At 45.5% G+C, this 144,179-nt stretch overlaps 1 long non-coding RNA gene across 1 annotated transcript; it reads right to left on the bottom strand.

The window, feature by feature from the left end:
- Positions 1–45,220: 45,220 nt before the first annotated feature.
- LOC138581849 (uncharacterized) lies at positions 45,221–138,120 on the bottom strand. The gene is made up of 3 exons (XR_011304822.1): positions 137,155–138,120; positions 136,923–137,048; positions 45,221–46,183 (listed from the first exon to the last, which is right to left on the bottom strand). It is a non-coding gene; the product is annotated as an uncharacterized lncRNA (long non-coding RNA).
- Positions 138,121–144,179: the final 6,059 nt, after the last annotated feature.

The following is a 144,179-nucleotide window of genomic DNA, read 5'->3' as shown; positions in this document are numbered from 1 at the left end:
CACTCTGAGCTGATACTAGAAACTGCTCAGTTTACCTCACTTCCAGGGGAAAGGGTGAAGGGACAAATTAACAAACATCAGGCTGGAAGCTAAAGGCTAGCTGGTTCTTCACCTGTAGTAAAACATAAACATATAATACACCTTGTAATTCATGGAGTACTATACTAACCTTAATTATCAATATCCTTTACCAAATAAAGTAAAAATCATACCTGGAACTTCTCTACAAAATGCCCAGAGAAGTGATAAACTGACTAGACTTCCTTACTAGTTGACTTGAATCTCAACGATCATTCAGCCTTCTTAGTAGGTCCATGAATGTGAAATTAACTTTGCAGGTAATCTTCTTTAAACTCAAGAAGCTTGAACAAAGTCTTAAGTTCATTAAAAAGTAAATGGAAGTTCTAGTGTTTCTGGAAAGATCTTATATTTCTTCTTATTATTTTTTAGAGTGTCTTTACTTAAAAAACTGTTCTTGAAACTTGCGACAAAAATTTTCACGTGGAAATATCTTGAACACGCATACGAATCCAAACTGAGTGAAAAAACGAACATGCGCTGAAGACCAAACTGCGGGAAAAAACCACACGCACTTATCCAAGGAGCGAATAATCTCACACGCGCTGAAATCGAAACCGTGGGAAAAATCCACACGCGCTTAGTCCAAGATGCGAGAAAACGCACACGCGCTGAAGTCGAAACCGCGGGAAAAATTCACACGCGATTAGTCCAAGATGCGAGAACACGCACACGCGCTAAAATCTAAACCGCGGGAAAAATCCACACGCGATTAGTCCAAGATGCGAGAACACGCACACGCGCTAAAATCTAAACCGCGGGAAAAATCCACACGCGATTAGTCCAAGATGCGAGAACACGCACACACGCTGAAGTCAAAACCGTGGGAAAAATCCACACGCGCTTTATCCAAAATGCGAGTAAACGCACATGCGCTGAAAACCAACCGCGGGTAGAAAAAACACACACGCAATAGTATCACGTGACACCAAAGAGCTTGCGCTAGATTCTCAAGCGAAGACTTTCACGCGCAGGCTTCTGTTAACGGAAAAACCACGCGCTTGATAGATAAACGTAGCGTAGCAAAGCCAAACAAACGACAGCAATATAGTTCTTAGTTAATGTTTTCCTATGAACTTGAAAATCAATTTAACTCTTCAACAATGACATTATAAAAAGAGTCTTGAGTTTTTAAAGAACTTATCTTGTGAAGAGTCTTGGAAACTTATTTTCTTGGATAACTCGAAATCTTCTTACTCCTGTCCTGTACCAAAATGAAACTCAGTAGGATTCCTGTTTACTTTCCCAAAGAAGCCGCTCGACTGCTTGAAACTTGAAACCCCTGAACAAGTTAAGCAGGAGCAGCTTAGTACACGACCTCTCAGCTGGGCAAAGACGATGAAAGGCAGTTTAGAATGTTCACTGTCTTCCCTATAAACAATCACCAGCCAATTAGAATTTAGACTGAGGACCTCCATCTTGGCTTGGGGCATTCTCCATAGACTGCAATGAATGTTAAGGGCAAAATTGGCTGTTTTAAAATTAAACTCCATAATAACTTCCAAAAACCTTTCTATACTAATTTTCCCCAGACCTAATGTAATTGAGAATATACCACTGTATCCTGACAGTACCTGACAGTACCCCCCTTCTAATGCCCAGTCCCTGGGCCATTTTTTAATGGAAATTTCTGATGGAATCTTTCAACCAAATGAGGAGCATGTACATCACTTGCTTTCTCCCAAGTGCGTTCTTCAGGACCAAAACCCTCCCAATCAATGAGATACTGTAGCTTTCCTCTCACTATTCTAGAGTCCAGAATTTTCTTAACTACAAATTCTTCTGAATCATCTTCCTCTAATACAACTGCTGAAGGAGTAGGTGTCAATCTAGTTCCCTTAACCACAGGTTTCAACAAGCTAACATGAAAAGTTGGATGAGTTTTCATATGTCTTGGTAATCTAAGGCGAACAGCCACTGGATTTATCACCCTTTCGACAACAAACGGTCCTACAAAACGAGGGCAAAACTTATTTCTTCCTTTAATTCTCAAATATTTGGTTGATAACCATACCAAATCTCCCTCCCTATACTGGGGACTAATCTTTCTTTTAAGGTCAGCAAATCTTTTATATTTTTGTTTACTCTCCACCAACACCCCTTTTGCCTTCTCCAAATTTCTTTTCATGACTTCTAGTCTCTTTTCCACTTCCGGGTTTCCAGCATCATTATTGATCTCTATACTAAGAAAACGAGGATGAAAACCTCGTCCCAAATAAAATGGAGACATTGAGGTGGCATCCTTACTACAGTTGTTATATGCAAATTCTGCCACCCACAACATATCTACCCACTCTTCCCCGCTCTGTAGATAACACCTCAAATATTTCTCCAACTCCTGATTTATCCTTTCCACTTGCCCATTGGTTTCGGGATGGTAACCGGATGATAGACATACCTCAACTCCCAATCTCTTACAAAAAGCTCTCCAAAACTTAGAAATAAATTGAGACCCTCTGTCTGAGATGACCTGACTGGGAATTCCATGCAGTTTTACTACTTCTTGCAAGAAACTGTGAGCTAAACTATCGGCGGTAACCTCTCCCTCCATTGGAATGAAATGTGCTTCTTTAGTGAGTAAATCAACTACAACCAATACTGATGTACACCCCTTATCTAGTGGTAGATCCGTGATGAAATCTAAAGACACTGAGTACCAAGGCCGCGGTGGAACTGGCAACGGTTCCAATAGCCCAGAAGGCTTTCCGATGAGGTTCTTAGATCTAGCACAAACTTCACAGGTCTTAACAAAATTAAGAGTATCTTGTCGAATTTTATTCCACCAAAAATGTCTTCTGACCAACTCTAGCGTTTTCCGATATCCTGGGTGTCCTGCCAGAACTGAATTGTGACATTCCTTCAAAATCTTTTCTCTAAGTTCAATAGATGGTAAATAGAGTCTGTCGTCTAGATAAGGCAAACCATCTTTAATCTTGCGAGCTGGATCCAAACGAACCCAATGTTCAAGTTGTGTCTCAGAAATGGATTCTCGTACTTGCTTGAAGATTTCGTTTTCTTTCTCAATTCCAGCAAGAACAAAACGTTCTGGAGCGATCAGAGGAAGTGACTCACAGACCGACTTAACTTCACTTTCTGGAAATTGCCGTGACAGAGCATCTGCTTTCTTATTTTGATTTCCTGGCTTAAAAGTAACTACGAAATCATAATCTGCAAAAAATAAAGACCACCTTAGTTGTCGAGGTGTCAGAGTTCTTGCTGTCTTCAAAAAAAGTAAATTTCGGTGATCAGTTAATACTGTCACAGCATGACGTGCTCCTTTTAAAAAATGTCGCCATTCTTCAAATGCTGCTTTGATAGCAAGAAGCTCGCGATCTGAAATGGTGTAATTTTCTTCCGCTGGTGAGAACCTCTTAGAAAAGTAGGCCACTGGATGCAATTGGCCAGTAACATTATGCCTCTGCGACAACACTGCTCCCATTGCCACATTGGAAGCATCAGCCTCTACAAAAAATGGCTTAGAAGTATCAGGATGAATCAAGATAGGAGTAGTTATGAATTTCTCCTTCAATATTTGAAAAGCCTCATTAGCCTTAACGTCCCAAACAAATGGAACTCCTTTCTTCAAAAGTCGAGTAATTGGAGTTACTAAACTGGAGAAGCCTTCAATGAATCTTTGGTAAAAATTGGCAAATCCCAAAAAACTCTGGATCTCCTTCACCTTCGTTGGAGTAGGCCAATCATGAACCGCTTCCACCTTTTTCGGATTCATTTCCAGACCACAAGGAGTGATCACAAAACCTACAAATTCCACCAAATTCGTATGGAACTGACTCTTCTCCAATTTAGCGTAAAGATTATTCTCTCTCAATTTTCTCAAGACCTGTCGAACGTGAATTTTGTGTTTCTCCAAACTTTGGGAAAAAATCAAAATATCGTCAATATAAACGATAACAAAAATATCAAGAAATTCCCGGAGAACCTCATCGATAAAAAATTGAAAAGCCGCTGGGGCATTGCAAAGACCGAATGCCATCACTTGGTACTCGTACAGGCCAAATCTGGTCTTAAATGCCGTCTTCCACTCATCCCCCTCTTGAACTCGTACAAGATGATAAGCTCCCCTTAAATCCAATTTAGAAAAAATGGTGGCACCTTGGATTTGATTTAACATCTCAGAGATGAGAGGGAGAGGATACCTATTTTTTACTGTCATTCTATTTACCGCCCTGTAATCTATACAAGTTCTGAGGGAACCGTCAGATTTTGGCACAAAGAACAATGGTGAGGCAGCCGGCGATTGAGAGTGCCGAATAAATCCCTTAGCCAAATTTTCCTTTAAGTATTCTTTCAAATAGTCATTCTCTTTTTCTGTCAGGGCATAAACCCTACTGCTAGGTAAAATAGCTCCAGGCTCCAAAGCTATCCTGCGGTCAAAAGGTCTATGAGCAGGCAACTCTCCAGCTTCCTTTTCATCAAATACATCCCAAAAATCCTGATAACAAGTAGGAAGTTCACCCACTACTGCTCCAACATCAAAACCTATTGCCCCTCTTTCTTCAAGTGAAAACGAAACTGAATTCACCAATCTTTCTTCCTCTTCATGACATTTTCCTAAGAAACAATGTTCCTTACAAAAAGTTGATTCTAGGGATACAATTCTTGCACTCCAATCTATTCTAGGATTATGCAGATTAAGCCAGGGCATACCCAAGATTATTTTCAAGATTGGAGCGTCAATTAATTCAAAAGAGATAGTTTCCTTATGACCTCCAGTTAACTCCATCTCAAGTACCTCTGTATTATGAGTGATTGGACCTGAAGAAAGAGATGTACCATCAACTGCCCTTACCTGCTCCACTTCTTTCTTAGCCACTAAAGGAACACCTAGAACCTTTGCCAATCCTCTGTCCATAAAATTTCCTGTAGCCCCTGAATCAATAATAATTGGCCCAGAACCTAAGATTTTCTTTTCAAACATTAAGGATACGTTCACAGTTATGTGAGGAACAGCTGTCTGTATCGTGTTAGCAACTTGTTGTACTCTGCCTGAAGAATTGAAGATCTTCTTGGAGGTAAAAGGACAGTTTTCAAGGAAATGACCACTCCTACCGCAGTATAGACACAAATTATTCTCCCTTCTTCTTGTCTTCTCTTCCTTTGACAACGGACCTCTCACCCGACTCTGCAGCTCATTTACCTTTGACTTAACTTCCCTGTTCACCACCTCAACCTTAGATCTCTCTACTCTTCCTGGAAACCTAACTTCTCCCTGAGAACGTCTACGCTCTAAACGTCTTTCAGTTAAACGAAAATCTAACCGAACTACCAAATCAATTAGAGCATCTAAAGTAGTTGGTCGTTCCAAAACCCCAGCCAAAGCATCTTTCAATTCATCTTTTAAGCCCCGATATAATAAGGAAGCCCTCTTCTCCTCTGGCCATCTACTCTCTAAAATGAAAGTTCTAAATTGAGTGATATAAGGAATCAACTCCTTTCCTCCCTGACGCAGCTCCAGTAGTTCTCCATCTACCTCTAAAGAAACCTGTCTCTTATCAAACATCTTTTTAAATTCTGCCTGGAACAGGGAATAATTATTCAAAGCCAAACTCTTTTGACTCACCAAAAGACTTCCCCACGCAGAGGCTTCTCCTGATAAATAGGATAATGTAAATGTGACCTTTGAAGCATCCGTTGAAAATAACTCAGGACGACTTAAGAAATGTAATTCACACTGAGTCTGAAAAATTTGAAACTTTCTCGAATCTCCCAAAAAACTCTCAGGAGCAGCCAAAGGAACTGGCATAACTAAAGTTCCTAAACCACCCACCACTTCCCTTGGAAGCCTATGTTCTTGTTCTTCCCCTACTCTCACCAACTCAGGTGGGTTTCCTGCACCTCCCGAAACTTCCACTTCTTTTTCTTGTATTTGTGTTACCTTTAAATTTAACTCATCCATTCTTTTATTAAGATTTGAGTATTCCAGATGAGCCACCCGTAACTCTTCTCTAATTTCCCTAACCATTTCTCCCAACGCCTCCATGGCTGTCTCGTCGGGGTTCATACAGCTTGGGCAGACTTTTTTTTTACTGGCCTTTCATTCTGTCAGGCTGAGATCCTGGTGTCTGCGGAAGCTGCTGAGCCCCCGACAATCCACCCAAAATGTGGCACTCTGAGCTGATACTAGAAACTGCTCAGTTTACCTCACTTCCAGGGGAAAGGGGGAAGGGACAAATTAACAAACACCAGGCTGGAAGCTAAAGGCTAGCTGGTTCTTCACCTGTAGTAAAACATAAACATATAATACACCTTGTTATTCATGGAGTACTATACTAACCTTAATTATCAATATCCTTTACCAAATAAAGTAAAAATCATACCAGGAACTTCTCTACAAAATGCCCAGAGAAGTGATAAGCTGACTAGACTTCCTTACTAGTTGACTTGAATCTCAACGATCATTCAGCCTTCTTAGTAGGTCCATGAATGTGAAATTAACTTTGCAGGTAATCTTCTTTAAACTCAAGAACCTTGAACAAAGTCTTAAGTTCATTAAAAAGTAAATGGAAGTAGGTCTAGTGTTTCTGGAAAGATCTTATATTTCTTCTTATTATTTTTTAGAGTGTCTTTACTTAAAAAACTGTTCTTGAAACTTGCGACAAAAATTTTCACGTGGAAATATCTTGAACACGCATAAGAATCCAAACTGAGTGAAAAAACGAACATGCGCTGAAGACCAAACTGCGGGAAAAAACCACACGCGCTTATCCAAGGAGCGAATAATCTCACACGCGCTGAAATCGAAACCGCGGGAAAAATCCACACGCGCTTAGTCCAAGATGCGAGAAAACGCACACGCGCTGAAGTCGAAACCGCAGGAAAAATTCACACGCGATTAGTCCAAGATGCGAGAACACGCACACGCGCTAAAATCTAAACCGCGGGAAAAATCCACACGCGATTAGTCCAAGATGCGAGAACACGCACACGCGCTAAAATCTAAACCGCGGGAAAAATCCACACGCGATTAGTCCAAGATGCGAGAACACGCACACGCGCTGAAGTCGAAACCGCGGGAAAAATCCACACGCGCTTTATCCAAAATGCGAGTAAACGCACACGCGCTGAAAACCAACCGCGGGTAGAAAAAACACATGCGGAATAGTATCACGTGACACCAAAGAGCTCGCGCTAGATTCTCAAGCGAAGACTTTCACGCACAGGCTTCTGTTAACGGAAAAACCACGCGCTTGATAGATAAACGTAGCGTAGCAAAGCCAAACAAACGACAGCAATATAGTTCTTAGTTAATGTTTTCCTATGAACTTGAAAATCAATTTAACTCTTCAACAATGACATTATAAAAAGAGTCTTGAGTTTTTAAAGAACTTATCTTGTGAAGAGTCTTGGAAACTTATTTTCTTGGATAACTCGAAATCTTCTTACTCCTGTCCTGTACCAAAATGAAACTCCGTAGGATTCCTGTTTACTTTTCCAAAGAAGCCGCTCGACTGCTTGAAACTTGAAACCCCTGAACAAGTTAAGCAGGAGCAGCTTAGTACACGACCTCTCAGCTGGGCAAAGACGATGAAAGGCAGTTTAGAATGTTCACTGTCTTCCCTATAAACAATCACCAGCCAATTAGAATTTAGACTGAGGACCTCCATCTTGGCTTGGGGCATTCTCCATAGACTGCAATGAATGTTAAGGGCAAAATTGGCTGTTTTAAAATTAAACTCCATAATAACTTCCAAAAACCTTTCTATACTAATTTTCCCCAGACCTAATGTAATTGAGAATATACCACTGTATCCTGACAGTACCTGACAGTACCCCCCTTCTAACGCCCAGTCCCTGGGCCATTTTTTAATGGAAATTTCTGATGGAATCTTTCAACCAAATGAGGAGCATGTACATCACTTGCTTTCTCCCAAGTGCGTTCTTCAGGACCAAAACCCTCCCAATCAATGAGATACTGTAGCTTTCCTCTCACTTTTCTAGAGTCCAGAATTTTCTTAACTACAAATTCTTCTGAATCATCTTCCTCTAATACAACTGCTGAAGGAGTAGGTGTCAATCTAGTTCCCTTAACCACAGGTTTCAACAAGCTAACATGAAAAGTTGGATGAGTTTTCATATGTCTTGGTAATCTAAGGCGAACAGCCACTGGATTTATCACCCTTTCGACAACAAACGGTCCTACAAAACGAGGGCAAAACTTATTTCTTCCTTTAATTCTCAAATATTTGGTTGATAACCATACCAAATCTCCCTCCCTATACTGGGGACTAATCTTTCTTTTAAGATCAGCAAATCTTTTATATTTTTGTTTACTCTCCACCAACACCCCTTTTGCCTTCTCCAAATTTCTTTTCATGACTTCTAGTCTCTTTTCCACTTCCGGGTTTCCAGCATCATTATTGATCTCTATACTAAGAAAACGAGGATGAAAACCTCGTCCCAAATAAAATGGAGACATTGAGGTGGCATCCTTACTACAGTTGTTATATGCAAATTCTGCCACCCACAACATATCTACCCACTCTTCCCCTGTCTGTAGATAACACCTCAAATATTTCTCCAACTCCTGATTTATCCTTTCCACTTGCCCATTGGTTTCGGGATGATAACCGGATGATAGACATACCTCAACTCCCAATCTCTTACAAAAAGCTCTCCAAAACTTAGAAATAAATTGAGACCCTCTGTCTGAGATGACCTGACTGGGAATTCCATGCAGTTTTACTACTTCTTGCAAGAAACTGTGAGCTAAACTATCGGCGGTAACCTCTCCCTCCATTGGAATGAAATGTGCTTCTTTAGTGAGTAAATCAACTACAACCAATACTGATGTACACCCCTTATCTAGTGGTAGATCCGTGATGAAATCTAAAGACACTGAGTACCAAGGCCGCGGTGGAACTGGCAACGGTTCCATTAGCCCAGAAGGCTTTCCGATGAGGTTCTTAGATCTAGCACAAACTTCACAGGTCTTAACAAAATTAGGAGTATCTTGTTGAATTTTATCCCACCAAAAATGTCTTCTGACCAACTCTAGCGTTTTCCGATATCCTGGATGTCCTGCCAGAACTGAATCGTGACATTCCTTCAAAATCTTTTCTCTAAGTTCAATAGATGGTAAATAGAGTCTGTCGTCTAGATAAGGCAAACCATCTTTAATCTTGCGAGCTGGATCCAAACTAACCCAATGTTCAAGTTGTGTCTCAGAAATGGATTCTCGTACTTGCTTGAAGATTTCGTTTTCTTTCTCAATTCCAGCAAGAACAAAACGTTCTGGAGCGATCAGAGGAAGTGACTCACAGACCGACTTAACTTCACTTTCTGGAAATTGCCGTGACAGAGCATCTGCTTTCTTATTTTGATTTCCTGGCTTAAAAGTAACTATAAAATCATAATCTGCAAAAAATAAAGACCACCTTAGTTGTCGAGGTGTCAGAGTTCTTGCTGTCTTCAAAAAAAGTAAATTTCGGTGATCAGTTAATACTGTCACAGTATGACGTGCTCCTTTTAAAAAATGTCGCCATTCTTCAAATGCTGCTTTGATAGCAAGAAGCTCGCGATCTGAAATGGTGTAATTTTCTTCCGCTGGTGAGAATCTCTTAGAAAAGTAGGTCACTGGATGCAATTGTCCAGTAACATTATGCCTCTGCGGCAACACTGCTCCCATTGCCACATTGGAAGCATCAGCCTCTACAAAAAATGGCTTAGAAGTATCAGGATGAATCAAGATAGGAGTAGTTATGAATTTCTCCTTCAATATTTGAAAAGCCTCATTAGCCTTAACGTCCCAAACAAATGGAACTCCTTTCTTCAAAAGTCGAGTAATTGGAGTTACTAAACTGGAGAAGCCTTCAATGAATCTTTGGTAAAAATTGGCAAATCCCAAAAAACTCTGGATCTCCTTCACCTTCGTTGGAGTAGGCCGATCACGAACCGCTTCCACCTTTTTCGGATTCATTTCCAGACCACAAGGAGTGATCACAAAACCTAAAAATTCCACCGAATTCGTGTGGAACTGACTCTTCTCCAATTTAGCGTAAAGATTATTCTCTCTCAATTTTCTCAAGACCTGTCGAACGTGAATTTTGTGTTTCTCCAAACTTTGGGCAAAAATCAAAATATCGTCAATATAAACGATAACAAAAATATCAAGAAATTCCTGGAGAACCTCATCGATAAAAAATTGAAAAGCCGCTGGGGCATTGCAAAGACCGAATGGCATCACTTGGTACTCGTACAGGCCAAATCTGGTCTTAAATGCCGTCTTCCACTCATCCCCCTCTTGAACTCGTACAAGATGATAAGCTCCCCTTAAATCCAATTTAGAAAAAATGGTGGCACCTTGGATTTGATTTAACATCTCAGAGATGAGAGGGAGAGGATACCTATTTTTTACTGTCATTCTATTTACCGCCCTGTAATCTATACAAGTTCTGAGGGAACCGTCAGATTTTGGCACAAAGAACAATGGTGAGGCAGCCGGCAATTGAGAGTGCCGAATAAATCCCTTAGCCAAATTTTCCTTTAAGTATTCTTTCAAATAGTCATTCTCTTTTTCTGTCAGGGCATAAACCCTACTGCTAGGTAAAATAGCTCCAGGCTCCAAATCTATCCTGCAGTCAAAAGGTCTATGAGGAGGCAACTCTCCAGCTTCCAAAAGGAAGGAAAACATCAAATACATCCCAAAAATCCTGATAACAAGTAGGAAGTTCACCCACTACTGCTCCAGCATCAAAACCTATTGCCCCTCTTTCTGCAAGTGAAAACGAAACTGAATTCACCAATCTTTCTTCCTCTTCATGACATTTTCCTAAGAAACAATGTTCCTTACAAAAATTTGATTCTAGGGATACAATTCTTGCACTCCAATCTATTCTAGGATTATGCAGAGTAAGCCAGGGCATACCCAAGATTATTTTCAAGATTGGAGCATCAATTAATTCAAAAGAGATAGTTTCCTTATGACCTCCAGTTAACTCCATCTCAAGTACCTCTGTATTATGAGTGATTGGACCTGAAGAAAGAGATGTACCATCAACTGCCCTTACCTGCTCCACTTCTTTCTTAGCCACTAAAGGAACACCTAGAACCTTTGCCAATCCTCTGTCCATAAAATTTCCTGTAGCCCCTGAATCAATAATAATTGGCCCAGAACCTAAGATTTTCTTTTCAAACATTAAGGATACGTTCACAGTTATGTGAGGAACAGCTGTCTGTATCGTGTTAGCAACTTGTTGTACTCTGCCTGAAGAATTGAAGATCTTCTTGGAGGTAAAAGGACAGTTTTCAAGGAAATGACCACTCCTACCGCAGTATAGACACAAATTATTCTCCCTTCTTCTTTTCTTCTCTTCCTTTGACAACGGACCTCTCACCCGACTCTGCAGCTCATTTACCTTTGACTTAACTTCCCTGTTCACCACCTCAACCTTAGATCTCTCTACTCTTCCTGGAAACCTAACTTCTCCCTGAGAACGTCTACGCTCTAAACGTCTTTCAGTTAAACGAAAATCTAACCGAACTACCAAATCAATTAGAGCATCTAAAGTAGTTGGTCGTTCCAAAACCCCAGCCAAAGCATCTTTCAATTCATCTTTTAAGCCCCGATAAAATAAGGAAGCCCTCTTCTCCTCTGGCCATCTACTCTCTAAAATTAAAGTTCTAAATTGAGTGATATAAGAAATCAACTCCTTTCCTCCCTGACGCAGCTCCAGTAGTTCTCCATCTACCTCTAAAGAAACCTGTCTCTTATCAAACATCTTTTTAAATTCTGCCTGGAACAGGGAATAATTATTCAAAGCCAAATTCTTTTGACTCACCAAAAGACTTCCCCACGCAGAGGCTTCTCCTGATAAATAGGATAATGTAAATGTGACCTTTGAAGCATCCGTTGAAAATAACTCAGGACGACTTAAGAAATGTAATTCACACTGAGTCTGAAAAATTTGAAACTTTCTCGAATCTCCCAAAAAACGCTCAGGAGCAGCCAAAGGAACTGGCATAACTAAAGTTCCTAAACCACCCACCACTTCCCTTGGAAGCCTATGTTCTTGTTCTTCCCCTACTCTCACCAACTCAGGTGGGTTTCCTGCACCTCCCGAAACTTCCACTTCTTTTTCTTGTATTTGTGTTACCTTTAAATTTAACTCATCCATTCTTTTATTAAGATTTGAGTATTCCAGATGAGCCACCCGTAACTCTTCTCTAATTTCCCTAACCATTTCTCCCAACGCCTCCATGGCTGTCTCGTCGGGGTTCATACAGCTTGGGCAGACTTTTTTTTTACTGGCCTTTCATTCTGTCAGGCTGAGATCCTGGTGTCTGCGGAAGCTGCTGAGCCCCCGACAATCCACCCAAAATGTGGCACTCTGAGCTGATACTAGAAACTGCTCAGTTTACCTCACTTCCAGGGGAAAGGGGGAAGGGACAAATTAACAAACACCAGGCTGGAAGCTAAAGGCTAGCTGGTTCTTCACCTGTAGTAAAACATAAACATATAATACACCTTGTTATTCATGGAGTACTATACTAACCTTAATTATCAATATCCTTTACCAAATAAAGTAAAAATCATACCTGGAAATTCTCTACAAAATGCCCAGAGAAGTGATAAGCTGACTAGACTTCCTTACTAGTTGACTTGAATCTCAACGATCATTCAGCCTTCTTAGTAGGTCCATGAATGTGAAATTAACTTTGCAGGTAATCTTCTTTAAACTCAAGAAGCTTGAACAAAGTCTTAAGTTTATTAAAAAGTAAATGGAAGTTCTAGTGTTTCTGGAAAGATCTTATATTTCTTCTTATTATTTTTTAGAGTGTCTTTACTTAAAAAACTGTTCTTGAAACTTGCGACAAAACTTTTCACGTGGAAATATCTTGAACACGCATAAGAATCCAAACTGAGTGAAAAAACGAACATGCGCTGAAGACCAAACTGCGGGAAAAAACCACACGCGCTTATCCAAGGAGCGAATAATCTCACACGCGCTGAAATCGAAACCGCGGGAAAAATCCACACGCGCTTAGTCCAAGATGCGAGAAAACGCCCACGCGCTGAAGTCGAAACCGCGGGAAAAATTCACACGCGATTAGTCCAAGATGCGAGAACACGCACACGCGCTAAAATCTAAACCGCGGGAAAAATCCACACGCGATTAGTCCAAGATGCGAGAACACGCATACGCGCTAAAATCTAAACCGCGGGAAAAATCCACACGCGATTAGTCCAAGATGCGAGAACACGCACTGAAGTCGAAACCGCGGGAAAAATCCACACGTGCTTTATCCAAAATGCGAGTAAACGCACACGCGCTGAAAACCAACCGCGGGTAGAAAAAACACACGCGCAATAGTATCACGTGACACCAAAGAGCCTGCGCTAGATTCTCAAGCGAAGACTTTCACGCGCAGGCTTCTGTTAACGGAAAAACCACGCGCTTGATAGATAAACGTAGCGTAGCAAAGCCAAACAAACGACAGCAATATAGTTCTTAGTTAATGTTTTCCTATGAGCTTGAAAATCAATTTAACTCTTCAACAATGACATTATAAAAAGAGTCTTGAGTTTTTAAAGAACTTATTTTGTGAAGAGTCTTGGAAACTTATTTTCTTGGATAACTCGAAATCTTCTTACTCCTGTCCTGTACCAAAATGAAACTCCGTAGGATTCCTGTTTACTTTTCCAAAGAAGCCGCTCGACTGCTTGAAACTTGAAACCCCTGAACAAGTTAAGCAGGAGCAGCTTAGTACACGACCTCTCAGCTGGGCAAAGACGATGAAAGGCAGTTTAGAATGTTCACTGTCTTCCCTATAAACAATCACCAGCCAATTAGAATTTAGACTGAGGACCTCCATCTTGGCTTGGGGCATTCTCCATAGACTGCAATGAATGTTAAGGGCAAAATTGGCTGTTTTAAAATTATACTCCATAATAACTTCCAAAAACCTTTCTATACTAATTTTCCCCAGACCTAATGTAATTGAGAATATACCACTGTATCCTGACAGTACCTGACAAAGGTAAGCTAACAGTCATTTGTTCGTAGCCATTTAATTATATTGATTCTAAATTTAGGATATGGTTGTTCCTTTCTGAGGGCGTGCGGTAGTGCGTTCCAAGTTCATGTTCAGTTTTCACGACAGGAAATAAACACTCTTAAAAAATCTACAGGCTTTTACAAAGAAATAGAATCAGTTTTGAATTTGTCGGTTTCACCTTGGGTGAAAACGACTTATTATTCCCTGTAATTTTACCCACAGACTTATGGAAGCAAATTAGAACCATAGATGATCAAGCTGCAATGGGCGATACTTGGGTTGCACTGTAACTAGCTGATAGTTCTAGGAAAGCTGGAGAGAAACCACTGCAGAACATATTAATGTTACCAAACCACATAGGGACTAAGCTTAAAACTTTAGTGCCACAGAAGAGAATTATTTGGGATACATTAACCATGTGCATACAAGGGAAGACTGAGGGAGCAACAGAATTTTTTAATAGGTTTGAACTTTCAAGACCTTAGAACGGAGCCTGGGAAGAGATTGTTTGTTGACAAGTTTGTGCGAGGATTATTGCCAGACATTCAGTCGCAGATCACTGCTTCTGAAAGTGCATGGCAGGCTAAGTCGCAATAAGAAGTTTTACATATGGCTCAGTATTACAAAAATAGAGTTAATAATGAGAAAGAAAAAATAGAGAAGAAGAAAAGAGATTTAAAGACTAGGATACTTTTGCAACAGATTGCTAGAGGATCATGAGGTGGGAATACAAAACCGAGAGGTCAGTTCATACCACAAACGGGGCCCGTGCATATGAATCAATGTGCCTATTGTATGCAAGACGGTCACTGGAGGGCACAGTGTCCAACTCTCCAGCAGAGAGCAGTGAATGGTATGATCGGTAGAAGATCGAGGGCACGCAATGGCATGCCCAGTCTAAATAGGAATCCGTTTTCTCAGAATCAACAGAACCAACTACAAGACAATAATGCTGGTCATCAGGGGGTCAGCAACAGAATACTGGTAATAAGAACACTTTTGATACCAATTTGCACTCCTGTTTTACTGAAGATTTCACATCTGATAATTTTTTGTTCCGTTAGGACAGCCGGAAGCAGAATCTGGAACCTATTCCTATTCCCGTAGATCAGAAAGGACCCTACGTACAAATGAAAGTTGGGAATAGAGAGCATGTTTTTCTAGTAGACACCGGAGCACAGAAGTGGTCTATTGACCATCTGCGGGTTCCAGATATCCCACTGTCAGGGTAGAATAATGTTTTCGTAGGGTTTTCTGGTAAGTCTGGTCTCTCGACTGGTACCGATAGCTTTGGGTCCCTTCACTGACTCATGTCCATTCTTATTGACTACAAATTGTGGTGAGAATCTTCTGGGATTAAATTTGTTAAAGAAATGTAATGCAGTGATTCACAGTTCACCAGATGGAGTGTATTTAACCATTTCACCCCAGCTGAATTCCACTTCACAATTTATTACTTTGCCTTAACCGAGTGAGTTACAACAATTGCCTACGCATTTATCGGCAGTAAACAACAACGATGTAGGAATTCTAAATGTTGAACCTTATGCATAGTTTTAAAATCCAGTATTACGTTACCACGCATTCCACAATATAAAGTATCTGTTGAAAGTGAACGAGCACTTAAAAGAATTGTTTCCGATTTAATGGATCAAGGCGTAATTGAAGAGATTTCTGGTAGTACATTAATAGCCCGGTTTTGCCAGTATATAAGAAAGGTGATGATGATTTACCCTACCATTTTTGTTATTGATCTCTGCACGATTAACAAGGTACTGGCACCACAGTTTCCCATTGTCCCTGACATCACTACCATCTTAACTATGATTCCTGCTACGGCTACACATTTTTCTGTAGTTGATTTAAATAACATATTCTTTAGCATACCGATATACCCGGACAGTAGATATTTGTTTGCGTTTTCCCTAGGAGAACGTTCTTTCACTTTCACACGCATACCACAAGGGTACACTGAGAGTCCTAGCATTTACAGCAGAGCCCTTAAGGAACAGCTCGATATTGCTTGAATTGCCTTCCACCTGAACATTGATACAATACATTGATGACCTACTTATTGCAGCAGATTCAGAGAACGCTTGCAAGGAGGGAATTGTTTTATTATTGAACCATCTAGCTGAGCATGGCCATAAAGCATCTTTGAAGTACCAATATTGTCAACATGAGGTCGCCTATTGAGGCTATCTCCTGTCGAAGGAGGGTAGACGGCTTGCACCTGAACGTATACAAAGCATATCTGGCATGACTGTTCCAAATACACAGAAGGAAGTTAGGTCCTTTATCGGCATTGCTTCATGTTGTAGGCAATGGATTCCCATTTTTTCACTTTTGATCAAGCCAATGTTGACATTAACTAGGAAGGACGGAGCTTTACCGCTACCTTCGGATACGGATTGTCAGGAAGATTTTGATCTGCTCAAAACCGTGTTATGTTCAGCGCTGGTTCTGGGCACACCAAATTTCAGAAAGGAGTTCATTTTATTTGTTCATGAGCGAGATGGATGTGCCTTGGCTGTTTTGACACAGGAACATGGGGGAAGAAGCAAACCATGCGGCTATTTTTCCTCCACGTTAGACCCTGTTGCATGCGCTTTGCCGAAATGTCTTAAGGCTGCTGCTGCTGCCTCAGTAAAACAAAGTGAGGGTATGGTTTTGGGTCACTCCATCACTGTGATGATACCCCACTCAGTGGATGTTCTGTTAAACAGAATACAGACTCAGCATCTCACATCTTCTAGACTCACAAGGTATGAGCCGATTCTATTCCCACCTCACATCAAAATTAAGAGATGCTGTTCTTTGAATCCGGCTGAACTATTGCCTCATTTGAATGAGGATTGCACTAATAATGCATCTCATGACTGCCTGTATGTTACTAAACAAGATACAAAAGGCAGAATCGATTTGAGCGACACACCATTAACATCTCCAGATGGAGAGTTATTCTGTGATGGCTCTTGTTTTAAACTACCTGATGGTACTTCCACAGCTGGCTATGCAATTACCACATTAGACAACATTATTGAAAGCAAGAGAATTCCACACAACTCCACCCAGTCTGCAGAGATAGTTGCCTTGACTAGAGCTTGTGAGATCCCAAGGGCTTAGTGTTATTATTTATACTGATAGTCAATATGCCTTTAGAGTCGCTCACAACTTCGGAAGGTTATGGGCTGAAAGGGGATATTTAACATCTCACAGTACCAAAATTCAGCATGGTCCCTTGATAGTGCAATTGTTATCGGCATTAGCCCTTCCTAAATGACTGGCTATAATGCAATGTGCAGCACACCAGAGGGTGACTGACAACATTGGAAAAGGAAATGCGTTTGCAGACAAAATAGCTAGGCAAACTGCCACCAACCAACACTCACAAATGTATGTGTTACATTCTGCTCAGTGGGTTGCTGAAACTGGGATGATGGAGGAGGGCGTTAGTAGTGTGAAAGAGATTGAGGCTAAGGCCACAAAGGAAGAGCTTGGGCTTCGGGACCTGCAGAGTTAGATAAGGAGGGATGTTGGATTGACTGGGAAGAACAGAGATGGATGCTGCCCAACGCATATGTAACAGTGATAGTTACTATGGCACATGGGCCAGTCAACATTAGTGCGAAGAGCATTTGTAAACATTTAGATGCAGTTTGGTACAACAATGACATTCGAAAGTTGCATAACGATTAGTACAGAACTCCATGATTTGCTTATAACATAACATTGGTAAGGGAACGCCAGTGCCCAAAGGTAGTTTTGGACCTCCCTCTATGCCATTTGAAGTGATTCACTTTGACTTAATTCAGATGAAGCGTTGCCAAAACTACACATATGTATTAGTAATGTTATGTGCCGTTAGCAAATGGGTTGAAGCTTTTCCTTTGAAAGATAATACTGCCATGTCCACTGCAAATGTAATGTTAAAAGAGTATTTTCCTAGATTTGGATTACCCAGAGTAATTTGGTCCGATAATGGACCACACTTTATAGCAGCTATCATACTATAGGTATGTAAGGCGCTACAAATAGATAAGAGATTTCATTCAGTGAGGCATCCACAGAGAGCCGGTTTAGTATAATGTCATAACAGTATCCTTAAGAATAAACTAGCAAAGGTGTGTGCACATAGCAAACTGAAATGGCCTGATGCCTTACCATTAGCCTTACTGTCAATTAGGACAGCGGCTCAGTCTAGAATGGGACTTTCTCCCTACGAGATTGTCACGGGGAGACCTGCTAACATATGGAATGTACCCAGACCTAAGAAACTATGTGAAGTAAGTTACCCGTTATTAACCGATTACTGTGATCAATTGACGCAAAACCTGCGTTTGATTCACCAACAGGTTCGAGCTGCTTTGCACGAGAAATAAGAAGGACCTGGTCATCACATTCAACCTGGGGACTTCGTCTTGGTGAAGGACTTCGAGAGGAAGTCCTGCCTTACAGCTCATTGGAAAAGACCATATCAGATGCTACTAGCTACTTAGACGGCTGTTCGAGTGGAAGCAAAATGCCACTGGATTCATGCAGCGCACCTGAAACGAGTGCCCTTGCCTTTACCCTGCGACAAATAGGTTAAGGAGGGGGTTAAGAATCCTGATTGCAATAGTGTGCCTTTCAACGAGGGCACCCATCCTGATCCTGGGAAAAGGTTTGAGCCCAAACAACTCGAGGATTCTTCACTTTCTTCAAATCCTGTTTCTTTGTTCACCGACCACACTGTACCTGGAGTCACAAGGTACAACCTTCGACCACGTAAATAGTTAGGGAATGACATTTTGATAGATTAGGAAAGTATAGTTTGTATACTGCACCCACAAGAAACCAACGGCCTTCCCTCCAATCCCCCTAAAGACAGTCCAAGGAGTTTCAGAGGGGGTCAGGGCAAGAAGAAGACTACAAGCAAGATCGTCCATGTGGTCAAGTGCCACCTACGGATGAATTTATGAAGCCTGTTTCAGTGAAGCATCTTAACGGCACTGAAAACTATGCCAATCTCTGAGGCACACAGAAACGAGGACATGGAAAGCATTGCCACTGGGAAGCCCATATCTAGAGGGCTATGGTCCACAAAAGAGATGCTTATAATAATCACACTTGCAGCTTTTGGTCGTGATCATATTAATACCTGTATTATGGTACTTGGAGAGTTCAAATCCGCTTAGTATACTACTGCCTACTGCCAGCACCACTTTGTCTCCTCTCTATGTACACTCTCACACTCTTCGTCCCTTTGATCTGAAACACTGAGAAGGTTATTATAATAGTACGCTCATACAGATAATGAACGCAACACATGCGATCCTGAACAAAACTAACTGCTGGGTATGTTCACACCTACCACAACATGGTGAGAAAGGGTTGGGATGGTACAACTATCCACTTCCACTATCGACTTCCTGCTATGCATCCTTTAGAGCCCTATTCTTTGGGAAGTGGAAAGATAGTGCCACTGGTAACTTCAATGGAACAAACATCAATGAATTTGATTGACTAGTTTTGTTAAACCTAGGATACTCTGTCTTTGCGAATAAGAGTACAACCCATACTGCCTCCAGTAAGAGTATTGATAAACATGCTAGACCCTACCAATCGATGATCTCATTTAGAATGTCACCAGTAACAAACAGGGAAGCAATCCCTCCATCCTACACTATCAATCATGATCGAGACATTGTTCCATTTTGTTTACGGAAGGAAGGTTCCCGGTATATGGGCACGTATGATAAATGTATAAACACGTCTGTGTTGGTAAATGAGAATAGGCCTTTATACATTGGGGTACCCATTTACTTGTGGAAAAGAAGCCTATCCATGGTTACCTAAAGATTGGAAAGGAACTTGTTATTTGGGAATACTGTTGTCATGAGTTTATGTCACATCTACTGCAGACATAATGAAACATCACCTTAGGAGGGGAATAGATGATGATACCCCTCTTCAGGTTTTGGGTGATGTAGCGAAAGCCATGGTTCCTTTTTTGGGACAAGCCATTAACTCACAGGACATTAGGAGATTGGCTAGAGTGTTAGAGAACACTATAAATGAAACTACTGACATATTGTTTAACATGACATTGGAACAAAGAGTAATTAGATTAGTGGCTATTCAGAATAAGATGGTTCTAGATGTCATGCTAGCTGAACGTGGTGGTGTGTGCAAAATGGTTGGGTCCGTGTGTTGCATGTACGTACCTGACTCCTTTCCAATGGTGTTCCAAGTGATCAAACGATTACTTATACTTAGTACTGAAGATCACGTTCCTGAAGGGGATTGTGACATAGAAACATGGGCCTGGAATTTGCTCAGAACCTGGGGTTGGAAAATCTTCTCAGCACTTGCTGTTATCATTGGGATAGTTCTGCTTTGCTGCTGTTGCATACAATGTCTGGCCATTCTTGGCTCTGCACTGGGTGACTGCTGTTCTAGATCCCTAATGAAACTGAATCCTGGTCCTCATATTCCTGTAAATGTGACTAATGCCTTGATCATGCAAGAAGTCACTATCAAACAGTTTATGTCTATCAATATAGAGGACAGTGATGACTCTGGTTGTTCTGATGGCGATGATACATGGTCTGATGATACTAGCAATGTGTTGGCTTAGGCCAAAAGGAGGGTTTGTAAAAACATATTAATTTTGCATTATAATGTTGGCCTAAGCGCACACACATTGAACTGCTCCATCACAGTTTCTGAAAAAATGCCATCTTGGCTGTTTTACTCTCATTTCTGAGTTTTCATTCTGAACTGCGGCGGAAGCTTCTCTAAACATGTCCCTGCACAGGAATGTTGAAACTGCTGAGTACATTGTTTTTCTGTAACGAAGAGCCTTGAAGTACTGGCACGAACGTAGCTAATCTGTAAATTAGTTGCCATCCTGTCTTCCTTGACTCTCTTGTTTTCCACAGCTAATTGTGAATGTGCATTCAGACAATTAAAGTGAAGCACAATTCACAGCATATGTTGTTCTGAAGGATTGAGCTACTGAGTAGAAATACAGACTGACCTTTTAGTCTAAGAATAACATAGATAAAGGAGGACGAGGAATGTTACCTTGTGTTAGGAACACAATATACTCCTACACACCTCTCCGCTCTGTTTCCCAGACAGTAAATTGTCTGTGAAATGATGTAGAGTGTTTCTGCACATGTTGCAATGGTAAAATGCCCACGTCTGTAGGTCATGAGCCATCATCACGTGATGAGCTAACCCAAATTCATCATGGTACTCTAAATCTGTATAAAATACCTCCACTCCCCCATGTCACATCTTAGCTCACTTTTTCTATGACTGTATACATGCATTGTGAAACCTGCGACCGCTCGAGTGTTCATAAACTGTTGTTTATATATATTTGTTCCTCGTGACTGGTGTGTCATCAATTCTTTGCAGTAGCCTCATATTTTTGGATTAACCTTTCACTATTTCCCCGCCCCCTCAAAGTCCCTCACAGCCGTCATATTGGAACAGCAGATGAAGAGCATTAAATGGAGTTCTGCGTATTGTTCCAATACCGCATCAAACTCAGAAACAGAGTACAATAGAGAGGAGATCCGTTTACTAAAATAGTAAAGGAAGGTGTACGCTGTAGAAAATTGAGAAAGTGCACATATGTGGGGTTATAAAGTGTTAATATAAAGCTTTTGTTGGGGTTAGACTAAAAAATATAAAACGATAGTGAATATTAAAGAGATCAGTGAATATTTGGACCAAAAGATTGACGTCAATTCAGAGGAAAAAATTAAAGGAAATTAATGTATAAGTGAAGAAGAGACTCTTAAAATACTAACGATCAAAGAACGAGACTGATAGAAAGTATAAACAAAGGAGTAAACAAAATATCATTGTAAAGGTTTTTAATAAAAAGGCAAGCAGTTAAACTATGGGCCTCATTACAACTCAGGCGTTAAGGGTTAACGCCGTCGTTAACCCTTAACGCCTGATTCTGATTTTAACGGCTGCTTATAGCAGCCGTTAAAATCCATGGCGCTAACCTGCCATGATGCTAATTACGCCACCGTAATTTACGGTGGCGTAATTAGCGCCTTCCCCACTCCCATTATGCCCTATGGGGCAAAAATGGGAATGGGGAAGGGAAAATGGGAAATGGGGATTTACCGCCCCACTCACCTTGGAATGGGGCGGTAAATCTGCCATCCACCATGGTGTAAACGTAGTTTACACCATGGTGGTAATGTTGGCGCAATTAGCGCCTGGGTCGTAATGACCCCCTATATCATGAAATCAGACCCCCATAAGAATATGTCTTACATGTAACTTGACACGTAGTGAAGAATATTTAGGCTTCCCACCAATTGGACCCTCTGGACGTTATAAATATATGTAAAAAAGGACAAATTGATTGGAATATGGATCCCTCGGAACACCAGGCTGAAAGGAAGGTAAAATGTATTTGTTAATAATCAAATTGAACAATAGAGCAAAACAAAGATTATCTAAAACCCTTTCTAATCTGTATTGACTGAATGACGTGAGTCAAAATAGTGGAACAGAGAGCCAGGAAGTGTAGAATCTAAAGAAATAAAGCAAGGTATCAGAAATGTAGTTTTATCTGAATGCACTAAACCTAATAGGGAGGAGTGGATCTTACCCATGAATCCGAAGACCAAAATCACGAGAGAGGAAGGAACAGGTAAACCAATATGGAGGAATAGACTACGGTGACCCAAAAGCAGTATCAATGCAAACAGCAACCAGGAGTCTCCCTCGGAGCGCGCGTTTGTGTTTCCTCAGCTGGAAAAGAAAAGCTGCTCCCTCGATGCGTGCGTTCCCGTACTAGGAGAAGGACTGAAGACTTGAATAATTGCTTCCTCGGTGCGCGCGTTCGCGTCCTCAGAGTAGTTCCAAGTTGCTCCCTCGGTGTGCGTGATCGCGTTTCCTCAGAATAGTTCAACAAACAGAAAAAGTTGCTCCCACAGTGTGCGCGATCGCAGCTAATCTAATTTCAAGGAACAAAGGTCCAGCTGCTATCACAGAGTTCCGGGACAGCAGGAAACCAGAATACAAAACAAGTTCTTGGAATAAAACAAGAACCGGAGAACAGGTAAGTCACAAGTTTAGGGAAAAGGCAAGGCAGGTTGTGGGATGTTTCTGAGTTAAAAAAACAGTAAGACAGTAGTAAGCAGGCAAAAAATCCGACAAGGGCAAAGCGTAGGCGAAATCCAAAGGCAAGGCAAAGTTTGGCAATGAAGATTTCAAGACAACAATAATGCGTAATGTGAAAAGATCAGAAGCGCCGTTTCCCACTGGAATGGCGCGTATAAAGGCCAGATCACGTGACACGTCTGATCCGACCCAAGCGTAACGGACGCAACTGTTTCCATGGACACCACCATCTGTCCATCAGCCGACCGCTACGAAGGGATTTACTTTAAGCATGGGTGCACAACATATGGGCCGCTGGCCAGTTGCGGCCCGCCATGCCGTTTTGTCCGGCCCGCCAGCAACAAAGACTTTCCTAATGGAGGGCTTCCCGCAAGCAGCATCAACCGCCCTCCATAAGGAAAAGTCTTTGTTGTCTTCCGGGTTAGACAAAACACTGGCCCTCATTGGCTCAGGGCACACGAACCACGTAGCTCCTACCAGCCACGTAGTGCGTGTGTGCTGCACCAATGGAGGGCCAGCACTACAGCTGGCGTGGCCAGTAAGGCTTGATGCCGGAAGGCATTTCAGCCTTGCCACGCCAGCCGTAGTACCGGACCTCACCAGCGTTCTAGCTAGCCTGCCTTCCAGCACGTCGTCCGGTAAGTACAGATTTTATTTGGGAGGGGGGATGTTTGTTTGTGTTTGTGTGTGTGTTTGTGTGTGTGTGTGTCAGATCTTTGTGCTGCTTGTATGTTGAGATGCGGGTGTGGGGTGTGTGCGTGTGTGCCGGGTCTGCTTGATGTGTTTGTGTGCAAGTGCAGTGTGTGTTGAGATGTGGGGGGTGGGGTGTCAGGTCTGCCTGAATGTGTTTGTGTGCAAGTGCAGTGTGTGTTGAGATGCGGAGGGGGTGTGTGTCGGGTCTGCCTGAATGTGTTTGTGTGCAAGTGCAGTGTGTGTTGAGATGCGGAGAGGGGTGTGTGTCGAGTCTGCCTGAATGTCTTTGTGTGCAAGTGCAGTGTATGTTGAGATGCTGGGGGGGGGTGGGGTCGGGTCTGCCTGAATGTTTGTTGTTGTGTGCAAGTTCAGTGTATGTTGAGATGCGGGGGTGGGGTGAGTGTTGGGTCTGCCTGAATGTGTTTGTGTGCAAGTGCAATGTATGTGAGATGCTGGGTGGGTGGGGGGGGTCGGGCCTGCCTGAATGTTTGTTGTTGTTGTGTGCACGTTCAGTGTATGTTGAGAGGCGGGGGTGGAGGGTCTGGGTCTGTATGCGTGCATGCTTGTGAGTTTGTTTGGTGAGTTGGGGGGTGGGGGGTTCAGGTCTGTATGGATGCATGGTGAATGCTTGTGAGATTGTATGGTGAGTTGGGGGGGTCTGTATGGGTGCATGGTGTATGATGCTTGTGAGTATGTGTGCTGAGTTGGGGTGGGGGGTTCGGGTCTGTATGGGTGCATGGTGTATGCGTGTGGGTTTGTGCGCTGAGTTGGGGGTGGGGGGTTCGGGAATGTATGGGTACATGGTGTATGCTTGTGAGTTTGTGTGCTGAGTTGGGGGTGGAGGGTATGGGTCTGTATGGGTGCATGGTGTATGCTTGTGGGTTTGTGTGCTGAGTTGGGGGTGGGGGATTTGGGTCTGTATGGGTGCATGGTGTATGCTTTTGAGTTTGTATGGTGAGTTGGGGGTAGGGGTCTGTATGGGTGCATGGTGTATGCTTGTGAGTTTTTGTGCTGATTTGGGGGTTTGGGTCTGTAAGGGTGTATTGGTGTATGCTTGTGAGTTTGTGTGCTGAGTTGGGGGTGGGGGGTTCGGGTCTGTATGTGTGCATGGTATATGTGTGTGAGTTTGTGTGCTGAGTTGGGGGTGGGGGGTTCGGGTCTGTATGGGTGCATGGTGTATGCTTGTGAGTTTGTATGGTGAGTTGGGGGTAGGAGTCTATATGGGTGCACGGTGTATGCTTGTGAGTTTGTGTGCTGAGTTGTGGGTTCGGGTCTGTAAGGGTGTATTGGTTTATGCTTGTGAGTTTGTGTGCTAAATTGGGGGTGGGGGGTTTAGGTCTGTATGGGTGCATGGTGTATGCTTGTGGGTTTATGTGCTGAGTTAGGGGTGGGGGGTTCGGGTCTGTATGGGTGCATGGTGTATGCTTGTGAGTTTGTTTGGTGAGTTGGGGGCTGGGGGGTTCAGGTCTGTATGGATGCATGGTGTATGCTTGTGAGATTGTATGGTGAGTTGGGGGGTCTGTATGGGTGCATTGTGTATGCGTGTGAGTTTGTGTGGTGAGTTGGGGTGGGGTGTTCGGGTCTGTATGGGTGCATGGTGTATGCGTGTGGGTTTGTGTGCTGAGTTGGGGTGGGGGATTCGGGTATGTATGGGTACATGGTGTATGCTTGTGAGTTTGTGTGCTGAGTTGGGGGTGGAGGGTATGGGTCTGTATGGGTGTATGGTGTATGCTTGTGGGTTTGTGTGCTGAGTTGGGGGTGGGGGATTCGGGTCTGTATGGGTGCATGGTGTATGCTTTTTAGTTTGTATGGTGAGTTGGGGGTGGGGGTCTGTATGGGTGCATGGTGTATACTTTTGAGTTTTTGTGCTGATTTGGGGATTTGGGTCTGTAAGGGTGTATTGGTGTATGCTTGTGAGTTTGTGTGCTGAGTTGGGGGTGGGGGGTTCAGGTCTGTATGGGTGCATGGTATATGTGTGTGAGTGTATGTGCTGAGTTGGGAGTGGGGGGTTCGGGTCTGTATGGGTGCATGGTGTATGCTTTTGAGTTTGTATGGTGAGTTGGGGGTAGGGGTCTGTATGGGTGCATGGTGTATGCTTGTGAGTTTTTGTGCTGATTTGGGGGTTTGGGTCTGTAAGGGTGTATTGGTGTATGCTTGTGAGTTTGTGTGCTGAGTTGGGGGTGGGGGGTTCGGGTCTGTATGTGTGCATGGTATATGTGTGTGAGTTTGTGTGCTGAGTTGGGGGTGGGGGGTTCGGGTCTGTATGGGTGCATGGTGTATGCTTGTGAGTTTGTATGGTGAGTTGGGGGTAGGAGTCTATATGGGTGCACGGTGTATGCTTGTGAGTTTGTGTGCTGAGTTGTGGGTTCGGGTCTGTAAGGGTGTATTGGTTTATGCTTGTGAGTTTGTGTGCTAAATTGGGGGTGGGGGGTTTAGGTCTGTATGGGTGCATGGTGTATGCTTGTGGGTTTATGTGCTGAGTTAGGGGTGGGGGGTTCGGGTCTGTATGGGTGCATGGTGTATGCTTGTGAGTTTGTTTGGTGAGTTGGGGGGTGGGGGGTTCAGGTCTGTATGGATGCATGGTGTATGCTTGTGAGATTGTATGGTGAGTTGGGGGGTCTGTATGGGTGCATTGTGTATGCGTGTGAGTTTGTGTGGTGAGTTGGGGTGGGGTGTTCGGGTCTGTATGGGTGCATGGTGTATGCGTGTGGGTTTGTGTGCTGTGTTGGGGTGGGGGATTCGGGTATGTATGGGTACATGGTGTATGCTTGTGAGTTTGTGTGCTGAGTTGGGGGTGGAGGGTATGGGTCTGTATGGGTGTATGGTGTATGCTTGTGGGTTTGTGTGCTAAGTTGGGGGTGGGGGATTCGGGTCTGTATGGGTGCATGGTGTATGCTTTTTAGTCTGTATGGTGAGTTGGGGGTGGGGGTCTGTATGGGTGCATGGTGTATACTTTTGAGTTTTTGTGCTGATTTGGGGATTTGGGTCTGTAAGGGTGTATTGGTGTATGCTTGTGAGTTTGTGTGCTGAGTTGGGGGTGGGGGGTTCAGGTCTGTATGGGTGCATGGTATATGTGTGTGAGTGTATGTGCTGAGTTGGGAGTGGGGGGTTCGGGTCTGTATGGGTGCATGGTGTATGCTTGTGAGTTTGTATGGTGAGTTGGGGTAGGAGTCTGTATGGGTGCACGGTGTATGCTTGTGAGTTTGTGTGCTGAGTTGGGGGTTCGGGTCTGTAAGGGTGTATTGGTGTATGCGTGTATGCTTGTGAGTTTGTGTGCTAAATTGGGGGTGGGGGGTTCGGGTCTGTATGGGTGCATGGTGTATGCTTGTGGGTTTGTGTGCTGAGTTGGGGGTTCGGGTCTGTATGGGTGCATGGTGTATGCTTGTGAGTTTGTGTGCTGAGTTGGGGGTGGGGGGGTTCGGGTCTGTATGGGTGCATGGTGTATGCTTGTGGGTTTATGTGCTGAGTTGGGGGTGGGGGCTCGGGTCTGTATGGGTGCATGGTGTATGCTTGTGGGTTTGTGTGCTGAGTTGGAGGTGGGGGGGTTCGGGTCTGTATGGGTGCATGGTGTATGCTTGTGGGTTTGTGTGATGAGTTGGAGGTGGGGGGTTCGGGTCTGTATGGGTGGATGGTGTATGCTTGTTAGTTTGTATGCGGGGTGGGGGGCTGGGGTATGTATGAGTATGTATGCATGGTGCATGCTTGGTGGCATGGGGCACAGTGTTTGGTTGGGGAGTGGGGGACATGGGGGATAGTGTTTGCTTGAGGGGTGGGTGTCTTGGGGCATAGTGTTTGCTTGAGTGGTGGGTGTCTTGGGACATAGTGTTTGCTTGAGGGGTGGGTGTCTTGGGGTGTAGTGTTTGCATGAGGGGTGGGTGTCTTGGGGCATAGTGTTTGCTTGAGGGGTGGCTGTCTTGGGGCATGGTGTTTGTTTGAGGGGTGGGTTTGCTTGAGGGGTGGGTGTCTTGGGGCATAGTGTTTGCTTGAGGGGTGGGGGCCATGGGGCATAGTGTTTGCTTGAGGGATGGGTGTCTTGGGGTATAGCGTTTGCTTGAGGGGTGGGTGCCTTGGGACATAGTGTTTGCTTGAGGGGTGGGTGGCTTGGGGCATAGTGTTTGCTTGAGGGGTGTGTGTCTTGGGGCATAGTGTTTGCTTGAGGGGTGGGTGTCTTGGGGAATAGTGTTTGCTTGAGAGGTGTGTGTCTTGGGGCATAGTGTTTGCTTGTAGGGTGGGTTTCTTGGGGCAGAGTGTTTGCATGAGGGGTGGGTGTCTTGGGGCATAGTGTTTGCATGAGGGGTGGGTGTCTTGGGGCATAGTGTTTGCATGAGGGGTGGGTGTCTTGGGGCATAGTGTTTGCATGAGGGGTGGGTGTCATGGGGCATAGTGTTTGGTCGAGGGGTGGGAGCCATGAGGCATAGTGTTTGGTTTAGGGGTGGGGACTATTGGCCATGGTGTCGCACTCCAAGAGTGAACCCAAAGATAAAGTTAAAACAGGCACAGTTAGGAGATGTACATCCTTTGCTTTTTGAGGAAACCTGACTCAACGAAGGCCATACTCCTCTTGGGCAATCTAAATAGCAAAGTATAGCAGTCCAAAATAATGGAATGTCCAATCAAGTGTCAATAAAATATATATCATTTAATTAAACAGACGATATGCAATAACTAAATCGAAATAAATAACAATGGAAAATGTGTAGTACAAAATATAAGTTTGAAATACAAATAAAAATTGGGGGTTGAAAAAGCCTCCTGCCATGCCACGCCCCACCGCGCCTACCGCCCCACTCACATTTACTTTTCGCTCCACTATAGCCATCATGTAAGGTACTTTCGGCCCTCTGTCAAAATCAGTTGTGCACCCCTGACTTAAAGGAACAGTATGCTTCCTAGCAGGATAGTGAAAAAGGCCCAATCTCATTCTGTCAGCTGGTTTCCCTACAAAAGAGGAAGCCAATTTCCTTTGGCCCAAACCATGAACCATGACCGTACCCTTCCGCAACGAGAGCTCCCGCCGGGATGCCCAGCACCTGGCAATAAGATGAGGGGCATGTATGTTCCCAACCGGCTCCCAGGTCCTGTCCTCCGGCCCATAACCCTTCCAATCAGCCAAGTAACGCCGAATACCCCGAATAACTTTAGTGTCTATAATCTTGTTAACCTCGTACTCCTCATCCCCCTGAACCATAATCGGGGCAGGGTATGTAGCCAAGGTAGTGTCAGGGTGAACAGGTTTGAGCAGAGATTCATGGAACACCGGGTGAATTTTCCAATCATCTGGAAGTTTCAGGCGGACAACCACCGGATTCAATACGGTCGAAACAGTAAAAGGACCTAAATAGCGTGGAAGCAAAACCTTACGTCCAGGAATGCAAAGGTTCTTAGCCGATAACCAGACCTTAGGGCCAATTGTTTACAGAAGTGCAGAGGAACAACGCTTATTAGCATACTTTTTGTAACGCCCATGAGCCTCAAGAAGATGCTACTTAATAGCCTTTTGAACATCCAAGATGTTTGTAACACAAGATATAGTCGCCGGACTGTGACTGGAGAGCACAGGAGAAATAGGTAACGACCTGGGATGTCTCCCGTAAAGAGCAAAAAACAGGGATGATCGAGTTGCTGAATGCAGAGAGTTATTATACGCAAACTCTGCCATGGGTAGAACGGAAAGCCAAGACCTCTGATACTGTAGTGTGAGACACCTTAGATACTGTTCCATGGTAGAATTAAGCCGTTCTGTTTGACCATCCATTTGTCGATGGTATGCACTGGAAAATCGATCGTCAATCCCGAACGATTTAGTAAGAGTGCGCCAGAAATGAGATGAATTGAGAACCCCTATCATTGATGATAATAGATGGGAGGCCAAAACGCCGAAATACGTTCTTGATGAAAAGATCAGCTAGAATCGGAGCCGACGGAAGACCATGACAGGGAACAAACAAGGCCATCTCAGTGAGATTGTCAACCAAGACCCACTTGGTGTTATAACCATCAATATCCGGTAATTCTACTACAAAATCCATGGATATCATGAACCACGGATGATCAAGAATAGGCATAGGTTGTAGTAGACCAACAGGTTTTGCAGGCAGATTCTTGCACTGTGCACAAATAGCACAAGCAGATATGTAACTTGTGATATCTTTTAACATGGATGGCCACCAACACCAGCGTTGTAAAAGGTCTAATGTTTTCTTTATACCTGGGTGAGCCGCAATCAGAAAATCATGACACCACTTAATAGCTTTGTTCCGAATTCGCATGTTAGGCAGGTATACTAGCCCTTTAACATATGGAATAGAACGTAGAACTTCTAACTTGTTGGTCTGGATTTCCGATGGAGAAGATTTCACCCAATCCTGAAGATGAGTACGCAAGGTGGGCTGTGTGAGGTACAACTACAGATTACCTGATGCGGTAGCATTAGAGACTCCATTGGTCTGGTTGCAGTGACATTGGGATACCTGTGTGATAAAGCGTTGGCTTTAGTATGCAAAGACCAAGGATGATATGTTATTACAAAATTAAACATGGACAAAAACTCATGCCATCTGACATGCCGTGCTGTAGTACATTTGACAGACTGAAGAGCCAAGAGATTGCGGTGATCAGTGTAAACCTGGACTGGTTGCGCTGTACCTAGTAAATGATGTCTCCACACCAAAAAGGCATCCCTGACAGCCAGCAATTCCTTTTCAGTAATGGTGTAATTGCGTTCATAGGACACTAATTTCCTTGAATGATAAGCGACCCGGTGTAGGCCGCTAGCATCCGGGCATACCTGTGAAAGAATGGCTCCCAATGCGATATCAGAAGCATCTGCTTCCACTATGAACAGAAGCATGGGATTTGGATGTTGCAAAACGGGAGCAGTAATAAAAACTGTCTTAAGTGCCAAAAAGGCCTCCCCACTCCATTTAAAGCCATTTTTACTACTGGTGAGAGCAGTTAGTGGTGCAGCTATGGTGGAAAAATTCTGTATAAAGCGCCTGTAAAAGTTAGCGAAACCCAAAAAAGATTGAAGAGCCTTGACCTTGGTGTCGCTCATCTGCACCCCTTTGTTGGTTATTTTATAACCAAGAAATTCTACCTCTGATACATGAAAAATGCACTTTTCTTTCTTGGCATAGAGATGATTTTCCCTTAGACGTCGAAGAACCTTGGTTACATGAGACACATGAAGTTCATAAGAAGGTGAGTAGATTAGAATGTCGTTTAAGTAAACGACCAAGAACTGATCTAACATGTCACTGAAGATATTGTTGATAAAATATTGAAACGTGGCCGGAGCATTACAAAGTCCGAATGGCATCACTCAATACTCAAAAAAGACCATATCGGGTCTTGAAAGCCATCTTCCACTCGTCCCCCTTCTGAATGCGAACCAAATTATACGCACCACAGAGGTCTAATTTAGTGAAAATCACTGCTGAACCCAACTGGTCGAGTAACACTGAGGTTAACGAAATAGGATATTGGTTCCGTATCGTAATGGCGTTGAGAGTCCTATAATATGTGCATGGACGTAAATCCCCCTCCTTTTTAGGGATGAAGAACAATGGAGAAGTGGCGGGAGACCGTGAAGGTCTAATAAACCCAGACTTTAGAGATTTGTCAATGTATTCCTTGAGGACTAGATCTTCCTTTTAAGTCAAAGAATAAATCCTACCAAAAGGTATCGTTACCCCTAGAATGTGATCAATTGGACAGTCATAAGGCCTGTGAGGTGGTAATACGTTTGCCCCACCAATATCAAACACATCTAGGAATTCTTGATATTCAGAAGGCACAGAACGAATCGACATAGCACCTATAGTAGAAGCGGTGTCCAGAAGTGATTTACATGGAGTAAAAACTGTGCCTTGAGACAAATAACGATGGTTTTCGCAATATTGGGAAATTAATTCCACCAATCCGGTACCCCAATCTATTGATGGATTATGTTTCCGAAACCATCGCAGACCAAGGATAAGCTTATACTGCGGTGCAGCAATGAGATCAAACTAGACAGACTCAGAGTAACCTGAATGTTTTTCCATGCACAAATCGACGGTTCTTTCCACCACCAGACTGGATAGTAAACTAGTACCATCAACAGCATTAACCTGTTCAGGATCCTTCTTGTTTATTATACGTAAACCCAATTCTTTGGCATATTGGTGGTCTATATAGTTCCCGGTAGCCCCAGAATCCAGAACAGCGGTAACTGGAATAGCCACTCCTGTAGAAGAGACCAAAGACATTATCAGGGTGAATGGTCTGAGATCATGGGAATCCTCTAAAGAAACATTACCCGACAATGGGATTCCATTCATTGAGGGGCTTTCGCGTTTTCCTGCTTCCTGAACAGTTTCTTTTTTTTAATTGTTTTTTAAAACTTTTATTTTTGTTGGCAGAGGTTCACAACAGACACACACGTTAAAGCAAATGATGCATTCAATATACACATGGACAGTAGTACTGTAACCGCAAAGGCAATAGAATGACATGTGAAATGATAACAGGGTAAAATATTGCATGGCATTCAAGTACCTTCCAGTGGGGCGGGGCTGAGCCACTCTCAGATGTTCTCTCCTCTTGATTGTTGAGGTAGTTATTGAATGCAGACCATATGGTCTGGGGACGGGAATGAGCAGGGAGCATAGCAAGGTACTCCTCTTCACAGTTTCGAGACCAGGCAAGCAGACTTAACCACTTCTGAAATGTCAGGGGAGTGGGATTTTTCCAGCTTTGGAGCAGACATTTCTTGGCCACTATGCAAGCTATGTTGAGAAATGTAGCCATGCGTCTAACCTCGTCAGTTGCCCACACCCCAAACAAGATTCCCAATGGGTCAGGGTCGATTGTAGTATCAGTTACCTCGGCAAGTGTCTCTAGGATTCTTCCCTAGAAGTCACCCAATCTATGACAAGTCCAAAACATATGTAAGTGATCGGCTAGCTCCGCCTTGCTGCGGGGACAGGAATGTGTGGTGGAGTGGGCAAACTTAGAAATCCTGAGAGGGGTGTAGTACAATCTGTGCAGCATCTTATACTGCATAGCTCGGTAGCAGAAGTTGAGGGAGACTTTTTTTGGTATGAGAGCACATTTTCCCCACAGCTGGTCGGAGATCTTGAGGCCCATTTCCTCTGCCCATTCGCCGCATACCCTGGATACCTGAGTCGGGGCACTCTCTAGGAACATCTTATATAAGGAGGAAACAACGCCACGGGCGCCGCCTGAGTTAGCAATGTATGCAATCGCCAGAGTGTCGGCGGGTTCATCAGGGAAAGTGGGCCACGTAGCACGGAATGCAGCCCGGAGCCTGTGGTATTGGAGGATTTCCAGCGTGGATCTCGAGTGGCCTGGCTTCCATGTCTACCGTTGGGGTAGAACTCTGTCCGTGCCTGGTAGCCTAGAGTCCCCCAGTGACGAGCCAGCGTGGCATCGTGTGTAGGTTCCAGCCCATGGAAAGCCCACATGGGGAGCCATTTATAATAGGGGGAGGAGTCCACTGTTGGATATAGCAGTCGATTCCAGGCACATAGGGTGGTTCCAATAGGATCAATGGGAGAGTCGGGTGCATAGCGCTGATGTACTATGAGGGAAATTGGCCCTCATTCCGAGGTTGGCGCAAAGGGATTACCGGCACTGTTAAGGACAACGGTGCCAGTAATCCCTTTGCGCCCTATTCCGAGGTCCCTTAACGGGTCCCGCTATGGGCGTCTGGTTTTACAAGGCGGCCTTAGCGGGAGCCGCAAAGGGGCCAGTGAGCAAATTGCGGTACCGTTATTAGCTCCCTCCCCATTCCCATTGAGCCCTATGGGGGCTCAAACGGGAATGGGGAATGGTTTGGTGAATGGGGACTTACCGGACCCGCCAAGGTCGGACTGGACCGGTAAGTCCCCCATTCACCAAACCGGAGTCGGAACCGGTATTGGAGGTAGTCATGGCACTAATAGCCATGACTACCTCCAAACTCGGAATGAGGGCCATTGTGTTGACACTGGCTGCTGCCAGGTTTTCCAGCTTAACGCGTGGGCGGGTTGGGGAGTCCGGTTACCAGTGAGTGGCGTGTTGGGCCTGCGCAGCTGTCCAATAAGATATTCGGTCGGGGGCAGTGAACCCCCCCTTCTTTTATGGAAGCGTCATATCAGACCATTTCTTGCGCACCGCTCCGGAGTGCCATAAAAACTGTGCACATGATTTGTGTAGTCTCATGAAGTACTTTGCCCCAGGCCATATGGGTATATTACTGAAGGTGTATAGCAGCTTAGGAAGTAGGACCATCTTAATGGGAGAGAGCCTCCCGGCAAACAACAGTGGGAGAGGGCACCACTGTGCCATTTTAGTCTCAGTTTGCTGTGCTGCAGCAAGGTAGTTATCTGCGAGCAAAGAGGTCCTAGTCAGTGACACCTGAACTCCCAAATATCTGATTCTGCCGGGGGACCAGCGGAGGGGGTATTCGATGGCTGGTTGTTGGGTGGAGATAGTGAATGGAAAGACCTCGGATTTAGAATCATTAATTGTGAATCCTGAGAGGGTGCCTATGCGTGTGATGTCTCGTAGTATGGGGTCAAGATGTGTGGCAGGATCTCTGATGTATAATAATACATCGTCTGCATATAGGGATATCATTTCCGGGGTGTCTTTTAGCCTTATCCCTCTATGGGAGTGACGTGCTCTGATGTGGTCCGCCATAGGCTCTATTGATAGAGCAAAGAGGATCGGGGTGAATAGGCAACCCTGTTGGGTGCCTCTGAAGAGTGTGAACAGATTGAAGGTCAAGGAATTAACCCGAGCCCTAGCCACTGGCGAGGTGTATAATAATTTAATGTATCTAATCATATTGGGGCCAATTCCCATTGTCACCAATACCAGCCACATATACTTCCAGGATACCATATCGAAAGCCTTCTGAGCGTCGAGTGTACCGCAATTGCGTGCGCGTCCTGATCGATTCGGGCCATCACATTAAACAACCGCCTAATGCTGTGGGAGGTAGATCTTCCAGGTCCAAAGCCCGCTTGATCTTCATGGACCAGATGTGTCATAATCGGGAGGAAGCGGTTCGCTATGACCTTGGCGAAGATTTTTGTATCTAGATTCATAAGAGAAAGAGGCCTATATGACCCGCATTCATCGCCGGGCTTGCCTGGTTTAAGCAACACCGTTATAACGGCTTCACACAACGAGGGAGGAAGGACAGACACGTGGAGCGATTCGTCCCAGACTTCCAATAATTTGGGAGCTAATATGGCTATGTTTTCCTGGTAGAATTCAGCCGTGAGTCCGTCAGGGCCCAGTGCTTTGCCTTGGGGCAGGTCTGAGATGGCCTTAACTATCTCGTCCAGAATAACTGGAGAGTCCATCTGATCCCTGGTCGAGGGGGAGACACATGTTGGGGGTATCCAATCAAGGAGGTCCTTCATATGCTGTTCATTATGTTCCGGGGGTTGGGAGTACAGGGTCGTGTAGAATTGAGTGAATATATCCAATATTTGTTGGTCTGACCACTGGGGGATGCCTTGTTCATCTTTTATAGAGGCAATCTGGGCCTGACCCCATTCCCCCCCTCATTAGAGCAGCTAGTGTTTTCCCAGATCGATCACCCTCCCCATATTTCCGGGCGGCTGAAATATTGGACTTCTCTAGTGGCATGTATGTTGAATGTCCTGGAGTTCCTCGCTAATTAGGGCAAGTTTGGCAGGGTCAGCCACTGTCGAACATTCCCGTTCCAACTCACGTAATCTAGTTTCGGAGTGGCCAAGGGCAACTCTTATAGCTTTTAGCACTCCTGCTTCCCTGGATATGACATTCCCCTGATATATGCTTTGAAGGCATCCCATCGGACGCCAATGGGGGTAGCCTGGGGGTGTTGTGCTCAAAAAAGGATTCGATATCGGCCAATATATCAGCCTTGAACACAATGTCCCTAAGAGCTGCGGTTTTGAAGCGCCATGTGCTGAATGTCGGGATAGGCGTTCCCAGTTCCACCAAAAGGGTAATTGGGGCGTGGTCAGATAATGTACGAGTCATTATCTGTGCTCCCTCCACCCGACCCATCACTGCACTCGACACTAGAAACAAGTAAATTCTGGAGGAACTGTCATGAACAGAGGAGTAATATGTATATTCACACCGTTGAGGGTGTAGTGTCCTCCAGGCGTCTAGTATGTTAAGTGTTGCGCTGTAACTATGTAGTCTGCGTGCGGCGCTAGCCAAGGGTCTGGAGGCAGGCCCGGTTCTGTCCAGATTAGTGTCCATTATAAGGTTCATATCCCCCCCATAGGATCTGGATGCCTATGTAGCCCTGAAGTATAGCTGCTATAGTGTCCACAAATTCAGGGGTCTCTACGTTGGGACCGTAGGTGTTCAAGAGGAGGTACTCTCCATTCACTATAGTGCAGTGCAGTATGATATATCGCCATCGGGATCTATGTAGCTCTTGTGTAGCTTGAATTTAATGGACTTGTGAATCAGCGTCAGTACACCTCTGGCCTGTGTAGAATAGGAATTAAAGTATCTGTTAGGTCCCAATGACGGTGCCATGCTCCCTGCTAGATGGCCCGTAGAGTGTGTTTCTTGCAGCAGTAATATTTTGCTGCCATATCTACTGGCATAAGCCATCATTTTTTGGGTCTTAGTGTGGTTGCTCATTCCCCGAACATTCCAGGACATAATAGTTGTGGGCATTCACCTGTTTAGGGCACATCCCAGCTCACCTGTCATGGCATGCATTTGCAGTCTGTGCAGTTACTCTTAAGGCGCTTCAACATGGTGCGGTCCGCTGGTCTGCTGTTTTTCTTATATTCTCCCCAAACAGTATCTCCCCCCACCCTCACCACCCAACAATGATCAGCAGTGTCCCTACCTACCCCCCACCTAAGTGCACCAACAATTCCCTTCAACCAGATAACAGCAGACTCGTCAAAACACGGTCCTGCTGCTCTGTGGGCCTAACAGAGGCCAACAATCAAAAACCTCACAAATGTAGCCGTTGCAATCGCAATGGGGTGTGCTGTTACGGTGCGGACACCAAGGATAGGATGGGAGCAGTAACAACTGTTACATTAATCAAAATGTGCTTCGAATGTAATACAGATAGGCCATGAGTTAGACCGGGCAGACAACCCCAAGTATATTACTAGCTGGTGGCCTCGCCCCCCACATAGATCAACAGACAAAAAAATGGGGAATAATTATGTTAGTTGGCCGGCCACAAAAGGACCCGCAGGGCCACCTGGGTGTAGGGCCATATCAGCGCACAGGTGAATTCCATGTAGGAAAGTTCATATGGGTCGTGGCACCATCAGCTTAATTTTCATAATGTATATCTATGGTCTGACATGGATAATTAGGAGACAAGTAATGGAGAAAAAAAAACTATTGGCTAGACCAGCAGAGATGAGCTGGATGGGCTCTCAGTGAGTCAGTCATTATCCATAAGGTCTTCGGCGGAGTTGTGAAGGGGTATCTGCGCTTCAATGAACCTCACCGCCTCATCAGGTACTGTGAAAAAATAAAGTTTTCCCCTAAAGGCGAATTTGAGGCGCGCTGGAAACAACATTGCGTATGGAATGTTGCACTCACGTAACAACTTTTTCACACCAAGGAATTGTTGCTACTCCTGTTGGACTCCCACTGAGAAGTCAGGGAAAATCTGGATGGTCTGGGAGTCCAGGCGAAGATCTCCCTTCTCGCGGGCCAGGTGGAGAATGAGCTCTCTGTCTCTGTAGTTCAAAATTCTGGCTATGACAGGCCTGAGAAAGCCGCCTGGCTTGGGGCGAGGAGCCACAGCGCGGTGTGAACGTTCGACAGTGAAGAAGGGGGACAGAGCTGGGTTGTCAAGCAGTTTCTTGAGGAGATCTTCAACGGCCAACTCCATACGGCCCTTGAGGGATTTTTCTGGAACCCCAATGTATGTTGTTCCTACGTGATCTAGATTCCAAATCCTCACATTTAGCCTTAACAGACCTCATGTCGCGCGTGAGCGGGGTAACAGTGTCTTGGAGGGAATGTAATGCATCTTCATTAGCCCCTATCTGAGATTCCGCTTCAGTAATCCTGGTGCCGGCATGGTCGAGTTGGGTTTTGAGTGAGGCAACATTAGCATTAATGTCGTTGAGCTTCTTGTGGAAGGAAGCAAAGTTTTTGGCCATAGACTCCATTATTGCGGTGAGATCCGGGGTAGGAGCGCCAGAGGGCAAGCAAGGGTCATCTGGGTTGAGTGGCGAGTGGGTCCGATATGCCCTGGGCGCTGCCTTAGCAAATGTATCCATTGCCCCCACCTTGCCGGTGCCTCTGGAGCGGTTCGACAATGCTACCCAGCCAGCTACGCAATGTAGGCCCCGGCGTGGGGTATCTGGCGTGGTGGAAGCAGATAGTCAGAGCTGGGGCCGCTAGATATATTGTGAGTGCCTCATATGATGAGAGGAGGTAAGTATAGAGGACCAGCCAGGCAGGTGGGCCGGGGCACCACCTGAGCCCACAAGAGGTTTCGGCCGCAGTGTCAGGGGGCAGAGGCCCAGTATGGTGCGGTAGAACAAGAGGCCCAGGTCTCTAGGCTCACGCGGATGCAGACGGTGCAGTCCCAGTGGTCGCAGAATGTCTCAGTGAGTGGCTGGGGTGCTGTGTATGTGGTCAATCCCCAGACCCAGAGGTAGCCAGGGGCCCCTGTGGGCGCCCAAGATGGCCAGCCCGCTCTCTATGAGGTAAGATTGCAGGGGTATTGGATAGTAATGGTCCAGGTCGCGGGGTGGCCCCAGGTGGCCCCCGTCGCGCTCATAAGGCCCAGAGGGTCCAAAGGAGCAGGATCCCAGGAGCGTGTCTGGCGGTTAGAATATGGAGCCTGCCCTCCCTCCTCGAGCAGGACTCCGTTCCGTGGCACCCTATAGAGGCCGGCAAAGCAGAAGTCAAGCCTGTTGGTCCAGAGGTTCCCGCGTAGCTGGTGGGTGCTTGCGCGGTCATGCAGCGGCCCCGGCCCGCCCCAGATCCGGGCTCACCTGTGTTGGCAGGCAGGGGGGTCACCGGGTCCGCCCCGGGAAGGTTCCAGATCGGACGGCCTCCGGCACACCCAACGGCCTCGACTGATGTGCAGCAGGTAGGTGAAGGCTGCAGTGCTTCCGCGGCCCAGGCGGATTCCGGAGCAGCTTCAGAGAAGATCACCGCCAGTGTAGCTCCCTCGATGTAGCGCCACCCAGGTCTGGTCACCGCTACTGGCACGGGGCATGGCAACGGGCACGCTCAGGCTCCCGAAACAGGGCAGCTAGGCAGGCGCCGGAGCCAAGCGGCCCCCCGGGGCGATGGCGAGAGGTCTGCGGTCCAGCAATCACCCGGAGCAGGGGCCCCCGGTATGGGGAAGAGGTCAGCCGCGGCCCACCCAGGCACGTCATGTCGCCACTCCAGCCGGTGGCAGGCCCACACTCAGCAAAAGTTTCAGAGGCCGTATGTCGGTTCAGAGTCTCCGATTTCAGTCGGAATTGGAGTGAGTGCTGCCCGGCACATGCACAAACCAGCATAAGCGAAGAAGCAGTGAAAATGTAGATTACCGCTGATGAATCTTGATGTTATACGGTGCCTCACTGAGCTCTTGAGCTAAGCAGCCATTGCTTAGGCTGCTCAACAGCGCCCCCTCCTGATCGGTTCACCCGTTCCTCTGCAGACAATGGACCTCAAACTGCAGCTCCTATTTGCATGGGCTCGGGAGCCGGTATAGAGGTGACAGGAACAGACAGAGAACCAGGTGGCAGAGCCCTCTTTTCTCCTCGATGCTCTGCCCTGTGAGCGTCTACTTGTAAAACCAAATCTAGGAGTTCTGGAAAGGTAGTAGGAACGACCGGTACCAAAGTGAGCATGTCCTTCAATGAATCACACAGACCCTTGTAAAACAAAGTAGCCTTCTTGTCATCAGGCCATCCTGTCTTGGCTGCCAATTGATTGAACCTGGCAAGATAAGCTAAGAGTGATGTATCACCCTTTTTCAGACTCAACAACTCTAACTCCAGGGGTCTGTGATTTGTACCAAGTATCAAAAACTTTACTCATTGCTTCTATCAATGCATCGTAATCGTACAGTAAATTACTGCCCTCCTCCAACAAGGGATTTGCCCAAGCCGCTGCAGTGCCACCCAAATGTGACAATAGGAACGTGCCTTGGTAGTGGAGTCAAGAAAAGAGCCCGGCCTACAAAAAAAATGCAGCTGACATTTATTGAGAAAGGTCCTAAAGGTTTTAGTATCCCTGTGGAATCTCTGTGGCGGGGCTAAGGGACTAAGGGAAATTGCGATGTCACACAGACCCTCTGGACATTATAAATATACGTACAGAAGGACAAATTGATTGGAATATGGATCCCACGGAACACCAGGCTGAAAGGAAGAAAAGATGTATTTGTTAATAATCAAATTGAACAATTGTGCAAAACAAAGAATATCCAAAACCCTTTCTAACCTGTATTGACTGAATGACGTGAGTCAAAATAGTGGAACAGAGAGCCAGGAAGTGTAGAATCTAAAGAAATAAAGAAAAGTAGCAGAAATGTAGTTTTATCTGAACACACTAAACTTAAGAGGGAGGAGTGGATGTTACCTGTGAATCCGAAGACCAAAATCACGAGAGAGGAAGGAACAGGTAAACCAATATGGAGGAATAGACTACGGTGACCCAAAAGCAGTATCAGTGCAAACAACAACCAAGAGTCTCCCTCGGAGCGCGTGTTCGCGTTTCCTCAGATGGAAAAGAAAAGCTGCTCCCTCAGTGCGCGCGTTCGCGTCCTCAGAGTAGTTCCAAGTTTCTCCCTCGGTGCGCGTGATCGCGTTTCCTCAGAATAGTTCAACAAGCAGAAAAAGTTGCTCCCACGGTGCGCGCGATTGCAGTTAATCTAATTTTGATGTGAGTCAAAATAGTGGAACAGAGAGCCAGGAAGTGTAGAATCTAAAGAAATAAAGAAAGGTATCAGAAATGTAGTTTTATCTGAACACAGTAAACTTATGAGGGAGGATTGGATGTTACCCGTGAATCCGAAGACCAAAATCACGAGAGAGGAAGGAACAGGTAAACCAACATGGAGGAATAGACTACGGTGACCCAAAAGCAGTATCAGCGCAAACAGCAACCAAGAGTCTCCCTCGGAGCGCGCGTTCGCGTTTCCTCAGATGGAAAAGAAAAGCTGCTCCCTCGGTGCGCACGTTCGCGTCCTCAGAGTAGTTCCAAGTTTCTCCCTCGGTGCACGTGATTGCGTTTCCTCAGAATAGTTCAACAAACAGAAAAAGTTGCTCCCACGGTGCACGCGATTGCAGTTAATTTAATTTTGACGTGAGTCAAAATAGTGGAACAGAGAGCCAGGAAGTGTAGAATCTAAATAAATAAAGAAAGGTATCAGAAATGTAGTTTTATCTGAACACACTAAACTTAAGAGGGAGGAGTGGATGTTACCCGTGAATCTGAACACCAAAATCACGAGAGAGGAAGGAACAGGTAAACCAATATGGAGGAATAGACTACGGTGACCCAAAAGCAGTATCAGCGCAAACAGCAACCAAGAGTCTCCCTCGGAGCGCGCGTTCGCGTTTCCTCAGATGTAAAAGAAAAGCTGCTCCTTCGGTGCACGCGTTCGCGTCCTAAGAGTAGTTCCAAGTTTCTCCCTCGGTGCGCGTGACCGCGTTTCCTCAGAATAGTTCAACAAACAAAAAAAGTTGCTCCCACGGTGCGCGCGATTGCAGTTAATCTAATTTCAAGGAACAAAGGTCCAGCTGCTATCACAGAGTTCCGGGAGAGCAGGAAACCAGAAGACAAAACAAGGTCTTGGAAAAAAACAAGCACCGGAGAACAGATAAGTCACAAGTTTAGGGAATAGGCAAGGCAGGTCGTGGGACGTTTCCGAGTTCAAAAACCAGTAAGACAGTAGTAACCAGGCAACAAATCCAACAATGGCAAAGCGTAGGCAAAATCCAAAGGCAAGGCAAAGTTCGGCAACAAAGATTCCAAGACAACAATAATGCGTAATGTGAAAAGTTCAGAAGCGCCGTTTCCCACTGGAACGGCATGTATAAAGGCGAGAGCACGTGACACGTCTGATCCGACCCAAGCCTAACGTACGCCACTGTTTCCATGGAAACCGCCATCTGTCCATCAACCTGTTGCTACGAAGGGATTTACTTAAAGGAACAGTATGCTTCCTAGAAGGATAGTGAAAACGGCCAAATCTCATTCTGTCAGCCGGTTTCCCTACACAAGAGGAAGCCAATTTCCTTTGGCCTGAACCATGAACCATGACAAAATACCCCTTTTTGGGAGTATCAATAGTGATTGATGGTGCCTGTACCAATTGATCGTCATACTTTAGTTGATAAAATAAAGAATTGAATAAAAGAATGGGTAAGCATTGACAGTTGAAACCGACCGTCATTATGGTGGACACCCCTCTTTTACATTTGTGTAGGACATTGCCAAGATATACAGCAAAAATAAGGAAGTATTCACAATGTGTTAAAGGCACGACTAATAAGACACTTATGTCGTGGCCTCAGGAGGGCTCACTGTCAAAAACCGTATTATGGCATATGAGGACATATTTGCATGCTACATATAAGGGGAAAAAGTTACAGAAAAGATTGGCCTTTTTGTAACTCTGGAAAATGTACCAGAGTGAGAAAGAAGATCCAGCCGAGAGGGAGTGGATGCTCAATCAGCATGAAGGGGAGGACAAAACGTCTTTGGCTCCCCTTTCCCTGCTTAAAGACAAGGGCAAAGACACAGAAGCGAATGGATTAAAAGCAGCTGTGGGGTATGTTAATCCAACATATACGCCCCCTGCTTATAATACTGAGGATAGTGCGGAAGAGAGCAAAAGGAGAGAATGCAAAGATATATTAGTATGCAATGAAAGTAAACAGCGTGATGAGAGAAAGGATAGGCAAGACAGACAAATGGCGATAGAGGAAGAAGCAAAGAACCAGAAGGAGTGAAAGATAAGACTAAAGGAATAACGATAGTACAGAATGAATGGACGGGAGGACAAATATTAATTAAATTGGACGATAAGGGCATTGATGGGGTTCGAGAAAGAGAGGAAAGAGAAGAGCGAGAAAAGAGAGAGAAAGAAGAAGAAAAAGCATACAAGGAAGAAAGGGATAAGGAATGTAAGCGAAGGGAAGAACAAAGAATGTATGAGGTGAGAAAAGAAAAGGAGAGACTAGAAGAAAAGGAAGAGGAAGAGATAGAAGCTCAAAGAATGAAAGTACGTAGGTTGAAAAGTAGGCGAGAGGAAGATGAATTAAGGGAGTTGAGGAGAAGAGAAGAAGAATAGAAGTAGGGGATTAAAAGATGACAAAACAGAATATTTATGTCATAGCAGCAAAGTGACGATTGACACACAAGGACAATCAGAGGAAGAGAGTGGTTCACAGCAGCCCTGCAGGGAGCTGCAAGGGATACCGAGATCAGCATGGGCTGATGGGCAGGATACAGAAGATATAGAGCAAAGGATAGGGAATTTGTATGGGCAAATAAGGGATAAAGGGCCCCATCATGAGTTGCGTGGTAGCCCTTAAATCGGCGGTAACGGAATTAGCGTGCACCAATATGGCTTCACTGGATCATAAATTACGCTATGCTGGCGCTATACCAGCAAGCCCTATTAAAGCCAGCCATATTGCAGCCGGTACAATTACAGCTGGCGTTAATAGCGCTGACAACATAAAGCGCAATTACAGACCTATCACAAGTCCATGTCCGGCGGTATTAGCACCGAAAACCGGCGCTAATCCAACAGAAATGTACCTCCAGCCTCCATCTGGAGGTAAATGAACACAGGTGCCAGAAATGAAGCCACGGGTGAATACAATGCACTCCAGAGGGCTACATAAGGCACGCCCCTATCCCAAACACTGTTTCCAACACCATGCTGCCATTATTCGCTGCAAGCTCGAACAGGCAGCTGTTCAGGCTGCGCCTGGACCTTGAGATGCAAGCCAACAACGCCAAGGCACAGGGAGTGTGGGGGAGGGAATGAGAAGGAGGAGGAGACTGGTCCAAGCAAGGCGAGCAGCCATCCCCAGGATCAGGCAGTCACCCTGGGCCCTCAGCGACATCCAGTTGGTTACTGAGTACCGTCTCAACAGGGAGACCATCACTGAGCTGCTGGCCACAATCCAGAAAGACATAGGCAACTGGATCAATATCCATACAGGTTTACCCCCACTGGTGAAGCTGGTGGCAGTCCTGCAGTTCCTGGGGACAGGCACCTTCTAGAACTCTGTGGCCATGATGCAAGGCATGGCACAGCCCACATTCTTTGCAGTCCTGGGCCAGGTGTTGAAATCCCTCCTGCGCCATGTCAACCAACATATTGCACTGCCCGCCACCTAGGCCCAGGTAAACAACATGAAGGCAAGGTTGTATGCCACTGCATAGCTGCCTAATGTCATAGCAGCCATTGGCTGCATCCATGTTGCATTGGTGGCGCCACAGGCCGATGAGGCCGTACACAGGAACTGGAAGCACTACCACTCCTTCAATGTGCAGGTCACTTGCAAGCCTGACCTCATCATCACCCATTGCTGTGCCCGCTATCCAGGTCCCAGCCACGACTCCATTGTCCTATGCAACAGCACACTTCCAGGATACACTGGCACTAATGTATGCCCCTGAAAAAGTTGGGAAAATGTTCCTGGTGTGTGCAATGCTAAACAACATTTGTCTGAGGAGGAATGTGCCACTACCCACTGACGAAGAAAGGCCACCCCCAGAGGAAGACGCAGAGGCAGAGCATGAGGCAGAAGCCAGAGCAGACACTCACAGGGATGACATGAGGGAAGGGAGACTGGCCCGGCAGGAACTAATAGACAATTGTTTCTAGAACAATACCCTGCCCCTGCCCCTGTCCACTACCAGCACTGTGAATAAACAGCACATCTACACAATAAGGAATGTCCACGCATTGATGTTGTTCAACAAATGTTTATGTAATATTTTGCACCAGATATCCCCCTACCCACCACCAACACCCCAGCACACAATCCCCCTCTACCCCCACCTACCACCAACACCCCAGCACACAATCTCCCCTAACCCCACCCAACACCAACAACCCAGCACGAAATCCCCCCTAACCCCTGCCCACCACCAACACCCCAGCACACAATTACCCCTCCCCCTACCCAGCACCAACACCCCAGCAAACAATCCCCCCTCCCCAGCCCAACATCAACACCCCAGCACACAATCCCCCTTCACCCCCCGCCCAACACCCCAGCGCACAATCCCCCCCGCACTCCCAAGTGTCCACAGCCACTCAGGCCAACAGTCGGCAAGCCAATCACTGTGACTGTGCCCTTGTTCCCCGACTCCCAGCGGCTGATGAACTGGCGTTCAGCTGGCACGGGGACAGGCGCCTAGGGTGCTTTCCTGGGACTCCTCGGTAGGTGTAGTTGACTGAGAAGGGATTGAGTTGGAGCTCATTGGAGCCGTTGGAGCTTTTTGTTCTGACGGATCCGCTCAGCAAGGGCTGAGACACCCTCCACCATCTTACGCACATTTTGACCAAACACTGCCAGTGCTACAGTACTTGCAGTAGTGACCCTGCGGGTCCTGGCATTGTCCGGCGCCATCCTTTGTGTCACACCCTGGATTGTGTCACTGATTTACTGCATATGCCCTGAGTGGGTGTGGCCGATGGCCTCCATCTCCCTTTGCCTCTGTTCCATTTCCCCCAGCCTCTGCATCACCATGCCCAATGTGGCCTTCAGCTGTGGTGGTGAGGGGGTACCTTGTTGCTCTGGCCTTGCAACAGGAGAGCCATTGGAGGGGGGTCTGTGTCTGGCTCAGGGGTGTGCATGCACTGGTGGTGTGGTGGGCTCTGTGGACTCTGACGGTGCTGTCGGCACCATGGTTGGGTCTCCGGTGTGGGGGAGAGTTGCTTGCAGATATTGCATCCTGGGGTTGCTGGCACTGCTGCATGGTCAGAGTCACTCAATGCTGCTGTCACCCTGTTCCTCAAATGTCACATTAGCTGGCGGTGTGTCCTCTGTTGCGTTGTCCACAGCAGCAAAGATGTTGTCTGATGCAATTGGCGGGCACCTGGTGGGCTGGACTCAGGGTGGTGTAGGCCTGCTCCTGCTGCGTTGGGGTGTGGTGTGTTGTGTCTTCTGCCTATTGGTGGTGTGTTTGCCCCTTAGCGAGGTGGTGGTGGCTATTTTGTGGGTCACCGCACTCCTAGACGGGCCAACCGCCTCTTCATCCTTCAACGCCTCTGGTGTTGCTGATGTACCTGTAGGGGACATAGGTGATGGCGTCAGGTCTCATTCCACCACGTATTTTGGCATGAATGGCATTGAATACATTGTGACGTGTGGGTCCCTGGCCTATTGGTCTAAGGGACAGGCCTGGTCCGGGACATTTGCGAGTGGATTGACAATGATGGGAACGGGTGAAGAAGAGGGGGGGCACATAGGGGGTTTGCATTTGGCCAGTGTGGGGATGGCAAGATGTTGTTGCTGGTCCAGCTGTCATTTGGTTTGCATGCTTCTGATCCCCATGCATCCACGTTGCCAATGCAGGTGGTATGGGGGTGGCGGGGTACATGGCACTGGCAGGTTCCTATGGGGCACTGTTGTGCTCCCGTGATGGGTGTGTGTTGCATGGCACTAGGATGGTCCCCTTGGCTGCCCTTGGCACTGCTCTGACATTACATGGCCACAGATGGATAAGGACAATTTAAGATGTAAATTGCAAAGTTTGACTTCTGGTGCGGCACACTGGATCTATGAGCTAGAGAGAATGACATCAGCAATGACGCTAGCTATTGGTGATGTACAAGGCTTGCTAGCAGCTATCATATGGGAGAGAGCTGACCACATTTGGAAGCAAGCAGGATACGCAGGAGTTACTGCGCAACACACAACACACGTTGGATCGCTGTTTAACAACTGTAGAGCAGATGTATGGCAAGTGCTGAGAGTGCGGTACCCTGATACATCAGACATGGGTGCGATTATGACTAGGAAGATGGGGAGGATGAAGACCTTGTTGCTTATATTCAAGATATTCAGGATAGATGGCGTCAAGAGATGCGTGAACCGTGGGACAAAACGGTAGCATTATTTTACCATATTCTATGCCAGGGGCTACCCGAGCCAGTGCAATGGCAATCAAAGAAACAGGTGGGAATGGAAGCAAAGTCATGCCCGGAAATACAATTGACAATTGTGCATCACTGCTGATTAATGAAAGCGAAGAACACAAAGAAGGTTGAGAATATAAAACAGGACGAAGCAAAGTTAGTTCAGAAGAAATTGTCAAAGATAGCTATAGAAGCAGCAGTATTGACGAGTAATGATGGAAATGCAGTCAGGTCAGCAGAATAATGCAGGATATCCCCAGATATCCCCCAGATCAGAGTGGGTATGGCTTTTGGTCAAGAGGAAGAGGTAATGGGTCTAGAGGAGTAAGACAAGGTAAATTTCAAAACCCTCAGGGAAGAAGAGGATTTAATTGCAGAGAGCCGCAATAATGTTGGAATTGCGGAAGAAAATAGGACATAGAACTGCAGAAGCAGAGGAGGCATGCAACAGAATTGGCAAGCTCCAATAGTGGGGAAGGGTTATGCCCCACAGTATAATACATAGCTGCAGAAATTTTATACCCAAGATCACACGCAGGCACAGGCATATGTGCTGCAACGTGAACAAATGCAACCAACGCTGCTGCAATTGCAAGTACCACAAGGGCAATGACAGCAAGCACAGCAGGTACACACACAGCAAGAACAGACACAGCAGACTATCATGCCACAATGGAATATGACCCCAGGAGCCCAACAATCAACCACACCCAAATTAGGGAGTGGGACTGTGGTAGGAGGAAATCCTTTCACAGGTACAGGGATGAATTTATACCCACAATAGAACAGCCCGCAGTGTGACCTGATGTGTTCAGTACCATCAGTGACACCAGACGCACAAGAGGAACCAAGGGTCAGGGTAATGATAGGAGGCAAGACATTTTCATTTCTCGTAGATACTGGTGCTACTCGTTCTTGTGTCCATAAGGGAAAATATCCAATGTCAGGTACTGCAATGAATGCTCAGGGATTCTCTGGGGCAATGAGTTTAGTTCCCTTTACAGATGAATTGCCAATCTGTATAGGAGAACACGATATGTCAATGCTATTAGTATATTCTAGGCAGACACCAGTTAACATATTAGGATGAGACTCAATGACAAAGTTAAATATGATGATATCCTTTACTGACAAAGGAATAGTGTGCTCTACCCCAGGAATAAACTACATGAATGTCAGAGAGTTTATAGTAGCTTTTACAGGCCAGAAAGCATTATGAGGAGTGCCTTTAGATCCAGAGGTATTCTTGTATGGACCAACAATTGTATTATCATGCTTGCCCAGACTAGTAGGTAAAATATTGAGGATACCTGATAACATTTTGTTCAGACCAGAGATTCCAATGGACAATGATGAAGGGCAGGTTATCCACTTAGAGTTAGAAGCAGCAGTGATCAGAAAAGAAAAAGTAATGCTTCATGGGACAGCTGATGAAGGAAGAGGATAGGGAACAGTGATAGCCCTTAGTGAAGGATATAATTTGATAGACGAGGAACTGTTTAGAAATGACTATTCTGACGATAAATTAGTGTTTTTTTTTATAAGTCTCAGGTTTTGGATTAAAGTAGAGAATATAGAAATACTGCAGAGAATAGTGATGGAAAAAAGAAAACTGTTATTCTTTCAAGAAGATTTAGAGAAGGTGTCAAAGATTTTATGGCGCACAAGCCCATATGATGTGGGTTTATCAAAAGGGATGATACTAACAAAACGTAGCATACTCACAAACCTTAGCCGTGTATAGACCAGAAGATCATTGGAACTCTATTCTACTAGGTAAAGAAAAGACAGTTATTTTTGCAGTACTTTAATTTTGGCTAGAATTGTCGACTCTCATTCGAGAATAACTGCAAAAAACCATGCAATATGCTTTGTAATTAAATGGTTAACTGATGCAGCCAATAACTTTCATTATCATGTTGAGAGATCCTGTTTTATCTGTATTTTTACTAGTTAAGATGGTAAGAATGAAAACAGTTTGTAACAAACCAATTTCAAAATAAATAAATAAAAGGGATAGGCGCAGTGAAAATTAAACCAAAACCAGGAGCCCTTTTGCCGCGAGCAAAGCAATATCCAATGTCTAGAGAGGCGGATAAAGGTATATTAGAGACCATTTCCTCTTTAATGTAACAAGGCATATTAGTGCCATCAAATTCATCATGTCACAAGGCCGTGTACCCTGTAAAAAAATCAAAAGGGGGTCGCAGAGATGTATCCAGGACTTGCGCCCCCTAAACAATACAATTGAAGCTGAGTATCCCTTAGTTACAAATCCTGCGACAATATTGTGTAATATCCCATCTAAGGCTAAATATTTCGCTGTTATAGATTTAAAAAATGCATTCTTTTCGATTGCCTTTCATGAAGACTCACAAGATTTGACTTCCTTTTCATATAGAAATACCCGCCTGAAACATACTTGTTTGCCCCATGGGTACTGTGAGTCCCCCTCAGTCTTTAACAGAGTCCTTCAGATGGACTTGGGTAAGGTCCAACTCGAGAGTACAATAATTCAGTACGTGGATGACATTTTGGTGTGCAGTGAGACAGAAGAAAGATGTAGAGAAGATTCAGTTAAACTTATGACCATACTCTCAGAGAAGGGATACAAAGTAGATAAAGAAAAGCTACAATACTGTCTGGAAGAGGTCCTGTATATAAGACACCTAATCTCTTATGATGGGAGAAAAGTGACGCATGAAAGAGCAGAAGCAATCATGAGAACTGTAGCCCCAAAACAGGGAGGGAAATGCAGCAGTTCCTAGGCTTATGTAATTATTGCAGGACCTGGATTTTCGATTATATTTCATATATTCGATCACTTTTAAAAGGACTTAAAGAAGCACAGATAGACAAATATCCAATAACATGGACATATGCAATAACTGAAGGATTTGAAGAATTAAAAAAGGCAATCAGTACAGCTCCTGTGATAGGGATCCCAAATTATAATGAATAATTCTATTTATTTTCCCATTCAAATGGGGATGTTATGACTCACAAAGAAGACAACATTAGGACATGGACACAAATCATTGGCTTATTATAGTGAGATTATAGATCCAGTTATGAAGGGACATTATCCCTGTGAGCAATATTTAGCTGCTGCAGCATTCACAATTGAAATGCCTTAAAATATTACAATGGGATGTCCAATAACAATATTTGTATAGCATGCATTATTTGCAATTTTAGAGAAACCCGAGAATACATTGACCACACATCTGAGTATGAGGTAATTCATTTCAACGCTGCGATAAAAATGGTTATATGTAAGACAGTAAATCCAGCAATGTTTAAAGCGGAACTAATAGAAGAAGATGACTATGTGCATGATTGTACAACATATACTGAGAATTATTATGATATTCCCCAAGCTAGAGTAAATGACCTGGGGAGGGGAGAAATAGTTTTTATTCATGGTTCATCAAGAATTGACCAATTCACTGGGGAAAGGCATACTGGTAAGCAGTAGTGAAGCTGAACCGAGAGGGTGAATTTGAGGTAGTGACGAGTATGAGACTGTCCTCAAATTATTCAACACAGGCTGCAAATATTTGAGGAAGAGACTGTGTACTCTGACTCCGCCTATGTGACGTCAACAGTACACACAGGCTTGTCACGCTGGAAAAGGAGGGGCTTCGTCCATGCAGACGGCACTCCAGTGCAACATGCAACCCTACTAGAAAGGCTTATAGAAGCATTAAGTCTTCCATTAACTCAAGCAGTCATAAAATGTGCAGCACATTTTAAAAGAACAGATTTACTGCCTGATTCATGGAATTATTTGCGTGGAAAATGCAGATTTGCTTGCCTTTCTGCCCGAAAATCCCCATAATTCAAATAATAATTCCATGAATCAGGCTGTAAATTTCCTGCAGAAATGAAGCCGCAGACTTAGAGGCCAAAAAACCAGACTATTATCTGCCCTTTTCTTCTATTTTTGAAGACGAAGATGTTAAACAAATGACAGGATGATGCATGTTGGTAAATGAGGGTTTTAATATGCTGTCTATTGTTCAATTAATTCAGATACTGGGTCGAGCACCACAAGAAGAACAAAATCTATGATGAGAGCGGGGGTGTTCCTTATTTCCCACTGAGGCGATTTGGAGACAGGATAGCACTGGAAAGACAGTTATACCTCTAGCATTATTGAGAGTAGTGCTGGAGCAGCTTCACTATCCAGCACATACGACTCGAGAGAGTCTTGTTAATACAATTGCAGAAGAGTGGTGTTCGCTCAATCTGTTAGAAAAAGTGGCACAGTTCATTGTAAATTGCATCGTGTGCCAGAAATGTACGGCAGTGCACACTTTGTGAACAGTGTAAGGAGCATTTCCCAGACCCAATGGCCCACTGGCCCATTTCAGCATCTGCATATAGATTATGTGGATATGTTACAGACATGCAATGGCTATAGGTATATGCTGGTTGTAGTATACCCTTTTTCTAGATGGATCGAAGCCGGTCCATTGAACACACCCTGATGCCTCATGTGCTGCTAAATCCCTTGTGTGCGAGGTTTCCCCAGGTGGGGAGTGTGCAAGGTCTTGCGATCTGAGAATGGACCACATTTTGTAAATGAAGTGTTTGAGATCCGGGATTCAAGGCAGGATAAGGAGGAAGGGAAGATAGAGGGGGGAAGCGATGGTCTGGGAACCAGGAATCAAAGAGTTCAGCGACGGCGAACTACGGAGCACACGTCTAGCCACTGCAAGCGGTAGCGTTGAGACGCGTGGGGCTGCAGGGGCGTGGCCTCTTTATAGAACGTGCTACATCTGACGTGGAGGCTGTTGGAGAGTGTTCGATGTTAGACGGCCATGTAGGAAGTACTACGGAGTGCAAGCCCTGTTGTGTCAAGGACCAGGAAGTCCACAAAGGACGCGTCCTACAGATCATGACAGCATGCCTCCTCTGGAAACCTGTCCCACCAGGTTTGCCCAGGTGTATGAGATGATACCTTCTGAGTAATCTGGGGGTATTTAGATTTGAGAATGGTTCACAAGTGCGTTCACTAGGAGGATATCCTTTCCACTCAACCAGGTATTGAAGTTGACCCCGGTGGTACCTGGAGTCGCATATTTTGGATACTTCATATTCCAGTTGGTCATCCACAACCACGGGGTTGGGTCTGAGGGACTTCCGGGAGGACTGGATTTATGGTTTTATTAAAGAGGTGTGAAAAACTGGATGAATCTTCTTCCAGGAGTCTGGTAGTTTGAGTCGAAAAGCCACTGGCTTTATGATTTCTTTTATGGAAAAAGGGCCATAATACTGGGGAGCCAGCTTATTCGGTCGTAGATGTCGGGGCAGTAGTCTCGGGGACAGCCAGACCTTATCTCCTACTGCATAAGGGGTCCTGGTCTTCTTTTGGAGTCCACATACTGCTTGGTACAGTTTCGGGCTCTTTCTTGGTGCTCTTTGGCTTACTTCTGTACATTGATGAGGGTCTCGATCCAAGAATCAACTGTAGGAACAGGTGTAGGGTGTGGGAGAGCGGAAGGTAGCACTGAAGGATGAAATCCTTGATTACAGAAAAAGGGCTGATCCTGAGCGCCGAATGATCCGAATTGTTGTAGGCGAACTCAGCCACAGGTATTAAGAGTGACCAGTCGTCTTGGACTTTGGTAGTGAAGCAACTGAGATATTGTTCTAGGGTCTGATTCACACGTTCAGTAGCCCCATTAGTCTGTGGGTGATATCCTGAAGAGAGGGCGCATTGAATTTCTAGTGTTCGACAAAGGTGTTTCCAAAACTGAGAAATATATTGAGGACCTTTGTCTGATATGATCTTGGAAGGAAGTCCATGAAGTCAAAATATGTTTTCCAGGAAAATTCCAGCCAGTTCTGAGTAGGATGGAAGTTTATATAAGGGTGTAAAGTTTGCCATATGAGTGAACAAATGAATGGTGGCCATGATCGTCGTGTATCCCCTGAAAGGTGGCAATTCCACAATGAAGTCCGTAGCTATAATTTCCCAGGACCTTGTTGGTAGCGTGGGCTGTAGTAAGAGACCCGCCGGTCTCTGGTTGTCATGTTTGTTTTGACTACAGACTGCACAGGCTTGTATGTACCGATGTACATCAGTCTTCATTCTAGGCCACCAAAATTGTCTTTGTATCAGACGGAGGGTGTTGGTGACTCCACGATGCCCGGAGTGAAGGGTATCGTGGCAGAGGTTTATGATCTTTTGCTGCAAGTTCTGCGTAGGAACGACTAGACCATTGTCCTTGAATAGATATCTGTCCTTAGTTTTCAGGTTCCATAGATTCCTTCCTGAAAATTCCTTCCAAAGCTCAGAAGGCTGACTTTGTATTCAAATGTCTTCTAGGAGACTGGTTGCTTGTGCCACGAAAATCATATGGGGAAACATCTTAGGGAATGACCGATCTTCAAGAGGTTCGGAGTCAGGACGTCGAGATAAGGCGTCAGCAATTATGTTCTGTGTCCCAGGCACATGATGGATCTGGAACTGGTACTGGGCGAAAAAGAAGGCCCAACGGGCTTGACTGCTATTTCTACATTCCAGAGCCTGTAATACTTGAAGATTTCGATGGTCTGTGCGGACCTGGACAGGATGTTTCGCTCCTAGAAGTAGATGACGCCACTCTCTGAAGGCTTGACGGATGGCTAAGAGTTCCTTTTCCAAAACGGTATAATGGGTCTCGCTGGGAGTTGGAGTCCGTGAAAGATAAGCAATAGGATGTTCCAGATTGTCCGCGAATTCTTGTTTTAGGACTGCTCCAAAGGCATAATTAGAAGCGTCCGTTTCCACTAGAAAAGGATGATTTATGTCAGGTTGAGCCAGGATGGGAGCTTGTGTGAATTCTGTCTTTAGCCATTGGAATGCTTCATCTTGGGCTGTTGTTCAAAGAAAGGGAGTATCTTTTTTCAACAATGCAATAATTGGTTGAACTATCTCCGAAAAGGAAGGTATGAATTTCCGGTAAAAGTTAGGAAGCCCCAGGAAGGATTGGATTTGTTTTACGGTAGTCGGAATGGGCCAGGATAGTATGGCCTTTACCTTTGCGTGGTCCATCCCGATTCCCTCTGGGCTAGGGAAAAATCCTAGATAGTGAACAGAGGAGACATGGAAGAGGCACTTCTCGGGTTTAGACAGGAGTTTGTGTTCTCGTAGCCGCTGTAACACTGCCTTAACATGCTTCTCATGCTTAAGATGGTCTTTAGAGAATATTAAGAAATCGTCCAGGTATACTATGACGAAGAGGAACATCATGTCAGAAAACACCCGATCCATGAAGCGTTGGAAGACCGCTGGGGCATTTGCAAGTCCAAAGGGCATGACCAAGTACTCAAAGTGACCAAAGGGTGTTCTAAAGGAGGCTTTCCATTTGTCTCCTTCCCTAATACGGATCAGATGGTAGGCTCCTCTGAGATCCAATTTCGTGAAGATTACGGCTCCTCTTACTGCTTCCAGGATATCTGAGATCAAGGGCAATGGATAACGATCCTTCAGGGTGCATTGATTTAGACCACGATAATCAAGACAAGGTATGAGCTCATTAGTATCCTTTTTAGGAACAAAAAACAGTGAGGTTCCAGCTGGAGATTTGGATGGTCGTATGGTGCCATTTTCAAGGTTGGTATCTAAGTATTCATGGAGGGCCTTTTTCTCAGGTTTGGATAAGATGAACATCCTTCCAAAGGGAATCACAGCTGAAGGTTCAGTATCAATAGCACAGTCTTCAGGTCTATGAGGAGGTAGGGCCTGAACTATGGCAGAAGAGAACACATCGTCGTATTCCTGATAGGCCCTAGGAACCTGGATGATATTTCAGACTGTGAGTGGGCCTTACTGGTCTGCCGATGTACCTTCCGAAGGTGTCAGCGCAGAATCCAGGAGTAGGCAATGAGACATGCAATTTTTTCGGAACCCAGGAACAAGGAACCTGCTGCCCAGTTGATGTATGGGTTGTGTCTTTGTAGCCAGGGCATACCCAACACCATTGGTTAATGGGCAGACTTTATGATGCCAAATTTAATCTCCTCTCGATGGTGGTTTATTGAGAGCTCTATTTCCTTGGTTTGAAGGGTTATGGGTTCTGAAGAAAGGGGTCTTCCCTCAATTGCTTCTACAGGTTGCATGATGTCTCGGGTTTCATATGGAATGTGGTGATTAAAGACCCAATCTTTATCTATGAATATCCCCATGGCTCCACAATCCACCAATGCCAAAATGGGGTAGGTTTCATTCTTGGATGGCGATAGAAAGGCCTGTAAAATCACTAGATTGTTTTGTCCAGGAGAGTTCAAGGATGGAATAGATGTGGAGCAAACATCTCTCTCCCGAAGCCGTGCTCCATCTAGGATCGGGAGCTGGCATTTCCCGAACGCCGTGGAGGGGCTAAAGGACACTCTCGCACTAGATGTTTATCTGAGGCACAATACATACACAACCCTGTGTGGATCCTTTGCATCCTTTCTTGCAGAGATATGGGTCCACGGAAAGCCCCTAGTTGCATGGGTTCTGGTTCATTAACAGGGTCAGGAGTAGGATCAGATTTCGAGTAGGTCTCTACAGGAATTTTCTGGAAGGGCATCTTGGTTTTCTTCTTCTTTGCCTTCCTTTCCTGGATACGAAAGTCTATTTGCAGAGCGAGATCCATAAGGGCCTGGAATAAACCTGGGCGAGCCACTCTGGCTAGTTCATCTTTGATGTCTTCATTTAGCCCTCTTCGAAAAAGAGTAAAGCAGGCTTCTGAGGACCAATCCGCTTCTTTAGCCAATTGTTTAAAGCGTGTTACATACGTAAGCATGTCCTGGGAGCCTTGTTGGAAATCAAGTAGACGTTCCTGGGCACTATAGACTTGTTCTGGGCGGTCAAACATGGTCTTAAGAGCCTGTATGAATCTGTCGTAGTCATCCAGGAGGGCATCTCCGGAATTGACTAAAGGTGTGGCCCAGGTTAATGCATTCCCGGAAAGGTGCGAAATTATAAAGCCCACCTTAGTCCTGGGGGTAGAAAAGTAGTAGGGCTTAAAGGTAAAGTGGACTAAACAGGAGTCAAGGAATCCATGAAGGGTTTTTGCAGACCCATCGTATTTATCAACTATGCCGCCCAATAATACGCTTTCCTCAGAAGCGGAATCACGGGACAAGACTAATTGTTTTAATGCAGCATTCTCCGCTTTCAGATTCTGTACTTCAGTTGTTAATTCTTGCATGCCGTGCATGAGATCTTGAATGGCCGCCTCCATGTCCGTACTGACTTCAGTTAGTTGGCGTCTCAATCTGTCACAGGTTTCCCCCTTTTTCACCTGGCTTCGATGTTTGCTGGAATTCTTGGAAGTAGTCTTCTTGCGTACGGTTCGGGTTTTGTACAACCCTGTGCGAGCGTCTTCGGGTTCCAACATGCGCTCAGCGTTCTACGTCCAGGGACACTTGGAATCTCCGGGAAGTCCAGGAAACGAAGGAGGTGTACTCGGAGGCAGGTACACGAGATCTGGGATTCAAGGCAGGATAAGGAGGAAGGGAAGATAGAGGGGGGAAGCGAGGGTCCGGAAACCAGGAATCAAAGAGTTCAGCGACGGCGAACTACGGAGCACACCTCTAGCCACTGCAAGTGGTAGCGTTGAGACGCGCGGGGCGTGGCCTCTTTATAGAACGTGCTACGTCTGACGTGGAGGCTGGTGGAGAGCGTTCTATGTTAGATGGCCATGTTGGAAGTACTATGGGGTGCAAGCCCCGTTGTGTCAAGGACCAGGAAGTCCAAAAGGGACGCGTCCTACGGATCATGACAAAGTTAGCCGCACCACTGTGAAGTTAAAAGGACAAAGAGCGTGGCTACATCTACATGACATGAAGCCCTATAAAGGTGAAACACTGACACCTCCTGCAGCTACCCACAGTGAAGCAAGTGAAGCAGTTCCGCGCATGCAGACTCCTATGATGGCCAAAAATAAGGATGAAGAAATTGACGAGCACATCAGTCTTTTAGATTAGGGATTGACAATTTCCAAAAAAGGTAAGAAGGAGAAAATAGACTTGCAGACATCTTGGAATTTTTGTAGAAAGGTTCAAGAGACAATGTGAGAAGAATCTGGAGTTTAAAAAGAAGAAAGACTATAATTTACTTTGTATGATACCCCTCACAATAACAATACACACACTCTTGTATGCTATTTTTTCCTACATTTTGCAGGCCCATCCAGCTTTAATCCGAAGAGGAGTAAGCATTGTTACGTTTCTCGGAGACCCCAAGAATCACTGCATAACTGCATCATTTGGAGAGTGATACTTGTGATCCTGCTGCAATTTCTGACATAAAAATGATTTTAAATAAGATAACAAAATTATACATTAAAAGTGATATAAAATGGGGAGGTTTCAGAATTTCCGAAATTCGTTGCTGTCTAGAAGATCGATGAGTTTTGATGGTATTGATAATGATATCATTTGGTATTATGACTTGTGTTTCCCTCCTTATCATCATGGCATTTCAATGTGTTATAAAAGGTGATGTGGATATGGAGGGTGTCAATGAACCATCGATTGTTATCCCCACTAGAGGTACAGAGAGTCTGTTTTACAATATAACTAGAGGTTTATTTTGATTTAAAGGGGATGTTGAGGAGAACCATGAAGATATAAATACATATCTTGAAAATTGAGCCCATTTAAAGAATAATGTATGGTACAACACATGAAACAGGTGGCAGAAAGAACATCAGATGAAAGTTGTTATGTTTGCTCCCTAATACCATATGCCATGAATGTGGCAAGAACATTTATTGCAAGAGAGATGTCACATGATGTGAAATGCCTCAGCCATCTTGCAGCGTGCACCACCAGAGGACAATTTGAAGGAAAATGGGTTATGTTACGATGGCGATCAAAAGTGATGTTTCCATATGAAGATACTTATGTGAAAACAAGAAGGATGGAAAATTGATTAGTGTGGACAACCACAAAATGTATGTATCCATCCCAGATTTTAGAATGAATGAAGGTTGTTCAGAAGAAGAAGGAGAATTGTTCTGATACAGCTGAAAAACCAGGAGAGCAAAAATGCAGAGATAGACCTCAGCTAATGATATATGAACGTGCGTTTACCAGCATTTGGTGGGGAGAATGATTATTGGGATGCCCTGCACCTTTATTGGAGGATGAAACAGCAAACATTGTGGAGATAGTAAGTGAAAACTGCCTAGGATCATGGGCTAAGTACTCAAAGTTGCTTACATGGGTTGACAACGAAGCAGGACCAGTATCCATAATAACACTCAGAAATGCAAAAGCATGTATCAGGAATAATGGCTTGATTATGGTGGGGAAAAATAAAGGATGTGGGCAGATCATTGAAGTGCCAGGAATGTAGGGAGGAACTGCAGTATTAATGGATCAATATTGGGCCTGTGGATCCTCAGCTTACGTGCGGCTTGCTAAGGATTGAGGAGGAGTATGTTCTATAGTGACAATACATCTTCCAGAATTGGTGATTCCTCAAAGCGACCTCCACATTAATGAGTTTCCAAAGATGGATGACCACCAGAGGAAAAGGAGCTGGTTTGAACGCCGCCGGCTGAAGAGAGAGAATAATTTTTCAGCAAGACGGCAATGATAATGACATCTATATTTCTACTAGGACTTCAAGCTGCATAAAATGCCAAGTGTTTACAAATCACTAGATTGGAGCTGCTACAGATGATTAATGCAACAATAAAAGTATTTAATGCTATCAGAGAAGAATTGAGAGCCATCAGGCTGATGACTCTCCAGAACAGGTATGTCTTGGACCTGCTTACATCAATGGAAGGAGGCGTTTGCACCAAGATCGGGCCTTCTTGCTGTTCATTTATACCTTCGCATGATGGAGAAACTGGAACCCTGACAGAGGAAATAACTATGCTGATGACTCTTGTAGGGAAGGCATGGTATCACAAGTATGACACTGACACAATGGATACAATTTGTAAAATCTTTATTGAAAATGTTGGGGTCAGAGTAACTCCTATTTTGCCCTGTAACTAAGATCGGAGTAGTCACGACCATCAAATTATAAACACAACAGTCCTAGTGGAGTCTGTATTTGTATTTTATTTAGTTTTATATAGTGCTTTACGCCAAAGCGCTGAACATAGGAGTAAAAATGGTACAAAGAATGCTTAAAACAAAAAGTAGTACAACAATTGCAAGTACCTTCGTTAATCAGATAGCAGAAGATGGGATCTTAGAGCGACCCGAAAAGATGAATAAACAGAGATAGAACGAAGAGACAGTGGGAGCAAATTCCAATTTAGAGGTGCTAAGAGAGAAAAAGAACAGAAACGAGATTGAGCACAAGGAGGACGTGGAACTATAAGAAGGTGATGGTATGCTGAACGAAGTGAATGAGAATGAAGATAAAAAGAAACAAGCAAAGAGGGATAAGGAGGAGCAAGGCCATGAAGAACATTATAAAACTAGACATAAAAAGTTAAATTTTAGATGGTGATGAAAAAAAAGCCGTCCATGTTTAGCAAGAGGAACAGAAATAGAGTCACGAGGAGCAAGCATACAAAGAGTATGGATAGAAGCATTGAAAACTGATTTTAATGGAGCTAAGTGAGAAATAGAAAGTCCAAAGAGTGCAGAAGAACAATAAAAAAGGCGTGAAAAGGTTAGGGCAGCCACCAATAACTTTGCGTCATTAAATGTCACAAAAGAACAAGCTTTACGAATGGTATATAAATGGAATTGACAGGAACAAGCAGATAACGAGATATGATAGACGAAAGAGAGATATGAGTCAAAGAAAAGACCTCGGTTCCAAGCCACTGATGAAATGGATAACTGAGCTGGAGGAAAAGATATAAAGGAAGGTGAAACAGAAGATGAAATATTAAAGGCAGGAAAGAAAATGACCTCCGTTTTTGCAGCATTAAGAACTAAAAAGTGATCAGACATCCATGATTGGATAGTCAGCAGACAGGCGCTAAATTTAAGATGAACATCGTCTGCAAAGTGAGGAAATGAGAAAAAGAGATGTGTATCATCAGCGTAAAAGTGATGTGAAATCCCAAAAGAAGAAATAACCTCTGCTATTGAGGAGGCATAGGGAGAGAAAATAAAAGGGCCAAGAACTGATCATAGAGGAACACCGCAAGTGAGTTAGTGTGTTTCAGAAGAAACTCCCGGCCAGGAAACCGAAAAGGTTCTCATGCATAGATAAAATTCAAACCAAGCTAGAGTAGAGCCAGAGAAACCAAAGGAGGAAAGAGCAGACAATAGAAGGGAGTGATCAACAGTATCGAAAGCAGCAGAAAGATCCAAAAGTATAAGAAGAGAAGACTGTTTAGTGTGACGTGCACAATGCAAGGAGTCAAGGACAGACAGAAAAGCTGTCTCAGTAGAGTATACTACACGAAACTCAGATTGAAAACAGGGGACAATGGAATCACAACAAATGAAAGTAGAAACGTGAGTGTAAAAAGCGCATTTTAGAATTTTAGAGAGATAAGGCAAGAGAGATATAGGACAAAAGTTAGAAGCAAAAGATACATTAGCAGAAGGCTTTTTCAATCTTGGAATAACAGTAACATGCTTGAATAATAACGGAAAAAACAGAAGAGGAAATAGAAGAATTAAATAAGATAGTAAGATACGAAACAAGTAAAGGATATATTTTTGATATGAGCGCAGATGGTATAGGATCTGAAGGAGAAGAAATAGGATGAGCATGAGCAAGAAGAGATAGAGTGTCATCATTAGAAATAGGAGTAAAGCCAGAGAATATTTCTTTAGGAGGTACCAAAGGTGGGACAGAAGGCAAAGAACAGGCCTGACTACGAGAGGATTCTATAGCTGAGCAAAAAGAAGAAACTTTAGAAGTAAAATAGAGGGCAAGATCTGTGACAGTTAGAGTAGAATTAGTTGAAGGATCAGGAATAGGTGATGAAAGTAAACAAGACAAAGTTTTAAAGGGCCGTCTAGGATGAGAAGAGCGTGATTGAAGTAAATCAGAGAAATAATAGTGTTTAGCCAAGAACAGACAATTATCATAAAGAGCATGATAAGATACATAAGAGGAGTAATTCCCAGTTGTTTTCAGTTTTAGCCAGTTTCTTTCTAGGTGTCGAAGGACGCGTTGCATTGAGCGAAGATGGGAGGAAAGCCATGGCTGGGGAGGTTTAGGAGATGGGTGAAATCGAGAGGATGGATTAAGTGAATCAAGAGTTGCAGAAAGGGAGGAAGAAAGAGCAGTAGCAGCATCATCAGCCTTTAAATTGGAGAACAATGATTGAGACACCAGCCTAGAGGTGCTAGTCAAAACAAAAAGTGTTGCGTTAAACTTACGTAAATCATGACATGCATAAGAGGGAAAAGTTGCAGAACTAAGAATACTAGACGGTAGAGTAGGAAAAATTGAAAATAAAAGGAAGTGATGGTCAGATAGATAGACCAGAATAGAAGACACAGGAGATGTAGAGATATAAGAGATAAATATAAGATCTAAGCTGGAACCAGAAATACGCGACGGTGGAGAACAGAGAGGCTTAAGATAGTGAGAATCAAGAATAGAGAGAAATGGAAAAGTAAAATGAGTAGAAGAGATGAAGATTAAAATCACAAAGGACTATAAGAGGAAAAGTAGTGGGAAGTAGAAAAGACAAAAATGCATCAGTGTCTTCACAAATTGAGGTCACAGGACCTGGTGGACGATAAATCAATAATAATGAAATTGAGGAGACAGGAAAAGCAGAGAAAACAAAATATGACAATTCAAATGTAGAAAAGGAAGGAAGAGTAAGATTATGAGGAATAAGAGAAAAAGATGAGTGATATATGATTCTAATGCCACCTCCCTGAGAAGAAATACGGGGGGGGGGTGGCAAAAAGATGTAACAGTAGTAAGTGATGCAGGTGTAACAGCATTGGTAGCTGTGATCCATGTTTCAGTGATAAATTAAAAATATAGGTTCAAGCGTAGAAACATATCAAGTACTGTGGTCGATTTATTACATAAAGATCTGGCATTCCATAGTGCAAGATGCAAGGCCGTAGATTTAGGAGTATAAGAAGGATAGGTCAGGTTAGCAATGTTGCGTGTTGTAATAGGGTGCCTAGCATCTGCGCTACAGGGTGGAATGACTAACGCAAAAGATGAGGCAGCCAGCAATATAAACAAAATGGAGTATGAAATCATGGTCACAGATGTAACACCAATACTGCCCTTGGATGGATGAAAAGGGCGTGCCGGTAACACAAAATCAGGTAAAGTAGAAAGTACTTGCAATGTCTGCATGATATCCTGATCTGAAGAGGAAGACCACATGAAGGCGCAGGCACGGCCCACCGCGGACAGCTGCAGACAGCAGGGACTTCGCCTGACTTCGCCAGGAAGTTGTATTATGTGGCCTGCAGTTGTATTGCACAGGGGGCAGGCCCACAACATCACGCTGCCCTGGCAACAGGAATGCTAAGAAGATCACCAGAGGAGCAGGCCGACAAATGAAAGACTGCACAGCATTGCAGTCAGATGTAGTTCATTTGCGCAGCCCTCGCAACCTTGTACATATGAATGTCAAATCAAAATGGCCTATGCTAACGAAAATTAATGCCCGCCCCATGTTTTGTACAAAAAGTGTAAAAAGCAGAAATGTATGCAAAGGAAAAATCATTGTTCAAAAGAATAAAGGTAGTTGAACCAGCTCTCCTCCTCATGTTGAACCTCACAGAGTAAGGCTGTCCCTATAGGCAGGATGCCACACTCTGGCTTGGTTTCTGACACTCTAATATGAGAAACCTGACAGTGTCTCCCTGGCCAGTCCCCGGGGATCTGTAATCCAGGTGGCTAGGACACGGCCATTGCTACTGGATTCAGTTCCTGGGGGTGGACCAGTGAGGGAGGATCACCTGGATGGGGGGGTCCTTGGGGAGTGGGAGTAGGACACTGACGGGCAAGATGCAGTATCCCCCTTCTTTCAACACCTTTTCCCCATCCTACCATGTAGGATATTTCAAAACACTGCCCCCCCCCTTTTCCACTCGAACACTTTCGCACAACATGAAAGACAATGGACTAACACCAGAGCCATTTACCTGACGTGTCCCAATATCCCGGTCAGGCAAAGTCAGGAAATAGACCAGAATCACACACACACCTGACGGCCCTTTCCCTTCCCCACATGGATAAAAGGTGGAGGACAACAGCACAATACAAGCAAGGCAGACCCCACGACGTAAGCGCCAACTCAGCATGGCAGTTCAAGAGTAGGAGAAGGATGGAGCAGACCGGGAGGGTGACAAGGAGAGAGTCAACCTTGCCCTTTCCGATCAAGGCCTGTGGAACCTCTGCAGAGGGAATAGGTCCACGAACAATAGCCAATGTGTTTTGCAGCAGATGTCAATGGTGCATGAGACCATCCTCCGCTGATTAACAAGCCAGGGAGAGATGCTTGTCTCTCTGGCACCAACCTTTACTCCAAGGAGGAAGAAAGCCAAGTGGTTCATCACAGCTGGTAAGTCCAGGGGAGTGTCAATAAGAAACTGAACTGTGTTGAATGAAAAGTAGCCAAAGGCTAAATGGAACTTTGAAAAGAAAGCAATACTAGTAATGAAAGAGGGGGGGAAACCAGCAACAGAGGAGACCGGCACCACGTGTGTGCGCACGCAGGAGACTCTGGGCGATTACCCAATGGTACAGACTATCATAACAAGAAGGCCTAGGAAGAGGGGAAAAAGGTCAAAGTGGTCATACAGGGGTCTTGTAAAATCCTCTGTACCGTCGAAAGTCTTTGGCCAACAGATGACTGTGAAAGCTAAGGGAGCTAAGGGAAGTGAATCCTGCTTGGTAAAAATTAGTACATGAACTGTATTTCGTACAGATTAGAAAGAGTGAACCCGTTAGAGGGAAGCCGACAACAAAAAGCCGGCGAAAGTGAACCCGGCAGAGGGAAACTGCCAATGAGGGGCACAGCCTGAAAACCTTTTTAAAAAGACATCAAGATTTGTGAAAGTAAGAAGTATTGCAAGACAAGGGACAAGGATGTGTCTCCTTGTCATCTGGGATACGAGCCCGGCCGAGGGAGATCCAGGGGTGGAAAGCTATCACCCAAAGTTCAAGGAGAAGGGAACTGTCTTGTGGATTTATTGAATACAATTTCGGAGGGGTCTGCACCCAGAAGAGGGGCACCCAGAGGTGAAGCCATCACCCAAAGTGTTCATAGAACAGAACTTGTGTGTTCGTTTGTTGAGAGCATCGGGCTTCGAAGGCGGGAGGCCTTTATTGAAAAGAGACTTACGCAACAAAGAACCTGATAGCTGATATGGAACTTTTAGGTCATGCTAGAAATGCTAGGGCGTGTGCTGTGCTCCAAAGTCCCACCTTGTCCCATGCTAAAAACATGGGGAAGGTAGACCTCAAGACAATCACATCCTGACCTATTATTTGAACACTGTTTCCTTTATTTGAATACCCTATCCCACATTCATTCTGTAATTATTTGTAAGGAATTGGCAATAGTTTTTTTTTAGTATACGCTTTTTACTTTTTTACTTTGACAAGACGCCACAAGGACTGCCTTATTTTTCATTTGATGGTCGACGCTTGTCCCCATCTTAGATTTAGGTTTAGGTTAGGTGTTTTTCCACCCTACACTTGTAGTTTAATAAACACTGTTGAACGGTGATCACTTGTGGCTGTCTTCACTGTTGTCACCATGAGTTCCTTACACTAAGAAGTTCCAAACCGTGGATTGAGGCCTGCCTGGCCTTCCACATTAAAGTCTCTTTCTTGACTCTCAAACCTGTATTCCAATGTAAAGTTCACAAAGGTCCCCCACTGCTGGGCTAAGACCACTCATATCACAGTTCAACAAATACTTATCGGAGGGGCTCCCTTCTCGAAGCTTATTGTATTTCGGGTCTCCCTCAATCGGGCTCGGACCCCTTTTATCCGAATGTTGAAGACTTTCAAATGTGTGTGGTTCTCTTTACAGACCACCGCAGGACCACTTCAACTCAAAGTTCACGCTTAATTCACTTTCAAAGTTTTTTCACTTTATAACTTCAAACAATGTACCTTTCACCGAGACTTTCAAATGGGCTACTTCCTTTCACCATACAACTCTGTTACTTAGTATTGCTGATCTCACAGCTGCCTTTTACTTCAAAGTTCATTCATGGGTCTGCCTTTTTTCGTCTTTCATCCACACGCATGCAGTCTTTACTTGTGATTGTCTTGTCCTGTCTTTTTGTGTGCCATGAGGCCTATAGGCGATTTGGTGCTCTATCAAGAATTAAAAGAAATAAAATAAAAAATAAATATAATGTTACTACTTCATTTGCTTTAACACACACCGGTCTCTCAGTTCACTCTCCAACGCCCAGGAGGTGTGTGCTTTTTTTTGTTGCTATTTTCAATTCACGAGTCAAGGTTAGTACCACAGGCTTGGCCTCGCCTCCTCAACTCTGCCGTTCATCCGGGAGGGTCGGTGGCGTCCTTGGAACACAATGCAATCTCAATTGTGGGATCTGGCCTTCTCCACGTGTATTTCGCGGTCTGCCGGAGGCAACGACCTCCAGTAGGGAACCCTTGGGGTTTTCAGCCCACTGCTCTTGCCCCTTGGTCCGTTCCTCTGCTCCAATAGGTGTGCCTATGTCCCAGAGGTTCTACTCATACTCGTGTTTTGCGTTGCTCAGAGTGTTGCCTTTTATTCATGTGAGGAGCGCTAACTGGTGTATGCACTTAGTGCAAAGTGCCTGACTTTGCCTGACCCGATTAATGGGACATGTCCAGTACGATGTGAAAGAGTTATTCTGGTTACTCTCAGTTACGCTCTTCCTTGGCCCAGTGTTTGTGTAAAAAGGGGGGATTGGGACTTCCGAGAATCCTACGAAATAGGATTGTGTAGATGAACAAAAAATTGGGAATACCGCTTCTCACCATTGGCTGTCTCACCCCCAGCGCCCGCACCCAGTTGATACTCCCGCACTGGTCCACCCCCAGGAACTGGATTCAAAAAGCGATAGTTGTGTCCTGGCCAACTGGATGACAAGTCCCCGAGGACTAGCAGGTGAGACACCCTTTAGTTTCTCACACTCTGCATACGGAAATGGAGGATGAAGCTGATGAGACAACAGGAGACCGTTGGTTTTCAACTATGTTATCTTGGATTCCAACCTGGCTAGCAAATGCTTTCAAAATACTTGGTGCAATACTACTATTGATATTGCTAGGATTTTGTCTCATAAGGATCATCTTGGGATAATGCAAGAAGACAGCCAACAAAGCTGTTGGGATGAAGGTAATGATCAATGTTAATGGAGATCATACGCCACAGACAGAAAGACTATCCATGAGAGTATAAAGAAGAGCACCCCTGCAACCACAGGAACAAAGTTCTACTATCCCAGAAACAAGAAATATTTAGGCTGTTGGGTATTTTTTCCACCATCTGGAGAATGCTGCCACATGACCCGGAGTGTGGATGAACATGCAAAGAGTGCAAATGACCTAAGGGGGGGCGGGTGACAAAGATGTGGATCCCCAAAAAATATTGTATGAACAAATGATAAAGGGCAATGAAAAACAGTATGAAGAGAAAATTAAGACTAATGATGAGGAGAAGACAAAGATAATAGAAGAAGAGAATGATTCGACCAGAGGGGGAATGTAGAGGAGCAGGTGAATGCTTTTTCACTAGTTCCCGCCCCCTCACCGGTGTCATATTGGAACATCAGAAGAAGAGCAGTAATTGGAGTTCCGTGTATTTTTCCAATACCGCATTGAGTGTATGAGAGACGCTATGCACTCAGACAGCCATACAGAATGTACGCTCGCACTGAAGGATGCTGCATGGACGGATGTCAATATGAGCCTATAAACATCATGGAACATTAAAATGAAATCTGACCAAGGCAAAGTGATGTCACAAAGAGGATATATGAACATACACTGAAACAATATGAAAATATAAGGTATAATACAAGGTAACTGAAGCACCAAGAGAAACATGTACCTAAACCTTGACTAATCGTGGATACAATAAAGATGAAGTAACTTACTGGTCAAATAACTGTAAATACACAGTAACGCAAGGTAGAAAGTAAACATATAGAAGCTTCCTAAATAGGTGCTGCTAGCAATTTTGCACATTAAGGTTGTCGAGATAAGAAAACTTTCCCATAAATTGAACACTATGCACTTTAGAGTGGCTTTGTTTACATGATAACAATGCTGTTGGCTATTTTGTACAGTAAGGCTGAATTTTAAGATACATATATGAAATTTGGTTTGTTCAGCAATTGAAATGTGATAACAGTGTAAATATGTTGTGATAAGCACTGGGCACTTAATGTTTAACTGTTCACATATGGTAGCAGGATTTGCACTAAGCTATTCTTGCAACACTGTTTTGAAAATGAACAGACCTGCGCTGGCATTTTACCTATGAAATACAGAGTCACATTACCATCACCTGTAAGGTTCAGGGTTCCTCAATCAAAGCAACAGCATGTGCATTTACGAATTAAGATATGCTGTGACAAGCACCAAGCATTAACCACGACATGACAAGCACTAAGCAGCTTGTATTCATTTGCTCATGAAGTGGAATGTGGTCAGCATATTTCCATTCTTTATGTTGGAGACAAAATTGTAAATATCAAACTGATTTGGATATAATGTTGTTTGCATTTCACACTTTAATGCCACTGACAGATATTTTTATATTTTTATATGTATTCGAAAAAATGTAATGTCTAGGTACCCATAGCTATTAGCCGCAATGTAAAGGTAAAATATATGAAGGAATCAGCCGGTTAGTAATGGCTGCCACGAATACATAGAGGGAAAACGTCAGAGAGAAATGAGTCCTTTTTCTATCTTTGTTTCGAAACACACAGAATGTTTAAATGTGCACTAGGTATTGGGACAGTTGGTTGTGAACAAGCGCCAAGGTAGCCACGAAACGTGTCAACGCCAGGTTTTCTAAGTCACGCTATGGGAGCATCGCTTTTTTAATGACTTTTAATCTCTTTTTTTGCTATTGCCATGATTCTTGAACAAATGTTAATGAAGGAAGAATGTTCATAAATATATAACCATGGAGAGTGCTGCTCATCTGACTGATTGGTGATCAGTGTTAAGAAGATATATATATATATATATATACTTATTACACAGCCCGCGGTAGCAGCGTGTAGTTATGGTTAAGTTGCTAAACTCATAGGTCGAGCACTTTTTCCGCGGCTTGTAACTTCGCTCCCCCTGGACGAATCCTCACCAAACTTTGCAAAAAAAGTATATGGGTGGCTCTGAATTTTTTCACCAAGTTGGGCGAGGTTATAGAAAGGTCCCACATTTTTTTTTTTACGTAGACTGAGAATGGCTGGACAGGTTTTCACCAAATTTGCGCCAGGAGCAAGGGTTTGGGCCAGAAAGAGTGCTTTTGTTTTGTTCGGTGGAAATCGGACCAGTAAATTCTTTGCAAAACACTGAAATGTACATGCCAAAAAATTAGTGATATCTGGGTCCACTCCGCAGACCCATTTTCCTGTTCGCTCCACGGACAGAAGTGTCATTAGATCGCGGTACGGCATGGTGTCGGTGGTTGGGTGGAGGGAAGCGTGCTGTGCGTCAACATTTTTGGGAAAGCCGTTATGGTGTATCGGAGGACAGTGTGGTGGTGGAAGGGGCTGGAAAATGTACCGTACGCATTGTGTTGGTGGCAATAAGGGAGGGAATGGCTGGGGGAGTGAGAAGTGGTTTATATGTGACCATATGTAGGCTAGTATTTTCTGTGGTGATTGGAAGCAGCTGTTGTAACGGTCCCTTAGCTTCTGCCCCGACCTGTTTGTTTTTCGTGGTGAGTGGTGGCAGGTCATTTGCAGATGGGGAATGAATTGCACATGACATAGGTTGGGTGGGAGTGCAGGTGGTGGGGTGCTGCGGATGGAATGCAGTAGTTGGGCACATGGAGACATGCATGGGTTAATGAAGGTGCAGTGGGTCTGTGGGAGGATTACACTATTGGGTGCATGGCCTAAGCCTGTAGCCCGTAGGCTGTAGGGCATGCACTGAGGAGCATAGGGCTGCAACATACACACCGCAGGAAGGCATGTTTGAGTCTGCATCCGGTACAGGGTGGTGCTTGCATAGTGCTGTGTGTGCAGATTGGTTGCAATAGCGTTAGTGCTGCAAACTGAATGTGGGTAGGTTGGCAGTGACACAGTACTTTGTGAATGGGAGTTGGTACGCCTATAGTATATGAATGAAAGTGTATAGGGGGTGCAGGAGAGAGTGTTTTCTTTCCACATTGCGTTAAATGTTGCAATTTGTTGCTGCATAGCTACATGGTGGTGCGCAGGTTGGGTAGGACTGCTGGTGGCAGTGGTGTGTATGTCGATGTTCGTAGTTGGTGAAATGGTGAAATGCATGGTTGCTTTACGTTGCTGTAGATGTGTTCAAGGCCTATGCTGTGTGCAGAATTGTTGAAGTAGGCCGAATGTTGTGAATATGTTGTGGTTAGTGACACAATACTTTGTGTATGACCGTAGGTAGAGGTGGTGGAGGATGTGGTATGTTTGTGCATTCTGGTAAGTGCGACTTGTGTTCGTGATTGGGTGTTTTATGGTGTGGGGGAGTTGGGGTGAAGTGCTGCTACCTACGTGTGGCACGTTTGTGCAAAATGGTAGCTGCCCACTTGGCCATTATGTTAACTGTTGCCATTTATTGCTGCGTAGCGCCATGGTGGTGTACAGGTTGGATAGGAGTGTTGGTGACAGTGGTGTCTATGTGGATTGTCGCAGTTGCTGATATGGAGTCATGCATGGTGGCATTACGTTGCCGTGAGTGTGTTCAAGGCCTAGACTACTGGATGCATGGCCGAAGGCCATAGGCCGTAGGCCATGCATTCAAGAGCCTAGGCCTTGAGGACACGCACGGCAGCAATACATTTTTCAATGTGCATGAGTTAGAGGGGGGTGTCATGTAAGGAATGGGTGTGGAGCACATTTAAGCCGTTATAGGCCACTGTTGCAAACAGATTGTGAGTAGGTTGGCAGTGGCACAATACTTTGTGAATGGTAGTGGGTAGGCCCATAGTATGTGATTGAAAGTGCACAGTGATGCAGGAGATAGTGTCTTGTTTGTGCATTATGGTAACTGTTGCAATTTGTTACTGCATAGCTTCATGGCGGTGCCCTGTGGTTGGAGATGCTGCAGTGAAAAGTCACGCTGTGTGGGCACTGGGTGCAATGCTTGCATACTGTCAGTATGTTACAGGGGAATGTTGAGGGGCAGCTTATATGTGCTTGGATAGTGTGCTGTGCACAATGCTTGCAGTATGGGCAATGTTGTAAACATGTTGTATTTACGTTGCCAGTGAAACAATCCTTTCTGAGTCGAAGGGGGTAAGACATTAGTATGTGAATGAAAGGGCGTAGGGGTGCCGGAGACAGTGTAATGTTTATACATTATGGTAACAGTTGTATGTAATGATGTATGTGTCCATTGCGGTGTCGAGATTGGTTAGGAGTGCTGGTGCCAGTGGTGCATATGTGCACAGTGGTAGTTGGTGGTATGCTGACATGTATTGTTGAATTACGGTGGGGGGAATGTGTGCAAGGAGCAGACACACTGGAGAAATGCAGGTTTGGCAGTGTATGAGGCACAAGGTGGTGATCTTTGGAGAATGCGTGTGGAGCACATTGTCGACGTGCTACAGCAGCACAAGTGAGTTGCAAAGCATTTATTGTGCATTCTATGGTTGTAGTGATAGTAGGAACATGATACAGTATTTGGTGTGCGGCAGGAGATGGTGCAGTGAGAAGTTGGGTAGTGTGGCTACAGGGTGCAGTGCGTACGTAATGTGAGTATGGAAGTGGGTATGGTTGAAGGGCAGTTTATATGTGGTTGGTTACTCTGCTGTGTGCAGACTTACTGAAGTAGGCCCAATGTTGTGACAGTGGTGTGCATAGGTTGGCAGTGGCACAATAGCGTGTGAATGGTAGTGCATAGGGGTGGTACGGGCTGTGGTATGTTTGTGGCTTCTGCTAAGTGTGATACGTTTTCGTGAATGGGTATTTTATGGTTTGGGGGAGATGGGTAGAACTGCTGCTACGTATGTAACATTTGTGCATAGTATTAGGTGCCCACGTGGTCTCTTGCTTGGATGTGTAGTATTGTGGCGGGTGTGGAAAGGGTTGCAATGTTGTGTGCATAGTTAAAGGTGTGCTGGGGGCCAGTTAGGATGTTTGTGGATGCTGCAATAGTGCCTTCTTTAGCAGAAATTTCTGGTGGAGGGGCTTTGCAATCAAACGGAACGTGTACTGAGAGTGTTTAACGGTAAATAAGGAGTGGGGTATAGAAATGACAGTGTGCAATGCAGATGTTTTGTATGTGATTGGTGCATGCGTGTTTTGAAATGTGACAGCACCCAATTTGGGGAGTGCTGCAAAAAGTGACGTGCAAAGGGAAGAAGTATTGTCAGAGCTTTACTGGGCCGTGGCCCTCAGTGTAGATGGGGAAGCGCACATGCACATCCTCCCATTATGAGCAGGGTGGAACTGGAAATGGAATTGTGGGAAATAGGCAATTAGGAGTTTAGTGCATGGTTCATAGGAAGGGGTGGTACCATTTCGTCACAATACTGTGTCGTGAGGGTGGTCAACATGGAGAGACGCACAGTGCTTATCGTCAGTGATACCTTTGTGCGCCATCTGCAAAAGAGGCGTTTCTGGTAATTTCAGGTTGGAAGGAGTGGACGCTTGCAGGGTCTGTCAGGGTGACTGCAGTTTCGGCGGGAGGGTTCCCCTTTGCGGTTATGTGACGTCCGACATGAACGTGGACTGTGTCGTGGTGCACTATGGAAGTGTACATTTGGGTTACATGTCATGTGGATGATTACTTCGACTACTGATGAGGTTGCTGACTGCAGTGATCCGTATTTTTCCTACTGCCAAGGTGGTTTTCTCATGCATGACACCAAGATCAGTGTGGGTCCATGACGGTGTAATTTGTCCCCAGCCAGCGGTCGGAAGGTGTGTTATAAACAGAATTATGCGTCATTTTATGCAGACTGCTGGCATGTTCTCCACCCACGATGAGATCATGAGGTCACAAAATATGCAGTGGTTCCGTAGAAATGGCATTTATTTCAGTGCCATTGGCAATGCCGTTTTGTTTCACACTGTGCAAGAAGCATTGACCAGAATGTTGTAAAAATGTGAGGACAGGCAAACAGAAACGCATATAAAGAGAATATACAAAAATAAATTGCTTGCACGCACGTTAAAAAAAACAAAAAACACTTTATACATATACGCTGGAAGACTGAATCCCCTGTCCAGTTTCATATTGTTTAGCAACCACTCCTCTATCCCCCCACCTTCACTATCACAAAAAGGTAGTGGATTACGCAGTACTTTCAGGGTGGCACATACCACATCCGAGGGTGCCTATGTGGATATATGCGGATGGAGAAATTGTGCAAACTTTCATAGAACTTTGTAGTGGACGTGCTTTGGAATGGCAAGACATTTGTACTGTAAATGTGTAACAGTACATTTCAAGTGTTGTGCAGCAGTGACAGTGTTCGATGATGGCGGCTTTAATGCAATTGGTGGATGTGTGTGTGCCTATTTACCAGTAACCTAATGAAGCAGAGCTGCAGAGAAAACAGTGCAAAGGGAAGAAGGACTGTTCTGGTTTTACAGGGGTGCAGCCCACGCACTACTTTGGGAGGCGCACGTGCCAAAATCTGCCCTTTACACCACCTTGCCCAATTGCCATGACAGTGTGGGGATTAGCCAATCAGGTAGTGTAGGTGTGGTTAACAGGATGGGGAGGTGAAACGGTTGCACGTTATACTCTGAGTACTGAGGTGGCTGACATGGCGAAATGTATTGTGTTGACTGTAGGTGATCTCTTTGTAATAGATTTGTACAACTATGCCCTGCAAAGAAACTTTGACAGCAATGTTGGTTTGGAAGGAGTGGACGCATTGTGGAACGCTGTGTATGAGTGCCATTTCGTCAATATGCATGCACTTTGCAAAGATCTCACCACGTTTCCAGTAGTAGATGTTATCGTAATTCATTACAGCGGCATGCATATGGTTTACCTGCTTTGCTTAAATTTGTTCCGTTAACTGAGGAGGTTGCTGGATGTCGTGAGAACGCTCTTTCCCACCACCAAGGTGCTTTTCTCATCTATAATACCACGAAGAGTATGGCCTACTGCTCATGGATGTTGTTCCGAGCCAGACGAAGGAAGGTGTCTGATCAACAGAAGCATGCACATCTTTTTGTCCGCTCGTGGAATGTTCTTCTGCAACAATTACCTTATTACTTGTGGAAATGCAGAGTTTTTCCAAGAAAATAGCATTTTGTGTCATCAATTGGCAATGCATTTTTGTTTGTTCGTCTACAGGATGCGGTGAAGAGTTTACTGAACTAATGTGCATAGAAGAAAATACAAAAGCTACTAAAAATAGACAGAAAAGGTCTAAGTCACCCCTTACTATGAACTCCCCCTGCCCTGGTTGCAAGTTATTCCCCCACGCCCGCACGCAGCACGAAAGTCACATGCAGGGATTTTGCGGGTGACGGCCACGAAAATGGAACTGTGGGGATTGTCCAATGAGTTGCTTATGATGTGCGGCAATAGGAAGAGGGACTCCTGCTGCACTGGGGATCAGCCCTCGACGTACTTGTGAACATGCAAATGGGACTGTAGCGATTGTCCTAGCATGTGCTGCTCAGGATGTGCATCAGATGAAATCATGCCAATAGGAAGAAGGACTCCTCCTGCATTACTGGGGCGCGGGCCTGGCGGTACTTGGAGAAAGGCACATGCCACATTCTGCGTTTGTGGGCATGCTGGTCAATAGAAATGGGACTATGGCCTTTGGCTAATCAGATGCTTTGGGTGTGCGTCACAGGAAAGGGAGGCATTCACTTTCCCCATTACTTTATGTACTGCAGATGGCAAACATGGCAAGACGTATAGTTTTCGTCATGGGTGATGGCTTTGTGGAAGATCTGTGCGTGTATGCCCTCCAAGAAGACATGTGTGGCAATTTCGGTTTGGAGGGAGTGGACGCTTTGTGGAGTAGTGTCGAAGCGTGCTGCTTCGGCAGACTGCTTCTAGAATGGCAACGCGTGGCCTCTTCGTCAACTGTGCATGTAGTGAAAGTGCACTTTGGAGCCTTCTTTATGGGTTACATGCCCTGTACCCGTGTGTCCCGTCAACTGAAGATTATGATGAAAGCAGTGCAGCGCTTTTCTCCTGCTGCCAAGGTGCTTTTCTCATGTATACCCCGAGAATAGTGTGGAAGTATTCCAATGATTCCTGTAGCCAGCCAGAGGTCGGAAGGGGTCTCATCAACAGAAGCATGTGTGACTTCTTAAGTGCTGCTGGGATGTTCTACTGTGAGAATGAGAACATTGGTTCGCGATACATACACCTTTTCATGACATATGGCATGTCTTTGTCGTACAGTGACAAGTTTTGTTTCGCAATCTACACACTGCACTGAAGAGCATATTGTAAGAATGTGAGCTAACGTTGAAAACACACATTTACGTATAAAAACAGCAAAAACAGTGTTTCTAGGGAAACACCTTTAAAAAAATTAAAAAAATATTTAAAAAACACACAAAGACCCCAAAGGTTCTTTTCAGAGTCAGCACAACTAAGGACATCTGCTCCCTTGGTTCAAAGTTATTATCGCACTCCTGCGTGCGCCCAGCACAAAAGGTCTGGGTGGCACGTGTTACATACGCCGCTTTTGTAGATGCTGCTGATAGAAATGGGCCTGCAGACACTACGGGATTGGGTAACAAAGTTTGTGGGTGTGGTGTGTATGGACAGACTGTGCAACAGAGTGTATTTGTGGACAGAAATGCAGAGGGTGCGGCTATGGCTGTGTGTTTCACGAGGCACAGCGTGCAGGTTTTAGGCGATTCCGACATAAATTGACTGAAAGTGAATGGAAACCACTGTGCAGTGGCTACTCATTTTGCAATCTATGATGTGAATGTGTAGTGCTATGGAGTAGCTACAATGAAGTGCCTGATTTTAGTTTCTCTGTGTGACGCTTTGATGGCAAGCAATCATGCCGATATTATTGATGATGATTGTGCAGGGAAAATTGCACAGCCTGTTACACGAGTTTCAGTGCCGTTTGCAATGAAGGAGGCACTTGCCCAGTTCATGCGTTTGTTTCCGATCTTTTGCATACGTTTTTACCGCATTATGCAGTCACCGATTTGGGAGCGTCATTTTCTATTTGGTCCGTGAATGCAGCGCGGTACATTGCAAAGAAGTGTATTTCTGCTTTTATTTGACATGTGCCAATTACATACTTTGCCCCTGGGAATATGACGTTTCACAGCACAAATACCTTTCGTCAGCTATAACGTTCATCTTAGTATGCCAGCCATCCCGATTTTTGCACACCGCCTCTACATTGGTTTGGTGCCCTTCTTGAAAGTATTCATACTTATTTGTAGTTAGTGTTGCGCTGCAACTCTCTTAAAAATGCTCTGCAACACGTAAACAAACCTATTTGTACAGCGACCCCCCTTTCTAACCGATTCCACCACAGTGTTTCCCACCCTGCCACACGTCTAGCCGTGCATGTGTGCATTGGCAGTTCCGTTGTTGATCTGTGCAAGGTCCTTTCTTTATTTACCTTTTGTTCCTTTCCCAGTTCATTTTCATTCATCATGCTGTTCTCACACACGCCACAGAAGGAACCACAGCAAAGGTCAGGTACAGAAGTGGCAGCACCTACCTGGATATTATAGGGGACATGCCAGCAGGCAGAATTATTGGGTGGCCCTCACGTACAAAGGCGTCAATCATTGTAATGCTCCTGTAAGGACCGTTCCCACGCACTTTGAAGTACCTTCCCTCTGTACAGTAGCGTGTTCCAGTACATGCACAATACAATGCCCTTTGCCAGGTAAGGGTCTGTAGTGTGGCACGTGGTTTGCTAAGGTTGTTTTAGAGCTCTGCTGGCCCACAGGAGTTCCCCTCTTGTTGCCCTTAGCAGTTGTGGGCAATGCTGTACATGAAAGTAGGATATGTAATTGTTGGAAGGACCATAGCCTGCCCACTGGTCCCCTGTGCTTTCATTTCAGTTGTCATCAGATACAGTATAACCACTTTATGCTACGCCATTAGTGTTAGGGGTAGCATTCACGGATATGCATACATTGTGGAATACAAGAATGTTTACAACAACAGGAAACACAGCTTCATTACGTGGAGCAGGAAGCCATTTATTGTGTGCGACCCATGCAGCTAATGCGCTTTTCTAACCACCACTAAGGTTGTTTGCGCTCTGTATATTCTGCTGTTTTATTATTTGCCTTTACGTGCACTAGTATGTGCATGAGGAAGGTGCACAAGCTTTGCATTTTGCAGCATTAGTACAAACTGTTCCACATGCAGTTACATGTTTTCTTCAACTGCATGACCGGCAGGCAACCTCTTGATACTTTCAGTCACATTGCTGAGTGCACACACAATGTATCTGTTTAACGGGTCATGGAAAGGCAACCAGCAGATAAATCAAAGTAATGCGACATTTACCACGCCCACGTGACATTGCAGGTTGCTGTTCCTTGTTTACCTGTGGCCGTTATACAATTAGGAGCACTTTATCCACACATTGGTAGGCTTGCAGAGCCACCCAGGAAGTCGGCAGCAGTACTTTAAATGTGGTAGCCTACTGCATGAATCCATAGGGCTAGCGACAGGGGTGGTGTTACCAGTATACAGTGGATGACCTATGCATGGGTCTAGGTGTGGAACGGAAACACGTGCCCTTCCCAACTACTTACCAATACATTCCCTAGGAAACGTCCATATTGCTCATCTGTAGTTATCTCAGCCAGTAGTGTGCGGTACAGATTTATCATGCACTGTCAACAGAAAAAAGAGCCTCCTTACACACTAAACAACATTTACTATGTACATCTGTAATTGGTACGATAAACCAACTCTATTCCGAAAAGTAAGGGGTAGCGCAAATGCATACATACACCAGACAATTTGCCCTTTCCACACGTTTATCATGAGGGCAAGCAAGGAATCAGTAACAAACCGTTGTTAACGGGGCGTTATGGTTATGTTGCTGTACCAAATGCCTATCCTTTTTACAGAAAACGGTATGCTAAAGCAACGTTCTGCTTACAGTACCCTACTAAAAACCTATGAAATTCACTAACAAAAACATTGTTAAGGGGACGTTATGGTCAGTTGCACTAGCAAAAACCTATGAAATTCGATGGAAAAACATTGTTACACGGACATTATGGTTACAGGTAAAAACGAAAAACCCACGGAATTCGACAGTTATGGTAAGCTAAGCAACCACAACTCGTACCACCAGTGTGCACTGCAAGGACTAACACCCATGACATCAAAGATGGCATCACAAATCTCATTCATGACATCACTCATGACATTACATGTGCATTTACTTTTTATAGGAAGCCTCCTCAAGGGATTGTTATTTTAATGGTGGTAGAACACTATAAAAGAATATTGGACGAACTATCATGAGAGAAGTACGTCATGGAGGAATGCATTGCTTTACACACCATAGTATTACACACTTTTTCAGGGTATATGAAAGAACTCATGTGCAAACCTAGCCATTGTCTACGCCATGGCCCATGGAAGTGTAACCTTCAAAATCTTTCCATGTTACATAGTGACAATATTAATGCATTTGTTTTAGAGTGTCGGGTACTGTGAAACATGTAAGTAGCTACCGTTGCCTTTATAACTACATATTTGCCCTACTGCACAGAAACCATAAAGACAGCATAATGCATACAAACATGACCATATGCAAGGTACTTAAAGTAAGCTAAAAACAGCATTATTACCACAAACTGTTAATCACATAACTGATTATCATCATGCACAGGAACCAGTATTGTGTTTTACGCTTTCCTGGTCCCCTATATGTATATGTATCATATAATGTGAGTGAACCGTTAAAAAAAGGTGTGTAAGAACATGTGAGAAGGTTGCTGTACACAAATATAGAACCTTTTCAATTGTTTGTTCATGACTGTTAGTGAAGAAAAGCATCTGCCCTAGTTAAGGTAGTGAACAAAACAGGGGGAGCCACACATGTGATGTCATGAGTGATGTCATGAATGAGATTTGTGATTCCATCTTTGCTGGGCGCCGCTCACTGTTTATACTCCACAGACTGTGCGCTAAATAAAGGGAGGCGTGGTTCTGTGGAAAAACACTTTAGTGGAATCAGGTAGAAAGGGCTGGCTGTAAAAAGAGGGTTTTTTCCATATTGCTGTATGTTTTGAGGCGTTTAAGTGCGCAACACCTACTGCAAAAATTCTTCCTGTACTTCCAAGAAGGGCAGCAAGGCATTTTGGATAGGTCGTGCAAAACTCGGAATGACAGTAATAGTGAGATGAACGGTATATGTGGGAAAAACTCTTCGTGCTGTGAAACGTCATATTCCCATTTCGGAAGTACGACATTGGCACATGTCGTAAGAAGGCACAAATAGACTTCTTCACAATGTACCGCGCTTTTTCCATTTCCGGACCAAATGAAAAATAATGCAGCCACATCTGTGTCTGCATAATGCGATAAAAGATTATGCAGGAGATCAGAAACATACGCATGACCTGGGCAAGTGCCTCCTTCATCACAAACGGCACTGAAACTCTGGTAACGTTTTGAACTTTTCCCTCCATAATGAAGAACAATAATGTCGGCATGATTGCGCGTCACCAAAGTCTCACAAAGACAAACCGAAATCAGTCACTTCATTGCAGGTACTCCATACCAGTACAAATCCACACAATAGAATCCAAAATGAGCAGCCACTGCACAGTGTTTTCCATTCACTTTCAAGCAATGTATTCAGAACTCACCCAAAATCCGTACGCGGTGGCTCGTGAAACACACAGCAATAACCACAACTTCTGCATTTTTGTTGACAAATACACTATGTACCACAGTCTGTGCGTACAAACCACACCCAGAAACCGTATTGAGCAATCCCATGGCCTCCAAAGGGCATTTGTATGGCCGCCATCTGCAAAAGGCCCGGATGTGACACGTGCAAGCTTGCAACTTTCGTGATGTCCGCAGACTTATCATAGAAACACCTTTTTTCCGGTTTTTATAAGTGTTTTTGTTTTATGAAGTTCGCCTCACATTCTTACAATAGCGTCTTCAGTGCAGCCTGTAGATTGTAAAACAAAATATAATTGCCACTGGTTGTCAAAGACATGCCATTTGCATTGAAAAGGTGGACATATCGAGAACCAATGTTGTCATTCTCACAGGAGAACATCCCAGCAGCACTCAAAAAGTCACACATGCTTCTGTTGATAAGACCCCTTCTGACCTCTGCTGCCGACAATATTTATTGGTATAGTCCCATACTATTCTTGGTGGTATTCATGAGAAAAGCACCTTCGCAGTGGGAAAATGCACTTCACTGCTTTCATCAACTTCTTCAGTTGACGGTACACACGTGAACAAGCCATGGAACCCAAATGGAAGGCTCCATAGTGCACGACCACAACATGTACAGTAGCGAAACTGGCCCCTCGTCGACATTCTGCAAGCACAATGCCGAAACTGCAGACATCGACACTGCACCACAAAGCCTCCACTCCCTCCAAATCAAAATTGCCATAAAAGCCTCTTTTGACGGCATACTGGAACAGATCTAGCACAAAGGCATCACCCACGATGAAAACTTTGCGTGTCTCCATTTCTGACAGCCTCACTACACAGAGTATTGAAAAGAAATATTTCCACCCTTTCCTGTGACGCACACCCTGAGCACCTGATTAGACAATCCCCAGGGTCCCAATTTCATTGTCCAGCATGGCGAGAACTGCAGAATGTCGCACATGCGCTTCCCCAAGTACCGCGAGGGCCACGACCGAGTAAAGCAGGAGCAGTCCTTCTTCCCTTTCCACTATTTTTCGTCCATCACTACCTCATTGGGTACTGTTAAATAGTCACACACGCATCCACCAATGGCATCCAAGACGTTAGCATCTAACACAGTCACTGCTGTACAACACTTCATATGTACCGTTACACATTCAGCCTCCAAATGTCTTGTAAGTGGAAAGCACGTCCAGTAGAACATTCAGTAATAGAAGTCAAGATTTGTGCATCAACATTCATTCACATGAGCACCCATCACCACAAAGTGGAGGCATGAATACTTTTTCTGGAGTATGTTTATAGCTCTGCTATAAGTGCCTGTGCACACGGTATCTCCCACTGAGCGTCCATTAAGTTCTTTAAAAGCTTACTGTTTTTTTAATCCCATCCAGTACCATCAAGTGGCACTTGAATTGTATATGCTTGAAACAGTTCCATTTACCCATATCACCCATTGTAATATGGAAACAGGAACACTGTTCTTTCCTTTCGACAATACTACAAATTATTTTCCCCACTAACCCATCTCCTACACAAATCGTAAAATTATGCCACTAAAACCAGCACTGACCAGCCAGCAGGTTACCAACCTAAAGCAAGGTCCAAAAAGCTCACTGTCTCCACGGCTATGGTTCTCTCTAGGCTGGACTATTGCAACAGCCTCATTCTAAATCTGCTTGCTTCACTCTCCCCCCTTTGCAACTCATCCAGAAGAGGATTGCGCAACTTGTCCTTGGCCTCAAGCCCAGGAATGGTATCTCTCTGGGACTGAAATATCCGTACTGGCTCCTAGTAGCTGAGAGGAATAAGGTCAAAACCCTCTGCATGATGCACAAGGCCTTCTGGGCCCTGGGGCCGCAATACCTGCAACTCTCACTTCCTAAATATCTCTGTGCTCAAGCTTTTTCCTCATCTGCCCCCACCTCCCTCAGGGTTACTGGCTTCTGCAAGCAACCAGTTGGTGGTAGATCTCTTTCTTCGGCTGGGGCCTCCCTCTGCAACAGCCTCCCTGCCTCCCTGAAACTTGAGGAGAACCATCACCAGTTCCGGAAGCACCTCAAAACCTTTCTCTTTGCCTCTGCTTTTTCTCCTCCTCTCCCCTGTTGACTTCCTGGCTGAAACTGATTCTGCACTGGTTACCTGGCCACCCTGTGATCCCTGCCCCAGGCCACCTCCCCCGCCACTTGCACCCCTGCACTGGCTTTCTGGCAAACCCCGCACTTGGGGATTGTTTTCTGTATCCTTAACAGTTCCACCACCACTTGATGTCTGCACTTATCCTTGCACTTGCCACCAGCGGGCCGTATTTTTACTGATTGTCATTTTTTCTTCTTCCCATGTACTGCACTTTCTCCTCCCCCTGTCCATGCACTTGGGCGGTCTGAGTGACACCTGGCCTAGTAGGTTCATTGTCTCTGTCTCTCCTCTGTTCCCCTACCTTGCCTCATCGCGCCTTCAAATACTTGTGTTTATGTACTCTATAAATGGCATATCATACAATATCACTTCATATAATATCATACACACATTGCATACATAACAACAGGATGCCTGCCACTTACCTTGTACACTTCACAGAATTTTATTCTGCAGCACCCCATTTACTACCAAGTTATGCAAAATCATTGCACACAAGCAACACTATGGGCCTCATTACAACTCTGGCGGTAGCCGTGCTGCTAAAAACGGCACGGCTGCTGCCGGAGTTGCATTTTTTCCAGCACCCGTGAATGGGCAAGAGTCGGGTCATGCCGTGCTCAGCAGACCTGGTAATTGCCCATTTGCGAGTGCCGGAATTAAGGGCCTCCCGATCCCCATTCCGCCCCATAGGGCTGAATGGGGATGGGGACGTCGGATGCACCGGCACATTCAGAGTTGTGCCGGTGCTTCCGACGTGCTCTGCCAGCGGGTGCCGTTACACCCCCCAGGAAAAACCTGGCGGGTGAGATGGCACCCGCGGGCAGAGCTCCTAGTATGGCGGTCCGGGAACTACGGTACCGCCATGCTTACCGGTATCGTAGTTCCCGGACCGCCATGCTTGTAATGAGGCCCTATGTGTTTGTTAGCAACTTCAAACAAGTACATACAGTGCATGCATACAAACTAGATGCCTGCATCTTATCTTGCGCACTTCCACCATAGCCTTCTGCATTTTGTCTGTATAAAGAGACCTTATGCCACAGGTTTTCCGTATGCAACACAACCAGAAACCTTATTGAGCAATCCCTTAGCCTCAACACTCCCATTTACATGGCGAAAATCCTAAAAAGGGCCGGATGTGGCATGTGTAATCCTGAAACTACTGCGGAATCTGCAGAGTTATCGTACTAGGAAGGGGAGGGGGCGAGAAGTGTGAAACAGGTTAGGGGATTGGCCCTTTAGTCCCTTGGAAAATACGTTTTTTTTGTTTTTTGTTTTCCCGCTTACAAAGAACCTTTTTTGTTTTTGCTCTTCATCTGAGTTTCTCTTTTGTTTGCCTCCTTACATTGTTACAGGATTGTCTTCAACACTTTTTGCACAGTGTGAAAATGCCATTTGCATGGAACCAGTGCAAATTTTGCTCATTAATGATGTCATAGTCGGTGGAGAACATCCCAGCAATGGACATAAATTGACACATGCTTCTGTTAATGAAACAGCTTCTGACCTCTTGCTGGGGACAAAGTACGCTGGCATGGTCCCATGCTCCTCTTGGTGGTATGCTTGAGAAAACCACCTTGGCAGTGGAAAAGATTTGCATCACTTCTTCCATCAACTTCTTTAGGCAACAGAGCAAACGTCCACATGACGTGTACCCCAAATGTAGAGCTCCATAATTTAGCACTACAACATCAACAGTATCGATAGAGGCCACACATCTGCAAAGGTCAACCATACCGCCGAAACTGCCCTCATAGACAATGCCCCAGAAAGCCACCACTCCTTCCACTGCAAAATTAGCAGCCATGCCTCTTTGCGTGGCATACCTGTACTGATCTTGCACAAAGGTATCACCCACTATTAGCACTCTGTGTCTCTCCATCTCTGCCTGGCACCCACACTACACAGACTAATGGGGAAAATTAGTACCATCCCTTCCTGTGAGGCACACCCTCGACACCTGATTGGCTAATTCCCACAGTTCCATTTCCATGGCCACCATGCTTAGAAGGGCAGGATGTGGCAAATGTGCTTTCCCAGCTACAACGAGCACCGCACCCCAGTAAAGCAGGGACAGTCCTTCTTCCCTTTTCACTCCAGCCATGCATCCAAGGCTCTAGGCCCTCACCAGACACAACACACCATAGTACACCCTATATTTAAATGCTCATGTGCAATGCACTCCCCATCTGCAATTGACCCTGCCAGCTTGCACCCAGGCCACATATTTGCATGCATGACTGCATAAAATTGCGTTGGGTGTGCTGAACAGTATGTAGGTGGCTGTGTACATTGTCCATATTTTACATGTTTGATGCTGAGCACTTCCTTTCATGATGCAATATCTTAAAGCACTTGCTAAAGCAAGGGTCTTATAAGGGCCTAACCATAGCAAATGCAAATGGTCACATGTTGCTCCCTAATGTGCAAAAGGTGCAATGATCTACACCATATGCTAATGTAAGCATAGCAGCTCACTTCTGCTGTTCTACCAAGTCTACAATGTCCTCCACAACCATTGTGTAAAAGTCACCAACTTCAAATACATGCAGAGTTACAACTGCAGGCCTGCATTATGCTGTGGTGGCTGTGGTGAAGGCCAAGCCTCTTGGGTGCATGGCCTTCATCCTACAGCCTTTGGACATGCATCCAACAGTCTAGGCCAGTGGTCTTCAAACTTTTTTGGACCGGGCCCCCCTGAGCAAAATTTGGGCAGGTCGGGACCCCCAGAAATGCCAAATGGACAGTATATATTGCACGCCGTCACCTGCTCCCATCACAGTCGCTGGGCTCCCTTATCCCACTCCTAGCCAGTCGCTGGTCTCTCCCCACCCCATCACACACCCTGGGCTCTCCCCACTCTGCTCCCACCACTATCCCATAGTTCCCGCCCATTGTGCTCCCACCATAGTCCCTGGTTTCCCCCATCCCGTTCCCAACACAGTCTGAGGGCCAGTGGCGGCTGGTGATTTTTTTTTTAAGTGGAGGGGCATAACTATTTCCGCCAAAAATGCAATAGCGACCGAGCATAGTGAGGGAGCTTGAACCAATAAGGGAGGGTTCGGGGGGGTTTCCCCCTGTGAATTTGTTTTAAATAAAGGGTTAAAATGTTACATTGTAGAGCATACTTTTAACAAAAAATGGGTAAATAGCCAAACAGATTGCAATTGGTGGTGGGAGTCCAGAGGGCAGGCATTGATATTGATATTTATATTTTATTTCTATCGCGCTCGTACACAAGTGTTTCAGAGCGCGACAAGGGAAGGGAGGGGAACAGAGGAGAAGAAAACTGCGATCTTACTAGGCCCAGTGACATTGAGAATGCGCAAGTGCGAGGGGGAGGGGAAAAGTGCATTGAAGGGGGGGAGAAGTGGAAAGTGCGAAGCAGAGGAGAAACATAAATAACAATAAACAAATAATAAAGGCAACAAACAGTGGTAGTGCAGCCAGCAATTTGCAAGTGCTACGTTTAAGGCAGCAGACAGGGTGGGTCTGATAAGTGCAGGAAGAAAGATGCTTCTCCCCAAGTTTCAGAGTGGCAGGGCGCTGTTCCAGAGGGAGGCCCCATCCGAAGACAGAGATCTACCCCCAGCTTGTTTCTTTGATAAACGACTGACCCTGAGGGAGTTGGAGGTAGAGGAGTGAAGAGCTCGAGAGGGGAGGTATTTGCGGAGGGATAGCTGAAGGTATTTTGGACCCAGGCCCCAGAAAGCCTTGTGGACAATGTAGAGGGTTTTGAATGATAGATGTCCAGTAAAAAGATACCATCCCTGTCCCCTGGGCCCCACTGGTCCTAACACAATCAACATGATTATGTGATCATTCACATGAGCATCCATAACCATACACTCACTCAAAACATAAGCATACACGCATCCATACACATGTTTAAATAAAAACAATGAACATAAACGTACCTTCGGCATTGGCCTGCGTGTGGGTGCTGAAACGGCCTGCTCCAGCTGCTCTGTCTGTATGTGCAAGGAGGCGCAGGAGCTCCCCCTCAGACATACAGACATGCAGTGCCCCAGCCAGCATTTCCAATGAGCTATGCAATGCTGGCAAAGCAAAACACCCAAGCACTTGCATGGCTCAGTGAGCATGTGCGGCTGGGGAACTAAACTGAACTGTCAAAGGGAAACCGTGTTTCCCTTTGACAGTTCAGCCAGCCCAGGAGCACTCCATTAGCTGGATAAAGCAGCGGAGGGAGTGCTCACTGTTTCACTGGGCTGGCTCCTTAGCTCCTCCATAATGGGTGAGGGGCCACTGGATGGGCGCCCCCTCGCCATTATGGATGAGCCGCCAGGCTCGGACAGACCTATCGGGCAATGCCTGTACCAAAAATGTAAAATGCTAGTGTGGGCCAGTCAAAATGGGCCACCATTTTGGCCAATGTGGACCAGTTTGATGAGTTACTTAACTATGCAGTTAGGAATGTTGACCGTTGTTGCTGAATATATCACAATTTAATTACATTTTAACACAAAGCACCCCCTTGGGTACTATTGAAACAGTGGGCTTCATTACAACTCTGGCGGTAGCTGTGCCGCACGCCTGACGCTGGAGTTGCATCCGGGTCCGGCACCCGCGAATGGGCAATTACCAGGTCATGCCGAGTTAGGCGGACATGATAATTGCCCTTTCGTGGGTGCCGGTACCGGTAGATCCCCATTCCCATTTGAGTCCCATAGGGTTAATAACGGTGCCGGTGCATCCGACGAACTGTGCTCACGGGTGCCACACGGCCTGCCAGGTCAGACCTGGTGGGCTGTCAGGCACCCGTAAGCACAACTCTTACTATGGCGGTACGGTAGCAACGGTGCTAGTAGCTTACCGGCACTGTTGTTACCATACAGCCATAGTTGTAATGAGGCCCAGTCTGTGAATAAAGGAAAGAATATCCATTTACAATTGTGGGCCACTTTTTCATTGTTGCCTGAGACAGTTTCATGCTTCAGCCCGACCATGTGAGCCACCCCTGCCCATTTCTTCGAATCTAAAAAATCCTGATTGGTGTCATGTTGCGCACGCGTGACATTCGTGATGACATGCGTGCTTCCTGGGAGGACTGTGCAGCGTTATCGCGAAGAGCTATGTGCCAACGTGGGCCAGTTGGGAGGGTCCATGGTCAGGGGTTTCCTCCATGTGTCTGCCAGTCTTGCGGCCCTCTCCTCCTCTGTGCACACTATACGCCAGTCATTCTCCGTGCCGTCTTCCGGCCCAGATGCCACCAGGGCCCCCTGTGGATCTGCCACAACCAACACAGCCAGCCAGGTGGAGATCCCATCCCTGCCGCAGTCGGGAGTTAGAGGTCCAGCAGGGGTGGCCACCCCACCAACTGGACCCCAGCGGATGGAGGATGTGCCGGCATCATCGGGCAGGGCATGTGCACGACGGCGCCGGGGGATTCCATCAGCCCGGAAGCCGTTGTGGTGGCAGAGGCAGTTGCGTCAGAGGCAGCAGCAGGCTTAGCGTGGGAGGCATCATGGCTCGGGGCCATCAACACCCCGGGAGCAGGGATCGGCCATGGGGCTGGAGGACCCCGGACTGGGAGTGTCTTCCGAGGGCCTCGAGGAAACTCGCAGGGAGTTGAGGGATTCCATGGCTGCATCCCTGCAAGACCTCGAGGCCAGGGAACAGGCCCGCATCCGGAACATCGACGTGGTGTTCGATGATGCCCTGGCCCGGAACAACAAACAGTGAGCCGTGGGACTAGCCCGCCGCCTTTGTAAATAGTTATGTAGTTGTAGATTTCCTTTTTTTATTTTTTCCTTTGGGGCGCATAGACTATGCCCCGCCTTTTTATAAATTGTTATTTATTAGGTAGGTATTTTCTTAGGTTTCCTTTGGATTGTTGGGCACATGGACCCTTGAGTTTTACATTGTATATAGTTATGGACCTGATTTTACATATTTATTTTTACCATGGAGGAATGGTTTTGTTTTCATTTTGACTTTGTATTTGGTGTTATGGCCGGACACTTTGGAGGCATTTTTCTTTGCATTTTATTGATTTCACCCTTAATATTTTTTCCTTCATTTCGCACATCCTTTTATTTATCATTTATTTCTTGTGTCATTTCGTTTCATTCATTCATTTTTGTATATAATAAATTTTTATATTTAACTTCATTTGTGTGGTCTTCTCTCATTGGTTTTGTGCATGTCACAATGTGGGTTTTCTCATGTATGTGTCGCCATTGTGTGGGTCTGACTGACTGGTACTCATGCGCATACTGGTTATTTGGGATCTATCATAACATGGGGATTTCAATGTGGAGTGGATGGAATGCTTGGTTGGGTGTTAGGCCTGGGGTGGCGTGGGGTGGGGTGGGATTTGGGTGGCCATAAGGGCCATGGATCTGGATTGTCATGACGTGTTGGGTGGGGACATAAGGTGCCCGTCAATGGGGGGCGTGGAGGGACATGAGTCGGTGCTCCCGAGTGCATGGTGCCATGTGGCCTGCCTGCGGGGTATGCCCAGGGGTGATGGGCTGCCTGCGGGACATGCCCTGGGGTGATGGGCTGCCTGCGGGGCATGGGGAGGGGGGGCACACCCGGGAAGGCACACACTGCCAAATTGCATGTAAAAGTCCACGCGCACACCTCGGAATACACGTACCCCACTCGCGCCAGCGAAATCGCATGTATAAATCCACACGCACCCCTCGGAATACACGTACTCCACTCGTGCCAGTAAAATCGCGTGTGAAACTCCCTGCACACCCCTGGAATACATCCAAGCAGCCCATCCACCCTCCCCATGCCCCGCAGGCAGCCCATCACCCCAGACCATGCCCCACAGGCAGCCCACACCACAGGTGCGCGTGGACTTTTACACATGTTTTCACTAGCGCGAGCGGGGTACGTGTATTCCGAGGGGTGCGCTGGGAGTTTTCCACATGTTTTTGTGGTTGGGGGGCTGTATGCTGGCCCACTGGCCTTTGCGCCATGTAGGGGAATTGTGCAATGTTTTTGGCGCACAGGGGCGGGGTTGGGGGCGTTACTGGCGCTGCTGCAAGGTCGCTGAGCCACTCTGCGCCACGGCTGCTTATGGATGTACAAATCCATGAATACGCTGTGCGCCGAAATGAGTTTTGCCGCACGTGGCTGGCTCCCACTGCCGCACGTGCACTCTGTGCGCCAGCCGCGTGCGCCACTTGTGCGTGGAATTCTATGAATTACCCCCTTAAAATTTAAGTTGTGGTTACTCAAGTTCGCCTCCAGAATCTGGAAGTCTAGGCCTTCATCAAAACTAGGAGGAAACATAAATATATCATCAATGCACATAGCAGATGAACCCCTATGCTAAGTATTTCTGCTAGGTATTTCTACCTTCACATTTGCATTTAACATTTGTGGACCCAAACCCTGAAACAAGTGGCACTGTCACCTTGAGGATTTCTAGGTAAGAAGAGGGAATGTATACATATAGAATTAAGATCACCTGCCATTATAATGTCCCGTTCAATATGAAAATGTGTGTACAGTTCCCAGACTGGATGTACTTTCTCAATAAATAGTTCTAAATTGGAATGTGAAGGGAAGGATTCCAGTAAAGATTAATACAATGTTCCTAGATGTTTTAACCATAATTTGCATAGTTCCCAGAATGCCATAATCATCATTTGCAATAAATTCCACATTGGAAGGTAAATTGTTATTAACAGCGATGATTAGGCAACCCGAGTGTCTACCCCCATTCGGTCTAATGGCTGATTGTTGAAAAATGTTTGCGTGGGACATAATGTGAATGAAAGGCGTAAAAGCCTTGAATAAGGCTGTAACGCCTTTCATTCATGTTACGCCCCTTTTCCAAGCATTGGTATGGCAGATAGGAGGGGCGGAACGAGCTTATTCGGTCGTAGATGTCGGGGCAGTAGTCTCGGGGACAGCCAGACCTTATCGCCTACTGCATAAGGGGTCCTGGTCTTCTTTTGGAGTCCACATACTGCTTGGTACAGTTTCGGGCTCTTTCTAGGTGCTCTTTGGCTTCCTTCTGTACATTGATGAGGGTCTCGATCCAAGAATCAACTGTAGGAACAGGTGTAGGGCGTGGAAGAGCGGAAGTTAGCACTGAAGGATGAAATCCTTGATTACAGAAAAAGGGCTGATCCTGAGCGCCGAATGATCCGAATTGTTGTAGGCGAACTCAGCCACAGGTATTAAGAGTGACCAGTCATCTTGGACCTTGGTAGTGAAGCAACTGAGATATTGTTCTAGGGTCTGATTCACACGTTCAGTATCCCCATTAGTCTGTGGGTGATATCCTGAAGAGAGGGCGCGTTGAATTCCTAGTGTTCGACAAAGGTGTTTCCAAAACTGAGAAATATATTGAGGACCTCTGTCTGATATGATCTTGGAAGGAAGTCCATGAAGTCAAAATATGTGTTCCAGGAAAGTTCCAGCCAGTTCTGAGGAGGATGGAAGTTTATATAAGGGTGTAAAGTGGGCCATATGAGTGAACAAATCAATGGTGGCCATGATCGTCGTGTATCCCCTGAAAGGTGGCAATTCCACAAAGAAGTCCATAGCTATAATTTCCCAGGACCTTGTTGGTAGCGTGGGCTGTAGTAAGAGACCCGCCGGTCTCTGGTTGTCATGTTTGTTTTGACTACAGACTGCACAGGCTTGTATGTACCGATGTACATCAGTCTTCATTCTAGGCCACCAAAATTGTCTTTGTATCAGACGGAGGGTGTTGGTGACTCCACGATGCCCGGAGTGAAGGGTATCGTGGCAGAGGTTTATGATCTTTTGCTGCAGGTTCTGCATAGGAACGACTAGACCATTGTCCTTGAATAGATATCTGTCCTTAGTTTTCAGGTTCCATCGATTCCTTCCTGAAAATTCCTTCCAAAGCTCAGAAAGCTGAGTTTGTATTCGAATGTCTTCTAGGAGACTGGTTGCTTGTGCAACGAAAATCGTATGGGGAAACATCTTAGGGAATGACCGATCTTCAAGAGGTTCGGAGTCAGGACGTCGAGATAAGGCGTCAGCAATTATGTTCTGTGTCCCAGGGACATGATGGATCTGGAACTGGTACTGGGCGAAAAAGAAGGCCCAACGGGCTTGACTGCTATTTCTACATTCCAGAGCCTGTAATACTTGAAGATTTCGATGGTCTGTGCGGACCTGGACAGGATGTTTCGCTCCTAGAAGTAGATGACGCCACTCTCTGAAGGCTTGACGGATGGCTAAGAGTTCCTTTTCCAAAACGGTATAATGGGTCTCACTGGGAGTTGGAGTCCGTGAAGATAAGCAATAGGATATTCCAGATTGTCCTCGAATTCTTGTTTTAGGACTGCTCCAAAGGCATAATTAGAAGCGTCCGTTTCCACTAGAAAAGGATGATTTATGTCAGGTTGAGCCAGGATGGGAGCTTGTGTGAATTCTGTCTTTAGCCATTGGAATGCTTCATCTTGGGCTGTTGTTCAAAGAAAGGGAGTATCTTTTTTCAACAATGCAATAATTGGTTGAACTATCTCCGAAAAGGAAGGTATGAATTTCCGGTAAAAGTTAGGAAGCCCCAGGAAGGATTGGATTTGTTTTACGGTAGTCGGAATGGGCCAGGATAGTATGGCCTTTACCTTTGCGTGGTCCATCCCGATTCCCTCTGGGCTAAGGACAAATCCTAGATAGTGAACAGAGGAGACATGGAAGAGGCACTTCTCGGGTTTAGACAGGAGTTTGTGTTCTCGTAGCCGCTGTAACACTGCCTTAACATGCTCCTCATGCTTAAGATGGTCTTTAGAGAATATTAAGAAATCGTCCAGATATACTATGACGAAGAGGAACAGCATATCAGAAAACACCCGATCCATGAAGCGTTGGAAGACCGCTGGGGCATTTGCAAGTCCGAAGGGCATGACCAAGTACTCAAAGTGACCAAAGGGTGTTCTAAAGGCGGCTTTCCATTTGTCTCCTTCCCTAATACGGATCAGATGGTAGGCTCCTCTGAGATCCAATTTTGTGAAGATTACGGCTCCTCTTACTGCTTCCAGGATATCTGAGATCAAGGGCAATGGATAACGATCCTTCAGGGTGCATTGATTTAGACCACGATAATCAAGATAAGGTATGAGCTCATTAGTATCCTTTTTAGGAACAAAAAACAGTGAGGTTCCAGCTGGAGATTTGGATGGTCGTATGGTGCCATTTTCAAGGTTGGTATCTAAGTATTCATGGAGGGCCTTTTTCTCAGGTTTGGATAAGATGAACATCCTTCCAAAGGGAATCACAGCTGAAGGTTCAGTATCAATAGCACAGTCTTCAGGTCTATAAGGAGGTAGGGCCTGAACTATGGCAGAAGAGAACACATCGTCATATTCCTGATAGGCCCTAGGAACCTGGATGATATTTCAGACTGTGAGTGGGCCTTACTGGTCTGCCGATGTACCTTCCGATAGGCAATGAGACATGCAATTTTCGGAACCCAGGAACAAGGAACCTGCTGCCCAGTTGATGTATGGGTTGTGCCTTTGTAGCCAGGGCATACCCAACACCATTGGTTAATGGGCAGACTTTATGATGTCAAATTTAATCTCCTCTCGATGGTGGTTTATTGAGAGCTCTATTTCCTTGATTTGAAGGGTTATGGGTCCTGAAGAAAGGGGTCTTCCCTCAATTGCTTCTACAGGTTGCATGATGTCTCGGGTTTCATATGGAATGTGGTGATTAAAGACCCAATCTTTATCTATGAATATCCCCATGGCTCCACAATCCACCAATGCCAAAATGGGGTAGGTTTCATTCTTGGATGGCGATAGAAAGGCCTGTAAAAATCACTAGATTGTTTTGTCCAGGAGAGTTCAAGGATGGAATAGATGTGGAGCAAACATCTCTCTCCCGAAGCCGTGCTCCATCTAGGATCGGGAGCTGGCATTTCCCGAACGCCGTGGAGGGGCTAAAGGACACGCTCACTAGATGTTTATCTGAGGCACAATACATACACAACCCTGTGTGGATCCTTTGCATCCTTTCTTGCAGAGATATGGGTCGACGGAAAGCCCCTAGTTGCATGGGTTCTGGTTCATTAACAGGGTCAGGAGTAGAATCAGATTTCGAGGAGGTCTCTACAGGAATTTTCTGGAAGGGCATCTTGGTTTTCTTCTTCTTTGCCTTCCTTTCCTGGATACGAAAGTCTATTTGCAGAGCGAGATCCATAAGGGCCTGGAATGAACCTGGGCGAGCCACTCTGGCTAGTTCATCTTTGATGTCTTCATTTAGCCCTCTTCGAAAAAGAGTAAAGCAGGCTTCTGAGGACCAATCCGCTTCTTTAGCCAATTGTTTAAAGCGTGTTACATACGTAAGCATGTCCTGGGAGCCTTGTTGGAAATCAAGTAGACGTTCCTGGGCACTATAGACCTGTTCTGGCCGGTCAAACATGGTTTTAAGAGCCTGTATGAATCTGTCGTAGTCATCCAGGAGGGCATCTCCGGAATTGACTAAAGGTGTGGCCCAGATTAATGCATTCCCGGAAAGGTGCGAAATTATAAAGCCCACCTTAGTCCTGGGGGTAGAAAAGTAGTAGGGCTTAAAGGTAAAGTGGACTAAACAGAAGTCAAGGAATCCATGAAGGGTTTTTGCAGACCCATCGTATTTATCAACTATGCCGCCCAATAATACGCTTTCCTCAGAAGCGGAATCACGGGACAAGACTAATTGTTTTAATGCGGCATTCTCCGCTTTCAGATTCTGTACTTTAGTCGTTAATTCTTGCATGCCGTGCATGAGATCTTGAACGGCCGCCTCCATGTCCGTACTGACTTCAGTTAGTTGGCGTCTCAATCTGTCACAGGTTTCCCCCTTTCTCACCTGGCTTCGATGTTTGCTGGAATTCTTGGAAGTAGTCTTCTTGCGTACGGTTCGGGTTTTGTACAACCCTGTGCGAGCGTCTTCGGGTTCCAGCATGCGTTCAGCGTTCTACGTCCAGGGACACTTGGAATCTCCGGGAAGTCCAGGAAACGAAGGAGGTGTACTCGGAGGCAGGTACACGAGATCCGGGATTCAAGGCAGGATAAGGAGGAAGGGAAGATAGAGGGGGGAAGCGAGGGTCCGGGAACCAGGAATCGAAGAGTTAAGCGACGGCGAACTACGGAGCACACCTCTAGCCACTGCAAGTGGTAGCGTTGAGACGTGCGGGGCGTGGTCTCTTTATAGAACGTGCTATGTCTGACGTGGAGGCTGGTGGAGAGCGTTCTATGTTAGGCGGCCATGTTGGAAGTACTACGGGGTGCAAGCCCCGTTGTGTCAAGGACCAGGAAGTCCAAAAGGGACGCGTCCTACGGATCATGACAAAGTTAGCCGCACCACTGTGAAGTTAAAAGGACAAAGAGCGTGGCTACATCTACATGACATGAAGCCCTATAAAGGTGAAACACTGACACCTCCTGCAGCTACCCACAGTGAAGCAAGTGAAGCAGTTCCGCACATGCAGACTCCTATGATGGGCAAAAATAAGGATGAAGAAATTGACGAGCACATCAGTCTTTTAGATTAGGGATTGACAATTTCCAAAAAAGGTAAGAAGGAGAAAATAGACTTGCAGACATCTTGGAATTTTTGTAGAAAGGTTCAAGAGACAATGTGAGAAGCATCTGGAGTTTAAAAAGAAGAAAGACTATAATTTACTTTGTATGATACCCCTCACAATAACAATACACACACTCTTGTATGCTATTTTTTCCTACATTTTGCAGGCCCATCCAGCTTTAATCCGAAGAGGAGTAAGCATTGTTACGTTTCTCGGAGACCCCAAGAATCACTGGATAACTGCATCATTTGGAGAGTGATACTTGTGATCCTGCTGCAATTTCTGACATAAAAATGATTTTAAATAAGATAACAAAATTATACATTAAAAGTGATATAAAATGGGGAGGTTTCAGAATTTCCAAAATTCGTTGCTGTCTAGAAGATCGATGAGTTTTGATGGTATTGATAATGATATCATTTGGTATTATGATTTGTGTTTCCCTCCTTATCATCATGGCATTTCAAAGTGTTATAAAAGGTGATGTGGATATGGAGGGTGTCAATGAAACATCGATTGTTATCCCCACTAGAGGTACAGAGAGTCTGTTTTACAATATAACTAGGGGTTTATTTTGATTTAAAAGGGATGTTGAGGAGAACCATGAAGATATAAATACATATCTTGAAAATTGAGCCCATTTAAAGAATAATGTATGGTACAACACATGAAAGAGGTGACAGAAAGAACATCAGATGAAAGTTGTTATGTTTGCTCCCTAATACCATATGCCATGAATGCGGCAAGAACATTTATTGCAAGAGAGATGTCACATGCTGAAAGAACATCAGATGAAAGTTGTTATGTTTGCTCCCTAATACCATATGCCATGAATGTGGCAAGAACATTTATTGCATGAGAGATGTCACATGATGTGAAATGCCTCAGCCATCTTGCAGCGTGCACCACCAGAGGACAATTTGAAGGAAAATAGGTTATGTTACGATGGCGATCAAAAGTGATGTTGCCATATGAAGATATTTATGTGAAAACAAGAAGGATGGAAAATTGATTAGTGTGGACAACCACGAAATGTATGTATCCATCCCAGATTTTAGAACGAATGAAGGTTGTTCAGAAGAAGAAGCAGAATTGTTCTGATACAGCTGAAAAACCAGGAGAGCAAAAATGCAGAGATAGACCTCAGCTAATGATATATGAACGTGCGTTTACCAGCATTGGGTGGGGAGAATGATTATTGGGATGCCCTGCACCTTTATTGGAGGATGAAACAGCAAACATTGTGGAGATAGTAAGTGAAAACTGCCTACGATCATGGGCTAAGTACTCAAAGTTGCTTACATGGGTTGACAACGAAGCAGGACCAGTATCCATAAAAACACTCAGAAATACAAAAGCATGTATCAGGAATAATGGCTTGATTATGGTGGGGAAAAATAAAGGATGTGGGCAGATCATTGAAGTGCCAGGAATGTAGGGAGGAACTGCAGTATTAATGGATCAATATTGGGCCTGTGGATCCTCAGCTTACATGCGGCTGCATAAGGATTGAGGAGGAGTATGTTCTATAGTGACAATACATCTTCCAGAATTGGTAATTCCTCAAAGCGACCTCCACATTAATGAGTTTCCAAAGATGGATGACCACCAGAGGAAAAGGAGATGGTTTGAACGCTGCCGGCTGAAGAGAGAGAATAATTTTTCAGCAAGACGGCAGTGCTAATGACATCTATATTTCTACTAGGACTTCAAGCTGCAGAAAATGCCAAGTGTTTACAAATCACTAGATTGGAGCTGCTACAGACGATTAATGCAACAATAAAAGTATTTAATGCTATCAGAGAAGAATTGAGAGCCATCAGGCTGATGACTCTCCAGAACAGGTATGCCTTGGACCTGCTTACATCAATGGAAGGAGGCGTTTGCACCAAGATCGGGCCTTCTTGCTGTTCATTTATACCTTCGCATGATGGAGAAACTGGAACCCTGACAGAGGAAATAACTATGCTGATGACTCTTGTAGGGAAGGCATGGTATCACAAGTATGACACTGACACAATGGATACAATTTGTAAAATCTTTATTGAAAATGTTGGGGTCAGAGTAATTCCTATTTTGCCCTGTAACTAAGATGGGAGTAGTCACGACCATCAAATTATAAACACAACAGTCCTAGTGGAGTCTGTATTTGTATTTTATTTAGTTTTATATAGTGCTTTACGCCAAAGCGCTGAACATAGGAGTAAAAATGGTGCAAAGAATGCTTAAAACAAAAAGTAGTACAACAATTGCAAGTACCTTCGTTAATCAGATAGCAGAAGATGGGATCTTAGAGCGACCCGAAAAGATGAATAAACAGAGATAGAACGAAGAGACAGTGGGAGCAAATTCCAATTTAGAGGTGCTAAGAGAGAAAAAGAACAGAAACGAGATTGAGCACAAGGAGGAGGTGGAACTATAAGAAGGTGATGGTATGCTGAACGAAGTGAATGAGAATGAAGATAAAAAGAAACAAGCAAAGAGGGATAAGGAGGAGCAAGACCATGAAGAACATTATAAAACTAGACATAAAAAGTTCAATTTTAGATGGTGATGAAAAAAAAGTCGTCCATGTTTAGCAAGAGGAACAGAAATAGAGTCACGAGGAGCAAGCATACAAAGAGTATGGATAGAAGCATTGAAAACTGATTTTAATGGAGCTAAGTGAGAAATAGAAAGTCCACAGAGTGCAGAAGAACAATAAAAAAGGCGTGGAAAGGTTAGGGCAGACACCAATAACTTTGCGTCATTAAATGTCACAAAAGAACAAGCTTTACGAATGGAATATAAATGGAATTGACAGGAACAAGCAGATAACGAGATATGATAGACGAAAGAGAGATATGAGTCAAAGAAAAGACCTCGGTTCCAAGCCACTAATGAAATGGGTAACTGAGCTGGAGGAAAAGATATAAAGGAAGGTGTAACAGAAGATGAAATATTAAAGGCAGGAAAGAAAATGACCTCCGTTTTTGCAGCATTAAGAACTAAAAAAGTGATCAGACATCCATGATTGGATAGTCAGCAGACAGGCGCTAAATTTAAGATGAACATCGTCTGCAAAGTGAGGAAATGAGAAAAAGAGATGTGTATCATCAGCGTAAAAGTGATGTGAAATCCCAAAAGAAGAAATAACCTCTGCTTTTGAGGAGGCATAGGGAGAGAAAATAAAAGGGCCAAGAACTGATCATAGAGGAACACCGCAAGTGAGTTAGTGTGTTTCAGAAGAAACTCCCGGCCAGGAAACCGAAAAGGTTCTCATGCATAGATAAAATTCAAACCAAGCTAGAGTAGAGCCAGAGAAACCAAAGGAGGAAAGAGCAGACAATAGAAGGGAGTGATCAACAGTATCGAAAGCAGCAGAAAGATCCAAAAGTATAAGAAGAGAAGACTGTTTAGTGTGACGTGCACAATGCAAGGAGTCAAGGACAGACAGAAGAGCTGTCTCAGTAGAGTATACTACAGGAAACCCAGATTGAAAACAGGGGACAATGGAATCACAAGAAATGAAAGTAGAAACGTGAGTGTAAAAAGCGCATTTTAGAATTTTAGAGAGATAAGGCAAGAGAGATATAGGACAAAAGTTAGAAGCAAAAGATACATTAGCAGAAGGCTTTTTCAAACTTGGAATAACAGTAACATGCTTGAATAATAACGGAAAAAACAGAAGAGGAAATAGAAGAATTAAATAAGATAGTAAGATACGAAACAAGTAAAGGATATATTTTTGATATGAGCGCAGATGGTATAGGATCTGAAGGAGAAGAAGTAGGATGAGCATGAGCAAGAAGAGATAGAGTGTCATCATTAAAAATAGGAGTAAAGCCAGAGAATATTTCTTTAGGAGGTACCAAAGGTGGGACAGAAGGCAAATAACAGGCCTGACTACGAGAGGATTCTATAGCTGAGCAAAAAGAAGAAACTTTAGAAGTAAAATAGAGGGCAAGATCTGTGACAGTTAGAGTAGAATTAGTTGAAGGATCAGGAATAGGTGATGAAAGTAAACAAGACAAAGTTTTAAAGGGCCGTCTAGGATGAGAAGAGCGTGATTGAAGTAAATCAGAGAAATAATAGTGTTTAGCCAAGAACAGACAATTATCATAAAGAGCATGATAAGATAGATAAGAGGAGTAATTCCCAGCTGTTTTCAGTTTTAGCCAGTTTCTTTCTAGGTGTCGAAGGACGCGTTGCATTGAGCGAAGATGGGAGGAAAGCCTTGGCTGGGGAGGCTTAGGAGATGGGTGAAATCGAGAGGATGGATAAAGTGAATCAAGAGTTGCAGAAAGGGAGGAAGAAAGAGCAGTAACAGCATCGTCAGCCTTTAAATTGGAGAACAATGATTGAGACACCTGCCTAGAGGTGCTAGTCAAAATAAAAAGTGTTGCGTTAAACTTACGTAAATCATGACATGCATAAAAGTTGCAGAACTAAGAATACTAGATGGTAGAGTAGGAAAAATTGAAAATAAAAGGAAGTGATGGTCAGATAGATAGACCAGAATAGAAGACACAGGAGCTGTAGAGATATAAGAGATAAATATAAGATCTAAGCTGGAACCAGAAATACGAGACGGTGGAGTACAGAGAGGCTTAAGATAGTGAGAATCAAGAATAGAGAGAAATGGAAAAGTAAAATGAGTAGAAGAAATGAAGATTAAAATCACTAAGGACTATAAGAGGAAAAGTAGTGGGAAGTAGAAAAGACAACAATGCATCAGTGTCTTCACAAATTGAGGTCACAGGACCTGGTGGACGATAAATCAATAATAATGAAATTGAGGAGACAGGAAAAGCAGAGAAAACAAAATATGACAATTCAAATGTAGAAAAGGAAGGAAGAGTAGGATTATGAGGAATAAGAGAAAAAGATGAGTGATATATGATTCTAATGCCACCTCCCTGAGAAGAAATACGGGGGGGGTGGCAAAAAGATGTAACAGAAGTAGTAAGTGATGCAGGTGTAACAGCATTGGTAGCTGTGATCCATGTTTCAGTGATAAATAAAAAATATAGGTTCAAGCGTAGAAACATATCAAGTACTGTGGTCGATTTATTACATAAAGATCTGGCATTCCATAGTGCAAGATGCAAGGCCGTAGATTTAGGAGTATAAGAAGGATAGGTCAGGTTAGCAATGTTGCGTGTTGTAATAGGGTGCCTAGCATCTGCGCTACAGGGTGGAATGACTAACGCAAACGATGAGGCAGCCAGCAATATAAACAAAATGGAGTATGAAACCATGGTCACAGATGTAACACCAATACTGCCCTTGGATGGATGAAAAGGGCGTGCCAGTAACACAAAATAGGGTAAAGTAGAAAGTACTTGCAGTGTCAGCATGATATCCTGATCTGAAGAGGAAGACCACATGAAGGCGCAGGCACGGCCCACCACGGACAGCTGCAGACAGCAGGGACTTCGCCAGGAAGTTGTATTATGTGGCCTGCAGTTGTATTGCACAGGGGGCAGGCCCACAACATCACGCTGCCCTGGCAACAGGAATGCTAAGAAGATCACCAGAGGAGCAGGCCGACAAATGAAAGACTGCACAGCATTGCAGTCAGATGTAGTTCAATTGCGCAGCCCTCGCAACCTTGTACAGATGAATGTCAAATCAAAATGGCCTATGCTAACAAAAATTAATGCCTGCCCTATGTTTTGTACAAAAAGTGTAAAAAGCAGAAATGTATGCAAAGGAGAAATCAGTGTTCAAAAGAATAAAGGTAGTTGAACCAGCTCTCCTCCTCATTTGAACCTCACAGAGTAAGGCTGTCCCTATAGGCAGGATGACACACTCTGGCTTGGTTTCTGACACTCTAATATGAGAAACCTGACAGTGTCTCCCTGGCCAGTCCCCGGGGATCTGTAATCCAGGTGGCTAGGACACGGCCATTGCTACTGGATTCAGTTCCTGGGGGTGGACCAGTGAGGGAGGATCACCTGGATGGGGGGGTCCTTGGGGAGTGGGAGTAGGACACTGACGGGCAAGATGCAGTATCCCCCTTCTTTCAACACCTTGGCCCCATCCTACCATGTAGGATATTTCAAAACACTGCCCCCCCCCTTTTCCACTCGAACACTTTCACACAACATGAAAGACAATGGACTAACACCAGAGCCATTTACCTGACGTGTCCCAATATCCCGGACAGGCAAAGTCAGGCAATAGACCAGAATCACACACACACCTGACGGCCCTTTCCCTTCCCCACATGGATAAAAGGTGGAGGACAACAGCACAATACAAGCAAGGCAGACCCCACGACGTAAGCGCCAACTCAGCATGGCAGTTCAAGAGTAGGAGAAGGATGGAGCAGACCGGGAGGGTGACAAGGAGAGAGTCGACCTTGCCCTTTCCGATCAAGGCCTGTGGAACCTCTGCAGAGGGAATAGGTCCACGAACAATAGCCAACGTGTTTTGCAGCAGATGTCAATGGTGCATGAGACCATCCTCCGCTGATTAACAAGCCGAGGAGAGATGCTTGTCTCTCTGGTACCAACCTTTACTCCAAGGAGGAAGAAAGCCAAGCGGTTCATCACAGCTGGTAAGTCGAGGGGAGTGTCAATAAGAAACTGAACTGTGTTGAATGAAAAGTAGCCAAAGGCTAAATGGAACTTTGAAAAGAAAGCAATACTAGTAATGAAAGAGGGGGGGAAACCAGCAACAGAGGAGACCGGCACCACGTGTGTGCGCACGCAGGAAACTCTGGGCGATTACCCAATGGTACAGACTACCATAACCAGAAGGCCTAGGAAGAGGCGAAAAAGGTCAAAGTGGTCATACAGGGGTCTTGTAAAATCCTCTGTACCGTCGAAAGTCTTTGGCCAACAGATAACTGTGAAAGCTAAGGGAGCTAAGGGAAGTGAATCCTGCTTGGTAAAAATTAGTACATGAACTGTATTTCGTACAGATTAGAAAGAGTGAACCCGTTAGAGGGAAGCCGACAACAAAAAGCCGGCGAGAGTGAACCCGGCAGAGGGAAACTGCCAATGAGGGGCACAGCCTGAAAACCTTTTTAAAAAGACATCAAGATTTGTGAAAGTAAGAAGTATTGCAAGACAAGGGACAAGGATGTGTCTCCTTGTCATCTGGGATCCAAGCCCGGCCGAGGGAGATCCAGGGGTGGAAAGCTATCACCCAAAGTTCAAGGAGAAGGGAACTGTCTTGTGGATTTGTTGAATACAATTTCTGAGTGGTCTGCACCCAGAAGAGGGGCACCCAGAGGTGAAGCCATCACCCAAAGTGTTCATTGAACAGAACTTGTGTGTTCGTTTGTTGAGAGCATCAGGCTTCAAAGGCGGGAGGCCTTTATTGAAAAGAGACTTACGCAACAAAGAACCTGATAGCTGATATGGAACTTTTAGCTCATGCTAGAAATGCTCGGGCGTGTGCTGTGCTCCAAAGTCCCACCTTGTCCCATGCTAAAAACATGGGGAAGGTAGACCTCAAGACAATCACATCCTGACCTATTATTTGAACACTGTTTCCTTTATTTGAATACCCTATCCCACATTCATTCTGTAATTATTTGTAAGGAATTGGCAATAGTTTTTTTTTAGTATAAGCTTTTTACTTTTTTACTTTGACAAGACGCCACAAGGACTGCCTTATTTTTCATTTGATGGTCGACGCTTGTCCCCATCTTAGATTTAGGTTTAGGTTAGGTGTTTTTCCACCCTACACTTGTAGTTTAATAAACACTGTTGAACGGTGATCACTTGTGGCTGTCTTCACTGTTGTCACCATGAGTTCCTTACACTAAGCAGTTCCAAACCATGGATTGAGGCCTGCCTGGCCTTCCACATTAAAGTCTCTTTCTTGACTCTCAAACCTGTATTCCAATGTAAAGTTCACAAAGGTCCCCCACTGCTGGGCTAAGACCACTCACATCACAGTTCAACAAATATTTATCGGAGGGGCTCCCTTCTCGAAGCTTATTGTATTTCGGGTCTCCCTCAATCGGGCTCTGACCCCTTTTATCCGAATTTTGAAGACTTTCGAATGTGTGTGGTTCTCTTTACAGACCACCGCAGGACCACTTCAACTCAAAGTTCACGCTTAATTCACTTTCAAAGTTTTTTCACTTTATAACTTAAAACAATGTACCTTTCACCGAGACTTTCGAATGGGCTACTTCCTTTCACCATACAACTTAGTATTGCTGATCTCACAGCTGCCTTTTACTTCAAAGTTCATTCATGGGTCTGCCTTTTTTTGTCTTTCATCCACACGCATGCAGTCTTTACTTGTGATTGTCTTGTCCTGTCTTTTTGTGTGCCATGAGGCCTATAGGCGATTTGGTGCTCTATCAAGAATTAAAAGAAATAAAATAAAAAATAAATATAATGTTACTACTTCATTTGCTTTAACACACACCGGTCTCTCAGTTCACTCTCCAACGCCCAGGAGGTGTGTGCTTTTTTTTGTTGCTATTTTCAATTCACGAGTCAAGGTTAGTACCACAGGCTTGGCCTCGCCTCCTCAACTCTGCCGTTCATCCGGGAGGGTCGCTGGCGTCCTTGGAACACAATGCAATCTCAATTGTGGGATCTGGCCTTCTCCAGGTGTATTTCGCGTTCTGCCGGAGGCAACGACCTCCAGTAGGGAACCCTTGGGGTTTTCAGCCCGCTGCTCTTGCCCCTTGGTCCGTTCCTCTGCTCCAATAGGTGTGCCTACGTCCCAGAGGTTCTACTCATACTCGTGTTTTGCGTTGCTCAGAGTGTGTCTTTAGGTGTTGCCTTTTATTCATGTGAGGAGCGCTAACTGGTGTATGCACTTAGTGCAAAGTGCCTGACTTTGCCTGACCCGATTAATGGGACATGTCCAGTACGATGTGAAAGAGTTAGTCTTGTTACTCTCAGTTACGCTCTTCCTTGGCCCAGTGTTTGTGTAAAAAGGGAGGGGGTTGGGACTTCCGAGAATCCTACGAAATAGGATTGTGTAGATGAACATAAAATTGGGAATACCGTTTCTCACCATTGGCTGTCTCACCCCCAGTGCCCTCACCCAGTTGATACTCCCGCACTGGTCCACCCCCAGGAACTGGATCCAAAAGCGATGGTTGTGTCCTGGCCAACTGGATGACAAGTCCCCGAGGACTAGCAGGTGAGACACCCTTTGGTTTCTCACACTCTGCATATGGAAATGGAGGATGAAGCTGATGAGACAACAGGAGACCGTTGGTTTTCAACTATGTTATCTTGGATTCCAACCTGGCTAGCAAATGCTTTCAAAATACTTGGCGCAATACTACTATTGATATTGCTAGGATTTTGTCTCATAAGGATCATCTTGGGATAATGCAAGAAGACAGCCAACAAAGCTGTTGGGATGAAGGTAATGATCAATGTTAATGGAGATCATACGCCACAGACAGAAAGACTATCCATGAGAGTATAAAGAAGAGCACCCCTGCAACCACAGGAACAAAGTTCTACTATCCCAGAAACAAGAAATATTTAGGCTGTTGGGTATTTTTTCCACCATCTGGAGAATGCTGCCACAAGACCCGGAGTGTGGATGAACATGCAAAGAGTGCAGATGACCTAAGGGGGGGCGGGTGACAAAGATGTGGATCCCCAAAAAAGGATTGTATGAACAAATGATAAAGGGCAATGAAAAACAGTATGAAGAGAAAATTAAGACTAATGATGAGGAGAAGACAAAGATAATAGAAGAAGAGAATGATTCGACCAGAAGGGGGAATGTAGAGGAGCAGGTTCACTAGTTCCCGCCCCCTCACCGGTGTCATATTGGAACAGCAGAAGAAGAGCAGTAATTGGAGTTCCGTGTATTTTTCCAATACCGCATTGAGTGTATGAGAGACGCTATGCACTCAGACAGCCATACAGAATGTACGCTCGCACTGAAGGATGCTGCGTGGACGGATGTCAACATGAGCCTATAAACATCATGGAACATTAAAATTAAATCTGACCAAGGCAAAGTGATGTCACAAAGAGGATATATGAACCTACACTGAAACAATATGAAAATATAAGGTATAATACAAGGTAACTGAAGCACCAAGAGAAACATGTACCTAAACCTTGACTAATCGTGGATACAATAAAGCTGAAGTAACTTACTGGTCAAATAACTGTAAATACACAGTAACGCAAGGTAGAAAGTAAACATATAGAAGCTTCCTAAATAGGTGCTGCTAGCAATTTTGCACATTAAGGTTGTCGAGATAAGAAAACTTTCCCATAAATTGAACACTATGCACTTTAGAGTGGCTTTGTTTACATGATAACAATGCTGTTGGCTATTTTGTACAGTAAGGCTGAATTTTAAGATACATATATGACATTTGGTTTGTTCAGCAATTGAAATGTGATAACAGTGTAAATATGTTGTGATAAGCACTGGGCACTTAATGTTTAACTGTTCACATATGGTAGCAGGATTTGCACTAAGCTATTCTTGCAACATTGTTTTGAAAATGAACAGATCTGCGCTGGCATTTTACCTATGAAATACAGAGTCACATTACCATCACTTGTAAGGTTCAGGGTTCCTCAATCAAAGCAACAGCATATGCATTTACGAATTAAGACATGCTATGACAAGCACCAAGCATTAACCACGACATGACAAGCACTAAGCAGCTTGTATTCATTTGCTCATGAAGTGGAATGTGGTCAGCATATTTCCATTCTTTATGTCGGAGACAAAAATTGTAAATATCAAACTGATTTGGATATAATGTTGTTTGATTTCACACTTTAATACGATGCCACTGACAGATATTTTTATATTTTTATATGTATTCGAAAAAATGTAATGTCTAGGTACCCATAGCTATTAGCCGCAATGTAAAGGTAAAATATATGAAGGAATCAGCCGGTTAGTAATGGCTGCCACGAATACATAGAGGGAAAACGTCAGAGAGAAATGAGTCCCTTTTCTATCTTTGTTTCAAAACACACAGAATGTTTAAATGTGCACTAGGTATTGGGACAGTTGGTTGTGAACAAGCGGCAAGGTAGCCGCGAAACGTGACTTTTAATCTCTTCTTTTGCTATTGCCATGATTCTTGAACAAATGTTAATAAAGGAAGAATGTTCATAAATATATAACCATGGAGAGTGCTGCTCATCTGACTGATTGGTGATCAGTGTTAAGAAGATATATATATATATATACTTATTACACGGCCCGCGGTAGCAGCGTGTAGTTATGGTTAAGTTGCTAAACTCATAGGTCGAGCACTTTTTCGGCGGCTTGTAACTTCGCTCCCCCTGGACGAATCCTCACCAAACTTTGCAAAAAAGTATATGGGTGGCTCTGAATTTTTTCACCAAGTTGGGCGAGGTTATAGAAAGGTCCCACATTTTTTTTTTACGTAGACTGAGAATGGCTGGACAGGTTTTCACCAAATTTGCGCCAGGAGCAAGGGTTTGGGCCAGAAAGAGTGCTTTTGTGTGTTCGGTGGAAATCGGACCAGTAAATTCTTTGCAAAACACTGAAATGTACATGCCAAAAAATTAGTGATATCTGGGTCCACTCCGCAGACCCATTTTCCTGTTCGCTCCTCGGACAGAAGTGTCATTAGATCGCGGTACGGCATGGTGTCGGTGGTTGGGTGGAGGGAAGCGTGCTGTGCGTCAACATTTTTGGGAAAGCCGTTATGGTGTATCTGAGGACAGTGTGGTGGTGGAAGGGGCTGGAAAATGTACCGTATGCATTGTGTTGGTGGCAATAAGGGAGGGAATGGCTGGGGGAGTGAGAAGTGGTTTATATGTGACCATATGTAGGCTAGTATTTTCTGTGGTGATTGGAAGCAGCTGTTGTAACGGTCCCTTAGCTTCTGCCCCGACCTGTTTGTTTTTCGTGGTGAGTGGTGGCAGGTCATTTGCAGATGGGGAATGAATTGCACATGACATAGGTTGGGTGGGAGTGCAGGTGGTGGGGTGCTGCGGATGGAATGCAGTAGTTGGGCACATGGAGACATGCATGGGTGAATGAAGGTGCAGTGGGTCTGTGGAAGGATTAAGCTATTGGGTGCATGGCCTAAGCCTGTAGCCCGTAGGCTGTAGGGCATGCACTGAGGAGCATAGGGCTGCAACATACACACCGCAGGAAGGCATGTTTGAGTCTGCATCCGGTACAGGGTGGTGCTTGCATAGTGCCGTGTGTGCAGATTGGTTGCAGTAGCGTTAGTGCTGTAAACTGAATGTGGGTAGGTTGGCAGTGACACAGTACTTTGTGAATGGGAGTTGGTACGCCTATAGTATATGAATGAAAGTGTATAGGGGGTGCAGGAGAGAGTGTTTTCTTTCCACATTGCGTTAAATGTTGCAATTTGTTGCTGCATAGCTACATGGTGGTGCGCAGGTTGGGTAGGACTGCTGGTGGCAGTGGTGTGTATGTCGATGTTCGTAGTTGGTGAAATGGTGAAATGCATGGTTGCTTTACGTTGCTGTAGATGTGTTCAAGGCCTATGCTGTGTGCAGAATTGTTGAAGTAGGCCGAATGTTGTGAATATGTTGTGGTTAGTGACACAATACTTTGTGTATGACCGTAGGTAGAGGTTTGTGCATTCTGGTAAGTGCGACTTGTGTTCGTGATTGGGTGTTTTATGGTGTGGGGGAGTTGGGGTGAAGTGCTGCTACCTTCGTGTGGCACGTTTGTGCAAAATGGTAGCTGCCCACTTGGCCATTATGTTAACTGTTGCCATTTATTGCTGTGCAGCGCCATGGTGGTGTACAGGTTGGGTAGGAGTGTTGGTGACAGTGGTGTCTATGTGGATTGTCGCAGTTGCTGATATGGAGACATGCATGGTGGCACTACGTTGCTGTGAGTGTGTTCAAGGCCTAGACTACTGGATGCATGGCCGAAGGCCATAGGCCGTAGGCCATGCATTCAAGAGCCTAGGCCTTGAGGACACGCACGACAGCAAAACATTTTTCAATGTGCATGAGTTAGAGGGGGGTGACATGTAAGGAATGGGTGTGGAGCACATTTAAGCCGTTATAGGCCACTGTTGCAAACAGATTGTGAGTAGGTTGGCAGTGGCACAATACTTTGTGAATGGTAGTGGGTAGGCCCATAGTATTTGATTGAAAGTGCACAGTGATGCAGGAGATAGTGTCTTGTTTGTGCATTATGGTAACTGTTACAATTTGTTACTGCATAGCTTCATGGCGGTACCCTGTGGTTGGAGATGCTGCAGTGAAAAGTCACGCTGTGTGGGCACTGGGTGCAATGCTTGCATACTGTCAGTATGTTACAGGGGATGGTTGAGGGGCAGCTTATATGTGCTTGGATAGTGTGCTGTGCACAATGCTTGCAGTATGGGCAATGTTGTAAACATGTTGTATTTACATTGCCAGTGAAACAATCCTTTCTGAGTCGAAGGGGGTAAGACATTAGTATGTGAATGAAAGGGCGTAGGGGTGCCGGAGACAGTGTAATGTTTATACATTATGGTAACAGTTGTATGTAATGATGTATGTGTCCATTGCGGTGTCGAGATTGGTTAGGATTGCTGGTGCCAGTGGTGCATATATGCACAGTGATAGTTGGTGGTATGCTGACATGTATTGTTGAATTACGGTGGGGGGAATGTGTGCAAGGAGCAGACGCACTGGAGAAATGCAGGTTTGGCAGTGTATGAGGCACAGGGTGGTGATCTTTGGAGAATGCGTGTGGAGCACATTGTCGACGTGCTACAGCAGCACAAGTGAGTTGCAAAGCATTTATTGTGCATTCTATGGTTGTAGTGATAGTAGGAACATGATACAGTATTTGGTGTGCGGCAGGAGATGGTGCAGTGAGAAGTTGGGTAGTGTGGCTACAGGGTGCAGTGCGTACGTAATGTGAGTATGGAAGTGGGTATGGTTGAAGGGCAGTTTATATGTGGTTGGTTACTCTGCTGTGTGCAGATTTACTGAAGTAGGCCCAATGTTGTGACGGTGGTGTGCATAGGTTGGTAGTGACACAATAGCGTGTGAATGGTAGTGCATAGGGGTGGTACGGGCTGTGCTATGTTTGTGGCTTCTGCTAAGTGTGATACGTTTTCGTGAATGGGTATTTTATGGTTTGGGGGAGATGGGTAGAACTGCTGCTACGTATGTAACATTTGTGCATAGTATTAGGTGCCCACGTGGTCTCTTGCTTGGATGTGTAGTATTGTGGCGGGTGGGGAAAGGGTTGCAATGTTGTGTGCATAGTTAAAGGTGTGCTGGGGGCGTGTTAGGATGTTTGTGGATGCTGCAAGAGTGCCTTCTTTAGCAGAAATTTCTGGTGATGGGGCTTTGCAATCAAACGTAACGTGTACTGAGAGTATTTAACGGTAAATAAGGAGTGGGGTATAGAAATGACAGTGTGCAATGCAGATGTTTTGTATGTGATTGGTGCATGCGTGTTTTGAAATGTGACAGCACCCAATTTGGGGAGTGCTGCAAAAAGTGACGTGCAAAGGGAAGAAGTATTGTCAGAGCTTTACTGGGCCGTGGCCCTCAGTGTAGATGGGGAAGCGCACATGCACATCCTCCCATTATGAGCAGGGTGGAACTGGAAATGGAATTGTGGGAAATAGGCAATTAGGGGTTTAGGGCATGGTTCATAGGAAGGGGTGGTACCATTCGTCACAATACTGTGTCGTGAGGGTGGTCAACATGGAGAGACGCACAGTGCTTATCGTCAGTGATACCTTTGTGCGCCATCTGCAAAAGAGGCGTTTCTGGTAATTTCAGGTTGGAAGGAGTGGACGCTTGCAGGGTCTGTCAGGGTGACTGCAGTTTCGGTGGGAGGGTTCCCCTTTGCAGTTATGTGACGTCCGACATGAACGTGGACTGTGTCGTGGTGCACTATGGAAGTGTACATTTGGGTTACATGTCGTGTTATGTTATGTTACTTTGCATTTATATAGCGCCTTATATACCATTGGTATGGTCTGAAGGCGCTGGTAGGTTGAACGCCCTTGGGAACCGACGTTCAAGTCAGTAGAGAGAGTAGAGGGAGACAAAGGTGCGTGTGAGCACCGGAATATGTGTGCAGCTGGAGTGGCATTCGTTTAATAGCTGCTTCTTAGCGGTAGGTGTGGTGGTTTAGAGGTCAATAGTATGTGTTCGTTCTGGCAGGAATTATCCAGACCGATCGTGGCTGCGTTAGGCCTGAGGAGAACGCCTGGCTGGGGGGTGAGTAACCAGCAGTGTTTAGTTAGGGTGATGGGGAGTATGAGGCAGATGTTGGTATGAGAACAGCTATACCGAATGGTGTCATAGTATCGCTGTGTTCTATTTGAGTGGTGGTGTAAAGAAGAGAGTAAGCGTGGAGATGTGAATATGGTGGTTTACTGTAGGTGCTTGAGATCGCGCCCACTCCAGTAGTTCCATGAACTTCATCTGTTCCATGTACTCCGACTGTTCCGTGCATTACGACTGTTTCAAGCACTCAGACCGTTCCTTTCAATGCTTATTCAGGCGTTCCATGCGCTCCAAACCATTTCATGTACGTCCCGCCATTCTGTGCACTCCAATCCGCTCGGTGCACTCCAACCCGTTCCATGCACTCCCATCCGTTCCATGCACTCCCATCCGTTCCATGCACTTCAACCATTTTATGAACTACTCCTTTCATTCGTTCTATCCACGTTATCATTTGTCCATGCATCATCCATTCGGAGAAGTCATCTTCACACTGCTCCTTTCATTCGTTCTACCCAAGTTATCCTTACTCCATGCATCAGCCATCCACATATGTCATCTTTGCACGTTCGATTCTTGCACCCACTTCACTCGTTAAACCCACTTCACTAGTTCCCCCTACTTCGCCGGTTCCAAGTACATCACCCGTTCATTCGTCTACTTCATCCGTTCTACCGTTTCACCCTTTCCACGTCACTTCACTCGTCCCATCCACACACTTCACCCGTCCCATCCACGCCCTTCACCCGTCCCATCCACGCCCTTCACCCGTCCCATCCACGCCCTTCACCCGTCCCATCCACGCCCTTCACCCGTCCCATCCACGCCCTTCACCCGTCCCATCCACGCCCTTCACCCGATATAGGGCATCCACTTCACCCGCTCACCCTATATAGGGTAGACTTTCAAGACTTTGGCACAGTGACGTTATTAGGGACACTGTCAAATCCCGCTATGCCAGAGGGGTGGTGTTATATACACTTCTAGAATCAACTTTGTACCAAGAGGACATTAGGCACACATCAAAATTCAACCAAGGCACGCTCAAACGTGCCCTTTCAGGCAATCTCTACCCTTCTAAATTCAACTTTCACAGGGAGGTTATTGAGCGTACTTCTTAAATCACAGAGAGGCTATTGGGCATACTTCTAAATTCACAGAGCGGCTACTGGGCACCCTTCTAGATTCAGCGAGGCTGTTGGGCATACTTCTATAATCACAGAGAGGCTATTGGGTACACTTTAAAATTCCACTTTTCACAAGGAGGCTTTTGGGGACATTTCAAAATGCAACTTTTCACAGAGAGGCTATTGGGCACACTTCTAGATTCACAGCGAGGCTATTAGGCACACTTCTAGAATCTCAGTGAGGCTATTGGGCACACTTCTAGATTCTCAGTGAGGATATTGGGCACACTTCTAGATTCTCAGTGAGGTTATTGGGCACACTTCAAGATTCTCAGCAAAACTATTGGGTACCTTCTAGTATTCACATCGAGGCTATTGGATACACTTTAAATTCAGCTTTTCACAAAGAGGCTAGGCTATTGGGCACATTTCTAAATTCAACTTCTAAATGTGCTTCTAAATTCCACTTTTCACAGTGAGGCTATTGGGGCCACTTCTAAATTCAACTTTTCACAAAGAGGCTATTTGGCACACTTCTAGATTCACAGCGGGGCTATTGGGTACACTTTTAAATTCAGCTTTTCACAAAGAGGCTAGGCTATTGGGCACACTTCTAAATTCAACTCCTAAATGTGCTTCTAAATTCCACTTTTCACAGAGAGACTATTAGGGCCACTTCTAAATCCAACTTTTCACAAAGAGGCTATTGGGACACTTCTAAATTCAGCATTTCACAGAGAGGCTATTGCGGCCACTTCTAAATTCAACTTTTCACAAAGAGGCTATTTGGCACACTTCTAGATTCACAGCGGGGCTATTGGGTACACTTTTAAATTCAGCTTTTCACAAAGAGGCTAGGCTATTGGGCACACTTCTAAATTCAACTTCTAAATGTGTTTCTAAATTCCACTTTTCACAGAGAGGCTATTGGGTACATTTCTAAATTCATCTTCTAAATTCAACTTTTCACAGAGAGGCTATTGGGCACACTTCTAAATTCATCTTCTACATGCATTTCTAAATTCAACTTTCACAGAGAGGCTGTTGGGCACACTTAAATTCAGCATTTCATAGAGAGGCTATTGGGCACACTTCTAGATTCATCTTCTAAATGCAGTTCTAAATTCAGCATTTCACAGAGAGGGCATTGGGCATACTTCTAAATTCATCTTCTAAATGCAGTTCTAAATTCAGCATTTCGCAAAGAGGCTATTAGGGACACTTCTACATTCAGCATTTCACAGAGAGGCTATTGGGCCACTTCTAAATTCAACTTTTCACAGAGAGGGTATTGGGCATACTTCTAAATTCATCTTCTAAATGCACATCTAAATTCAACTTTTCACGAAGAGGCTATTGGGCACACTTCTAAATTCAACTTTTCACAAAGAGGCTATTGGGACACTTCTAAATTCAACTTTCACAGAGAGGCTATTGGGTACACTTCTAAATTCAAATTTTCATAGAGAGGCTATTGGGGCCACTTCTAAATTCATCTTCTACATGCATTTCTAAATTCAACTTTCACAGAGAGGCTATTGGGCACACTTCTAAATTCATCTTCTAAATGCACTTCTAAATTCAACTTACACGAAGAGGCTAATGGGTACATTTTTAAATTCAGCATTTCATAGAGAAGCTATTGGGCACACTTCAAGATTCAACTTTTCACAGAGAGGCTATTGGGCACACTTCTAAATTCATCTTCTAAATGCACTTCTAAATTCAACTTACACGAAGAGGCTATTGGGTACACTTTTAAATTCAGTATTTCACAGAGAGGGTAATGGGGCACTTCTAAAGGCACTTCTAAAGTTCAGAACTCCATACTAGGGTGGCAAATGCTAAAAGTCATATTTCTATCTAGATGTAACGCGAGCTAAACTTTGTGGTTCTCTCGGGGTATGGTACTAGTTAAATTATACTGCACGCAGTGTTTGCTGTCCAACCATGAATAGGTCTAGGCTGAAGGTCAAATATCTTTCTAATAATGCATGGTGTAGGTCTGTAGCCGTCTAGGCCATTGAAAGGTAAGTTAGAGTGGCAGGAGCTTTCTGGAGTAGAGTAAATGCTCTACCCGCTACCCATGCCAGCACTTACAGTTTTGTCGGTGTCTGGTGGCTTCCCCTGCTGACACCTGCGGACACATCTTGGGGCCGTCCTTTGCCTCGGGGTCCTTCGCCGCAGGGCTGCCGGGCAGAGGGCTGCCCTGGGGTGTCCTTGATGTGGGATTTGGGAACCAATCCGGATGGAGTGGGCGTGTTGGGAGGCGGGCAGAGGGGAACCAGAGGGCTGGGGAGAGGGACCACGGTCTCCATGGCTGTGTGGTGGAGGGGAAGGCTTGTCCAATCAGGGCCATTGGGAGGCGGGGATAAGGGAATCCGGGAACTGAGAAGCCCGGGGAGAGAACGCACTGCCGCCATGCTCCGCATGCTTTTTAAGGCACTGGCACGGTTTTTGGGGGGTTGTATGGGGCCATGGGGCAGAGAGGCAACTCACCTTGCCTGGGGTTTTCCAGCAAATGGCGCTGGTGCCGCGCTGTTCGCAGGTCTCCAGGGCTGTGTGGTGGAGGGGAAGGCTTGTCCAATCAGGGCCATTGGGAGGCGGGGATAAGGGAATCCAGGAACTGAGAAGCCCGGGGAGAGAACGCACTGCCGCCATGCACCGCGTGCTTTTTAAGGCACTGGCGCTGTTTTTGGGGGGTTGTATGGGGCCATGGGGCAGAGAGGCAACTCACCTTGCCTGGGGTTTTCCAGCGAATCAGAGAATGAGAGATAAAAAGTTCTAAAGTCCAGCAAAAAGAGCTGGGGGTCTCAAAGATAGAAGGGAGTTAGCACATTTTTTGAGAATTTTCCCTAACACTCGCCCGCCCCAGACTAAGGTACAGGAGGATTGAATCCACTCCTGGATGAATCGCCTTACTCCAGTCGGTCATACTTTCTGGAGAGATCATCAGCATTTTGTTGAATACATCCTGATCTATGGTCTTAGTAAAATCAAACCCCTGAAGGCTGATTGACGATATTGACAATTTAGAATTCTCCCCCTTCATCTGCATTAACCATCTCAAGGGTTGGAGGTCTGTTTGAATTACAAACGTAGACCCATACAAGTATGGTCTAAACTTCTTCAAAGACCACACAATGGCAAAACATTCACGTTCTATGGTTGCCCATCTTGGGAATGGTGTGGATGATTACTTCGACTACTGATGAGGTTGCTGACTGCAGTGATCCGTATTTTTCCTACTGCCAAGGTGGTTTTCTCATGCATGACACCAAGAGCAGTGTGGGTCCATGACGGTGTAATTTGTCCCCAGCCAGCGGTCGGAAGGTGTGTTATAAACAGAATTATGCGTCATTTTATGCAGACTGCTGGCATATTCTCCACCCACGATGAGATCATGAGGTCACAAAATATGCAGTGGTTCCGTAGAAATGGCATTTATTTCAGTGCCATTGGCAATGCCGTTTTGTTTCACACTGTGCAAGAAGCATTGACCAGAATGTTGTAAAAATGTGAGGACCGGCAAACAGAACGCATATAAAGAGAATATGCAAAAATAAATTGCTTGCACGCACGTTAAAAAAAACAAAAAACACTTTATACATATACGCTGGAAGACTGAATCCCCTGTCCAGTTTCATATTGTTTAGCAACCACCCCCCTATCCCCCCACCTTCACTATCACAAAAAGGTAGTGGATTACGCAGTACTTTCAGGATGGCACATGCCACATCCGAGGGTGCCTATGTGGATATATGCGGATGGAGAAATCGTGCAAACTTTCATTGAACTTTGTAGTGGACGTGCTTTGGAATGGCAAGACATTTGTACTGTAAATGTGTAACGGTACATTTCAAGTGTTGTGCAGCAGTGACAGTGTTCGATGATGGCGGCTTTAATGCGATTGGTGGATGTGTGTGTGCCTATTTACCAGTAACCTAATGAAGCAGAGCTGCAGAGAAAATAGTGCAAAGGGAAGAAGGACTGTTCTGGTTTTACAGGGGTGCAGCCCACGCACTACTTTGGGAGGCGCACGTGCCAAAATCTGCCCTTTACACCACCTTGCCCAATTGCCATGACAGTGTGGGGATTAGCCAATCAGGTAGTGTGTGTGTGGTTAACAGGAAGGGGAGGTGAAATGGTTGCACGATATACTCTGCGTACTGAGGGTGGCTGACATGGCGAAATGTATTGTGTTGACTGTAGGTGATCTCTTCGTAATAGATTTGTACAACTATGCCCTGGAAAGAAACTTTGACAGCAATGTTGGTTTGGAAGGAGTGGACGCATTGGGGCCGTCCTTTGCCTCGGGGTCCTTCGCCGCAGGGCTGCCGGGCAGAGGGCTGCCCTGGGGTGTCCTTGATGTGGGATTTGGGAACCAATCCGGATGGAGTGGGCGTGTTGGGAGGCGGGCAGAGGGGAACCAGAGGGCTGGGGAGAGGGACCACGGTCTCCAGGGCTGTGTGGTGGAGGGGAAGGCTTGTCCAATCAGGGCCATTGGGAGGCGGGGATAAGGGAATCCGGGAACTGAGAAGCCCGGGGAGAGAACGCACTGCCGCCATGCTCCGCATGCTTTTTAAGGCACTGGCACGGTTTTTGGGGGGTTGTATGGGGCCATGGGGCAGAGAGGCAACTCACCTTGCCTGGGGTTTTCCAGCAAATGGCGCTGGTGCCGCGCTGTTCGCAGGTCTCCAGGGCTGTGTGGTGGAGGGGAAGGCTTGTCCAATCAGGGCCATTGGGAGGCGGGGATAAGGGAATCCAGGAACTGAGAAGCCCGGGGAGAGAACGCACTGCCGCCATGCACCGCGTGCTTTTTAAGGCACTGGCGCTGTTTTTGGGGGGTTGTATGGGGCCATGGGGCAGAGAGGCAACTCACCTTGCCTGGGGTTTTCCAGCGAATCAGAGAATGAGAGATAAAAAGTTCTAAAGTCCAGCAAAAAGAGCTGGGGGTCTCAAAGATAGAAGGGAGTTAGCACATTTTTTGAGAATTTTCCCTAACACTCGCCCGCCCCAGACTAAGGTACAGGAGGATTGAATCCACTCCTGGATGAATCGCCTTACTCCAGTCGGTCATACTTTCTGGAGAGATCATCAGCATTTTGTTGAATACATCCTGATCTATGTTCTTAGTAAAATCAAACCCCTGAAGGCTGATTGACGATATTGACAATTTAGAATTCTCCCCCTTCATCTGCATTAACCATCTCAAGGGTTGGAGGTCTGTTTGAATTACAAACGTAGACCCATACAAGTATGGTCTAAACTTCTTCAAAGACCACACAATGGCAAAACATTCACGTTCTATGGTTGCCCATCTTGGGAATGGTGTGGATGATTACTTCGACTACTGATGAGGTTGCTGACTGCAGTGATCCGTATTTTTCCTACTGCCAAGGTGGTTTTCTCATGCATGACACCAAGAGCAGTGTGGGTCCATGACGGTGTAATTTGTCCCCAGCCAGCGGTCGGAAGGTGTGTTATAAACAGAATTATGCGTCATTTTATGCAGACTGCTGGCATATTCTCCACCCACAATGAGATCATGAGGTCACAAAATATGCAGTGGTTCCGTAGAAATGGCATTTATTTCAGTGCCATTGGCAATGCCGTTTTGTTTCACACTGTGCAAGAAGCATTGACCAGAATGTTGTAAAAATGTGAGGACCGGCAAACAGAACGCATATAAAGAGAATATGCAAAAATAAATTGCTTGCACGCACGTTAAAAAAAACAAAAAACACTTTATACATATACGCTGGAAGACTGAATCCCCTGTCCAGTTTCATATTGTTTAGCAACCACCCCTCTATCCCCCCACCTTCACTATCACAAAAAGGTAGTGGATTACGCAGTACTTTCAGGATGGCACATGCCACATCCGAGGGTGCCTATGTGGATATATGCGGATGGAGAAATCGTGCAAACTTTCATTGAACTTTGTAGTGGACGTGCTTTGGAATGGCAAGACATTTGTACTGTAAATGTGTAACGGTACATTTCAAGTGTTGTGCAGCAGTGACAGTGTTCGATGATGGCGGCTTTAATGCGATTGGTGGATGTGTGTGTGCCTATTTACCAGTAACCTAATGAAGCAGAGCTGCAGAGAAAATAGTGCAAAGGGAAGAAGGACTGTTCTGGTTTTACAGGGGTGCAGCCCACGCACTACTTTGGGAGGCGCACGTGCCAAAATCTGCCCTTTACACCACCTTGCCCAATTGCCATGACAGTGTGGGGATTAGCCAATCAGGTAGTGTGTGTGTGGTTAACAGGAAGGGGAGGTGAAATGGTTGCACGATATACTCTGCGTACTGAGGGTGGCTGACATGGCGAAATGTATTGTGTTGACTGTAGGTGATCTCTTCGTAATAGATTTGTACAACTATGCCCTGGAAAGAAACTTTGACAGCAATGTTGGTTTGGAAGGAGTGGACGCATTGTGGAACGCTGTGTATGAGTGCCATTTCGTCAATATGCATGCACTTTGCAAAGATCTCACCACATTTCCAGTAGTAGATGTTATCGTAATTCATTACAGCGGCATGCATATCGTTTACCTGCTTTGCTTAAATTTGTTGCGTTAACTGAGGAGGTTGCTGGATGTCGTGAGGACGCTTTTTCCCACCACCAAGGTGCTTTTCTCATCTATAATACCACGAAGAGTATGGCCTACTGCTCATGGATGTTGTTTCAAGCCTGACGAAGGCAGGTGTCTGATCAACAGAAGCATGTACATCTTTTTGTCCGCTCGTGGAATGTTCTTCTGCAACAATGACCTTATTACTTGTGGAAATGCAGAGTTTTTCCAAGAAAATAGCATTTTGTGTCATCAATTGGCAATGCATTTTTGTTTGCTCGTCTACAGGATGCGGTGAAGAGTTTACTGAACTAATGTGCATAGAAGGAAATACAAAAGCTACTAAAAATAGACAAAAAAGGTCTAAGTCACCCCTTACTATGAACTCCCCCTGCCCTGGTTGCAAGTTATTCCCCCACGCCCGCACGCAGCACGAAAGTCACATGCAGGGATTTTGCGGGTGGCGGCCACGAAAATGGAACTGTGGGGATTGTCCAATGAGTTGCTTATGATGTGCGGCAATAGGAAGAGGGACTCCTGCTGCACTGGGGATCAGGCCTCGACGTACTTGTGGACACGCAAATGGGACTGTAGCAATTGTCCTAGCATGTGCTGCTCAGTATGTGCATCAGATGAAAGCATGCCAATAGGAAGAAGGACTCCTCCTGCTTTACTGGGGCGCGGGCCTGGTGGTACTTGGAGAAAGGCACATGCCACATTCTGCGTTTGTGGGCATGCTGGCCAACAGAAATGGGACTATGGCCTTTGGCTAATCAGGTGCTTTGGGTGTGCGTCACAGGAAAGGGAGGCATTCACTTTCCCCATTACTTTATGTACTGCAGATGGCAAACATGGCAAGACGTATAGTTTTCGTCATGGGTGATGGCTTTGTGGAAGATCTGTGCGTGTATGCCCTCCAAGAAGACATGTGTGGCAATTTCGGTTTGGAGGGAGTGGACGCTTTGTGGAGTAGTGTCGAAGCGTGCTGCTTCGGCAGACTGCTTCTAGAATGGCAACGCGTGGCCTCTTCGTTAACTGTGCATGTAGTGAACGTGCACTTTGGAGCCTTCTTTATGGGTTACATGCCCTGTACCCGTGTGTTCCGTCAACTGAAGATTATGATGAAAGCAGTGCAGCGCTTTTCTCCTGCTGCAAAGGTACTTTTCTCATGTATACCCCGAGAATAGTGTGGAAGTATTCCAATGATTCCTGTAGCCAGCCAGAGGTCGGAAGGGGTCTCATCAACAGAAGCATGTGTGACTTCTTAAGTGCTGCTGGGATGTTCTACTGTGAGAATGAGAACATTGGTTCGCGATACATACACCTTTTCACGACATATGGCATGTCTTTGTCATACAGTGACAATTAAGTGTTGTTTCGCAATCTACACACTGCACTGAAGAGCCTATTGTAAGAATGTGAGCTAACGTTGAAAACACACATTTACGTATAAAAACAGCAAAAACAGTGTTTCTAGGGAAACACCTTTAAAAAAAATTAAAAAAATATTTTAAAAAACACACAAAGACCCCAAAGGTTCTTTTCAGAGTCAGCACAACTAAGGACATCTGCTCCCCTGGTTCAAAGTTATTACCGCACGCCTGCGTGCGCCCAGCACAAAAAGTCTGGGTGGCACATGTTACATACGCCGCTTTTGTAGATGACGCTGATAGAAATGGGCCTGCAGACACTACGGGATTGGGTAACAAAGTTTGTGGGTGTGGTGTGTACAGACAGACTGTGCAACACAGTGTATTTGTGGACAGAAATGCAGAGGGTGCGGCTATGGCTGTGTGTTTCACGAGGCACAGCGTGCAGGTTTTAGGCGATTCCGACTTAAATTGACTGAAAGTGAATGGAAAACACTGTGCAGTGGCTACTCATTTTGCAATCTATGATGTGAATGTGTAGTGCTATGGAGTAGCTACAATGAAGTGCCTGATTTTGGTTTCTCTGTGTGACGCTTTGATGGCAAGCAATCATGCCGATATTATTGTTGGTGATTGTGCAGGGAAAATTGCACAGCGTGTTACACGAGTTTCAGTGCCGTTTGCAATGAAGGAGGCACTTGCCCAGTTCATGCGTTTGTTTCCGATCTTTTGCATACGTTTTTACCGCATTATGCAGTCACCGATTTGGGAGCGTCATTTTCTATTTGGTCCGTGAATGCAGACAGCGCGGTACATTGCAAAGAAGTGTATTTCTGCTTTTATTTGACATGTGCCAATTACATACTTTGCCCCTGGGAATATGACGTTTCACAGCACAAATACCTTTCGTCAGCTATAACGTTCATCTTAGTATGCCAGCCATCCCGATTTTTGCACACCGCCTCTACATTGGTTTGGTGCCCTTCTTGAAAGTATTCATACTTATTTGTAGTTAGTGTTGCGCTGCAACTCTCTTAAAAATGCTCTGCAACACGTAAACAAACCTATTTGTACAGCGACCCCCCTTTCTAACCGATTCCACTACAGTGTTTCCCACACTGCCACACGTCTAGCCGTGCATGCGTGCATTGGCAGTTCCGTTGTTGATCTGTGCAAGGTCCTTTCTTTATTTACCTTTTGTTCCTTTCCCAGTTCATTTTCATTTATCATGCTGTTCTCACACACGCCACAGAAGGAACCACAGCAAAGGTCAGGTACAGAAGTGGCAGCACCTACCTGGATACTATAGGGGACATGCCAGCAGGCAGAATTATTGGGTGGCCCTCACGTACATAGGCGTCAATCATTGTAATGCTCCTGTAAGGATCGTTCCCACGCACTTTGAAGTACCTTCCCTCTGTACAGTAGCGTGTTCCAGTACATGCACAATACAATGCCCTTTGCCAGGTAAGGGTCTGTAGTGTGGCACATGGTTTGCTAAGGTTGTTTTAGAGCTCTGCTGCCCTACAGGAGTGCCCCTCTTGTTGCCCTTAGCAGTTGTGGGCAATGCTGTACATGAAAGTAGGATACGTAATTGTTGGAAGGACCATAGCCTGCCCACTGGTCCCCTGTGCTTTCATTTCAGTTGTCATCAGATACAGTATATCCACTTTATGCTACGCCATTAGTGTTAGGGGTAGCATTCACGGATATGCATACATTGTGGAATACATGAATGTTTACAACAACAGGAAACACAGCTTCGTTACGTGGAGCAGGAAGCCATTTATTGTGTGCGACCCATGCAGCTAATGCGCTTTTCTAACCACCACTAAGGTTGTTTGCGCTCTGTATATTCTGCTGTTTTATTATTTGCCTTTACGTGCACTAGTATGTGCATGAGGAAGGTGCACAAGCTTTGTCATTTTGCAGCATTAGTACAAACTGTTCCACATGCAGTTACATGTTTTCTTCAACTGCATGACCGGCAGGCAACCTCTTGATACTTTCAGTCACATTTCTGAGTGCACACACAATGTATCTGTTTAAAGGGTCATGGAAAGGCAACCAGCAGATAAATCAAAGTAATGCGACATTTACCACGCCCATGTGACATTGCAGGTTGCTGTTCCTTGATTACCTGTGGCCGTTTTACAATTAGGAACACTATCCACACATTGGTAGGCTTGCAGAGCCACCCATGAAGTCGGCAGCAGTACTTTAAATGTGGTAGCCTACTGCATGAATCCATAGGGCTAGCGACAGGGGTGGTGTTACCAGTATACAGTGGATGACCTATGCATGGGTCTAGGTGTGGAACGGAAACACGTGCCCTTCCCAACTACTTACCAGTACATTCCCTAGGAAACGTCCATATTGCTCATCTGTAGTTATCTCAGCTAGTAGTGTGCGGTACAGATTTATCATGCACTGTCAACAGAAAAAAGAGCCTCCTGACACACTAAACAACATTTACTACGTACATCTGTAATTGGTAAGATAAACCAACTCTATTCCGAAAAGTAAGGGGTAGCGCAAATGCATACATACACCAGACAATTTGCCCTTTCCACACGTTTATCATGAGGGCAGGCAAGGAATCAGTAACAAACCGTTGTTAACGGGGCGTTATGGTTATGTTGCTGTACCAAATGCCTATCCTTTTTACAGAAAACGGTATGCTAAAGCAACGTTCTGCTTACAGTACCCTACTAAAAACCTATGAAATTCACTAACAAAAACATTGTTAAGGGGACGTTATGGTTAAGTTGCACTAGCAAAAAACTATGAAATTCGATGGAAAAACATTGTTACACGGACATTATGGTTACAGGTAAAAACGAAAAACCCACGGAATTCGACAATTATGGTAAGCTAAGCAACCACAACTCGCACCACCAGTGGGCACTGCAAGGACTAACACCCATGACATCAAAGATGGCATCACAAATCTCATTCATGACATCACTCATGACATTACATGTGCATTTACTTTTTATAGGAAGCCTCCTCAAGGGATTGTTATTTTAATGATGGTAGAACACTATAAAAGAATATTGGACAAACTATCATGAGAGAAGTACGTCATGGAGGAATGCATTGCTTTACACACCATAGTATTACACACTTTTTCAGGGTATATGAAAGAACTCATGTGCAAACCTAGCCATTGTCTGCGCCATGGCTCATGGAAGTATAACCTTCAAAATCTTTCCATGTTACATAGTGACAATATTAATGCATTTGTTTTAGAGTGTCGGGTACTGTGAAACATGTAAGTAGCTACCGTTACCTTTATAACTACATATTTGCCCTACTGCACAGAAACCATAAAGACAGCATAATGCATACAAACATGACCATATGCAAGGTACTTAAAGTAAGCTAAAAAAACAGCATTATTACCACAAACTGTTAATCACATAACTGATTATCATCATGCACAGGAACCAGTTTTGTGTTTTACGCTTTCCTGGTCCCCTATATGTATATGTATCATATAATGTGAGTGAACCGTTAAAAAAAGGTGTGTAAGAACATATGAGAAGGTTGCTGTACACAAATATAGAACCTTTTCAATTGTTTGTTCATGACTGTTAGTGAAGAAAAGCATCTGCCCTACTTAGGGTAGTGAACAAAACAGGGGGAGCCACACATGTGATGTCATGAGTGATGTCATGAATGAGATTTGTGATTCCATCTTTGCTGGGCGCCGCTCACTGTTTATACTCCACAGACTGTGCGCTAAATAAAGGGAGGCGTGGTTCTGTGGAAAAACACTTTAGTGGAATCAGGCAGAAAGGGCTGGCTGTAAAAAGAGGGTTTTTTCCATATTGCTGTATGTTGTGAAGCGTTTAAGTGCGCAACACCTACTGCACAAATTCTTCCTGTACTTCCAAGAAGGGCAGCAAGGCATTTTGGATGGGTCGTGCAAAACTCGGAATGGCAGTAATAGTGAGATGAACGGTATATGTGGGAAAGACTCTTCGTGCTGTGAAACGTCATATTCCCATTTCGGAAGTACGACATTGGCACATGTCGTAAAAAGGCACAAATAGACTTCTTCACAATGTACCGCGCTTTTTCCATTTCCGGACCAAATGAAAAATAATGCAGCCACATCTGTGTCTGCATAATGCGATAAAAGATTATGCAAGAGATCAGAAACCTACGCATGACCTGGGCAAGTGCCTCCTTCATCACAAACGGCAATGAAACTCTGGTAACGTTTTGAACTTTTCCCTCCATAATGAAGAACAATAATGTCGGCATGATTGCGCGTCACCAAAGTCTCACAAAGACAAACCGAAATCAGTCACTTCATTGCAGGTACTCCACACCAGTACAAATCCACACAATAGAATCCAAAATGAGCAGCCACTGCACAGTGTTTTCCATTCACTTTCAAGCAATGTATTCAGAACTCACCCAAAAACCGTACGCGGTGGCTCGTGAAACACACAGCAATAACCACACCTTCTGCATTTTCGTTGACAAATACACTATGTACCACAGTCTGTGCGTACAAACCACACCCAGAAACCTTATTGAGCAATCCCATGGCCTCCAAAGGGCATTTGTATGGCCGCCATCTGCAAAAGGCCCGGATGTGACACGTGCAAGCTTGCAACTTTCGCGATGTCCGCAGACTTATCATAGAAACACCTTTTTTCCGGTTTTTATAAGTGTTTTTGTTTTATGTAGTTCGCCTCACATTCTTACAATAGCGTCTTCAGTGCAGCCTTTAGATTGTAAAACAAAATATAATTGCCACTGGTTGTCAAAGACATGCCATTTGCATTGAAAAGGTGCACATATCGAGAACCAATGTTGTCATTCTCACAGGAGAACATCCCAGCAGCACTCAAAAAGTCACAAATGCTTCTGTTGATAAGACCCCTTCTGACCTCTGCTGCTGACAATATTCATTGGTATAGTCCCATACTATTCTTGGTGGTATTCATGAGAAAAGCACCTTCGCAGTGGGAAAAATGCACTTCAATGCTTTCATCAACTTCTTCAGTTGACGGTACACACGTGAACAAGCCATGGAACCCAAATGGAAGGCTCCATAGTGCATGACCACAACATGTACAGTAGCAAAACTGGCCACTCGTCGACATTCTGCAAGCACAATCCCGAAACTGCAGACATCGACAATGCACCACAAAGCCTCCACTCCCTCCAAATCAAAATTGCCATAAAAGCCTCTTTTGACGGCATACTGGAACAGATCTAGCACAAAGGCATCACCCACGATGAAAACTTTGCGTGTCTCCATTTCTGACAGCCTCACTACACAGAGTATTGAAAAAAAATATTTCCACCCTTTCCTGTGACGCACACCCTGAGCACCTGATTAGACAATCCCCAGACTCCCAATTTCATTGTCCAGCATGGCGAGAACTGCAGAATGTCGCACATGCGCTTCCCCAAGTAGCGCGAGGGCCACGACCGAGTAAAGCAGGAGCAGTCCTTCTTCTCTTTCCACTATTTTTCGTCCATCACTACCTCATTGGGTACTGTTAAATAGTCACACACGCACCCACCAATGGCATCCAAGACGTTAGCATCTAACACAGTCACTGATGTACAACACTTCATATGTACCGTTACACATTCAGCCTCCAAATGTCTTGTAAGTGGAAAGCACGTCCAGTAGAACATTCAGTAAAAGAAGTCAAGATTTGTGCATCAACATTCATCCACATGAGCACCCATCACCACAAAGTGGAGGTATGAATACTTTTTCTGCAGTATGTTTATAGCTCTGCTATAAGTGCCTGTGCGCACGGTATCTCCCACTGAGCGTCCATTAAGTTCTTTAAAAGCTTACTGTTTTTTTAATCCCATCCAGTACCATCAAGTGGCACTTGAATTGTATATGCTTGAAACATTTCCATTAACCCATATCACCCATTGTAATATGGAAACAGGAACACTCTTCTTTCCTTTCGACAATACTACAAATTATTTTCCCCACTAACCCATCTCCTACACAAATCGTAAAATTATGCCACTAAAACCAGCACTGACCAGCCAGCAGGTTACCAACCTAAAGCAAGGTCCAAATAGCTCACTGTCTCCACGGCTATGGTTCTCTCTAGGCTGGACTATTGCAACAGCCTCATTCTAAATCTGCCTGCTTCACTCTCTGCCCTTTGCAACTCATCCAGAAGAGGATTGCGCAACTTGTCCTTGGCCTCAAGCCCAGGAATGGTATCTCTCTGGGACTGAAATATCCGCACTGGCTCCTAGTAGCTGAGAGGAATAAGGTCAAAACCCTCTGCATGATGCACAAGGCCTTCTGGGCCCTGGGGCCGCAATACCTGCAACTCTCACTTCCTAAATATCTCTGTGCTCAAGCTTTTTCCCCATCTGCCTCCACCTCCCTCAGGGTTACTGGCTTCTGCAAGCAACCAGTTGGTGGTAGATCTCTTTCTTCGGCTGGGGCCTCCCTCTGCAACAGCCTCCCTGCCTCCCTGAAACTTGAGGAGAACCATCACCAGTTCCGGAGGCACCTCAAAACCTTTCTCTTTGCCTCTGCTTTTTCTCCTCCTCTCCCCTGTTGACTTCCTGGCTGAAACTGATTCTGCACTGGTTACCTGGCCACCCTGTGATCCCTGCCCCAGGCCACCTCCCCCGCCACTTGCACCCCTGCACTGGCTTTCTGGCAAACCCTGCACTTAGGGATTGTTTTCTGTATCCTTAACAGTTCCACCACCACTTGATGTCTGCACTTATCCTTGCACTTGCCACCATCGGGCCGTATTTTTACTGATTGTCATTTTTTCTTCTTCCCATGTACTGCACTTTCTCCTCCCCCTCCCCATGCACTTGGGCGGTCTGAGTGACACCTGGCCTAGTAGGTTCATTGTCTCTGTCTCGCCTCTGCTCCCCTCCCTTGCCTCGTCGCGCCTTCAAATACTTGTGTATATGCACTCTATAAATGGCATATCATACAATATCACTTCATATAATATCATACACACATTGCAACAACAGGATGCCTGCTATTTACCTTGTACACTTCACAGAATTTTATTCCGCAGCACCCCATTTACTACCAAGTTATGCAAAATCATTGCACACAAGCAACACTATGGGCCTCATTACAACTCTGGCGGTAGCCGTGCTGCTAAAAACGGCACGGCTGCTGTCGGAGTTGCATTTTTTTCAGCACCCGTGAATGGGCAAGAGTCGGGTCATGCTGTGCTCAGCAGACCTGGTAATTGCCAATTTGCGAGTGCCGGAATCAAGGGCCTCCCGATCCCCATTCTGCCCCATAGGGCTGAATAGGGATGGGGACGTCGGATGCACCGGCACATTCAGAGTTGTGCCGGTGCATCTGACGTGCTCTGCCAGCGGGTGCCGTTACACCCCCCAGGAAAAACCTGGCGGGTGAGATGGCACCCGCGGGCAGAGCTCCTAGTATGGCGGTCCGGGAACTACGGTACCGGCATGCTTACCGGTATCGTAGTTCCCGGACCGCCATGCTTGTAATGAGGCCCTATATGTTTGTTAGCAACTTCAAACAAGTACATACAGTGCATGCATACAAACTAGATGCCTGCCTCTTACCTTGCGCACTTCCACCATAGCCTTCTGCATTTTGTCTGTATAAAGAGACCTTATGCCACAGGTTTTCCGTATGCAACACAACCAAAAACCTTATTGAGCAATCCCTTAGCCTCAACACTCCCATTTACATGGCGAAAATCCTAAAAAGGGCCATATGTGGCATGTGTAATCGTGAAACTACTGCGGAATCTGCAGAGTTATCGTACTAGGAAGGGGAGGGGGCGAGAAGTGTGAAACAGGTTAGGGGATTGGCCCTTTAGTCCCTCGGAAAATATGTTTTTTTTGTTTTTTGTTTTCCCGCTTACAAAGAACCTTTTTTGTTTTTGCTCTTCATCTGAGTTTCTCTTTTGTTTGCCTCCTTACATTGTTACAGGATTGTCTTCAACACTTTTTGCACAGTGTGAAAATGCCATTTGCATGGAACCAGTGCAAGTTTTGCTCATTAATGATGTCATAGTCGGTGGAAAACATCCCAGCAATGGACATAAATTGACACATGCTTCTGTTAATGAAACACCTTCTGACCTCTTGCTGGGGACAAAGTACACTGGCATGGTCCCATGCTCCTCTTGGTGGTATGCTTGAGAAAACCACCTTGGCAGTGGAAAAGATTTGCATCACTTCTTCCATCAACTTCTTTAGGCAACAGAGCAAACGTCCACATGACGTGTACCCCAAATGTAGAGCTCCATAATTCAGCACTACAACATCAACAGTATCGATAGAGGCCACACATCTGCAAAGGTCAACCATACCGCCGAAACTGCCCTCATAGACAATGCCCCAAAAAGCCTCCACTCCTTCCAGTGCAAAATTAGCAGCCATGCCTCTTTGCGTGGCATACCTGTACAGATCTTGCACAAAGGTATCACCCACTATTAGCACTCTGTGTCTCTCCATCTCTGCCTGGCACCACACTACATAGACTAATGGGGAAGAATAGTACCATTCCTTCCTGTGAGGCACACCCTCGACACCTGATTGGCTAATTCCCACAGTTCCATTTCCATGGCCACCATGCTTAGAAGGGCAGGATGTGGCAAATGTGCTTTCCCAGCTACATCGAGCACCGCACCCCAGTAAAGCAGGGACAGTCCTTCTTCCCTTTTCACTCCAGCCATGCATCCAAGGCTCTAGGCCCTCACCACACACAACACACCATAGTACACCCTATATTTAAATGCTCATGTGCAATGCACTCCCCATCTGCAATTGACCCTGCACCCAGGCCACATATTTGCATGCATGACTGCATAAAATTGCGTTGGGTGTGCTGAACAGTATGTAGGTGGCTGTGTACATTGTCCATATTTTACATGTTTGATGCTGAGCACTTCCTTCCTTTCATGATGCAATATCTTAAAGCACTTGCTAAAGCAAGGGTCTTATAAGGGCCTAACCATAGCAAATGCAAATGGTCACATGTTGCTCCCTAATGTGCAAAAGGTGCAATGATCTACACCATATGCTAATGTAAGCATAGCAGCTCACTTCTGCTGTTCTACCAAGTCTACAATGTCCTCCACAACCATTGTGTAAAAGTCACCAACTTCAAATACATGCAGAGTTACAACTGCAGGCCTGCATTATGCTGTGGTGGTTGTGGTGAAGGCCAAGCCTCTTGGGTGCATGGCCTTCATCCTACAGCCTTTGGACATGCATCCAACAGTCTAGGCCAGTGGTCTTCAAACTTTTTTGGCCCGGGCCCCCCTGAGCAAAATGTGGGCAGGTCGGGACCCCCCAGAAATGCCAAATGGACAGTATATATTGCGCGCCGTCACCTGCTCCCATCACAGTCGCTGGGCTCCCTTATCCCACTCCTAGCCAGTCGCTGGTCTCTCCCCACCCCATCACACACCCTGGGCTCTCCCCACTCTGCTCCCACCACTATCCCATAGTTCCCGCCCATTGTGCTCCCACCATAGTCCCTGGGTTCCCCCATCCCGTTCCCAACAGAGTCTGAGGGCCAGTGGCGGCTGGTGATTTTTTTTTTAAGTGGAGGGGCATAACTATTCCCGCCAAAAATGCAATAGCGACCGAGCATAGTGAGGGAGCTCGAACCAATAAGGGAGGGTTCGGGGGGGTTTCCCCCTGTGAATTTTTTTAAAATAATGGGTTAAAATGTTGCATTGTAGAGCATACTTTTAACAAAAAATGGGTAAATAGACAAACAGTTTGCAATTGGTGGTGGGAGTCCAGAGGGCAGGCATTGATATTGATATTTATATTTCATTTCTATCGCGCTCTTACACAAGTGTTTCAGAGCGCGACAAGGCAAGGGAGGGGAACAGAGGAGAAGAAAACAGCGATCTTACTAGGCCCAGTGACATTGAGAATGCGCAAGTGCTAGGGGGAGGGGAAAAGTGCATTGAAGGGGGGAGAAGTGGAAAGTGCGAAGCAGAGGAGAAACATAAATAACAATAAACAAATAATAAAGGCAACAAACAGTGGTAGTGCAGCCAGCAATTTGCAAGTGCTGCGTTTAAGGCAGCAGACAGGGTGGGTCTGATAAGTGCAGGAAGAAAGATGGTTCTCCCCAAGTTTCAGAGTGGCAGGGCGCTGTTCCAGAGGGAGGCCCCATCCGAAGACAGAGATCTACCCCCAGCTCGTTTCTTTGATAAACGACTGACCCTGAGGGAGTTGGAGGTAGAGGATTGAAGAGCTCGAGAGGGGAGGTATTTGCGGAGGGATAGCTGAAGGTATTTTGGACCCAGGCCCCAGAAAGCCTTGTGGACAATGCAGAGGGTTTTGAATGATAGATGTCCAGTAAAAAGATACCATCCCTGTCCCCTGGGCCCCACTGGTCCTAACACAATCAACATGATTATGTGATTATTCACATGAGCATTCATAACCATACACTCACTCAAAACATAAGCATACACGCATCCATACACATGTTTAAATAAAAACAATGAACATAAACGTACCTTCTGCATTGGCCTGCGTGTGGGTGCTGAAACGGCCTGCTCCAGCTGCTCTGTCTGTATGTGCAAGGAGGCGCAGGAGCTCTCCCTCAGACATACATACATGCAGTGCCCCAGCCAGCATTTCCAATGAGCTATGCAATGCTGGCGAAGCAAATCACCCAAGCAATTGCATGGGTCAGTGAGCATGTGCGGCTGGGGAACTAAACTGAACTGTCAAAGGGCTTTGACAGTTCAGCCAGCCCAGGAGCACTCCATTAGCTGGATAAAGCAGCTGAGGGAGTGCTTACTGTTTCACTGTGCTGGCTCCTTAGCTCCTCCATAATGGGTGAGGGGCCACTGGATGGGCGCCCCCTCACCATTATGGATGAGCCGCCAGGCTCGGACAGACCTATCGGGCAATGCCTGTACCAAAAATGTAAAATGCTAGTGTGGGCCAGTCAAAATGGGCCACCATTTTGGCCAATGTGGACCAGTTTGATGAGTTACTTAACTATGCAGTTAGGAATGTTGACCGTTGTTGCTGAATATATCACAATTTACTTACATTTTAACACAAAGTACCCCCTTGGGTACTATTGAAACAGTGGGCTTCATTACAACTCTGGCGATAGCTGTGTCGCACGGCTGACGCTGGAGTTGCATCCGGGTCCGGCACCCACGAATGGGCAATTACCAGGTCATGCCCTGTTAGGCGGACATGATAATTGCCCTTTCGTGGGTGCCGGTACCGGTAGATCCCCATTCCCATTTGAGCCCCATAGGGTTAATAACGGTGCCGGTGCATCCGACGAACTGTGCTCGCGGGTGCCACACGGCCTGCCAGGTCAGACCTGGTGGGCTGTCAGGCACCCGTAAGCACAACTCTTACTATGGCGGTACGGTAGCAACGGTGCTAGTAGCTTACCGGCACCGTTGTTACCATACAGCCATAGTTGTAATGAGGCCCAGTCTGTGACTAAAGGAAAGAATATCCATTTACAACTGTGGGCCACTTTTTCATTGTTGCCTGAGACAGTTTCATGCTTCAGCCCGACCATGTGAGCCACCCCTGCCCATTTCTTCGAATCTAAAAAATCCTGATTGGTGTCATGTTGCGCACACGTGACATTCGTGATGACATGCGTGCTTCCTGGGAGGACCGTGCAGCGTCATTGCGAAGAGCTATGTGCCAACGTGGGCCAGTTGGGAGGGTCCATGATCAGGGGTTTCCTCCATGTGTCTGCCAGTCTTGCGGCCCTCTCCTCCTCTGTGCACACTATACGCCAGTCATTCTCCGTGCCGTCTTCCGGCCTAGATGCCACCAGGGCCCCCTGTGGATCTGCCGCAACCAACACAGCCAGCCAGGTGGAGATCCCATCCCTGCCGCAGTTGGGAGTTAGAGGTCCAGCAGGGGTAGCCACCCCACCAACTGGACCCCAGCGGATGGAGGATGTGCCGGCATCATCGGGCAGGGCATGTGCATGACGGCGCCGGGGGATTCCATCAGCCCGGAAGCCGTTGTGGTGGCAGAGGCAGTTGCGTCGGAGGCAGCAGCAGGCTTAGCGTGGGAGGCATCATGGCTCGGGCCATCAACACCCCGGGAGCAGGGATCGGCCATGGGGCTGGAGCACCCCGGACTGGGAGTGTCTTCCGAGGGCCTCGAGGAAACTCGCAGGGAGTTGAGGGATTCCATGGCTGCATCCCTGCAAGACCTCGAGGCCAGGGAACAGGCCCGCATCCGGAACATCGACGTGGAGTTCGATGATGCCCTGGCCCGGACAACAAACAGTGAGCCGTGGGACTAGCCCGCCGCCTTTGTAAATAGTTATGTAGTTGTAGATTTCCTTTATTTATTTTTTCCTTTGGGGCGCATGGACTATGCCCCGCCTTTTTATAAATAGTTATTTATTAGGTAGGTATTTTCTTAGGTTTCCTTTGGATTTTTGGGCACATGGACCCTTGAGTTTTACATTGTATATAGTTATGGACCTGATTTTACATATTTATTTTTACCATGGAGGAATGGTTTTGTTTTCATTTTGAATTTGGATTTGGTGTTATGGCCAGACACTTTGGAGGCATTTTTCTTTGCATTTTATTGATTTCACCCTTAATATTTTTTCCTTCATTTCGCACATCCTTTTATTTATCATTTATTTCTTGTGTCATTTCGTTTCATTCATTCATTTTTGTATATAATACATTTTTATATTTAACTTCATTTGTGTGGTCTTCTCTCATTGGTTTTGTGCATGTCACAATGTGGGTTTTCTCATGTATGTGTCACCATTGTGTGGGTCTGATTGACTGGTACTCATGCGCATACTGGTTATTTGGGATCTATCATAACATGGGGATTTCAATGTGGAGTGGATGGAATGCTTGGTTGGGTGTTAGGCCTGGGGTGGCGTGGGGTGGGATTTGGGTGGCCATAAGGGCCATGGATCTGGATTGTCATGACGTGTTGGGTGGGGACATAAGTCGGGGCCTGCTGGCAGGTGCCCGTCAATGGGGGGCGTGGAGGGACATGAGTCGGTGCTCCTGAGTGCATGGTGCCATGTGGCCTGCCTGCGGGGCATGCCCAGGAGTGATGGGCTGCCTGCGGGACATGCCCTGGGGTGATGGGCTGCCTGCGGGGCATGGGGAGGGGGGGCACACCCGGGAGGGCACGCACTGCCAAATCGCATGTAAAAGTCCACGCGCACACCTCGGAATACCCATACCCCACTCGCGCCAGTGAAATCGCATGTATAAATCCACACGCACCCCTCGGAATACACGTACCCCACTCGTGCCAGTGAAATCGCGTGTGAAACTCCCTGCACACCCCTGGAATACATGCAAGCAGCCCATCCCCCCTCCCCATGCCCCGCAGGCAGCCCATCACCCCAGACCATGCCCCACAGGCAGCCCACACCACAGGTGCGCGTGGACTTTTACACACGTTTTCACTAGCGCGAGCGGGGTACGTGTATTCCGAGGGGTGCGCTGGGAGTTTTCCACATGTTTTTGTGGTTGGGGGGCTGTATGCTGGCCCACTGGCCTTTGCGCCATGTAGGGGAATTGTGCAATGTTTTTGGCGCACAGGGGCGGGGTTGGGGGCGTTACAGGCGCTGCTGCAAGGTCGCTGAGCCACTCTGCGCCACGGCTGCTTATGGATGTACAAATCTATGAATACGCTGTGCGGCGAAATGAGTTTTGCCGCACGCGGCTGGCTCCCACTGCCGCACGTGCACTCTGTGCGCCAGCCGCGTGCGCCACTTGTGCGTGGAATTCTATGAATTACCCCCTTAAAATTTAAGTTGTGGTTACTCAAGTTCGCCTCCAGAATCTGGAAGTCTAGGCCTTCATCAAAACTAGGAGGAAACATAAATATATCATCAATGCACATAGCAGATGAACCCCTATTCTAAGTATTTCTGCTAGGTATTTCTACCTTCACATTTGCATTTAACATTTGTGGACCCAAACCCTCAAACAAGTGGCACTGTCACCTTGAGGATTTCTAGGTAAGAAGAGGGAATGTATACATATAGAATTAAGATCACCTGCCATTATAATGTCCCGTTCAATATGAAAATGTGTGTACAGTTCCCAGACTGGATGTACTTTCTCAATAAATAGTTCTAAATTGGAATGTGAAGGGAAGGATTCCAGTAAAGATTAATACAATGTTCCTAGATGTTTTAACCTTAATTTGCATAGTTATTCCCAGAATGCCATAATCATCATTTGCAATAAATTCCACATTGGAAGGTAAATTGTTATTAACAGCGATGATTAGGCCACCCGAGTGTCTACCCCCATTCGGTCTAATGGCTGATTGTTGAAAAATGTTTGTGTGGGACATAATGTGAATGAAAGGCGTAAAAGCCTTGAATAAGGCTCTAACGCCTTTCATTCATGTTACGCCCCTTTTCCAAGCATTGGTATGGCAGAGAGGAGGGGCGGAACGCAACTCGCGTTTCCGCAGCTCTCTTCCTCTCCTCATAGAAATGCTCCAGCATCTGCACTGGCATGCATTTTCATGCAGGTGCAAATACTGGAGATCCCTATGGGATACACCTGCTTTCTACCGGGAGTATGTAAAATTGAAATGAAACCCTCCACGACATGCTCACATGCATGGTAAGCTGTGTTCCCAGCTGAAGTAAAACCCTCCCTGACATGGTTTCAGCGAGCATGGCAAGCGGCGCTCACAAACAAAAGTAAACGCTGCCTGGCATGCCAGGCAGTGTTTGCTCACTTTGTACTGCGGAGTGCAAATGTGAAGGGCAAAAGGGGGCGTCCACGCTTGTAGGCTGCCTTTTGTCCCCTACATGTGCACCCTGCAGTGCAAATGATGAATATTTGGTGGCGGGGTGCTGCTTACGTTACAGTGTAAACATAACGGCTCCCCGTAACCAAATTACTTATTTATGGAAATTGAGCCCCAGGGATTTAAAAGACAGACCTCTTGGAGGAAAAGCCTTGAATAATTCTTTAAAATGTCACATAGATTCAGATTCGAAATTAGATTTTGGTGCCCTGTGCGATTGGCATGGTGATGAGAGAAAGAGACAGACACAAGGAATCTGTTTGAAAACCTTTATTTAAGAAAAGGAATTGGGGTAAATGCCTCATTTGCCCTATTGTATATGGGAGTAGAAAAAGAATAATAGTTCAAAGTCTGTCAGTCAAAATAAAAGAAATGTCTGTGTCTAACCGAAGTCTGCCCTCACTAACTAGAAAGCTACTGTGTTGGGGTTTGGACAACATAAAAAGTGGATAGCAAAATAATATCAGGATGACACTGCAGAGATTCTGCAGCCTTCTTCTTAACGTTCATCAGGTGATGTTGGAGCTGTTCCATAGCTCCCATCCCCTAGCTTGAACAACTTGAGATAAACAAAAGTTCTGCAAAGTTCAAAAGAGTCATAATCCTTTCGTAAGGCTTTTCCAGGTTCCCTTTCTCTGAGAAAGCCTTCACCTTTCACAACAACTCTTCGTATCAGAGACTTTCGAATGCGCACTTTAGTTAGCTCTGTGCGTGACCACTCCCAACACCTTTGCCTTTCTGGGACTGCATCGCTACTTTCTGCTCCAATTTTCAATGTTATGCGGATGACACTCAGCTCTCTTTCAGGCTCCCCTCAGCCACCTCTGCTTCTTCTCTCATACCTACCAGACTGTCTGCCCGCATTTCAGGAATGGTGGGCATCCAATGACTCTGCCTTAATGTCAGTAAGACTGAGATCCTCCTCATTTGGACACCCACCCCCTCCTATCCTCTCTCTCTCTGGCTGCCCACTCTGGGCCCTCTTCCTGCTCCTTCCTTTGAGGCTAAGAACCTTGGTGTCATCTTCAACTCCACCCCGTCCTTCTCTCCTCACATCTCTGACGTCTCTAAGAAGTCAAACTATTAGCCATACCTCCTCAGAGGTATTCTTCCTTTTTCACTTTCCCCCAGAAGCTCACTGTGCCCAGAGCTCAGGTCCTCTCTAAGCTGGACGATTGCAATAGACTCTTTCTAAATCTTCCTGCCTCTACACTTTGACCTTTACAACGTATCTGGAACTGGACTGCAAGACTTGTCCTTGGCCTCAAGCCCAGGGATTGTATCTCTCCAGGTCTGAAATCTCTTCCCTGGCTCCCCATGGCTGCAAGAATCAACTTCACGACCCTCTGCATCGTCCACAAGGCTTTCTGGGCCTGGGGCTGCTCTACCTCTAACTTGCTCTTTAAAAAACATCTTCCTTCTCGAGCTTTCCGCTCACACACCACCAACTCTCTGAGGGGCAGACGCTTCTCCAAGCAGAGAGTTGGGGTCAGATTTATCTCCTCGGCTGGGGCCTCCCTCTGTAACAGCCTCTCTGCCTCTCTCAAACTTGAGCAGAACCACCCCTGGTTCCAGAAGCAATTCAAGACCTTCCTCTTCGCTTCTGCTTTCTCTCTTCCTCTCCTTTGCTGGTGACCCGTCTGTTCCATGGACTGGTCACTTGGCCACCCTCTGAATTTGGGCCCTGGTCCCTGCCAGTCCAGTTGCACCTCACACTGCCTCTTGGCCCAGTTTATTTATTTATTTATTTATTTGGATTTATAAAGCTCCCAGCGGCCTGGAGGCATTGTGGCGCTGTTACAGGATATTCACTTAGTGCATGTTATTCAGGTTATACAGGATATACATTTGGTGCAGGTTATAACATTGTTGCAGGAGTAGATGTATACAGCAGTATATGACATTGTAGAGAAGGTGTTACGGGTTGCAGAGGGAAAGCTTTAGAGACAATGCATGACATAAGGTGGTCTAGTTGAACAGCTTTGTTTTTAGAGCTTTCCTAAAAGTTGTCAGGGATTCTTCTTTTCTTAGACTGAGTGGGAGTGAGTTCCGAGCTCTAGGGGCTAGAACCTCAAAGCTAGAGCCGCCTGCTTTAGCTCTGTTGAATGCAGGGACTGACAGTTGGTGTGCATATTGGTCACGTTTCAGTCTGTCGGCTGCTGATTGGTGTATTCTTTCCAAAAGGTAAGCTGGGGCAGACTGGGCGATGCATCTGTGTGTGATGGTGAGGGCTTTGAATATTATGCGTTCTTTGACCGGGAGCCAATGGGCATCTTTCCGTGCCTGGGAGATGTGCTCTCTCTTGGGTATAATGAGTGCGGCTCTGAGGTCACTGTTTTGTTTCATTTGTAATTTGTTGATGTTATTATTGGAGGTGCCTAGAAGTAGATTGTTGAAGTAGTCAAGTTTTGCACAAGTTGTGGCCCTTGCGATGTTGAGGCAATTTATATGAGATAGGTATGGTCTCACAGGCACCTCACACTGCCTCTTGACAAGCCCGGCACTTGCTGGTCTGTATCTGTAACTGTACAGTCCCCCACATCTGCACTTATGAGTCACCCGTTGGCTGCACTTTCTGATTACCTGCACTGAGCCACCCACTGGCTGCACTTTTGTTTACCTGCACTTCCCCAATCCCCCCCTTTTTTAAAAACCTAGCGTTTTGACCTCTTGTCCTACTTTGATGCTATTGCCATCAATTGTGAAGGAAGAGTAGACAGGGCCTAATTTCTTTAGACTAGGAGGTAGTACCCAAGATGATAAGTTCGGTTTTATCATCATTCAGGCATAGTCCACGTGTGGCCATCCAGGCCTGGATGATGATGTACACTCTATTCACCAAGGCCAAATCCTTTCCATAATCCCCAGAAAGCGGAAGGAGGATCTGGGTATCATCTGCGTAGTTGGTGTAGGTGATACCGTGATGATCCAGATCATCGAAAAGGGGCTTGGTAAATATATTGTACAATGTGAGGGAGACACAGGAGCCCTGTGGCACACCACAGGTGATAGGTATGGGGTCAGCTGCTGCTGTAGGTGAAAAGACCCTCATGGTTCTGCCAGTAAGGAAAGATCTAATCCATGTGATGGCCTCAACAGAGAAGTGAGCTGATGTGTTGAGGTGGGTACATAGGGCAGAGTGGTCGACCAGGTCGAATGCTGCCGAAAGGTCTAGGAGGAGTAGAGCAGCTTGGCTCATCGATCTGTGTTTTAAGGTCAATTAGAGCAGTCTCGGTCCCGTGTTGAGGACGGAGGCCTGATTGTCTGGCTCCTAGAAGGTGATGTTCTTCCAAGTACTTCTGTATTTGTACATAGGCAACCTTATCCAAGATTTTTAGAAGAAATGGTACATTCATGATAGGACTGTAGTTTGTAGGTGTGGCTGGGTAAAGTGTGGGTGTTTTTAGTAGTGGGAGTACCCAGGATTGTTTTAAGTGGGTAGGGATGGAACCGGTGGAGAAGGAAGCATTGATTAACTTTGTGATGAAAGGGGAGAGGTCTCGGGCAGCGTCCTTGATGAGCTGTGCAGGGCACAGATCACCCTGACAGTTGGAAGGTTTCAGTGACATTATTATTTTTTCTACTTCAAGTATGGTGACTTTGGAGAAGTTGAAGCGAGTGGTTTACGTTAAAGTAAGCTTCTCAGTTGGTTTGGACGGGAGGGGGTCATTAAAGGAGGCTTTTTTGCAGGAGATTTTATTCTGTAGGGTAGCAATCTTGTTAGCTAAGGCATTTTGGATTTCTGAGCACCAATTTTTATCTTTAGTGCAAGTATCTGGTGGTGCTGAAGGGGTCTCTAATTCTTTGAGGATGGAGAATAGTTCCTTCGTGTTTGATTTAGCTTGGGATGTACTGGAGTCGAAGGAAGTTCGTTTTGCTAGGCAAATCACTTTTTTGTAGAGGGCTGCGAGTTTAGTAAATTTGAGTTTATTACCTGCTGACGGAAGTTTTTTCCAGGTGGCCTCGCAGTTTCTTTTTTGTTGCCTTAAGTTTTTAAGGAATGGTGTTTACCATTTGTTCAAATGCGTTTTGCTAAATGTCATGTAGCCCACTAACCAATATAAGATCAAACTCTGCATACTTATCTCACTCAAAAAACGGACACAACCATCTCTCGCACAACAAGCCGCATGCACTTCACAACACTGCAACAACACATAAGCCAGAGCAACAGCACACGCTGACTGACACCGATCCAATACCCGCACCAAAGCTCAGCACCCGGTGTACACCGAGTTGAAGCTGCTGTAACGCTCACCTGATTCCCACGGAGGCGCAGGTCTGATTCGAGTGCTGATGCTTCTTCAATGGTGAAGTGCAGGACTCTGAAGATGGACAGGAAGGGCCCTCTACTCTGGCTTCTCCGGCTCGCAGGAATATTCCCCTGTGCGTGAAAAGGGAGTATTACCTACTGACTGAGTTATGCTCAAGCCTCCCACTCTCTTCCAACCCTCCACGATACCCTTCCACGATTCCCCGTGAAGTCTCACCTTAGGGTCTGAAAGGACGAGCTCTCCATCCTGCTTCTGACGCAGGGGCGCGTTGAACCCAGTTACTTCACTGGATTGAGGTTGGATGGGAGTTCAGGTTAGCTTGATTATACTGGTAAGGCGCTGTAAAAGTTCTGTTGCAAGTTCAAAAGTTCAAGCTTTAAATAATAATGTTCATTGTCTTTTTTCAGGTGATGAATGAAGATTCCTTTGGAGACTTCTTGCAACAAAGCGCTGATGTTGATGTCTTTTCCCCATAGGGGCCGGGGTTCGGAATGCCGGAGATATGGCGCCGACCCGAAGTGAAACGTGCAGTTCCAGTAAAGATCTGGTAAATCCTAGATGAGCGCTCAGGTAATGTTTTTGCATTCGCTCATCTAATGTCTTTGTCTTTTTTCCCCATAGGGGCCGGGGTCCTGCTTGGAAGCAGCAAGACCCGAAATGAAATGAAAATGACCCAACAGGTAAGTCTTAGAAGGAAACTGAGCTTTTCCTATTCCCTTCCTTCTCTCACCTCTTATTCTTGTCTTTTTCTCTAGGCTCTGGGAAGTGGCTGTGTATCCGGATGATCGCTGCTGAAGATGGAGGAACCCAGGAAAGGTAAGTGAAATGCAGCGCTGCAGCGATCGTAACGAAATGCTTTTAAAAATGATGTCTTCCCTTTCAGGATCGTCAGTGATGTCTCCGTGGTGCAGATTAGCTGGTAGGTCTCTTGTCTCCCTTTGCAGGTGACCCAGGATGCTGACAGGCGTGGCTGAAGTCCAGATGCAGGAGCTGACACGGTGAGCGTCCAGCTACGAGGAGCAGAACAACGCGAAGCGTGAGTTGCTGATCGGGTGTGGTTTAAATAGCTTTGGAAGAAGTTCCAAGTGTGTATCCTTCCTCCGATCAGGTATGTATCCTTCCCCGACCACACCCGGGTGGAAAGTAGTCCCATAGGTAAAGTAGTTCCTATTCAGGCTTCAAGAGGGCCTGGATGTGGCAGCATGGTCTGCATCAGGTAAGTGCACATTAAAACACTTGAACACATGTCTAGCTTTATGAGCCTGGTGCCTAAGGCGCCAGGACAGAGGTCCAACATGAGCCTGGCGCCTAAGGCGCCAGGACTGCGTCCAAAGGGCCCCAGCTTGGGCCCGCTGGCACTCCCCTGGGGGAAATGATGCCTGCCTCTGGGGTTGCTGGGTCGGACCTGGCTCCTTGGAGGTAGGCATCATGACAGTACCCCCCCTCAAGGCCCCTCCCATGGTTCTTCCCTCCGGGGGTTTGGGCTTGTTCGGAAATCTCCGGTGAAACCTTTGTACTAATCGAGGTGCGTGGACATGGTTACTAGGCTCCCACGATCTCTCCTGAGGTCCATATCCCTTCCAGTCAACAAGATAGAAGAGTTTCGACTTTACCACCTTGGAGTCTAAAATGTCTTTAACTTCGAATTCTAATTCCCCTTCAATTTGAACTGGATCTGGAGGCTTGGACAATCGGGTTCCTGGTTGTACTGGCTTCAAAAGTGATGCATGAAAAACTGGATGAATACGCATGTTGGACGGTAGATCCAGTTTAAAGGCCACTGGGTTGATTATAGCTTCGATGGGATAAGGTCCTATGAATCTGGGATTGAAGGTTCGCGGGCCCTTGAGGGGTAAATGTTTAGTTGCTAGCCATACCTGGTCTCCTACTTGGTAAGGAGGAGTTTTACTTCGGTGCAAATCAGCGTTTTCTTTATACTTTTTCTTGGCTTGCTGTAAATGAGTTGCAGCTTCTTTGAAGGCTCGGGTTATTGTGGAATGCAGATGATTTACTGTGGGCATTTCCAGGGTCAGAGGTGGATCTAGATCAGAGGTGCGGGGATGGTGACCATACCAAGTATAAAAGGGGGTTTGTACGGTTCCAGAATGCACTGAATTGTTGTATGCATATTCTGCGATCCAAAGTATGTCTTTCCAATTTAACTCGGATTGGTGTAACATGCACCGAAGATATTGCTCGAGAGTCTGATTGGTTCTCTCGGTTTGTCCGTCGGTCTGGGGGTGGTGGCTGGTGGATAACCGCACATCTATTTGTGCTAGTTGGCAACACTTCTTCCAAAAATGTGAGATAAATTGACTTCCACGATCCGAGACTAAAATGGAAGGGAAACCATGTATGCAAACTATATTCTCCAGGAATTCCTTGGCCAAGGTGGAAGCTGAAGGCAAACCCTTTAAAGGGATAAAGTGGGCCGTTTTGGAGAATAGGTCCACAATTACAAGGATTGTGTTGTAACCAGCACAAGGAGGCAGATCTGTTATAAAGTCCATTGACAGGGTGTGCCATGGTGCCGGTGGAATATCCAAGGGTTGAAATAGGCCGGCTGGCCTTTTCTTTTGAGCCTTGGTTTGGGCGCAAATTCCACAAGACAGTACAAAAGACTTTATGTCTTTTCTCCAAGAAGGCCACCAGAAGTGGCGTTTGATTTTTTCCTCCGTTTTAGCGATACCAGGGTGTCCTTCCATTAAAGATTCATGATGATGGGCAATAACAAGTTCTTGCAAATCTTTACTTGGCAGAAACAACCGCTCCTGGAAGTAGGGTAAGTCATCCTTAATGGTGTAATGAGGACTCTTTTGACTCCATTCCAGTAAGGTTGAAGAGTCTAGAAGTTGTTTTACTTGCGTTTGGATATCCTCAATAGATTGCAATGAAGTTAAGCCTAAGATTCTTTGCTCAGGTATGATGGGCACAGGTTCTAAGCTCGAATTAGGTTCTTCCATTCCAATCCGGGATAAGGCGTCTGCTTTTCCAGTCTTGCAGCCAGGGCGATAGGTAATTACAAAATCAAATTCCGCAAAGAATAGAGCCCATCGGAGTTGTCGTGAAGATTGAGCTTTGGCCGTCTTTAAATACTGTATGTTTCTGTGGTCTGTAATTACGGTGATGGTGTGTCTTGCCCCGAGAAGGTAGTGACGCCAAGCCTTGAAAGCAGATTTGATGGCCAGTAACTCTTTATCGGTAATTGCGTAGTTGATTTCAGGAGGAGAAAATGTTCTGGACCAAAAGGCCACTGGGTGTAGTTGGTTAGTTTTTGGGTCTCTTTGCGACAGGACAGCTCCCATGGCCGAACTGGAAGCATCGGTTTCCACTATGTACGGGAGATCTGGGTGCGGGTGCTTCAATACAGGTGCAGAGGTGAATTTGGTTTTCAGGTCCTGGAAGGCTTGTTCGGCCTCAAGAGTCCATTCGAAGCGTTTGTTTTTCTTTAGGAGAGCGGTGATGGGTTGGACTGTTCGGGAAAATTCCGGGATGAATCTTCGATAGAAATTGGCAAAGCCGAGCATGCTCTGAACTCCCTTCACCGAGCTTGGAGATGGCCATTTGAGGATGGCGTCCACCTTTCGCGAGTCCATTCGGACTCCTTGAGGTGTCAGGATGAATCCGAGAAACTCAACTTCTGTGGTATGAAAAACGCATTTTTCGAGTTTTGGAAATAGTCTGTGCTGGCGCAGTTTCTCAAGAACTGCCCTAACATGTTTTCTGTGATCAGATTCTGAAGAAGAGTACACCAGGATGTCGTCAATGTAAACAATGACGCAGACATCGATAAGTTCCCGAAGAACATCATTCATAAAGTACTGAAAGGCGGCAGGTGCATTGCACAAACCGAAGGGCATCACCTGATATTCGAAGAGCCCAAATTTGGTGCGAAATGCAGTCTTCCATTAGCCGCCTTCTTTTATGCGCACCAGGTGATAAGCTCCTCGGAGATCTAACTTGGTGTACACACAAGCGTCTTTCACCTGGTCGATAAGCTCAGGGGTCAAGGGCAGAGGATAACGATTCTTAATCGTTATTTGATTTAGGGCGCGATAGTCTATACACGTTCTAAGGTCGCCTTCTTTTTTTGGCATGAAGAACAGAGCTGAAGAGACAGGAGACTTGGACGGGCGAATAAAACCATTGGCTAGGTACTGATCTAAATACTGACGCAAATGCAGGTTCTCAGGTTCCATAAGAGCATAAATCCTACTACAAGGTAGTTGAGCATTGGGTACCAGATCGATCTGGCAATCATAAGACCGATGGGGAGGTAACGTGTTAGCCTGTTCTTTCTGAAAAACGTCTTGGAATTCTTGGTATTCTGACGGTAGCTGTACAGGGGTGGAAGTTGCTGTGGCTAGACCCATAGCTGGATTTCTTGGATAACAAGTTGGTTCACAATCAGGAAAACATCTTCTTTGCTTGCCAGTCAATTCTGGGATTATGTGTTTCTAACCAAGGAATTCCAAGAATTACTTGAAATTGTGGGGCCTTGATCACATCAAACACGATTGCTTCCCGATGTCCATCCTGACCCACCAGTGTCACTTCAACAGTGGAATGCGTTACAGGCCCTGAGGCTATTTCGGTTCCATCTACTGTAGTAATGACATCTTGGGTTACTTTCGGGCGGAGAGGAAGCTTAATCCTGGAAGCCAATTCACGGTCTATGTAATTTCCAATAGCTCCACTGTCGATGTATGCTTTTATAGCATGCAACTGCTGAGGCTGTTTTGGGTCCACGAGCACCATTGGCATGACGAAATGCGAGGTCAAAGAGTTAGTTTTCAAGCTCGGCAAGCGGACCCCTACGCTTGCCGGGCTAGGTCGTTTCCCGAATCAGGTGTCACGAATTCGTTATCAGTAGCTCCAACCACCTTCTTAAGTGGTTTAACTGGACAATTTCGAAGAAAGTGACCAGAAGTCCCGGAATACAGACAAAGTTGCATTTGCCGCCTTCTCTATCGTTCTTTCTGCGTTAATGGTCCTTTAACACCGCCGATTTGCATAGGTTCGGATACGTCGGTACTCTTGGAGGTAGCGTGGGTTTTGATCGGTGCTCGGTTTTCATACTTGAACCGATCTGCTTTTCTATTTTGAAGTCTGTGATCCTTTTGCTTTCTGGCCATCCAGTTTCCACAACCAGTCTGTTAAAGGTGGCTATGTAGGACAGAAGATCCTGATTACCTTGTCGTAAGGATAGCAGTTCGTTATCAAGGGCCTGTCCTTGAGAGTGTCGAGCGAACAATCTTTCCATGCTGGCCTGGAAGCCCTGAAAATTCTGGAGAATGGGATCATCCTGATTTACCAATGGAATAGACCAATTGGCAGCACTGCCACTGAGGTAAGATAGTATAAAGGCTACCTTGGTCTGGTCGTTAGGGAAGGCTCCGGGTCTGCATAGAAAGTGTTAACGACATTGGTTCATAAAGACGGCATATTTCTTGGGATCCCCCACAAAACGTTCAGGCGGGGCCAAAGGCATGTGTCCAGGTAGATTAATTTGTACCGAGTTACTCAAACCCATTGATGTGGAAATGTCTCCGGAATTAGGTAAAGGAGTGTGCCCTGCCTGGGCCTGTAATAACCTTTTGGCTAGGTCATCAGTTCTTTCCTTAGATAAGATCAGTTCTCTTTTGAGAGCGTTAGTCTCCTGGCGGGCTGAGTGCACCTCTGCCCGTAACTCCCCCAAAAGCTGGGCCAGCTGGTCAGTCTCGGAAGTCTCCATAGCGCCCGGGTGGGAAATTGTGGGTAGGCTTTGCGTTCTGTAACGCTCACCTGATTCCCACCGGGCGCAGGTCTGGATTCGAGTGCTGATGCTTCTTCAATGGTGAAGCGCAGGACTCTGAAGATGGACAGGAAGGGCCCTCTACTCTGGCTTCTCCGGCTCGCAGGAATATTCCCCTGTGCGTGAAAAGGGAGTATTACCTACTGACTGAGTTATGCTCAAGCCTCCCACTCTCTTCCAACCCTCCACGATTCCCCGTGAAGTCTCACCTTAGGGTCTGAAAGGACGAGCTCTCCATCCTGCTTCTGACGCAGGGGCGCGTTGAACCCAGTTACTTCACTGGTTTGAGGTTGGATGGGAGTTCAGGTAAGCTTGATTATACTGGTAAGGCGCTGTAAAAGTTCTGTTGCAAGTTCAAAAGTTCAAGCTTTAAATAATAATGTTCATTGTCTTTTTTCAGGTGATGAATGAAGATTCCTTTGGAGACTTCTTGCAACAAAGTGCTGATGTTGATGTCTTTTCCCCATAGGGGCCGGGGTTCGGAATGCCGGAGATGTGGCGCCGACCCGAAGTGAAACGTGCAGTTCCAGTAAAGATCTGGTAAGTCCTAGATGAGCACTCAGGTAATGTTTTTGCATTCGCTCATCTAATGTCTTTGTCTTTTTTCCCCATAGGGGCCGGGGTCCTGCTTGGAAGCAGCAAGACCCGAAATGAAATTAAAATGACCCAACAGGTAAGTCTTAGAAGGAAACTGAGCTTTTCCTATTCCCTTCCTTCTCTCACCTCTTATTCTTGTCTTTTCCTCTAGGCTCTGGGAAGTGGCTGTGTATCCGGATGATCGCTGCTGAAGATGGAGGAACCCAGGAAAGGTGAGTGAAATGCAGCGCTCAGCGATTGTAACGAAATGCTTTTAAAAATGATGTCTTCCCTTTCAGGATCGTCAGTGATGTCTCCGTGGTGCAGATTAGCTGGTAGGTCTCTTGTCTCCCTTTGCAGGTGACCCAGGATGCTGACAGGCGTGGCTGAAGTCCAGATGCAGGAGCTGACACGGTGAGCGTCCAGCTGCGAGGAGCAGAACAACATGAAGCGTGAGTTGCTGATCGGGTGTGGTTTAAATAGCTTTGGAAGAAGTTCCAAGTGTGTATCCTTCCTCCGATCAGGTATGTATCCTTCCCCGACCACACCCGGGTGGAAAGTAGTCCCACAGGTAAAGTAGTTCCTATTCAGGCTTCAAGAGGGCCTGGATGTGGCAGCATGGTCTGCATCAGGTAAGTGCACATTAAAACACTTGAACACATGTCTAGCTTTATGAGCCTGGTGCCTAAGGCGCCAGGACAGAGGTCCAACATGAGCCTGCGCCTAAGGCGCCAGGACTGCGTCCAAAGGGCCCCAGCTTGGGCCCGCTGGCACTCCCCTGGGGGAAATGATGCCTGCCTCTGGGGTTGCTGGGTCGGACCTGGCTCCTCCAAGGTAGGCATCATGACAGCTGCCAACAGAACACCACTCC

Source organism: Ambystoma mexicanum, chromosome 3q (genome assembly GCF_040938575.1).
Source record: "Ambystoma mexicanum isolate Mex_15411 chromosome 3q, UKY_AmexF1_1, whole genome shotgun sequence".
Taxonomy (NCBI): Eukaryota; Metazoa; Chordata; class Amphibia; order Caudata; family Ambystomatidae; genus Ambystoma; species Ambystoma mexicanum.
Note: the sequence above shows the minus strand (reverse complement) of the source record. Positions and strands in the feature narration are given on the sequence as shown.